This window comes from Pteronotus mesoamericanus, unplaced genomic scaffold (assembly GCF_021234165.1).
Source record: "Pteronotus mesoamericanus isolate MK-2021 breed Mesoamerican mustached bat unplaced genomic scaffold, CSHL_Meso_final contig_657, whole genome shotgun sequence".
Taxonomy (NCBI): domain Eukaryota; kingdom Metazoa; phylum Chordata; class Mammalia; order Chiroptera; family Mormoopidae; genus Pteronotus; species Pteronotus mesoamericanus.
Window position 1 is genome coordinate 19,657,269 of NW_026555229.1, and position 124,252 is coordinate 19,781,520.

At 50.0% G+C, this 124,252-nt stretch overlaps 1 protein-coding gene across 4 annotated transcripts; it reads right to left on the minus strand.

The window, feature by feature from the left end:
* Positions 1–21,327: 21,327 nt before the first annotated feature.
* FGFR2 (fibroblast growth factor receptor 2) lies at positions 21,328–119,380 on the minus strand. Of its 4 annotated transcripts, none has more exons than XM_054581619.1 (18): positions 118,923–119,380; positions 114,807–115,098; positions 93,519–93,785; positions 92,582–92,659; positions 82,575–82,744; positions 71,124–71,247; positions 55,997–56,187; positions 53,356–53,500; positions 51,184–51,380; positions 43,388–43,539; positions 40,475–40,596; positions 38,044–38,154; positions 35,094–35,284; positions 29,686–29,808; positions 29,069–29,139; positions 27,293–27,430; positions 25,732–25,837; positions 21,328–23,009 (listed from the first exon to the last, which is right to left on the minus strand). In XM_054581619.1, the coding sequence occupies exons 2-18, from the start codon at positions 114,967–114,969 to the stop codon at positions 22,845–22,847; spliced, it is 2,514 nt and encodes an 837-aa protein (XP_054437594.1). In that variant the 5' UTR covers positions 114,970–115,098; positions 118,923–119,380; the 3' UTR covers positions 21,328–22,844. The 4 variants fall into 4 exon arrangements, with proteins under 4 accessions (XP_054437594.1, XP_054437593.1, XP_054437596.1 ...); XM_054581618.1 differs by lacking the exon at positions 53,356–53,500 and adding an exon at positions 54,720–54,867; XM_054581621.1 differs by lacking the exons at positions 92,582–92,659; positions 93,519–93,785.
* Between the last annotated feature and the right edge of the window lie 4,872 nt (positions 119,381–124,252).

Sequence of the window (124,252 nt, forward strand, 5' to 3'; positions counted from 1 at the left end):
CGGTATAGGCTTGAAATCAACGTCAGGTTTTGTTAGAAAAACTTTTTGTCCTCTTTTAATAGTTAACCTGACCCTGGCTCAGGAATCCAAGATACTGAGTAGTCTATTGTGCACCTGGAGAAAACTTTCCAAACCTTAATTACGCACAATCTCGGCCGCGGCAATCATCCCCGTCATGCTGCGTGGCCTCCCCCTTACAGCCCCAGAGGCTCCCCGCTCCGTACACAGCTTATCTCCAGCAGGAGACTCTGTTTTTTATGATTTTAAAACATAGCTTGAAAAAGCCTCCGTCTTATCTCGAAGGAGAAGTGGTATCACTTGGCAGCCCAAATACTCTAGTAAGAGTTCTCCCTCACACTCGGCTGCCACAGCTGTCTCGGCCCAGCCAGACTCCTGCTGAGATAAAAATACAACTCATTTAGGTCAATGATTAAATTGAAAGTTATAATATTACCAATTAAGCTTGAGCGAAGGGAGAACCGAACACACACACACACACACACACACACACACAAATAAATTCTTTGAGAGGGTCACCGCAGTACCTGTCCCCACACAGCACCCCGGCTGTCCCCAACCCGAAAGCCCAAAGTCTTCTGAAAGCACCTGAGAAAGCCTCCCCCGGGCCTTGTCGCTAGGGTCTCCGCTTTCAGCCTTAGAACAACTACTTATTGTCTCCTAAGCACATTTTTATCTGGGAGCCTGTGTGCTCACTGGGCTGTGGAAGGAACCTTCCAGAGTCGAGCGCATTTCCTGAGACTGCCAAGCCACACGGAGCTGGGGAAGAAGATGCAGGCAGGTGGAGAAATTGAAGAGACCACAATGAGCATCACTTCTAATGTGTGTGACTCGGGTGTGGGGAAGACAGGGGACACCACTGGACATTAAAACAGCTATTGAGCGGCCTCTCCCTCCCGGGAGCATGCCCCTACGGGCAAACGTCTCCTAAGGGTCCCCACAAGGCTTGCAACCAAGGGAGCAATGGGTAGCAGCAGCTCATCCCAAGCTAACCCCCAACCTGTCTCCAAGACCCCCTTTTCTCTGCCTTCTCAGTGAGCTAAGGCAGCCCCGCCTAGGCTCTCTCCTGTTGCTGCTTCTATCATCCTAAGCCCTTCCTTGTTCCACTGGCCCCAGTTTTAATAAACGTGCTCTCAAAAACAATCAGTCAATCAATAAAACAGCTGTGGAGGTAAGGCCTGTGTTACAACGGGTCAGGACTACGGTGCGGTAAGCAAGGCACATAGGGTGCAAAAGGCCGTTACCCCCAGGGGCCGAGCCTGCACTTACCGTACCTGCTTAAAGTTGGCATCCCAGGTGTCTCTCTCGCCTCACCTTAGTCCCAGCCCCGTGGTGCCCAGATCCCAGGAACCAAGGGTGGCAAGAGCAGGTTTTGTTCTCTGGTGTTGGTTTTTTGAAAAGATTGGGGGAGGGGAGCGTGCGGTCATAGCAAGCCAAGGCTTGTCCGCCCGAGCGGGTGGCCGACTCACAGGTCACACCCCTCGGCCAGCCACGTCTTCTGACCCATCCCACAATCACCAGTGCTTTCCTGTGGGGTTCCCAACCCTAGGAAGTCCCAAGGGGCCTGCGCAGAGAGCTGGGATCCCGCCCAGGTCTCACGGCAGGAGTCCCCTGCCAGACCCTCGGAATGCTCGCTTCATTGTGCTGTAGAGGGGCTATTATGCCTGCGGATGGGCTGATGGTTCTCAAGTAATTAAACAACACCAGGAGTCTTCTCAACAATCCTCTAATTGCTAGTCTCACCGCCAGAATTATACCCTCCAAACCCCCTCCAAACGCTGTTCGTGCCACTGGAGACTATCGGGAGCTACAGACAATGGGAGAAAGATCCCAAGAGAAGGTCTCGGGCGGGGCCCCGATGCCTGAGTGGCTGCCACCCCAGCTTCGTGGGGCAATCAGGACAGCAGTTTAGGGGTTTCCATTGGACCACGGCAGCCCCTGCACCACAGAGAGCCCCTGCCTAAGGCCCGGCTGGCAGGGGGTTTTTTTTGTTTGTTTGTTTTGTTTTTTAAAGAGCAGTTTTAGATTTACAGAAAAATGAGGGGAAAGTACAGAGAATTCCATATAACCTCTCAGCTTTCCCTCTACTATTTCCCCCCTGTTATCAACATCTTGCATCAGTGTGATTCATTTGCTACAATCGATGCACTGGAATTGATAAGTTATTGTTAACTGAAGTCATCGTTCACATTGTAATTCACTCTTGGTGATGTACATTCTGTGGGTTTTGGCAAATGTATAATGACATGTATCTACCATGACAGAATCACGTATAATAGTTTCCCTGCCCTAAAAATCCCCTGTGCTCCACCAATTCATCCCTATCTTCCCCCAGCCAAAGGGGATGTATTTTGATTCCCCATGTCTTAGAGAAATGTGTATATTTTTCTTTTTCCCTTGAAAAACAAATGGTGGTCATTTGCTCAGGTCATGGAACCATCAGCAAGCTGAGCTCGCACATTCTCACGAAGCCTGGTCAGAACCATGCGTGCCTCCCTCCCATGTCCCCAGCACAATGTGGAGAACGTGGGTACTCGCTGGGCCCTTGCAGACTCTCGCCGGGAGCCCACCGGCAGAGCTGAGCCCACTGGCTGCCCGTGTACCTTCAAGCTGCCCGACAGCAGGTGGGCATGCCCAAAACCCAGACCTTGCTGGAGCAGACAGACAGGAAGTACCCCAAAACTTCGAGAACACAAAGAAAAAACAAAGCTTATCAACTTAGAGCAGAGGTTTTCAAAGGATCACCCAGGCAACCCTTGGGTTCAAAACGGGTTCAAAAGGATTGTTCTAACAATACCCAAATGTTATGTGCCTTTTTCATTCCTATTGTCTAACAAAGCATACAACGGGGTTCTCCGGAGCCTATGCGATTTGTGGTATCACAACAGATTGAACACATAGGCAGATATAAGAATCCAGCTGCCTTCTATTATGACAAACAATAAAGAGTTTTGCAAACTATAAAATAAGGCCACTTTTCTTTTTTGTTTTGGAAAATGTAGTAAATTTTCATTAAAAAGTCATATGTTTTCTATGTGATGGATTTATTATTATTTGATATGCAATAAATACTTTTATGTTTTTCCCAGTTTTAATTTCTAATAGGATAAATATTAATAGGTGAAGCCCACATTCACAAAAGCATTTTGGAAGCCTCCCTCATTTTTAAGCATTTGAAGGAATCCCGAGAGCAAAGAGTTTGAGAATTGCTGCTTTATAACAAAGGGCTTGGCATCAGACCTGGGTCGAAAACCCAATTCCGCCATTTGCATGAGTAATCTACCCCCACCCAGCCACCTAGCCACCCAGAGCCTCAGCTGCTTTATCTGTAAAATGGTGCCAATAACGTTTACTTTATGAGGGTTGCAAAGATCGACGACCTGACTTATAACAAAGTACCCTGTCCGGTCCCTGGCGTAGACAATGCAATCGATACACAGCAAGAGGTGGAGGAGGAAGAAAATGTAAAGCTTAGTTTCCATTCTCACATACAGCCGGGTTGTTCTCATGTGTGTGAAACAATAAATAACTGAGGGCCCTTCTCCCCACGCCCCGCCCTGGGTGCAACAAGCAACGAGAGGCTGCAGCTGGTGGGCCCTGAAAGCGGGGGAATTTATTGCACGTGAGCAGAAGGGAAGGGCATTTCTCTTCTGCTCTCGCAGGAGGATGGCGTGAGCGAAGGCTGGGAAGGAGCAGTGAGCAGAGTCTGTCGGCAGGACGGGCACACACTCGCGCACACCCACGCACTGTCCGCACTGAACGATCAGAGATTCATGAAAGTGATCACATCCAAAATCAAGCTCTCACGTGATGATAATACCATTAACGGGACTGGTGCATCAAACCTCCTAAACACAGATACCAGCCATGCCCTCCTTTGTTGCTCTTTAACCCCTGTCTCGTCATCCAAATCCCAGGCGCCACCCTGAGATCTGGATACAATAGGTCTGGGCGTCTGAATTTTTATACAAACTCCAGACGAGCAACCAGAGGAGAGCCTTCTAGGCCACTCCGCACAAGCAAGAAAGCGTATCTGCCTTAAGGAGCACACGGTAACATAACTGCTATGAGCAGAGAGGGCTGAGACCGAGAGAAGCAAGACCGGAAAGATAAATCCCAGGCAGTGAGACAAGAAGGAGAGAGGGTCGCAGACTGAGGCATCATGGGGATCGCAGCAGGAACCAGAGGGCAGACTGGAGAGAGGATAATTCCAGAAGGATGTGGGCGGTGTGAGGGGGACCCAGCGATGGCACAGAAACGTGGCAACAGCAGAGCCCGCACCGTCCCCCGAGCACAGTTTATGTGCCCAGAGGAGCCTTGGGTGGTGACGCCCCCGTGCGAGGAGCTGGGAGCTGGGGTCAGTGGCAATGGCAGCCTGAGGTGACCTCATGGGGAGGCAGCTGGGGATAGATGTGGAAGGAGTAAGTTCCCCAAACTCTGTTCCCTTTCTGTAGTCACAGACCCAGTGGAAGCCAGTAGCCTGCTTATGAGTCCATACGTGTCGGCCTCGGGGACAGAGGGGGGTGGGGAGGGTGGGCGGGGGTTGCAGAGGGGCCGATGGGAAGTGTCAGCCCAGCTCAGGTGCACAGAGGCTCCAAGCAATTATTATGCGTCTGGACTCTGATCATTTCCTGATCATGCAACTAATAATTATTTGAGCAGGGCCCCCAGATGGGAGGAACTGGGGACACAGTGGAGACCCAGAGAGGCAAAGTCCCTGAGCTGGCGGAGCTACAGGGAACAGAGCGTGGGTCCTGGTGGAGTTCATCTGTATGAGGCGCTGCGAGGATTTTAACCCCACATCTCAAAGCTGGAAAAAGCAGAAAAACATGCCCCTCTGTCCCACCTTCTTCCCACGCACAGGGGGCCTTCCCTTTGCCGCACCCCTCCTCTGTGCCAGCACCCCCTTTCTCTCTGGGGACAGCTCACTAACCCCACCTTCTTCTAGCGCCAAGCCCTGGTGTCCCCACTCCGGGGCCAGAGAGAACCGGGGTGAGGCCCTTCCTCGCACCAGCCCCCTTTCGCACATTGCAAAGGGTTCCTGTGTTCTCCAGACAAGGGTCAGGGGAGAGAATGATTTTTTAAATGCCTCGCCCTGCTCCTGCAACATGGGGTCTTCAAAGAAAAGCCAAGCTCCCAGGGTTTGCAGGCCTGGCTGCCGCGCCCCTGACATTCTGGGGGGCTGTGTCCCCACCTCTCTGCCCTGAGCAGGCACATCCTGAAGGTAACAGCAGCTGAGCGAGGCCAGCAGCCCAGGTTGTTCTGTGGGTGGGGGGCACTCACTCAGAAAGGCCAATGCCACCTTTGTTTGGGCCTCATGATAATGCGCCCTCCTCCTGGAAAAGTGGCGTGGGCCCAGGGGAATTATCTGCACAGCTCAAGCTTCCCAGACTCTCCTGTTGTTGGGTTCTAACTTCACTGTAAAACAGCCAAGGACCACGGGTTACTAAATTTTTCTTTTCTTTTTCTTACCTTTTTATCATAAAAGTTAGGCTTTTTTTTTTTTTTCAAATGAGCCATATCAAGGGGTCACGTAGTCCTAACAGCTAGGATTTGCTCAGTGCTTTGGAGCTCGCCCAGTGTGTGTTCTTTTGTCTGATTCTCAGGTCTTTTCAGGGAGCTAAGCATCAGAATTCTATCCATTTTACAGATCAGTAAACTAAGGCTTGGGTTCAGTAGCTGTCCCAACGGGAGACCTGGGCTTAAACTTCAAGTTCAAACCTACCACAATGCCCTTGTCGCCATGTGCTTGTTAAATTCTACCTCAACAAAGTGAAATTTCCACTTTTGGGGATTTTGTGACCCCAGAATGGAACTAAGATGTTTGCTCAGCAAGCGTACCGAGCATTTCTGTGCAGGGACTATTTGAGTGTTAGCCCAGAGAAGGAAAGCCAGGGAGAGGGGCAAGCACGGGGGTCCAGCGGAGAGAGAACACCGTTCCTCATTCACCCTCCCTGCATGGAGGGCGTCTGTGCTGAGCCACAGCTCTGAGTCGGCCCTGGGCACAGTCCCCTGGCTTTGCAGAGAGAGGGCTGCCGGCACAGGGGTGGGAAACAGGCCTGTGAACTGGGACTTGGAGGACCAGCACGCGGGTTGGGACAGGTATAGAGAAAGGCACCTGAGCTGCTGGACACAGCGCAGCCAGGGCCCAGCTGGGAATTGGTCATTGCCAGGGAGTTTTAAATTCTTTATTCTTAAAAACTTTGGCCAAGCCAAGAACGGGAGAGCATACCTGACCCCACCTTCCCACGTAGCAGGTGCTCCGCTCACCCCAGCTCCCAGCTCCACAGCCAGGGCGCAGGAGAAAGGTCTTGTGGAGACCTCAGCCACCAGCGCGTGTGCTTGTGCGTGCACACCAACATCCCCCGGCCTCTTTTGCAGCTTCTGTCCTTTTTGACTATTCTAGCTTGGCCATATTCCTCAGGACAAAGACGCAAGCCTTTGGGTCCATCAGAAGCCAGAAAGGTGCTCACGTGAGACCCTGGGGTTCAACCCCTTCCCCTGCAGCCTTCCGTCATTTTTTGTTTCCTTGTTTCTTCTCTGTGAGAGTGGATGTGTAAGTCCTGGTGCGTCCATGAAGCTGTGCACACAGCAGGTGGCTGGTAGACTGAATGGAAGGGTGGTTGGGGGGAGACCGTGAGTCCACTGATGGTACCACCTAGGGCGTCGCCTTCTGCTCTCTGCCTCAGTTGCCCTCTCTAAAGTGAAAAGGGTGACTTGGGGCATCTGAGACCAGCTCGGCTCTGACCCTGAGACGTCTCAGGTTCTTCGCAAGGTCAGGGGCCGTAGTTAGGTTCGCTTCCCATGGGCTAGCTACCAATCTTTTACGCCCCAGAACTTCCAAGTTCAGAGGCCTTGCAGTGAGTTCGCATTAATGACGTGAATGGCACCCCCTCCCATCTGGCAGTCCCTGAGGGCCACAGCCCAGGGGGTGGGGCTGTGCCCTGGGGGATGGGCCTGGCCTGAGCCTGAGGCTGTCATTTCTCGGCCTCCATTGCACTGGCCCCGTCTCTGCGAGCCGCCTTTCAGTAGGACCGGTCAGCCTGGAGCACCCCATGCCTTCGGGTCTGCCATCCTTGAAAACGCAGCTGGCCTCCCAGGTGTCTGTGAGAGGCAGAAAAAGACCCACAACCAGAGGACCGAAGCCTGGCAGCTTCCCCACCGAGGCCCAGTGCTGTGCGTGTTCCTGGAGCCCAATCCCGCATCATACTCTGCCCCTCTCTGCCACTAACAGTGTCCTCACATCGCTAGGAAACGTGGATGCAGTCTGGTGAGGCCACCATTCAAGATGCCCTGCCCTCCCCAAGCTGGGAGAGGCACACCTGAGCCCAGTGGAGCCTGCCGTGCAGGTTTTCAGTGCAATCTGAATCGTGAGCTGAGACAAGGAGGCAGGAGGTGGCCAGTGCCCTTGTTCCGGTGGCAGCACTGGGGACACCACCCATCAGCAGCTCCCAGGGGACTCAGAGCAGCCAGGCTCCAGCCCTTTTGCCGTAACTGTTCCACTTTCTGATTCTGCGCCTCCTGTTCCATGTCCTATGCTGATGCCCACATCCAGAAAGCTCTATCTTGATTCACACTCCAAATCCCAGGGCCAAGGGACAGAGACCGCACACCTCCAGCCAGGACCCCTGCCTCTTGCCGAGAATCAGGGCCGCCAGTGTGGCAAAACCACGGCTCGAAACCTGACTTCTCTGAACCGGTTTCCTCATCCCTACAATGCGAGAGCTTGTCTACCTGGTGGGCCAGGGTGGGAGCTGGTAAAATGCACAGAGAGCACCTAGCACCTGCAGGACATCCGGGAGGGTTGGTGGTTTTTTGTTTGTTTGTTTGTTTGTTTGGGGGTTTTTTTTTTGTTTTTTTTTTTTTTTTTTTGTCATTCTGATGAGAAACTCTCCTTGCCTCTCTCTCACCAGTTAACTCCAGGATGTATTGGAGAAAAAATCGGCTTCTTTCTGATTCACGTGCACTGAAATCCCACCTTTTTGGTCACATAAAACACCGAGTTGCTGAGAAGCCTTCCCAAGCCCCGTTTGAAAAAGGACTTCTCTTTTCTGACTCGGAACCAGGAGTCATTTGCCAAACTGAAATAGCACATAAACCTTAGAACCAACAGATTTGAGTGAAATCTAATCTTAGCCAAACTGGCAGGAGTGAGGGGGTGGGGGAAGGGAAGGATGAGTCAGAGATTCCACCCCTCCGAGGGGGCAGCCTAATATGGCATTGGGGAGCCACGAGAGACGACTTAGGTATGCCTGGACTTTCAGACTGGAGCCGCGACTCTGGCCAGGACCCAGCTCCCCGCCGCCACCTACCCGCACATACGCACGGAGCAGAGCCTTGGGGTGGCGAGCCAGCACGGGGAGCCCAGATCAAGCTGGAAGGAGCAACGGCTCACCCCAAAGATGATGGTGACTGCCCTTCTCCCAGGCTGCCCTGGGGCTTGGACCGAGGTGGTCCTGCCTTTTCAGGCAGAACGAGGTCCTCGCAGACCCGAAGTCTAAGCACAGCTGACGCTGAATCTGTGATAGGACCCATAATTGTGTAAGAGAGAAAGGCTTCACCCCGCATAACCTCAGGGCACACGAAACTCATTTTCATCCCTGGAGGAAAGGACAGGGACGAGGATGACCTTCAAAAGGCGAAGGGTGATGTCTGTTGCTAGAATAGTTTTATAATTTAATGAAAACACTGAGATGCCCCCTTAAATGGGGTGGGCGGAAGCAAAGCCAAGTGCTGGCTCCTCACTGGCTGTGTGAGGTTGGGCAAGTCACCTTGCCTCTTTGTGCCTGTTTGTGGTTGTTTTAAATCATCTGTACATTGAGTGAAGTAGAGAGGAGCATCTTAGGCTGCAGTGTTCATCAGAATTATCTGGAGGGCTTGTTGCCTGGGCTCCGGCTCAGAGAGTCTGTCAGCAGGTCTGGCAGGGTAAGGCCTAAGGCTTTGCTTTTCTAACAGTGCTCAGGGGTACAGGGTTCCTCCACTATGCTCGGAGGGAAAAGAGTCTCGGTGTCCTGACTCCCAGCAGGAGTCCCCTGATGGGACTGACTGAGGTCTCCTGTCCACTCCTGACCATGGGCTGCAGCTGGGGCAGCCAGCGGGTGCTGGTTGGCCTGGCCTTGGGGCCCATGCCCGGCGCCAGGTGGCAAATCCACTTTCCCAGGGCCACACAGATCATGGAAACCATGGGGACTGATGGGAGAAGTCAGGGGAGGGACTCCGGCTGAAGGGACAAGCAACAAATGCTACCATGGTGACTGAGCCAGCGCTGGAACCCAGGTGAGGCCTGCCCCGTCTCTGTTCTTTCCAGCACACCTGGCCGTCCGTCCCCTTTACCCTCTATTTATGGGGCCTTGTTTGCCCAACCCGGGCTCCTTGGCTGGGTGGACTCCATCTGGGAAGAGCCCTAGGTCAGGTTCCCACATCCAGGGAAGACGATACCTCAACATTCAAGACAGGTGAGTCCCATCCTGACCCTTCGGGGAAGGAGGCCATTTCCATGGTTCTTTAACTGGTGTTCCGGGGGAACGTCTGCCACACAGAACAGTCACGCTGGGTCACTTGTGCCCTGGACAGAAGTACAGAAAACAATCATTGACACTTGGGCTTGCAGACTGGCACAAAGTCAACCTCTGACCTCAGAGAGACTCCCAAAGAACAAGGATGAAGACGAAGGGGGTCAGAGTGTCCACAGTCCCCAGAGAGTGTTTGTGTAGGTTAGGGTTTCAGATTTCAGGTGATTTGTTCCCAAAGGTGAGGCAGCAATGTATCAACCTTGCTACCGGGCCGCCTGTGGCCCCCAGGGGAGGGAAAGAGCGCAGAGAGATTAAACCTTCTTCGGTCCACAGTCTGAGATGAAAACCACAGGGTCGGGAATGGGCCTTGCGTTTGAGTCCCTGCTATGATCTTCACCTCAAATCTATTCCAACGTCGATCAGGGTACTTGACTTGGGACTCATTTACTGGAAAACTAAATGATGTCAGGATTCAGCCAGAAGGTAGGCTCTGCGCTCGGGCGGCCTGAATTCAACCGAGGCTGCGTCCCCTGGAGGAGCTCACAGAACTCCTCTATACCTCAGTCTTCTCACCAGCAAATGGGGTCCTAGGAGTGCTTATACCTCAAAGGTGTTTGGGGAAATTAACCTGTGTAAAGCACTTAAAATGGTATCGGGTACATTCCAAGCATTTCATAAGTATTAGCGATGATTATTCAATTCACGAGACATTGATGGAGCACCTCCGGTGGGTCACACCCTGTATTAGGCGACAGAAATTCAGAGATCAATAAAGATCCAGGACCCACCTTATCTTCAAAGCGTTCATAGTCTAGAAGATAAGACCCAAAGAAAGATAAGCCACAATACGACGCTCTCCCTGAGTGCTGAATCAAGAATTAACTCCACCGGGAAGAGATCAAGAAAGCCTTCCAAGGATGTGACATTTGATCTGGGCTTTGAGTGAGTGGGCTAGAGGAACGGGTCTGGGGCGAGCCCTTCTAGACAGAACAGAGCGCTGCTTTTAGGCAAAGGCCTGGTTGCCATGGAATGATGGGTTCAGGTGACAGTCACATAAGGTACCTAAGGGGGAAGCGGTTTATGCCAGGCCTGGAGAATTGGTCAGTGTACCATGCTGTCAAGTTTGGATTTTATCCTGAGACAGCAGGAGCCATCAAACTTTTAAGCAAGAGAGTGGGATGAGATGTGACTTTCTAGGACTAAGCTTATAGCAGAGTGGAGGCTGGCTCCGTCGGAGAGACCCCGATGTAGCCGGGCCAGTCAGGACGCGGAGCCCAGGAGAGAGGAGGAGGGGACAGGTATAGCCATGGCCATGGCGATGGGCAAGAGGGAGCTGGAGTCAGGGTATTTCATCGACACAGGGGGCAGGAAGTGGTTAACCGGTGCTGGAGAGGAGAGGAGAGAGGAACCAAGGGGGCGTGTGCAGACTGTAGCTTGGGAGACTGGGTGGATGGCGTCGGCCACATCAGGGAACACAGGACGAGAAGCCAACGTGAGGAGGGAGGCGTGAATGGAGCCAAGTGGATGCACGCTGGGCGAGTTAAGTTTGCATTTTCGGTAGGCTACCTCTTCATACTTAACATGTCAACGAATTCTTGAAAAAAGAATGTAAATAAGTGATACAGAGTGAAGTTTCAACATTTTCTGAGAACAACTGTATCAAACTGTATGAACATGGATAACTAAAATAATCAAGATAATGAAGCCAAATGATAAATGCCTACGAAGGCCAGGCATGGATCAGAACGAGAGTAGCAAGCAAAGCCCAGCTGGGGATGCAGCCTCCTCTTAATTCACGATTGACTCCCGTCCACTTACCTCTGTCAACGCATGTAAATTAACACACTTAAGAGACAGCCACTCCAGGGTTTCACCAAGGCAACTGGGAGTGGCAGACAAAGTCCCCTTTTATGCAACCCTCTCTTCATAAGAAAAAGAGAAAATACCAATTTTAACCATGGAAATAAATATAGGAGATGGTGGCTTTAAAATGAAAGGTTGGAAAAAATGTCATGCAGCAGAATCCCAAACCCCAAGTGCGGTCTGGAGAGCCACAGACCACACATAGTTGCACTTCAAGAGTGAAAGATCTTTTGAAAGAGTCCTTGAAATAAAGACTCCCAGCTTCCACTGGGGGAGGACCAATTTTGGTTCAAAACACATCTTTATGGCTAGGTTTTAAAGCCCAGGAAAGTGTTCCTAATGGAAATGCTGACCAGCCTGTCCGCACGCACACCAGCAAGATGTAGGCTCTTTAAGAAAATAAGGCTTTCCTTTGCAACTAGGTCAACTGAGAGAGAAGGCGAGAGTTCCTCCTGGAAAGTCTGTGGTTTTCACATGGACATTAGGAAAAGAACTCTGTTATGGAATGGGGCGTCCCACAGCCTTCGTCTCCTCCTGAAGCCGGCTTAGCTGCTTGAGAGAGGGAAGAGGCAGAAAAACAGGAACCGCCTGCTGTCCAGGCGTGTTGTCTGACAAGCCGGGGAGATGAACCACCCTGGATAAGCAGGTTCTACTCAGGTGTCACAGGCTCGGGCACCCACTGAGCTAGGCGGGCGCATCAAGGAGGAGACCGGCCAGGGCAGGGCACGTGCTTGGCCGAAAGGGGACAAATGCTGATCCACTCTAGGGGCTGTGGCTGTGTGGTGCCAAGGTCACCAATGTCCACATTTCTAAGAGAAGCTTGAAAATCGGCAATGTTTACGTGAAATCTTCTGAATTTTAACATTGAGAACCAGTTCCAAAAATTTTTAACACAGCACAGCCCATACACGGCGCAGCTCACCTGCCGCAGCACAGATCTGTGCTCCGCTGGGCCTCCTCCAATCAGGCAGAATGTCCCCGTGTCAAGAGGAGAGGAGAGAGAGGGCTCATTTATCGTGCACGATCTTGACACTGGAAAACAGGGGACTTGAGCTCCTGTCGCAGCTCTTTGATCAGCCGCTCTGTGTGTCACTGTGCCAGCTGCCCTGGGGCCCCCTTCTCTGGGCCTCAATTCCCCTTTTATGAAGAGAGGGGATGAGACAAAATGAACTGCAAGAGCGCTTGCCCTTAGAGCCTAAGAGTCTATGCTCTCAGCTGATAGAAACTATTCAACACGAGAAAGGAACTTCCCCGAAAGCAGAAGCAACCTGGAGCTAAGGGTGACTTCGGGACTTCAGGTAGGGAGGACCGCTGTACCATCCTCACAGAGACCAGGTGGTTTCTCATGATGATGCTCCCTAAGCTCCAGGAGGAAAGAGAGCTGATAAACCGAAGGCACCCTGAGGTGCCAGTGACGGACGTGGTGGCCCGTGCCCCCACCCGCTGGCGCCCTGACTGGGTCAGGACAGGCGCTGCCTCTCAGCCCCGTCATCACCCTCATCCTCACGGCGAGCCTGGGAGGCAGGCACCCTTGGCCATTTCCTTGCCTACATTTTGAATACGTGGAAAGGGAGGCTCAGAAGGGCTAAGCGTCTTGCCCAAGGTCACACAGCACATAGGAGGCTGAGAGGAGGCCATGGGAAACTGTGGCTGGTCTCCATGAGCAAAGGCAGCCCATTTCTGGGCCATAAGACCCCGAATGGGCCGTTATCAGCATCTTCTCACACCGCTCCTTCTACAAGCCCCCAGGGCCTCGTCAGGCTGCGGGCACTGCCTCCGGCCTGCCTTACGTCTCCCCAGGGCTGAACCGCAGTTCTGTTCTCCTGGAAGTCTCGCTTCAGCCGCAGGGCCCACCCCCTTCCACGTAACTTGGCTTAAAAGCACACCAGATTTACCGCTTGGGAGGAAAATGGGGTTTTCTCTTTTCTCTTCAACGGTGCTTTCTTTCGGAACCCCAGATATGAGAAAAGTCCATGTCTCCTTAACATCTGCGGGGTCGGCCTGCTGGGCACCCCACCCCTGGGACATCTGATGTCAAGAGAAGACACAGGAATCATGCTGTCGTCGCCAGGGAAATGAAATGTCCCCGCACCCCAAGAGAGCTGGGCTTCTCTTTCTCCAAAACCATGTGCCTTGAGCAGCCAGACTGAGCTGGAGGGCCTCCCAACACCGCATATGCAGCAGGAAGCCCGGCCCACCACGTGTGTGCTGACCGGGCCCGAGACTCGGCTCCCTGGTGCCCACAGCTCAGCCGTGACCCTGCGCCGGGGGAGAGGCATCTTCATCCGGGCCCAGACCCTGCAGTTATTTATACGCACACTCACAGTTACCTCTCACACCTGCACCTGTTTTTTTCCTTTTTCCAAGGCTTGCCCAAAGTTCCCTGACAATAGCTGTGTCAGGAAGGTGGCGGCCCAGGTGGGGTAGGTGAGAAACCTGAGGTTCAGAGGGACGGGTGACCCACCTGGGTGGTAAGGGCTGAGCTGGGTTTGAAGTCTGGCCCCCAGGCTCCACTTGGCTGGGCTGCAGGCAGCGCAAGAAGGTATGGCTTCTACAGAGAACAGAGAACGTCCCTTCCTACCTGTGAGAGTGGGGAGCAGGCATGGTCAGGAGTGGTTAGAGCTGCCTCTGTCTGGCGAGAAGGGCTTGGCATTGAAACTGCTCAGGTGAAGTACAGCTCTCGGTAGCAGGGGGCCAGGGTGGGGCTGCTTGGGAGTTCTGACACGCCTTGTCCTACCTCCAACCCCTCAAAGGTAGCCATGCAACAGCAAAACCGTTGCTTTACATAAAAGCAGCGTGTTTGCTATGCTAACACAGCTCCAAGTCAATTCCCCAATTCCCAAACCCCCTTGAGGCCAATTGGAGACGCTCAACTCCTCCTCTGAAGAAATTCTGGAACTATCCATGCCCACAGCCCGCCTTCTTTCTTAGTAGGTAGCGTGCTCCTCTGTAGCCGTGCAGCTGGTCTGAACTCTCCTTCCAGGACGCCCTTGGATCATGAGGGATCTTAAATAACCAGGAGGCCCTATGTCATGGGGCCACCAGAATTCTAAATGTTTTGATTGTTCTGAGAAGCTGTGAAAAGCCTAGTCTATGACGGTGTGTGTGCCTACACACACTCGCAACCACAAATACCTGCCCGACCACTACCCATGGCCCCTTCTCAAGTTCTCCGGGGGCCCACAGGTGCCATGTAAATCAGCTCAGGCCAACAATGTGTACCTTTCAAGAGGCACCGCCCATACCCCTGCCTTCTCCCTCACACCCTCCCAGCCTTTGAGAGGGTCTAGGCTTTCACGCTGGGGATCTGCCAGAGGCTCCGCTTCCCCAGAGCAGCTCCGCACCCCCAGTTTCCCTTCCCAGGCGTCTCCTTCATCTCACATCTCCTGCACTTGACTAGACTCACCTGCTTGCAGGTCAGAAAAATAAGGGCTTAGTGCTTGATTGGCTGGAAACCTCATTTGGAAGACAAGGGAAAAGCTGAAACCGGATCCAAGCATTTTTCTTACCAGCCCCCACTACCTGTACACATTTATTGCATTTGGAGATTTTTTTCCCCCTAGATCTGTTTATGTCGGGAAGTTGCGTGCTGATTTATCGAGCAAGTGGCTGTCATTTCAAGCCTTCGGCAATCTGACCTTTAGCGATGATTTTCACTCCAGTTATTGGGAAGCCAATAGAAGTCACACCGAGCTGTGTGTCTAGGTGAACTGAGGTAGCTCCAACGTGATCTGTCCCGGGATTGCCTTTGTGCTCACCGAAGAGTTCAGACAAGGATGTGTGTCTTCTCTCTCTTCCGTGAAAATGCTCATGCATGCAAGGGCACCAGAGCAGCGGAAAATAAACCTGGCAAACGCGACCGAGAAGAGGGCCCTCCTGCCCCTGCACGCCGTGTGCCAAACCCTGCCCCGGCACACACAGCACTGCACCGCGAAGGCGCTCCTACACTGGAGGAGATCAGATTTACTTCCTGCCAAACAAGCATCATTCAGCTCCGAATGTCAACCTCTCACCTTCCCTCCTTCTGGAAGAACCACATTATTTATTTAGCCTTTGGTTTGCGGATCTCCGTGGCAACCTTGTTTGGAAGGGCACTGGGCATGTTGCTACACCGCACTCCAGGGGAGAAGCGGCGTCAGGGAGGCCCGTTGAGACACATCACATTGGCCACTAACTGTCTCCAAAGGATCTTAAAACATCCCGCCTGGCCAAAGGGTATTCTCTCTTATGACTTTCATCCCCACCCTGAGAACTCTCTTTCAGGTGGGCCTCGATCTTGGAAGTGTCACCCAACTTCAGGAGCTTGTTACCTGCTACTGTGCTTGCCCACAAATCACCTGCGTGGCTGGCCCAACTGGTACGTCATTATCTAAGCCAGCAGTTACAAGCTTTTTTTGTAAAAAGCAATAGATTGTAGTATTTTCAGCCTTTGTGGGCCATGCGGTCTCTGCCATACCTACTTAACACAATACCTAACACATACACAAGACATTCGCGAGCAAGGCTGTGTGCCAATAAAACTTCATTTATGGGCACTGAAATTTGAGTTTTATATAATAGTCACACGTCACTAGGTGTACCTTTTTTCTCTTCTTTCAACCATTTAAAAATGTAAAGCCTTTCTCAGCTCACAGCACTAGAGAAGCAGGCACTGGGCTGGGTTGGGCCTGCAGATCCGAGCCCGGCCACTCCCAGTCCACGGACCCCGGAGCAGGACAAGCCCCCTCCAGCCCCAGCCCCAGCCCAGTGACATAACCGCCCTTTTTGTACTTTCACATTCTGACTTGGCCTTTTCCTTTCACCGCTCTGGCTGCTGCTGGGTGATGGCCTGTGACGAACCAGGACCTTCTGCATTTTGGTTAAATCTAAATGCAATACAAAGCAACCAAAGGGCTCGTCTCAGGGGGAGCAAAGACGATGCCAGGGAGGAATCGGGGTTTCTGATTTCCTCTCCTGCTGTGCTCGTGTACACAAGGACACACTTAACCATCTTCCAGCAGGGCAGCAAGTCAAGGCACAGAACAACGACGAAGGGCAGCTTGCAGGGACTCAACCGCCGTCCTCCCCCACATACACCTCCACAGTACGCTCTCAGGAGCGAGACCGCCCTGGGGTCGACCAGAACGCCTGACCACCTCCCCGTGGAATGGGCAACGCGTATGTCCCTCTCTCCACCCTGTCCCGTAACATGGCAATTCCACACTTTCCAGAGATTCCGTGGGACGGCCCCTGAACAATCCACAATCGGAACCCTTGCAAACAACACATCAGGCCCTTTTAATTTTTCCATGTGACATTTCCTTTTGTCATGGTCCCCGTTTTGATTTGCTTGTAACAACATCACATGCAGAGCCGAGAGGAGTTTCCCTGGCAAACACCCTCCTGAGCTTTTGCATCTGCTCTGGTCTGCTTTTCCCACCCGTGGCACTTAGACCATTTGCCAGCTGGGTGGGTGCAGTTCTGAAAGTGTGGATTTGTCCCTTAAAGCCCATACAGGGCCCTGCCTGGTGGTGTTCAGAGAGCAAATCCTTGTTTGAAAAAAAAAAAAAAAAGGGACATAACAGGTTAAATGTCGTAAACACAATTTCATGATTTTCAAATATTTTGATCCTTATTTTTACTAACTTAAAACATATTTTTTAAAAAAAAGAAAATAAATACAGGGGCAGACATGACCCTAGAGAAATTCACAACTAACTAGCAATTTCATAAATTTCTTCAGTAATGACTCTTATAAATATATACAGACACACCCAATTTTCTTTATGTCTCTATATCCACATCTGTGTGTGTGTCTGTTATCGATAAACAGGTAGATAAACTAGCTGCTGATGTTTGAGTGCTTGTAGCAGACACTGTTCAGGCCTTCCCAGGTAAAATCTCATTTAAGCCCAAAATAGTGGATGTTGCTGCTGTTGTTTTGTATCAGCTTTGGGTGTACAGTGCAGGGGTTAGACAAGCCGAAACTTTACAGAGCGTTCCCCTGATGTTTCCAGCTGCCCACCTGGCACCATTCACAGATATTCTTAATTTATAGATCCATCAGGGTTCTCTGCTCCTTTCCAAGTACATCTTGCTGAGGAGTTTGACACAGGCAAGATCCAGTTTAAGTGCCCTTGACTAAGGAATGAGGAGAGGAGCCCTGAGTGGTGTGGTTCAGTGGATTGAGCACCGGCCTGCAAACCAAAGGGCTGCCAGTTTGATTCCCAGTCAGGGCACAGGCCCAGGTTGAAGGCCAGGTCCCCAGGAGGTGCCACGCACGAGGCAACCACATGTTCATGTTTTTTCTCCTCTTTCTCCCCCGCTTCCCCTCTAAAAATAAATTTTAAAAATCTTTTTTAAAAAAAAGGAATTAGGAGAAGAGCGAGATGGGAAAGACACAGCCCAAAAGGAGGCAGTGTTCTGAGCCACACGGGGAACAATCGCTTACCTGCACAGGTACTTTGTCGAACTCTGTCCCTGAACAAGCTGCACACTCCGGGAGCCGAGTGTGCACGTAAGAAGAAACGCACCACCTTGTATTTCAAAGGCCCTCAGAGGACAGCCAGGCCTACAGGAGTCCCTAAACGGTTGGCACTGACCATCCCATGTGCTGTCCTCTAAGCACCTCATGTGACCTCCGAGACAGGACTCGGAGGCCATTTGAAGGAGCCCATCAAACTCCCTGGCAACCCCGAGGAAAAGAGGACACAAGAAGGGCCCCATTCCAGAATCACTGAGACTGGAAGGCTTCTTTGCTGTCCCTGCCAACCAAGTCATTTCAGGGCTTCCTGGGTATGAAATGTGAGAGAAGATAAACTTTGCATTTATCTTTAAAAACATCAAAAAATAAATAACATCAAAACGCAGGCCGGGGGAGAAGGGCTCTGAAGCGCATGCATAAGCAATGTTGCATTCAGCAGTCCCCGTGGGCCACTCTCACTCACTAGACTTTATTTGGAATAAAGGGGGGCCACGGGGGGCACGATGCCCTCATGAATTCCGGCCAGAGAACCACTCACCCTTTGCATCACCGGGCACCGCTTGCTTTTCTCAGCCGAGAGGAAAGAGATGGGACTGACCCACCTCTCCAGCCCTCCACTCTGTGAGGCCCCGCTGAGCCCTCTTTGCGCTCTTGGTCACTTGGTTAGTGAGAAAGCCAGGCCTTGTAACTACAGTGTACCCTGTCCTAGAAAACCCAGTAAGGTATTATGTGTCTTTGATTCAGGATCTGAATGGTGTCTCAGCTATTAGGAAGACATTTCACACCCACTAGGAAGGCTATAATAAAAAATATGGACACATAATAAGCACTAGCAAGGATATGGAAAAATTAGAACCCTCCTACACCACTAGTGAAAATGTAAAATAGTGCAACCATTTTGGAAAACAGTCTGGCAGTTTCTCAAAAGGTTAAACAGTTACCCTATGACTAAATAATTCTAGTTAGGTAGACAGACACCCAAGAAGAAGAAAAACGTATGTCCACACAGAAACTTGTACGCGAATGTTCATAGCAGCACTATCCCTAGTAGCCAAAAAGTGGACGCAACCCCAATGTCCAACAACTGATGAATAAACCACATGTGTCTATAGCCACACAATGGAATATGATTTGGCAACAAAAAAGGAATGAAGTACTGGTAAGTGCTACAACATGGACAAATCTGAAACATTAAGTTAAAGAAAGAAACCAGACACAGAACACCAAATATCGTATGGCTAGGATAGGCAAATCCACAGACAGAAAGCAGATGTTTTCAGGGCTGAGTGAAGGACAAAATGGGGAGTGTGTGCTAATTGGCATAGAACTTCTTTTTGGAGTGATGAAATGCTCCTGAATTAGATGGTGGTGAGGGTTGTACGACCTTGTAAATATACTTTTAAAAAATCACAAATTCTTCAGAAGAACCAACTACTGAGTACGGTCCACCAGAGCCAAGCTAAGCTCCTACGGGCAGCCCTCACGGTAAGACCGCGAGGCTGGTGATAGCCAGTTTTAGTTGATAAAATGAAGATCCAGAGAGAATCCATGACTTGCCCAGTATCGCCCAGACATGAGAACTACACGACTCCAATTCTGTCCCAGCCCACCACCCATTGTCTTTCTCCTAACATTGCGTAAGGCTGCGGTCTCACTTATTTCGACCATTTCCCTCAGGAGCCTCAAGTTTCTAATCTGTCATAGCAGAGACCTCTGTACCCCACCTTTCTAGAGCCTCAGTTATACAGTTCAAGCTAGGAGAACGACTTCTTGTTTCCAGAATTGGTGGTTGGGTCCTCAATCCATGGCTGTTCAAGTCTCTGCCGAATGTTTTGGCGTAACTGCCTATTTTTGTTTCCTGGGTGGGACCCAAGACCTGCCCACCGGAGCTGGTGGAGGGATGCTCCCTGAGGGAAGGAGGGATGGCGGGAGTGAGCAGTGAACAAGGTACCTGGTTCCAAGGGACTCCGCAGAACTCTCCGGAATGCCTCACCCCTCCGCCCTCCTCATCCCGCCTGCGGTCACCACCAGCTGAACTTTCTGAGGTGGTCCCTTGAGTGCACCCTTCCCAGGTGGAGAAGCAGAGCCAGGCACTACCCCTTCTTCACCAAGATGCCCCCAACTCATTGTTCTTTGCACATGAACTGATCTCGTATCTCAACAATTGCATTGCTTGTTATCATCAAACTACTTCCCGTTACTTTCTTAGATCTAGGGATGGGAAGGGGGTGGGTATAAACTCCAGGATTCCTATCATGCCTCGCTTCTATTTACTTGGGGAATTCTCAAAAAAAGTGGTATTCCCATCTTACTCATGGACCGTTCTGCCTTCTTTCCCTTGATGACCAATCTCTCTGAAAAGAATTCTAAAGCTAAGATGGCCAACAGTTAACGTGAGGTCACCTATACTGCCGGCAAGGAAGCCATCACCTTCCCCTCAGTCTCAAAAGCAGAGAACACACACCACTGATCTCCAGAGCGAATGAACAGGGACACGAAGCTCTGCTTTAAACACCCCCACAGGCCCAGGAGGTCCATCCTCCGCCCTGGCAAGGGGACGCCGCAGCGGGAAATGCCCAGGGGCTGCTGGGTCATCGTCCTGAGTACATCTGATGGAAGGCTGCCGCCACTTATTTTTAAAAATCACATACTTTGGGATGGGATTATAATCCTGCTCCACCAAACATACGTGCTAGGCAGCACAGGAGATCAGTAAATGCAGAACCAAGATGGTAGGCCCCCCCTCCAGATGGCTGGCAAGACCCTCATGCCATGAACAGCCTCGAGCACAACCAAGACCCTGACGGTGACCCTTTCTGATCACCAACGCCCCCAGAAGGTTCTGAGAGCGCGGCTGATGGTCAGGAGAAGCCAGGCTGCTTCTGCCTCCCTTTGCTGGAGTCAGGACTAGCAAGCAGATCTAATGAAACCTTAAGAGTCCAAGATTCGCATTTGTTAACTAGCACAACATGGCTTCTCTCTTCAAATTTTCGGTGGCATGGAAATAAGCAATCATTTTAAAATGTATTTAAGTTGTCCTTTTGAAATTTGGAAGCAAACTCTATGTACATCACAAGGAAGCCAGCTGGAAGGTTCCCGGGTCCCCAGCATCAGGATTTTCGGAAACGTTTCTCTTCTGAACACCCCCTTCCTTCCAATACCCCCTGTTTAGAAAGTTTCTCCCACACTGTTTCTCATCTGTGCCCCTGGGAGCACTGGGGTCCCCTAGGGTCCCCTTAAGCAACAGAGCCAGGGCTTGAACTAACCTCCTCTGATCTTCCATGGGACTTACACGTCCTAGGCACAGCGCCCCCCCTCCAACCCCCGTGGCAAGTCACCCGCTTGTAACAAGCCGGCGCTCCCCAGTTCTGCCTTCCCTGCAACCACACCGAGCAGCACTCGAGTCCCCACCTCCGAGCACAGGAAACCATTTGGTGAGACACGAGTGTTAAAAAAATAAGCTGCGTGACATTTATTTTGTGTTGTTAACATTAATATCTGTAGAAACATTTTATTGTCAGTATAAAAATTAACAGGTTTTATTAAATACTTTCTCCAATTTCATTGACACGTAAAATCAGTGTATTCTGCATTCGTGGTGCACGGGTACGGCAAAGTGAGTAGGTATTTCGGAAGCAAAACACAGTCCTTTCAGACAGAACGAACGTGGCAATACTTCGTCTGACACTGGTGTCCGGCCGGATCCGTTGGTGAGGTCCCGCCAGCAGCAGACGGAAACAATCCCTTAAAAAGACGGACATATCCCCCAAACTATCAGCAGAAGAACTCAGTGTTTCAATTTTCTATGATGAGTCGTGAAGATGCTAAAAGGCTCCTCTAATGCCAATAAATCTGGAAGCCATTACCAAAATTCACTGAAGAGAACGCAGGCTAATCTGATTACTGTGCAACCCTGGGGCAGGAGGCCAGCTGCCGGCAGAAGTACATTCCGCCACAGTCTCAGCGAAGGTCCATCCCTGAGGGATGGATTAAGGCATCTTTTTAAGAGAGCGCTGGTCCCATTTGTCTTGGGAAGTCCACTGAAAGGTCACATGGGCCCAAGGACAGAGCTGCACATCAAAACAAAACACCTTAGGAGCCAGTTCTTGTAATATGGGCATGGAGGTGGTTTCAGAACAATCATCTGGCAGCAGGGTTTACACACAATTCAAAACGTCGCTTTCCCCAAATTAGTCATATTCTGTAAATATTTCTCTTTTCAAAGTAGCTGATAACTAGTTAAGTCCGAGCAACAGATTAACTAGTCCGATGCACTGCCTGCATAGAAATGCATTTAAATTACAAAAAAAAAAACAAAACAAAACAAAACTATAAATGATTAATTGTTTTGTATATTACCAATCCATTAATAAATTAATGTTATACCATTTTCCCTGAAAGCAAAAGTACTTCCACCTCTGCCTGGTGAAAATTAAGAAACTCTGTGTAAGAACAGCATTTAGCAAATAAGCTATTTTTTAAAAAAAGAGAGAGACCAATTTTCTAGGTGCATTGGGACATCCATTTAAAATCAATACAAAAAATAATTCCTTGTAAATATATAATATATATTTATACATAATTTGAATATATTTACATACATCCAGCACCTATATACTGCAATTGTGCTCTGTAAGTGTGTGCTGACATATATTTTCTCCAATTATTACAAAATTCACAAGGAAGGCAAAACGCAGGTTTGCCTCGAGTCCGGCTGGTCCACAGCCAGTACCCACAGCGGGTCATGGGCGCGTGGTGGCCCATGGCAGTCCATCGCCCCAGAAACATTCCTCTTCTCCTAGTGAAGATGACAAATTTCCAACCGTATAAATTCTTTACATGTGTGCCGATTACTTTTCCAATTATTTACTCCTCTGATCCATATATACAAGCGGAGACAACGAGCTCCTGGACAAACCGCCTCCCTGCTCAGTGTAGCTAGGTTCCTGGTGCCACCCCGTCTGGGGACGGCGGGGGAACAAGCGCATTCATGTTTTAACAGTGCCATTGATATGTGGAAACTGAGGAAGGCATGGTTCGTAAGGCATGGGGTCCGGAGAGAAAACAGAATCATCTCCTGAAGAACAAGAGCTCCTTGTGTCAGGGTAACTAGGTGAGTACTGTTCGAGAGGCTGACTGAGGTCCAAGTATTCCTGAAAGAAGGGAAGAGAGACGTTTTATTTCATCTCGGGTCAGGATAACAAGGTGAATACGGTTCGAGAGGCTGACTGAGGTCCAAGTATTCCTGAAAGAAGGGAAGAGAAGACTTTTATTTCAAACGCAGGCCCTGGAGACGCTGATATGGGAGGCGGGTCGGGACGGGGGCACCCCTTGAAGGCTCAGAGACCCAGCCTGCCCTGGCTGCTCGAAGCGCTCCTACACACACCCTGTTTTACACTAGGCTGCCCTTTGCTTTCTTCCACAACCTGTCGCAGACACACTATTGACAAGCAGGCACCACTAAAACCTGGCTGAACTGTAGGTGCCCCTCGCTGGAGCACAAGGTTCAAGTTCGAGCCCCGGCACAATAGAAAAGGCTAAGATTGGGCTCCCAGGGCCCCTTTAAATAGTTTAGACCCCAGATATTTATTTTATGGATTACGTTTTACTATGGCAGTTTCTAGGATAATTTAAGGGGAATATGTCTTCATTCAGCGGGTAATTTTGCAGATGTAATTCATTACTCTCAGAAGCCCTCTGAGCTAGAAATGTAAACAGGTTTGCAAAAACCTTGGATACACTCTTGTATATGAAACCCACAACGGACTGTTAATAAAAGTTTAGGAAAATAGAGGATGGCCTGTGAGCTAAGAGGGGTTTTTAATGTTTTCAAATGGCCAGGAAAAAACATCAAAAGGAGATGAACATCTCATGGCATTTAAAATGGTATGAAATGACAAAATTCCTGTAAAATGTAAATACGAGGGTCCATCGCGTTTTCTCTGAACACAGGCACATGCATTTTACACATCGGCCGTGGTGGCTTTCTCGATACAAAGCAGAGTTGAGTTGTTGCGACACAGACCATATGGCCCATGAAGCTGAAAATATTTACTGTCTGGCCCTTCCTTTACAGAAAAGGTTTGCAGACCTCTGCTCTGATGCTATGGGGAGATTTCTAAAACTGGGGAGCTTCTGGGTCTCACTGCCGCATCTGGGCTAGCACACTGGGGTCCTGTGCTCCCACACCCAGAAGCCCACAGCCATCCTCGGACACGTGGCTTTGCCGACAGTGGGGCAAAGAGTCCAGACCACAGAGCAACCAGCCGCGGCGTTATCAGCAAAGGGCCCACAGAATGTTGGCGACTATACATTTGAACAAGACAAAAAACCCCACTATAATTTATCACCAGGCTGGCAAGAGAAAGAGTCCCCTCCAAGAATGGGGGCGGTGTCAGTTCCAACAACATCAGCATTAACCACACAACTGGAAACAAACACGCCCGCCACATCAAAGAATACTTTTTGCTTACAATGATAAAAATGAAATTTTGTCCTAAATGGAACCACTTTTCTTGAGCATATGGTAATGATTTTCAGAAGGAAAGAAACTTCGATTTTTATATCCGTTAGACAATATGGCCTTCTGCTTTTTTATTTTAGGACGCTGGATGTAAATTTCAGTATGAACGGGCCCACTTTAAATGTAAACATATAAATATATAGCATTGAGCATGGACGTAAGATCATTAAAATGGAACTTTAGTGATTTCCCAGTTTCTAAATGAAGCCATAAATGTACAGATCTGATAGGAAAAAATAGGAATATCAGTGAATTCCAAGTCTAGGGTTAAAGGAACTTATACTAGAAACAACAATTTTGGCAAGAGAATAAAGTTGATTTTTTTCCCTTGAACTGTTCCTTTCCTTTCAACTTCGGAAGGTCAGCTGCATTCATTTAAATGCAATCTCTCCCTTTATCAGCCACAGTCAGACTCATAAGATTAGGTTGCCGGCTTACAGCTTCGTATCACAACATTTGGTTATTTTTTTTAAATCCCTCTATGACTATTAAATATATTATTCAAAAAGAAATTAAGTGTATTATTATCTTTCTAAAATACTTAGGCACTGTTAACTTGTGTTGTTGCTGTGAAGGACTACTGTAGTTGGTTTGTCTGTTTCCTGTTTGAAGGAACACTCCTCTGCATCCTCACTAAGCATCTCAAATTCCTTCCTTAACAATTTCTCTGTCTTGGGGTCTCTCCGGCCTGGAAGAGTTCATCATCTCTCCTGTTCGGTTCATGCCTTCCGCAATCACAGTTACTCTACGTGCACAGCTGAATTCAGACAGTGAGTGACAGCTGGTAGAGATTATACATATTTTCTAGAAAATAAATATTTTAGCCAAAGGTGCAAGTTTTCCCGTAAAAAACCATAGACGTCACTCATTGTAAGAAACCGTGTACATGTACATGCACATAGATGGAGGCTGCCCGGGCCACGTGTCGCATGGATGCTGGAAGGGCCGGACCTCAGCACACCCAAGTTCATGGGTGCCTGGACATCAGCAGCTCTCCCGCCGAGGACCAGCACCCACCCCAGCTCCTTCCACGCAAACCCCAAGCCCGCAGTTGGACACCTCTTCCGCCCCCCTGCTCGCCTACACATGTGCGCATGCGGGAGCCGGCGGACCCGAAAGCCGCAGTGAGCGGCAGCCTCCCGTAAGACCCTGTCTTTGGTTTCGTGAGTCAGAACTCTCAAAACCCAGTTCCGAGAAAAACCGGGATTTGGGAAGAACACATAGTTTAACTCTGCCTGACCCTTGTGGAAAAATGATAAACTGCACTGCAGACTCCAACAGGGGAGTTTGCATTTACCAAGGCAAGCTGGTTCCCAAGCAAGAGCCCCAGGCTTCTGGCAGGAGCATCTTACCTCATTGGTTGTGAGAGTGAGGATCCGATCCAAGTCTTCGACCAACTGCTTGAACGTCGGTCTCTGGGAGGGCACTGCATGCCAGCAGTCCCTCATCATCATGTACCTGGAAAAAACGGATGTCCTTGGTGCATTAATTTTGTAAGTACTCGGCACATGGCTATCAGCCAGCTTTAGCAGGTTATGTGGAGATGTGCCCCAAATTAAGAATATGTATCAGAACTTTCAGGTAACTACATTAGAGGGGGGTTATCCGCTTTCCCAAAATAGTCACTGCTTGGTTTCTCTAAAAGGCAATTTGATCTGCAAGAACATCTCTACCTGAAATGACTGAGGAAGGTGCCTATACCAGCAAGAAAGGCATGTCTGTGTGTTTTCAAAATCACAGGGATTTGTAGTATCTATGCCCGACACTCTGGGTTTTATTTTAACGATTCTAGCGGACAAAGCTTCCTCAGTTGTTCTTTTTTTTAAATGAAGTCTGAAAACCACAACTTTAAGGTAAGGTTCTTCTGAATTAATCTGCCATCTCTGGGCTTGCCCATTAACTTCCTGATTAACTCCTGGATAGATCCAGGTTCCCAGGCCTTATCTTGATCCTGGGTTTGGACAGACGTTCTATATTAGAAGGAGAGCAACAGGAATGACAAGGAGCACAATAAATGCCTTTATATAACATGCTATAAAACGTGGCCATTCATCAGACGTCCACTGCACACTGAAAAGCCCTCATGGATTACAGATATAAAATCCCCATGAAACGATAGACAACAGACCGCAGGCTCCGGGATAATCACTCTTCTTAGTTAATCTTGGTGGGGAGGGAGCAGCGAGTCCTTTTCAAAGCACTGATTTTGCCGCACAAGACACATGTCACAAACACAACATAATTCCACTGACAGCGCAGGGTAGGTTTTTCTAGAAACCAGCCCACGGTTTAATAGTCAGATCTGGTTCTCTAAGGACGGCACCTGGGCAAATTTTTAAGTCTCTGCACTAAAACGTGGGTCAAACTATAAGTAACCAGACACCAGTTCACTGGCTCTGAAGAAATGCGGTCAACGCCAAACCGTAATAGCCGTTTCCGGTGGTCACAGAGAGGCTGCAGAAGCGCCCGCTCTCCACGCACTGTGGCAGGGTCGCACAACCGGGCCTTTGATCCTACTCTGCCGGGCAGCCCCGTGGCTCTCTGGCCTGTGCGTGAGGGAGGGCCCGAGGTGTCGTCCTGCCACCCTGAGGCGAGCCGACAGCAAGGCACGGGCACCGTGGCCCGGGCAGATCCCCTGGATCACTCCGTGAAGTCGGGAGCCCTCGCTGGGCAGCCCAACACCCTCTGGGCTGCACCGCACACACCTCAGAACGATGCTCTCCCTCTTAGAGCGAACGGCACGGTTGTCAGTGTAGCTATCTATCTCAGTTCTGGGACTGAGCCCAGAAAGCTTCAGCAATTCTCTTTACAGCATGTTTAGAAAATCAGGGGCCTTAGGAAACCGACAGAAGTCAGCAGTGCTGTGGGCGTGGTGGGCCCACTGCGTGTATCGGGACAGACAGCGGCCCTTACAGTTCGTTGGTGCAGTTTGCCGGCTTATCCATCCTGTGTCCTTCCTTAAGCAGCTTAAAAAGTTCCTCCACGGGAATCCCTGGGTAGGGCGAGCCCCCGAGAGTGAAGATCTCCCACATTAACACCCCGAAGGACCAGCTGCAAAGAAGGGAGAGAACAGGGCGTTACTAACCAGCCTGAATCCCCAAAAGCCAGACGTGCCCCGTTAATCAAAAAACACACGTCACTCCTTGTGTTCAAAGGCATGTGACCCGCGCCCTCCTGCAGGTCACACCAGTGGCCCCTTCCTGCCCCCACAGAGCGTCTCCCAAACACAGCCACGCTGGGGGTGTTCCAGTGGAATTTTCCATCAACAGACAATAGACAAGTGATGGTAAACTGTCACTTTCTTTTTCTTTTCGGTGGAGGTTTTTGACAGTTGGGGTTCTTTTCCTTCCGTCCCTCTCAAAGTTATTCGTTACAAATGTGATGTTAGCAACATAAAGACCTCAATTCCGAAGCTCCTGTCCCACTCTCCCATCGTCCTACGTGCCCGACCCCAGGGCTGTGAGCTGCCAGGACAGGCAACATCGAGGCAAGCAAGCTAACTTCATGAGGGGACAGATGCCCAGCAGGCCAGTGGGGCGCCTGAGGCGCAAAGGCTCCTGACCTCCTGGGGTCCTGCACGGAGTTAGCCACAGGCTGGTGTTCCATGACAGGAACTAAAACGTCTCCTGGGGCGCAAAGCCTTGCACGCAGCCACAGGTGGACTTGCTGAGCCTCTACATTCAAGAGGCTCAAATCCCGGGATGATCAAGCCACGAATCCTGCATTTACCTATGTCATTGCGGCTCTGGAAACACACCCTCACTGACTCTATTAGGGTGGGTTTCTGAAACGGAACTGTCCCCGGCTGATGCAGAGCCAAGGCAGGGACACAGCACACACAGGGAGTGTGCTCACTATAGCAACGCACACCATGACGCCCCCACCTGGGGTTGCCGGGGAGGCCCCGCCCCAAGAGCGCGGCATCCGGCCTAAGCCCAGATCCTCCCACTCACTTAGAAAATGGCTCCACTCATTTTCACTTTTTATTTTGGAACAGGTGTAGACTCATGGAGACTTGCAGAAAACAGTACAGAGAGCGCCTCCGTACCTTTTACCCAGCTTCCCACCACGGTGACATCTTTCAACCAAATTTCCAGATCAGCCGTTCTCAAATACCAGTTGGAGCCTGACCCCGATAGCACACTTAAGGGAATCATAAGAGAAAGAGTATACCATTTTCACTCTAGTTCTCTAACTGTCCAGGATGCTAAGGACAAGATCAGAATGTTTTCCAAGGATATGCAGAGCGGGCAGGCGCCGCAGAGATCCCCTGAGCAGCAGCACCATGTTGACACTTAGCCACCCCCTCTAAGGACAAACCTGGGATGGGGGAAATTTTACAAACCACCCTCAAGGGGCAAAGTTTCAGGAACCCTTCATGAGGGGAGGAACATGCCAAACGCTTGGCAAATTAGATAGCAGCTTTGTAGCCGCACACCATGAATAAGTTCAAGGGGGAGGACTTCCGCTCCCACACGAGGAGGTGAGCGGTTGCGCGGCCCACGCACTTTGCGGCCAGGCAGATTAGGAATGGGGGTGCTGGTTACCAGGCCACCATAAAATCCGTCCTTTCTATGGCAACTCCTGTACCCTCTGTGAACGTGTGAAACGCACCAGGAAAGGCAAGGAGCGTGCACTCTTTTTGCGACTCAATCCAGGGGAGAAGCCCAGGGAAAAGGAGTAACTTACACATCGCTCTGGTGGGTGTACACTCTGTCAAAGAGGGCTTCTGGAGCCATCCACTTGACCGGGAGTCGCCCCTGCAGATGTGGAAGCAATGAAATAAAACAAAACAATATACTGAAATCGGTGTACCTGAGCAGCTTCACCGGCCTGTGCCCTGATTTAAAAGCTGACGCTAATGATTTTCACTGGTCAGTCATTAGAGCAGAAAGAAGTTCCAGCACATACGGGTGAGGTGCACAGATTTGGGCACACTTTTAAAATGGCATCTCCTTGGGTCCTCAGTTGTCATAGATCTCCCTAGCACACAGACACACCCTGAACAACTAGACAAGGACAGACCCAGGAATTCCCAGAAGCTCTCCTCTCGCTGGGGAAGTTTCTAACCACCTAACGAAGGTCCCAGAGGCTGCTGATCATATTGTACATAAGAGTTTCACAGACACGGGACATTCCTTAAACACAGCCTGAATTTGCGGATTGGAAAGAGTAAGGCGAAGACTAGACATGAAGGGCAGAAGAAGGGGCCCTCGTCAGTGCTTCTAGCTCTGACCATCACCTTTCTTCTGGAACATTCCGTGCCACCAACCCCCCCCCCCCCAATATCATTGCCACAGACTTACATTTGTGGTCTTTTTGTAATAGTCTATATTGTTGATGTCTCTGGCCAGTCCAAAGTCGGCTATCTTCATCACATTGTTTTCTGTTACCAAAACATTTCTGGCCGCTAAATCTCGATGAATACACTGAAACGGAGAAAAATTAACCCTCATTTTAAATGGCGTCAAAAATAAAAAAAGAAATGCATTCATTTCTCGTAACATCCTAGGTCAAAAACTCCTATTTCTTGTATAAAGGACAATAAACTTAAAAAAAAAACACACAAGGCCCCACTCCTTTCAAAGAGCACAGGCCAACTAGGTCACCACATTCTCCCTCATGGGCAGCTGACCGTGACTGCCAACCAAGCCCCTCGCACACGATCCGCATTAGATTACCATCCTGAAATCTTTTATCCCCTACTTGCTCTCCTGCCGAACTTTGAGAGGAACCGGCAGAACCCCAGCATCAGGTGGTCTTCAGCAGCACCGCTCCCCAAATGCTCCACCTGGTCCCATCCCTGCCCCGCCTCCAGCTGCTGAAGAGCTTCAGGTCAGACCCAAACGAACTCTCCCACAGCCTCGATTTTGCCCTCTCTGCAGTTTCAGACACTGCTGACTTCTTGCTCATTTTTGAAAACTGTCCCCCCGCTGCGTTCCATCCCATCCCTCTCCTCTTCCCACCTTCTCGGATTCCTTGGCCACCTCCTCGCATCCTCTGTCCCCCAAGACAGAAGGATTGTCCCACCGATTTTGTATATTTCCATATATCCTCAAGGCTTCAATTCTTAGATACTACAAAAGATATGCAAATTCTCATTCGTCACCGCTCTCCCGGGGCCCATGCGGTGGGGACACTGCCACATCGCTGTCCCTTTGGCACCTCAAATTCAAGGCCTCCACGACCCTAACCCTTATCCTCTCGGTCAGAGCGGTATACACCAGGGTCCTCCCGCGTTCTGTTGCTGTCCACCCCCAAATGCCTCTCCAGGGTGTCCACATCACTGCGTTCCCACTGCCCATTCCAGGCCATCGTCACTGCCAGCCCCTCGCACCCACAGATGGCCACCCCGGTGACCGAACGGGGCCCCCTGCTCCCAAACTCGGCTCTACCGTACCCTCTAAGCTGCATGCAAGCGGCGCTTCTGAAAGAACGGATCGTGTCCTTTCCTGGCTTGTGCCATGGCCAAGGTCCGTCTGTGCACGTCCTCACAACTGCTGGCCCCACAAAGGGCCCAGGCTAAGTCTGCCGTGCACACGGGGGCAAATGGCTGGGCGGCCCGCTACGGGGCAGATTTATAGTCCCAACACCAACTCTTTGGTCTTAGAAAGGTCTAGTTTTATACCTTTATTTTTCCTTTCTGCAAATGATATGCTTTGTAAGCTGTTCTATGTTTTAATGTTCTGTAATTAATATTCCAAGATTTCATCAGATACGAGGTAATGAGGGTCTTCAATTATTGCCCCCTATCTTCGGAAAAGGGCTAAAGAAGGAACAGAAATCCCTAGCAAGCGCTTTTCACACAGTCCCCCGGCAACGGCTAATGATCGTACGAAGAAGAGTCCTTGGATTGCGTTAGGTGGGGCCAGCTATTTCGATGGGCGCCCCACGCAGTGGCCAACGGAAAGAAGAGCAAGCCCAACTCTCTCTGCAGCATCAGCCAGGAATTTTTTCCCCGTTCGCCCCACCCCACATTTCCTTGGTTTTAGATGTGTCTGTAGCCCCCTGCATGGTGGGTTGAGATCAGAAAAGGGAACACCGAGAGCTCCCCAGGCGCGCTGCGCCCAGCCAGAACCGAAGCAGGCAACGGGACAGCCCTCGCAGCCGCCGGAGGCCTCTTCCCACGGACCCTCCAAGCCTGGCAGCAAACTGTCCGGGCAGGGAGCTCCCCGCCGACGCCCGCTCTGTGCGTTTGGCAAGCTCGCGGTCAGCAGAACCTGGCCTCCCACACGCTGGGCTCTGACCACACATTCGGGCTCCACTCAGAGACACGACAGCGACCTCCACCCTCTTTTCAGTGAAGACCAATCTAGCGCCCGCCTCCCGCATCCCAGGGCGCTAGGAAACGCCGAAGCCCGCCCTCTGGGCTGAGCGAGGGCAGACTGGGAACCAGACTCAAGACAAGGAAAATAAAGTCAAGCCAGATTCCCATCCTGTGCGGAAACCTGAGTCGTCCTCCAGTGCGAAGCTGACCGATTTACTGAGCTGAATTCACGGCCACGCTCCCTCAGGAAAGAGCCAGAGAGCTCACCCACTGAGTTTATTCTGTGGTTATTTTTTGCCCTTTCCTTCCAGATGCAGGTCTCTATCAAGCTTTACCACCTACTGGGAGGGAATGGGCGTGGGGAGGCCAGGGCTCCCTCTTGCCTTTTCACACGCCACCTCCAGGAACCAGCCCTCCAATTTTAGAAGCAGGCTCCCTTCCAAGGGACCGTTAAGGTCTTCACCTACCACTTCAAACCTGTCCTGGGTCTTTAAGCTGCAGGCGGCCATCGGCCAGAGGTTTTTGGAACCCTGCAAAGCCCTACAGAAACAAGGCTGGCCCTTCTTCCCATCCCCTCCTTCCACCCCCTCCCTTTAGTGAGGAAAGCCCAACCCAGGGCATCGCCGTGGTCCTCCCCGCAGACCAGAGGCAGGTAAGGGTTACCTGAGAGAAGGGGGGGCTGGGGCGCGGGACGGTAGTGGGGAGAAGGGCTGTGGATGGCGGGCCAAGGGCCAGGTATGCGACCTGCCATTTTATTCTGTAGACTTAGAGTCCCCATCTCCCGGTCCCCATCCAACAACCTCGTCTGTTCCCCTGGCTCAAAACTGCACCATCCTCCACTGGCTCGTGACACATGGCCTCGTACTCACTGCCGGGCTTCAGCCTGTAGCTTCCTGGTCGACACCTGCCCTGGAACGATTCTCGGACGAGTTCTAAATACACACCTGCGTTTCCAGTGACACCTCTTCCAGCCATCCTCCCCGAACACCCCCTCGCCCCATTTCTTCCTCATCCTGACAAGCTGCACCACCACCCCATTTCTCAAGCTGGAAACCCAGGAGTCATCCTTAAACCCTGTTTCTCTCCCTGCCGTATCTAATCGATCCATTCACAATCCTCGGAACAAAATGGGTCCCAAATCAATGTACTTCTCCAGGGCCCTTGGAGCCATAGCCCTGGCCCACACCACACTCCCCTTTCACGGGCCTCGGTGCTTCCACCCTGCCGTGTGTGGAGCGCAGCAGCAAGCTCTGTAGCACAACCTGATCACACGGCGCCTTGGTGGCTTCCCGTGGCGCGAAGAGGGCCGTCCCGAGTCCCGGCCTGGGCCTGTAAGACCCTCAAGGAGCTGGGCCTGTCTCCCGCCGGCCCTCACACCCTCCCCCGCTCCCCGGTCTCAGCACACGGGTCCCTCTGCGGGACTGCCCACCAGCCACCTCCCCTCCCGAACCACCTGTGTTCCCACTGCTCCTGACCCCGCGCCACGGGCTCCTTCCACGGTGCCCTTTTCGGCTTCTTACATATTTTTATCCCCACATTGAGAGTTGATCTCTCCTGCTGCCACCCAGGGCTCCGGCTCTAAAAGGTCAATGTCTCCGCCCATCCAGCCACCTCAGGGTAGCTGACCTAGGGCCCGAGGTGCCCAAATCAGGAAGCTCAGGAATATTCATCGCAGGTTAATAAAACGTTCAGGCCAGAGTTCTGCCTGTTTGCTTAGTAGCAGCACATTCCTCCTCCCTCACAGAGGGAGGACCCAGGGTGAGAGACCAGAGGGTCAGAACAGGCAGCCTGGGGACAGGCCACCCTCCCTGAGGTTCCATTTAGGAATATCTCAGAGCTACAGACAAGGTGAAACAGAACAAGGAATATCCTCGTCTGCCACTCGCTCGGTAAGTTTACTTGCTCTTCCTTTCTCTCCATATCCAAACCCCCTACACACACACACACACACACACACACACACACTTTTTGTGGCAAACCATTAAAAGGGAGTTTGCAGACCTCACTGATACTTCAGACGTACATACCTGAGCATGTACCTCCTACCTTAACATGATACCACTACCAATCACCACGCCCCAAACTTAACACCGACAGTGACGTTACCAAACACACGGTCCACGTTCAGATTTTCATTGTCCAAACATCGTTTATAAAAGCTCTTCTTCCTCCACCTCCACCCCAAACAGGACCAAAGTCCAAGGTCACACATGGACACGTAGTTGTCTTTATCTGGAACTGTCTCCCTAGCATGTTTTGTCTTTCGTGATGCTGACATTTGAAGCCATGTCTTGTCAAATGTCCCACACGCTGGATCTGATTGTTCCCGCGTGCCCACGGCCTTTCCGGCGGTGAACACCCCCCTGCCCCCTGTGCGCCCGCACGCCCGCACGCCCGCACGCACTGCTGCGGCACACAAAGCTGTGCTTGAGCTCCCTACTACCTACTCCCTGGGAAAAGGTCTGAACAAGTCTTCAACTCTAGATTCCCCTGAAAATTAAAAAACCAAAACAACACAAGACACAGAACATGCGGTCGCCCTGGCCACGTCCCTAGGTGGCCACCGGCAGCAGGGGCTGAGGCGCAGTCCCCCTCCCCCACTCCATCCCCACACCATGTGATCCGGCCAGGGCTGCCTGGCTCACTCATGTGACTGGCATGGCCATGAGCCAGCCTGGCCCCCAGGTGACAGCGGGTCCACGCCCGCTAGAGGCTCTCTCTTCTGTGGGGACCTGAAGAATTTCTGAGGTTGCAGTGCAATTAGGGTTGGACCCCAGCTGTACCCCCACCCACCCAAGAGAGGGCTGACAACAGCGTCCTGAGTCATCCGAAAAGCCCCAGAGGACACCTGGGCACCTGTCTAGCTGCTGCTGGAATAACTCAGACGTTTCGCGTTCCATGGCAAGCGGCATCCCTGGAATGCAGGGGTTCACCTCAGGGGACCTGGCCCACTTCTACCCGCAGAGGGTCACCCTGCTAAATCAGACAAAATAAACCCAGCTAATACCCAGGACTCAATGTTACTAAAATATCCCTTCTCTTGATCTTTATTTTTAGCCTATTTCATACTCAAAACCATAAACACAGCACCAGACTTCTGTGTTCAAACACTCAAAAACTACGAAACAAATAAGCCCCTGAACCATCAGAATTAAAGGCAGCGTGCCCTAAACCAGCTGTTCTCTACCTGCAGGGCTGACTCCTTGGACGGTCGCGCCCAGCCCTGTCTCAGACAAGAGGCGTCTACTGAGCTCTGCAGTGTCACTAAAAGTTTACGAGGCTGCTTTGGCTTTTAACCCTGATGTGAATAATGCAAGCAATATTTTCCAGGTTGCACAAGACAGGCAAGGGCTTGATTTTGCAAATGAACACGTCCAAATGGCCTGTTTTCTTCAAAGACATTTTAAACTGGAATCCACCCAACCGAGGAGAATGTGAAGAACTCACTTTCTGGGAAGCCAGGTACTCCATGCCTCTGGCCAGCTGGTAGGTGCATGACACCAGGTCCTTGAAGGTCATCTGCTCCTCGGGCACACGGTTGATGTCATAGGAGTACTCCATCCCAGGAGGCCTCCGGGCTCGGAGGTACTCGCGGAGGTTGCCCTTCGAGGCGTATTCAACTATGACGTAGAGCGGCCCTGGGGGTGGACGAGACAAATCCCCTAAGGCAGCGAACCCCGAATCTGCCCCCGAGCATCTCAGCAAAGGAGTGACATAGTTATTACAGCCCAGGACTTTCATTTATTTGTTTTCATTTGAACACACAGAAAAGCACACAAAAATAGAACACCTGCTTTCTAATCTCCCCAAAATGATCGTCAACAACTGGTCTAGAGAACCTCAAATGTCTTTAAAAAATTAACCAAAGGCGCTGAGTGTCCTTCCCTGGTCGCTCCTCTCTGAGACCCATGCCCGCGGGAAAGCAATGGCTGCCGTAAGTTTGCTCCTTTTGGCTCATTTTAATGATCTTACATGCATATATGTATCCATAAACAGTGTATTATTTTTAATCGCATAACTGAATAACAAAGGTATATAGCTCTACAACACTTTTCCCCAATATGTTATCCTGGTGAAACCCGGTTAGGCTGATAAAAATAAATCCAAACCATTCCCTCGAAGCCACATACAGGCACACCTCAGTTTTTACTGGGTTTCCCGATTGCCCTTTGCAGATACAGCGCTTTTTCTACAAGCGGAAGGTCTGTGCGGCCCTGTGTGGAGCTGGTCTACCGGTGGTGCCCACAAATTTGTTTTCTCTGTGTCACATTTTGGTAAGTCTCACCACTTTCAAATGTTTCATTATTATGGTATTTGTTACGGTGATCTGTGATCAGTAATCTTTGACGTTGCAAATGTGACGGTTTGGGGCAACCACACGGACATGAGAAGGCAAAGTTCGTAAGCGCTATCTATGTTCTAACGGCTCCACTAACCGGCCATTCCCCCAACCCTCTCCCTCTTCCGGGGCCTCCATATTCCCTGCAACACAGCAATATTGAAGTCAGGCCAATTCACAGCCCTACAATGGCTTCTCCACATTCAAGGGAAAGCAAGAGTCCAGCCACAGGGCCAAGATTGATATTATCTAATGATAAAAAAAAAGTCACAGCCACCTCAGCCTTCAGCCACCAGCACCTGGGCCGGTCCCATCCGCATCAAGCAAGACCCTCCCACCAGCAAAAAAATTACAACTCGCTGAAGGCTCAAATGATGGTTAGCCTTTTTTTAGCAATGAAATATTTTTAATTAAAACACATACATCGTGTGCTACTGAACACTTCATAGGCTTCAGTGTAATGCAGACATAGTGTTTATATGCACTGAGAACCTCCCACGTCACATGACTTGCTTTACTGCGGTATTTGCCTTATTGCGGGGGTCAGGTACCGAACTCGCAGCGTTGACTGGCGAAAGCCGCTCCATCCCATCACATAAATCCACCCCCGTGGTTATCCATTGCCCCACAGGCTGCTCCCAGGTCTGGCCGCCCCAGACAGTGTACACTGAACCTCCCTGCGCACGGCTACTCGTACGCACGAGTGTGTCCATCCTCCATCTAGACCGCAGACCGGGGGCTGGCACTCCACTGCCCACAGGCCAAATCCTGCCCACTGCCTGTTTTTGTAATTAAGTCGTCTTGGCTCCCAGCCAGGCCCACTCATTTGTGTGGCTGCTCGCACGCTACAGCAGCGGCCACAAAGCCGAAAATATTTACAATCCCCCTCCACCGAAAGGCTCTCCCGACCTCTGGCACAGACCTGAGGCTCTGCTGCGGCAAAGGTGGGCATTTTCGAGGTCATTCATTATCGTCAAACTGATTCCCGAAGTGCCCACGAGTCCTTCGATGAGAGGGGCGGGGGCTCTCTGCCCCGGGGGTGGGGGGAGCAGTGTGTCCCTGCAACCTCCCTCCTCGTCTCAGCTGTTCCCGGGAGCCCAGGCGTGCGCTGCCCCAGCAAGGCCAGGCTTCCCCGGCCCCCATTTTAAGAGAGCTTGTCGGCCAAAACATAGGACCTTGTTCTGAGAAGTTTCTCCTAGACTCACCAAACAAAAACCTCAGGAGGCTGCCTTTTCCCGGCACCCTCTGGGTCATGCCGGACAAAGGGCAGAACCCTCCAGGCCTTCTCATCCAAAGTCACCCAACACCCACCTTTCCCCAGCCCCCCGGGTTCAGCCACAAAGTCCCCTTTGTCTTCAGGGCCAGGAACATCTTCCTAGGAAGGGAACTTTATATTGGGTTCGCCAAAAAGTTTGTTTTGTTGTTTCTGTAAGATGGCTCTGGCAGTACTTGGTTGTCTTCAACTGCATTCGAGACAACTTCGTTGAATTGTATTGTGACACCTGGTCTTACCAGCATGCATTTAAAAAAAAAAATCAAAATTGGTGAGTTTTTGTGTCGCTATTTTAATACTGAAAGTAGAAGAAGATACATAACATTTTCAGCATATTATGCTTTATTATTTCAAGACAGGTAAAAACACAACTGAGACGCAAAAAGAAAAGATTTGTGCAGTGCATGGAGAAGGTGTGTGACTGACTGAACGTGTCAAAAGTGGTTTGCGAAGTTCCTTGGCATTACTGACGTTTCTGCCAAACAATTCTTTGCCATGGGGCTGCCTTATGCACTGGAAGGTGTTTAGCAGCACCCCTGGCCTCTGCCCACTAGAAGCCAATAGTGGGAGACAGCCGACATCCTCAAAACATCCAAATCAATATTTACCGGTGAAAGTGAAAAATGCGTCTTTTATTTTACGGAAAAAATGAAACGGACTCTTTGGCCACCCCAATACACGCATCTGAGATGCTCTAGCACAGATCCCAAGGTCCAACTGTCCCCCAAATGACGTCAACCCTGACCTGTGGCAATCGGGGCAAGGGCGTTCTTTGTCCTACTCACCATCCTGCGTGCAGGCTCCAAGCAGGTTGATGATATTTTTGTGTTTTCCAATCATCTTCATCATCTCCATCTCTGACACCAGATCAGAAAGGTCCTTCTCGGTGGCATCGTCTACGAACATCATGTATGTGAAACATCAGTGCGTGCCCCCTTCCCACCAGCCACTGCGGCTAGCTGCCCACCCTCGGCTGGCATGGCATGAAACCGAATTTCAGAACTAGAAGACCTTCCAAACCATTTCCCTCATTTCACTGGCCAGGCGCAGAGACCCAGACAGGGAAGTACCCTGCCCCGCGTCAAACAGCTAATTTGGGGTCAACAGGGTCAAAAGTCAGAACTGGAATGAACACAGGCCTCTGATGTTAAGGCCAATTCTTTTCCAGCAAACCTTGCCAATGTGGGGTATTTTAACCATATCGTGAAATAATTCCATCCTCTGGCAGACCTGAGATGCCTCAGGAAACCACAACAAACTTCATGGGGCCCGAAAGCAGCCGTGAGAACATCTGGAGAGGAAGGCAAGGCGTCTCCCATCACTACAGACCTTCTCCCGGCTAAGTGCCACTAACTCCAGCCCTCATGGCGTTCACAGACGGGATCGGGGTGCAGGGGGGATCCCCGCAACTGTATACAAAAGCGTGTGTGCACTGAGTGGGTGAAGGTCCGTGCCTTCCATCCCCAAAATACTGAAGTTTTATAAACCTCAGCTCTATCATCTCAAGCAAGAGTGGCTTAGGTCCTGTGTCCCTGGGCTCACAGTTAGCTTCTAAAAAGGGAACGAGACTCTTCCCCACGTGCCTCCCTTCACACTAATTCAATATGGAAAAATCTGGGCTACAATAGTGAGGTAAGGGCATGGCTAGGAGCCACGTGGCAGGGGGCTTATGAGGGTCACCAAGGGCAGAGCAACATGACTGACTGGAAGCCACGTGGAGACCCGAGCGCCGGCTATGAAAGAGGGCGTGTCGCAGGGCTCTGGGGCAAGTGTCCTCCTCCATCCTGACAGGGAAGGCTGGCCCGGGGGGGAGAACGAGAGAAAGAGAACTCCCAGGCCTCCCTTTCTGCTACGTCCCCAGGCAGCGCTGAGCTCCACATCCCAAACCAGAAGTTCTGCTGAAAGAGACAGGAAGCCTGGGCCTCCCCCCCGCTCACCCCTGGTTTGTGGCTGGGGGCTACCGAGGCCGGCCGGAGGGGGGCCTTCAGCCCATGACACCTGCCACACAGGAGGAGGGCAGGCAGGCCACGCAGGGCGCCAGCAGGCGGTTGTCCCTGTTGGGGGAGCCAACGCGTGGGGCGAGAGCACACGGTCCTTCCCAGCCTCACACCCCAAGGTGGGGAGCAGCTCCCAACACCCTCATTTTCCTTAGGAGCCATGCAGATTAACAGCTTAGAAAATCAGCCTCTTTTTGACTATTTCCAGGCCTGCTACTGTCCATCACGGGGAGACATGATGACTGTGCCCACAAAAGGAAGGAAACGTCTAACTCCTGAGGGCCGACAACGTGTCAGGCACCCCGCGCCCCAGAACAGACCCGTCTGCCAGGCCCCGCGGGGACAACCTCGGCTTGAGCTGTCCTCGCCGAGATGCCTACACTCAGGTTTATCACGTGACCGTCCCTTCTCCCCGCTCCCAGAAAGGACCACCGTGGGAGGAAGCCGTTCATGGTGACAAGTCCTTGAAGCTCCCTAGACATGGGCACGACGCAGGGCTGGAAGGGCAATTCAGAAACGTGCAGATTCATGCAAGTGCCATCCGACGTTTCGGTCCCGGGGCAACTGTTCACATGTCCCAGAAGGTTCTGCACCAACTCCGATCCTACTAGTCCTCCTCCCAGCTTGACTCTCCCGAAAGAGAAAGTAAGGCGTGACCTCTTCTCCCTACGCCTTCTTGCTCCTCCAAAACTGCCATGTGTCCTCAACTCATAAGTGAAGGTTTGGGTCCAGAAACCAACGTACCAACACTCATCTCAATTAACCAATTACATGTGAGTTGGTATTGTCTAAGCAAATCCAGGGTGGGGGGACGTGGGGCCACAGTTGTGCGTACGCGCAACACAGAGCTTATTCTTTATTACTGTTTATTAATTACCATGTTATTTTCCACACATACAAACCACCGGAAGCCTACTTTCGCCCTGCCCTGCACAGAGGGAATAAACAATCACAGGGAGCTGAAGGACAACCGTCTTAGGCGGCTACCACTTTGACAAAACTGGATTTTCTTTTTTAAAAAAGTGCACACAGCTCAAGATAAATAGTCTGTCCAAGATGCTGATTTATACTGAAAACTCCTCAACCCCTAGGTCAGCTATGTGCTCTCTGACCCCTTGCCATGACAGAGTTCACATGCCACAAAAGGAACATTCTTGATAAGGCTCTCCACCCTTGCCCTGCCCCCCTCTGCCCCCGCCCCCGCCCCCACCCCACTCACCTTTCAACATCTTCACGGCCACAGTGACGGCCTCCTTGGGCTTCTCTTTGTCGATTCCCACCGCTTCGGCCATGACCACTTGCCCAAAGCAACCTTCCCCCAGGGGTTTGCCCAGCGTCAGCCTAAATGTGTAAATAGGGGATTAGCACACGGCATCTGGTGAAGGGCGCAGTGAGGGAAATTCCAGAACTAAATATAAAAATCTTTCAGCGGCTTGCAGAGCACAGGGCATTTATCATATGGAACTAATGAGACGTGGGGTACACACACGCCCGAGTATTTTCTTAGTGACGTTTTAGAGAATGTCAATTACTGGGGGAACAGCTATTAAATTTCACATTTGTATTCTGGATTTATTTTCTTTACGGAAGGTATCCTGGCTGATGAGGTAGTCAGCTTTCCTAAGTGCTAACAAGGAGGGGCTTGTTACTGAATATTCGTAATTCAGAAAGTCTCCAGGAAAACCTTAAAGCTGTTCATACCTTTTGTCTTTCTTTAAAATTGCTATGATTCAAATACCAGTGGCTTTTACAGTCACATTCTGTGGTGAAGATACATGATACGGATCTTTAACGCATTTCAAGGAATCTCCAATTTTTCATTAACAGAAAAAAAAATCCTAAAAATGGGGGGGGGGATTTCTTTTTGATATAATAATCCAGAAATCCTTATGACTACCCAAAATTAGTAATAATAAAATCCAAAGTGAACACAGCAAACTAAATTTCTAAGCTCAGAAGTTACACACATCCTGTTAACAGCCATACCTCGTCCTTGGGCATTACAGAAGCCAAAAGAACGGGGCCATCTTTGCAATATGTATGAGTATGGTTTTTCACTTAAGCGAAGTCCTGAGCTGACCTTAGTATAAATAGTATTTATGGTAAGTACACTGGGATTTGCAAAAGCTGAGCAAAAACCGAGGGCAACGTATGCTACGCTGAGGTCATTCCATTTCTACGCTGAACTAAAATTAAATTTAATGTCTTGGCAGAAAACAAACATTTGCATTGGAAAAATGGCTAATTTATGTCCTGTTGCCCTGCTACTACATGCATAACAATCCTTTCTTTGTATAACTTCTGCCTCCGATCTAATAAACTGCTTCTAAATAGCCTTCATTCATTGGAAACCTGCCCCACCTACGTTTGCACTTAATACTGTTTTGAAATGCTCAGCACTCAGATTTTCCGCACTCGGGGCACCCGCGAGTGGGAGCTAACAGTCCAGCGCATACAAGATTCCCACTGTTGACAGTGGCGTCACAGGTGGCAGACACTACGGACTGAACCTGAGAGCTGCAGTTTCTCACAATATGATCGCAGCTCCCCAACTCGGCCCTACACACACAGGAATGTGGACACAAACCGGCCCATCTGTATAATCAAACCAGGGAGCCAGGAGGGCTCGCGAGAAACACCCCCCCTCTCTCCCCCTCCACATCCTACAGGCAGAGAGCCCCTTCCTTGTGTTTTCTGCTGGTGCCTCACCTGTAAATGTTCAGTAAACAGGTCCTGAATGAATGAGTGAATGAATGGTGTTTTTACTACAGTACACAAATAAACTGGAAATTACCTCCATTAACACTCTAACAGCATGATACCTGTGTGATTATTGGATTCTAGCTTACGGTGCACATTAATATCTGTACTTTGGCTGCTGGGGAACAAAGCTGGTGTGGAGTTGAACGAATCAAAATGACAAGGGACATATAAACTCCCTCTCCTTCCAGAGCTCATCAGCCAGACTCTAGAAAAGCTTATCTCTGTAGGATTTCCAGATTTGTGTATGAGTTCATCTACAGTAATTAAACACTGACAGAATCTCAGGGCGCTACTAGAGTAGGTGGACGTAAGCAAGTCAAGAGCTTATTCCAGTTGATTTGACGCAGATGGGGAGTGAGCAGCTTCCACCTTTCATTACTCGCAAGCTGTTCAGACTCTAATTACCACAAAAGGGACCCAGAAGAGAGCTGAGGACTGGCCCTTCAATAACCAGGGGACTCCTTTTCAGAAGGTGGGTCTGGGAGTTGGTCCCTGCCTTGAAAACAGAGGCTGGGAGCCCAAGACCTTCCCCACTGACCCTGTGCCCACGGCCGCCATCCTGCTAAGGCCTGCGGGCCAGAGCCCCCGGGTCACCAATAATGAAGGGAAACAAAAGGAGACCTACCCTCCCAGGAGCCTAGAACTGCGCTCAGTCCTGGACTTCATCCCTTTTACAGGAATGAGGCCCACAGCCTCAGGTAACCCGGGCCCAAAGCACATGGACTCAAAGCCAGACCAAGAGACACACAGTTCCCAACAACGCCTTCCTCAACACAGCCCAGGTGGCCACGCTTTGAACGTAACTGGGACACCTCTACATCATCTAATAAAGAAAATATTATGAATCACAGGAAACTCAATGTCAGGCACCATATCTGAAGCTTTTCAGCCCGACAGCATGTTAATAAACATTAAAAACAGTAACACTGGATAGAGATTCGTAAGACGGCTTACTTTCTTCATATAATTTCTCCAAAGAAACGAACAACAGAACAGTAACCTGAAGGCGGAATGCCAGAAGTTTTTTATAAATGGGATAATCCTACTTTTATTCAATGTGACTAGGTTTGAATTGTCTAGAAAATTTAAAACAAAAACAAAAACAAAAAACATTAATTAAGTTGCCACCCTGTTGGGGGACCAGCCATGGCTTAGAAGCTCCTTTTATAAAAGAACTATTTAAAAAAACAGAGGCTCAATTCTTTTCTGAGAGTTGGTTACATAAAAATATAACCTCACTTTTTTTTGACATCCTTACAGCAAGACCGTTGCAGTTCAGGGTCATAAATAAAAAGATAACGTCAATCCAATATCCCCTTTACACCTGAGCCTCCTTCCATTCGGGGATGTGCCCAATAGAGGTACTCACTTATCTCTTGGAAACTCCCATTTTGGGTCTTCCGGTAGTTCGTACTCAGAGACCCCAGCCAGCATGGGGGTGTCTGCTGTGGAGGAGAGGCGTGTTGTTATCCTCACCAGGGGGGTGTTGGAGTTCATGGAGGAGCTGGACTCAGCAGAAACCTGGATACAAAACGCAAAGACGCAGATGTAATCCTGGCTCCACCTGGGAAGGCTGGAGGCCGGCCAGCGCCCAGCCAGACGGTCAGTTCTTAGGAAGGAAGACAAGTGGGGGCCGCCCAGAGGCACAAATTCAAGACCAAAAGCACCGGATTCCAACTCCTCTGTCCTCCCATCTATGCAGGACTAACATTCATCCACGTTACGTGGTCCTAAGACCAGGGTTTCAAACATCTGTACACAGTGCTGGACTGAAACATACCTGCTTTCTGTCCTGATTCTGCAAGACAGTCACCTGAGGACAAGACACACACCCACCCCCCACCACCATAATCTTCATTATTACCTCCAGTATTACCTGTACTGGAGCCCCAGATAATCAATCTCCCTGTAGACCACTGATCATGAATCAATGTTGTGCTCAGGAAATTCCATAAAAACTTTTGGGCAATCTATCCATGGAAATGCAAAGCAGACTATCTCCCGGAACCAACTCTAGGCAGCATTTGGACGTGAAAGGCATTCCAGTAGCTCCCAGTGCCTCTTTGTTTAAGGCCCTGAGACCCAGGCAGACGGGGCGGGCCCTGCTTCTCTGCAGTCCTTCTGGGAGCTGGTTGATATCCAGGCCATTCAGTGAAAATCGACTGACTCTTGTCAACTGCGGTTTCAGAAACTAGTAGACTGGCCTCGTGGGATGAAGAGTCAAGGAAAAGAAAAATACTTCTTTGTTTATTATCACCCGGGAAAGCCCCTCTCCCGCCGGGCAGCGTGCGGGGGCTTCACTGAGGTTTCTTATGTACCTTCACCCATTTCAAGTCTGTGTCTGAGAACATGGTCATTTCTTAAATATAGCGTCTTCCCTGTGCTGGCTCCTATGAAGGATAACACATGCAGAGCCCACGTGAGGGCCACCTCTGAGAATCACTACACAGTTTGGTCCAATCATTGGTTACGTGAACACCACCTGACCGTAAACTGTGAACAGGACCTTGGTCCAAGACAGTTGGAACATAGGGGTTGAACCTCATGTCAAAGCAGCTCACCTGCCCACCTTGGGGCTGTGCCCTGCATGATGGCCAAAGTCAACTGGCCTGCCCAGCTGGGCTTACAAACCCCATTTAAAGCAAGGAGCAAAGACTGAGTGCAGAGATGCAAACGGACGATGAACTTTCACAAGGTGGAGCCTGGACCCTTCTCAGAAGCCCTGTGCTTCCCGGCAACGTTGTCCTATGCAGAAAACGTCGATTCTCTCTTTCGTGAGCCCAGACTGCCCATAACTGGAAACCCGAGGAGATGACCGAGAATACATGGTGTGGGGGGGGGGATCGTTTTACAAATAGGAGGACATTGGTTTCAGTGCTAAAATCAAGAAGTAGTAAAATCAAGAGTTGAGGGAGAGGTTAGAATGTGTCTACTTCAGAACTTTGTAGGCCATTTAAATTTTATTACCATGCATACAACTCTTTTATGTTTTTTAACAAAAATGTTTTTAGAATAATATGGGTCTGAACTGAGGCATGTCACAGCGGGGAAAGAAAACAGGCATAGGCTTAAAATATACTGGGTTCTCAAATGGGTCAAAAATAGCGAGATCATTGTTTCCATCTCTCCTGTGCGCTCCAGGCAGAGCTCCGTGGTGCCTGTGGGCCTCGCACGTGGGCACCGCAGTGACTGCTCCCACCCGAGCGGCCAACCCCACTGCGCCCTCCCTCTGGTAACTGTTTACGAGGTGGGACCCCGCATCGGGTGGCAGTATCCTGACCAACTGCAGCCATGGGTCCGACTGTGGGGGCCCCCCTCCCGGTTCTGACACTTGGGTAACTTGAGCCCAGACATTCGGGAAGTCGCCTAACTTTCCTACAACTCGAGGCCGCTCACCTGTTCACAGGAGAGCGAGCAGTTTTCCCCACACAGTTACCATGGGGATGAAACGCGGTCACAGCACCTGGTGTTTAGTGCTCAGCCTGGCTCTGGTGAACAGCTCTGTTATAGCATTTGCTACCAACACCACAGTCACTTTTCTTAGCACCTTTTTAAGAATCATTTGCCGCCCAGAGTCAAGGGTGCATATGATGGCACCTCCCTCTGGGGATCCCGGAGCCTCTAGAGCCAAGGGCTGTTCTGCATGTGAGATACTGTCACACCGTGTGCCGCAGGGGAGAGTGAAGACCCGCTGCAGAACAGGCCACGCCTTGCGGGGCTAGGAGCTGAGACCCTCTACTCACAGCCAGGGAGGGCAGGGACTCCTGTGAATGAAGGTGAGAACCCAAGAAATAAAGCGTCCGGAAGTCAGGGGACAGAGGGCCCGGGAATGGTCCCGGGACAGAAGGAAAGCTGGAGTCTCAGGATGTCCTGGTAACAGATACGGCGTGGGGGCAACTTAAGCACAGAGAGGCTGAACATTCAGCCACAAGTCACCGGCTCTGCAGCCAGCCCAGGACCCCAAAGGAGTCTTTGCCCACAAGCCCCGCAGGACCTCCCACACATATACCTCTTTCCCCCAACGGAGGGTCTCAACAAGGTTTTTCTGTGGAAGCTTTTAATGGAAAACCTTTATAAACTTGGTGGCCATGATTATTATTAACATTTAAAAATCGTGTTTACAAAAAAGATTACTTATGGAAATTCTGTTCGGATGAAATACGGAGGTTTAGATGCAATGGACAAATCTGTATTAAAAAAAAAAAAACAACAAAAACCCCACACATAAAGGGGAGAAAAAAGGTATGAAAATGCCCAAAGTTTAAGAAACGACAGAATTCCGTCACCTTGCCTGTGGAGGTAGATCTTAATTTCAGCTCCAAGCTTATTCACTATGCTTTTACAACCCCTCTGGGGCTGTGGAGTACAACAGCTTTCTCTTCACTCCATGTTAATCCGAGCACGGGGCGTGGTCCCGGCTCGGCAGGACCTCTCACAGGAGACTCTTCCACGGCTGGGGCGCCGCTTCTCACCGGGACGTCTTCCCTCCACACCGGGGCCCCTCGAGGAATTCCCGAATCCTGTGACTACTTCAGTGCTATCCGTTTATCACTTTTTTTTCCCTTTGCACAAAGTCATCATCTTCCCTGTCAGATACTCTTTTTCAATTGCAGGGTTTCCTGTTTATCTAATTTAAAAATATTCCATTGATGGCGATAATGAAGTTATTTATAAACAACAAACGCTCACACTCTAGAATAAACTGTCTTCCCACTCCCAGATCCTGGCTGGCACTTGCCCAGCATGCATTTCAGCCTCAACTCAGCTTCCTCACTTTCCGGAATCTCTTTACCATGTGCCATAAATCAAGCTTTTAACTAAATGTGCTTTTTGTGTATTTCCACAGTACATATGGGAGATTAAGCAAGGAAGTGGGGTTTTTTTTCTTTTCTTTTCTTTTCCAAAGGCCACCAAGAAACTGTGCTATCTCTGTATACTAGATTAGAACAGAGAGCCAGGGGGACTTCACCGAGAACACAGCCAGCAGAAGCAGAGATGCCAGCGCGAGGGGTGATGAGTATTTTGTGTTATTTATTCCTGAGCACCGACACCCACCCCCAGACTGCAGCCAGCCGCAGAAACCCTCTGACTGACTGAGGCTGGGGATCTATGTTCCCGAACCGGAACAGAAGGCTCTGGAACATGTTTCCTCTAAGCCCTGCCCATCACTCCCCTCCAGCCAAACTGAAGGCTCTCACCACCTCAGCCAGGTGACCATATAAAGGTCCAAGGAGCTGCAGGGCTTGGCTCTGTCTCCACCACAACATTTAGGGAATTAAATAGTTTATCAGACACTTGTTTTTCTCCCTAAGCAAGGCTGTGCCTTACGTACAGCCCGTTGTAAACCTATCAGAGCAACAGCTCCCATGTGCTGGGACAGACTGGCTCTTCTCAGAGGATCACATCAGCCAAACTCCAGGTCAGGTCTTTAGTCAAGGTCTTTCCAAGGCCGAGAGAACAGCGAAACGGGGGTCAGGAAGGGCGAGGGCGCCCACATGAAAGGGCAGATTTCCAGTGGAGCCATCCATGACCATGCTAATTACGCAAATGTTTTCTGGAACCAGGACACTTCCATTAGACCATTTGACCAAAATACAGAACAAGCTCAGTGATCACGATATTTGGCTGCTGGGTAGTAAATGAGTGTCTAGAAGTAAAACCGCCCTTCACAGTACGTGGTGTATTTAATAACCACTAATACCCTGCCCAAGAACTGGCTCCTGAACCACACACACTCACCCCGCTTCACCTCGGTCCTGTTCATGACACCCTCGGGAACATACTACTCGCCTCAAACGTTTCGTTAAAAAGCATGACCTTGACTGCCCTTTATTCTTCTCTGGTTCTCAACCTACTGTAACAGCAACCAAAAGGTGACACTAAAGTCCGAGGGGGAAAAAAACACCACCCTGCAGCCCCTTCTGAAATGCCAATGTCCTGCACGCATGTGTGAGTCTCCCCGCCCAGCCCATGGGTTCATCTGTCCATGGAGACAGTTAAGTCTCTATCCTGCCCTACGGAAGCCTCTGGCCCCAGAGAAAGACCCTGATGTATTCACTGGAAAACCGATGCAACGAGTCCAGCCACACCGGATGCTGTCTGTGTCAATATGTCCCAGTCCCTTCGCTCCACCCCCCACTCCCGCCCCCACCTAACTGATTTGTGCAAAACACGGCAAGCGAAGCCCTGTCTTTAAGTCACGGGTGTGCACGGGCTCCTTCGCAAGGGCCACGCTGGCGACTCGTGCCCTGCTCTGGGCTGGCTCTCGCTGGGCCCCTTGACATGCTGGTGGCAAAGGACAGGGAGCAGAGGAGCGCGTGGCTGGCACGGTGTCTGAGCCCCGGCACTGCACGTGGGTTCACAGAAAGACGCCACGTGCCACCCCCCGCCCCACCAAAAAGTTGTTTCTTTCTCCAAGTACCAAAAGCCATCAAGTGTCCCCAGAAGCCCATAGTTACGGGGAAATGATCCCAAGGAACTTCTCTGGTGCTGGAGAACAAGACTTTTGACAAAAAATAAATAAATAAACTTAAATGTCTGTACCGGCAAGTTCAGTCCAGATTAGTAAAAGTCAAGAAGGAAAAACTCAGAATGGAATCAAGGAAAAACAAAAAAACAAAACAAAAAAACTTCTCTCGTTCTAAAAACAATTACTTGATTGAATGGCGTGAAATGCTGTCTGATGCGTGTTGGGGAGGGGCGAGGGTCAGGGCCAAGAAGATAAAATTTGGACTCCACCGTGAACACACGGAGGACAACCTGTGTGACAGAGAGGCCGGGCACCTGCAGCATGAAAAGCGGCCCCGTAAATGCCTAGGGACAAGCCATCCTCAAGGCATCTGATTACAGGCTCACCTGTCGCCAGGTTAAGGCATGCTTGGCATCCCTGTGGTATTTTCTCTTTCATCAACGTATCTGCCGGCCTTTCTGGGGATTTCATTCCCGCTACAGTCCAATAACCCTCTTTTATCCAGATACCCGATAGGCATCTCTTTCTCCACCAAAGGGACCGTGCTTGCTGACCAAGTGCTCTTTGTGAAAATTCACGCATCCCATGTGGACATACATGAAGGGCTGAGATGTGTCGAGGGTCCCCCAAACAAAGGGACCTCCCGGAGATTTATTTCTCTGGGGGATCGGAATTTGCCCACTTTCCTCTTTTTTGCGCGCGCGCACACACGACCTGATCAAGCTGAAACTAGGGCAGTTACATTTCAAAGGAACCCCTCAACGCTCCCTAACCTCGGAACTGCTGGCAAAGGTCCCAAGCCACATCTCACATGGAACCTGGCGGGGACCAAGCACTCAGAAAATTATGATGCAAAAAGGAAGGAGGGAGGGAGAAATCAGAAGGAGGAGGAGGAGGAGGAATCCTCAGGTTCCCTGGCTGGTAGGAAAGCAACCAACCGAGGTGGAAAGAGACATGAAGAAAGGCCCAAGGCTGGGTCAAGGGGATTTTAAGGGCACCTGCCTCTTTCACACCAAGTAAAAAGAAGAGCATTTTAACAGCTGCAGAAAAAGAAAGGATAAAATAATTACGGGACAATGGTCTGACTACACCAATTCCCAGTTTCCTCCTGAAGGTAACCTTTTTCCTTCTTCAAAAAAAAGAACAATAGAGATGGACACACCCCCTTTTCAACTGCCTAAGGCCAGGTTCCCATGACGACTGCTGGAAGAATGGCCCAGAGGCCACCGGAAAGGAGCGGGTGGGTGGGGTGGCCAGACCACCTGAGGGTCACTGGCCATACTGGAGTCACTCCATCATTGCATCCCAGCCTCAAGACAGACCGCGGTGTCATTTTAATGACAATAGCATTCCTGGTTGTGGGGTGTCCCAGGAGACCCCTTTTCCCCCTCATTCGTAATACAACTTGAGCATTTGCCTGCACTTGACACACACCCCAAATGCTCTCCTCCGTTTCCATGAAGAAAGACCTGCTTGACACCTGGCTTCAGAGAAGTCAACAAGGACCCATTCAGCCCCGAGTTTGGAGCTGGGGATGAGAAGAGCCAGCTCCGTGCCAAGGCTGCTGCTGACCATCTGCTTCCTAATCCTTCCTAGTGCCTCGCCCAGAAGATGGCATGGCCACCTCAAGTCCCGGAGGGGGGGGGCAGCACTGGGATTAACCCCATTTCTCCAAGTCCATTGCAGACTCACCTGCAGTCTTGCTTAAAATGCAGGTTCCCGGCCCCGTTCAAGACCTTCTGGGGCCAAGATGAAGGACCCTACAATTTTAACCAGCACCCTGTGGATTCTACTGAAATAAACCACTGAATCAGAGCCCTTTTACTTGCTGTTTAAAAAAAAGGCCTTTATTGGAACCAAGTTCCAAATCGTTCTGTAAACACTTTGCATTCACATCTCTCTCTCCCTTCCACCCTCATGGACAAAGAGGGCAGAGACAAAATTTCCTGCCTCATCAGTTTCACAGAGCTTTGTTTAAGGCACAGGTCTAGGCTCTATCCTCCTCCATCTCCCCAAACCAAAACTAAACCAGTCTGGAGGCACATCCAAACAAAAAGGAACCACCGAAACCCAAGCACGAAGTTAACGACAATTTGGTGCCTATTCAATATAGAAGTCACCCTAGCCCTCAATCCACAGCCACCCCTGCAGACAGCCAACAACGGCATAATTGATATGCACATACAGCTCTATTTTAAGAATCAGAGAAGTGGAGCCAAAATTCAGTTTGGGACATAGGTTTCTGAGCTTGATTTAAAAAAAGTAAGTAAAAAAAAACCTACGGTCCCTCCCTTCACAACTAGTGGCATAAGCCTGTTCAAAAAAAAGGCATTAGATCACAGGGGACAAAAGTGGCCCATGCCTCAAAGAGGCTGCTTCTCTTGAGTCTCATCAAACACACAAGGGCCCTGCTTCCCTGTGTTACTTCCAGTCCTGCTGATTAGCTCTCTGAGTCTTACAACCTTGTGCTTTCTTGCCCTGGGAGCTTAACTCCGTTGACCCCACTGAAGCATCAGGGCTCAACTGTCCAAGCTCCAAACACTAACTGGATGGTCCCAAGAAAGCCCGTTGGAACCGCTCGCTCCACGAAGCTCACAGAAGTAGGGAAGCACCAAAGCAGAGGGAGAGACCCAAGAGCTGGCTGGGGCGTAGGGGAGGAGTAAGTTTCTTCAAACTCTTTATCTACTTTCTGTTACCTGTCTCCGCAGGGGGATGCGCTTGGTGAGCTTGTGCACAGCCGGCTGGCTGCTGAAGTCTGGCTTCTTGGTGGTGGTCTTCATGCGGCACACGATGACTATCACCACCATGCAGGCGATTAAGAAGACCCCTATGCAGTAAATGGCTATCTCCAGGTAGTCCGGGGAGGCCGGGATCTCCTTTTCTCTGACGGGCGCTGGATTGCACATCACAGGGGCGGAACAGATAAGCAGGCCACAGAGTTAGGACACTGGACTGATGCCCCCTGGCATAACTAACGGAACCAAACGGCAACGACCATTCCCAAGGACGGGCGGCGCCAAGCGGCACGGGCCCGGGCCTGCCGCGCACCTCTCTAAAACGGAGGTGGGTGACCGAGGGCTCCTCGCTTTACCACCAGGGCCCAGGCGGTCACTCTCTATAGCCTCAGTGGGCCTCTGCCTTCCAGTGTTAGTGACGGGTCGGCTGCCACCAGGCACAAAGGGCGGGCCGGGAGGCCGTTGACATTTGGGCAGCATCAGACAGCCAACCACACCCCCAATAAAAGGACCATGTGTTCCAAGATGGCCTCTGACACAGACCAAATTCTCAAATGCGAACAACGTCCACTTTGTTTCCGAGGGACAAGGCCTCCGCCTTATTTGGAGTAAGCATTTCCAAAGGAGGATGCGACAGGGTGGTTTACCAGAGATGAACAGTTTATGTGAAATAAAATATTCATCGAGTAGGCTGGCCCCCAGAAAGTGTCCAATTCTTTAATAAACACATTCATTTACTATGAAGATGGAATTGCTTATAATATAGAATCATTATGTTTGCACCACAAATAGTAATGTTTCTTAATCACAAACTATTAAAGTTTGTGTGCGTCTCGTTATACTGATACAGCACTACAACTATCCTCTTAAAGAATAGAAATGGTATTACGTGTGAGTTATACATAAAACTCCTCAAGTTAGAACATTCTTGTACCAACTTCCAATAAAGTCTGTTCTCTCCTTAGTCCTCAATGGTCAATCTATAAGCAGTGTATTTCCAAACAGTTATTTTTCTCGAACTGCATCCTTAGTTAATGGGCTAGTACTGTCAGGCACACTGGTTAAGGAGTGCCAACCAGGCACTTGCTAAATGCAGTATAGCCAGTAAAAGCGAGCTCAATGTAAGAGGCATCTCACTGTTTCGAAGCAAATATTCACAGGGCAGATTCATGACAAAAGGAAAAACAGATGCAATGGTATTATTTAAAGCTTACACATTTTAATCAGAAAAATGCTTGCAAGACAGTCAAAACTCTCAGCAGCACAGCACAAAATGAACTGATCGATTTACTTTTACTACATATAAAATAAGCATGCAGGTAGGCACCGTACTCTAATAATAAGGCATTAAAAACTGGAATGGAACATAAGGACTAGCGTACCACAGTCTATGCAGTTTCACAATGGCAATGACAAAGAGGCAGAGGCGTCCAAGCAGACAGTGATTTTCAAGAACGTTTGACCAGAATAGAGATATCAGTTAAAGATTCAGACAGCAGCAATATTTAAGCAACAGGGCTTCACTGATGTTGATTTCTCTGCAGAGCAGAAATAACATCAAGCCCAAGAAGGCAAGAGCATGCTTTGCAGTAAAAGCAAGCCAACAGCCCATTCTATCGCCACATGCAGCAAGCCACCGATTCCCAAGGTAGGTACCGCACTGCTTCTGTGCACCCTACATGCAGGTGCCTCTCCCCGGGCACCTCGACATCCGTTCATCAATTTACATCTCATTAAAAATGGAAAAGTGGAGTAGAAATACATAGGGCAGTTTAGCAAAATGGAATTTGAAATGAGTGAAAATTACTTTGAATTTCACAAAGTAATTTCCACTTCTTAAAGAGAAATGGGGATGGGTGAATTTAAACATTGACCCAGCGACTCCCGGAAAACATGAAATCCCTTTGGGTTTCCAGGGCGACATTTCACTTGATCATAAATGTGAGTGTGGGATCACACTTTAAGTGAATTTCCAAGGCAACTTTCTTATCCCTGGGGGATGGTTTTAAACATTTCTAAAAAATCTTTATGCAAGGATAAAAGGGGCCATTTCTGAGAACAGAAGCTGTGTTAATTTTATGGCAATCAACCAAGAAAAGGAAAAAAACCACAGAGAGAAAGAGCAGTATATACCTGGCAGAACTGTCAACCATGCAGAGTGAAAGGATATCCCAATAGAATTACCCGCCAAGCACGTATATTCCCCAGCATCCTCAAAAGTTACATTCCGAATATAGAGAACCTCAATTTCTTTGTCCGTGGTATTAACACCGGCGGCCTAGAAAACAAGGGAAGCAAGAGACAAGGCTAGAGGACACAGGAATGATTGTGGAAGGGCCATGGAACCACGAGGCGGCGCACCGGGGGCTCCGGCGGGTGCTGGCCGCGGGCAGATTCCGACTGCAGCCCGTCCACAAAGCCCACAACCGAGAGACATGGAGCGACACGGAGCAGCTCACCTCCACAGGCCCATCACCACAGCAGCTTCACCACCTAGATAGGCATGCAATCAACACATGGAAAAATCAGCCCACAGAAATCTGTTCGCTGGGCCATTGCTTTGCTCTGCTTTGGGTTCAGGGTGGTTTTCCAAGGTACAGCACCCCAACGTCCAAGTTGGGTCCTGGTCTGTGGGCTGCAGGTTTCCGCCTTGAGAGAAGGATGGTCCTGTCGCAGCTACTGTGTGGTCAAGACCCTGCAGGCGAGTCCAGGTGGACCCCCTGCACCGCCTCGAGCCCTGTGGGGACGGACCGGGGTGGAGGGCCAGCTTGGTTACCTGGCTCCGGTTACTTTTACTCCTGCGTGACCACCGCGATGGCCGTTGCATTGAAACAAAATGCAAGAAAGCTTGCCTTGGTTGCAAACGAACTGGGCTTTCTTTTTGTCTCCTTTTTTAAGATCAGCATTTGAATGTGAGTCATGACAAACTAAGAAAGCCAACCTGCTGCCTTCCATACCTTTGGGCTAAATATCCATTAAGTGGACTACTGCCAACTCCGGGACAGCAAGGTTGAAGGCAGCATCTGATAAGGATCAGCTATACAGCCAAAGAGATGATGCACTGCCGGACAAACTAGACCGTACCAGTATTTCGCCAAAAGTTGAGGGCAGAAGGAGGCATGAGTTCTGCTAACCTGAACAGGCACGCAGCTGTGTGTTTCAAATGGTGTTCAGGGGCGGTAATGATGGGAACTGGGTAGCCCAAACGAGATGTACCAGAAGGAATGACTTAAAAACCGGGTGGGGTGGAGGGTAACCTCTAGAAGAAATTAGAGCAAGCACTTTGAACATCGTGGGCATTTTTCCATGGCTGCTGGCCTCACACCAGCCGCATCACCAAAGGAAGATTATGATGAATATACCGAGTCCACAGAGTTATCCTACAAGCTGCCTGCAGTCTCCCAAAGCACCAAGTCTTTCCAGCTTCTATATTCAGCCTTCTTATTGAAAAAAACAAAAAACAAAAAAACAAAACAAAAAAACAAAAACGTTGTTACCTTGCTGTTTGGGCAGGACAGTGAGCCAGGCAGACTGGTTGGCCTGCCCTATATAATTGGAGACCTTACATATATACTCCCCAGCGTCGGCCTCAGTCACATTGAACAGAGCCAGCACTTCTGCATTGGAACTATTTATCCCCGAGTGCTGGAATAGACACAGAGAACAATATAACGGGCAGCCAGGAAGGACTTTGCCCTGCCTAGGGTCCCACCACCAACACACCACAAGAAAACAACCTCCATTATGTGTAAAGAGCAATATGGAAGGGCCATGAGTTCAGGAAGAACAATGTAAGTTAACGGTGGACAGAAGCAACCCGGTGGAGAGGGGCGAGAGGTTGTGACTGACACCTAGAATGAGTGATCGATACCTAGACTCGGTTAGCAGTGCCCCAGGTTCGTCACCTCTCCCCGCTCTTTTGACCCTTAGTGTTCTCAGCTGCTGAGAACACCTTCTGAGCGGAGAGTTCTTAGCTGAACCACCTATGGTTTCATGGGAAGGCTGTTCTTGTTAGGGCCTTCTCTATGAGCAACTCAATGGGGGAGACAACGGTGGGAGTGGGCTAAGACGTGGCACAGGCTTAGCTTGCTAACACCATCCCGAACAGCAAGACAGATCTAAAAAATAAAGAGGCTGATGCTGTTAAAACAGGGACTTGCAAGGAACCAAGTAAGAAATGCAAGGAGATGTTTTCTTTGTTTGACATTTCAAGAGCAATACAACCACCTTCTAAAGTTTATTGTCTATTGGCTAAATCGCATGTGAATGAATTTCAGTGGGTCAAGGGATCTCTTTGAAAAGGAAAATCTACATTGTTTCTAAAGTGTGGCTAGGAAAATCTGATCCTGATGTCACATTAAGAGAAAACAACATCAGCATTAACAATAAACATCGGGTCACGGCCTAGAATTTACAAAGTTCTTTCTGGCTACTCCCTCCCATTTACCCAGCACCACCTGCCCTGTAGGGGAGATGATATCACGATCTCCACTTTTATAGATGGGCAGCTGGGCCTACACAGTTCCCCGAAGATCTCAGGGCTGATAAATAACTGAACTATTCTGACACCAATGCCACAGTCCCCTCCACCGCCTCGAGGCTCCCTTCTGAATTTTAACTAGCAAGCCTCACGATCTCCTACTTCCCCAACACCCTCTATGCTGGCCAAATAAGAGGATCGTCTTCTCTTATTCAAATTCAGCAGGAAATCAAGGAACCCGTGGACCAATCCATGCAGGAGACCCCAGTTGCTCTGCATTCAGAGAGCGCTCACCTTCAGGACCTTCAGATAGGGCAGCCCATCAGGCCCATATTTACTGCCATTCTTTTCCACATGTTTGATCCACTGAATGTGGGGCTGGGCATCGCTGTAAACTTTGCAGACAAACTCCACATCGCCTCCGACCACGGTGGAGGCATTGGCGGGCAGTCCGGCTTGGAGGATGGGCCGGTGTGGCGATCGTTCTGGGGAAGAGAGGGAAGAGAGGGGAGGGGGGTGGGGGGGGAGATGAATAAATAAGTTGTGTTGTCCAGAAGGCTGTTTGTGAACTCAAGCCAAAAAGGTCTGGAGTCTGCTGGCTGACTCCTTTGAAATAACACGGCCGCCCAATGCATAACAAAAAATGACTTCAAAGGAGGCTGAGAGAGAGCGACCCTCGTAAAAAGAATACTTATTTAGAGAACCGAGGAAAGAACGTATTATGTCTCCAGTTGTTGGCTGTCCAAGACCACCTAATGAACAAGGGAAGAAATTTTATTTTGACAACCTGAAAGAAAAATGGCGGGGGATATGGGTACGTCCGCACGCACGCTGTTTGGGATAGTATCAGAAACTCACCTTGACCATAAGCTTAAATCACCTGCCAGTGACAAGACTTAACTTTAATACCACCCCAAACACCAAAAACGGACAAACTAAAAGCTAAAGGCCAAGGTTATGAACAGACTAAATGAACAAATGGTTTTCTCTCTTTACTGTGGAACTCACTCCATTCATTCATTTTTTTTTTCCTCCAGTCATTTCCTTGATAAATATTAAGTGTTTACTGTGTGCCAAATGCTAGGTGCACAAGTAAGCAGTCCTTGGTTTATTCAGATGTGGCACTGAATAAAAAACATAAAGAGACACCAGTTCCCAAACGCTGGCAGTGGTTTCAGGCAGCGTGGAGGAGGCCCCCATGCAGGGCAGGCTGGCAACTGCTTCCCACCTTCCGCTGCCTGACCTCCCACTCGGGGGGAAAGGTTCTCAACAAAGTACAGCCCTGCTCGTCCTCTGTCTGGAAAGGTCCCTCTCCGGTTTACAGGTGGTCTTGGGAGAAAGCTTGTAGAGGCAACCACGTCACGGAGCGAGAGCAGCTAAACACAGGGTGCTCAAGAATCAAGTCCCAGGGCAGCCTGCTGTGTGATCCGGTCCCCAAGGCCACGTAACTACAAATTAACTGGAACCGTCTTTCCACATGGCAGCTGGGTCAAGAGCCACCAGACAGGCCCAGCCATCCACTGTTCACACACGTCACCCCATCCCCACAAGCCTGCAGGTACCAGCCATCCTCTCTCTCTCCCCCTCCCCACAAAGCGGGTACCACTGCCTTTAACTTCCACTTAAAAAACTGCCAGGGGAAACGCAGGCATTGGCCAACACATCACGGATGTCTCCACGCCGCACCTGGTCTCCCCACACACTGGCCTGGGAACAGCAACTTAGAATGACAGATACCTAAGCCTTTCTATGTTGGAGCCTTTCAGATTAAAATGTCACTTAGTGGAGTTTGTTGGACAAGAGCCAGACCATGTGCAAATTGATTTTACTGCACAAGCCTGTTGCTGGTCTTTAAAAACTTAAAAAAAAAAGAAAAAACGAAAGAAAGAAAAAAGAGAAAGAAAAAGTGCTAGAGGTTACTCTTACATTCCAGAATCTCCCATCACTTCAGATACCTACCTACATTTTTACATTAAAAAGATTAAGGACTGCAGAGCCCCAAAGAAATCATTCATTTACCCCAGTATCATCACCCGGATAGGCAGAGCGAAGAACCCAGAAGATGAGACTCCTAAATTTTGTGGGCAGCAAGTTGCAAAGCTAGGATGCCTTCAAACGCCACCAGAAACCCTTCATGCCTCGGCAGACACAGCATCCCAGTAATGTGAGGAGCTGGGGTGAGCCTCCCGGTCAGGCCTGCAGAGATCTACTCAGGGCTAGCCACGTGAGGAGGACAGAGGTTAAGTCCATACACACCCTCCTCCCAAGAAACTTAGCGGCACGAGGAGAGCTGTCCTCTGGGCTGGATACTGCCAGCCACGCGACAAACTATGCCTCTGTACCTGTCAAATACTGGGATGGTGTGCGCCTTCCCACCCAGAAGTGAATTTGAGGTACCCATCCATCCTCTGGCCCAGTTTCCCACTCTTGCGCCATGTGTTTGTGTGTTCAAAGATAAATATTTACGGTGGACCTAAATATTTATTCTTAGAAACAAAGGTACTATAAAATCTTAAATGTCATAAGCCAGATCAACGGAATTTCAAACCACATCGTCTCTCTTAAACACACTTGTTTCAAATAAATCTTTTCACAAGCAAACATTGTGCATGTAATACCAAATCACGATGCCCCGTGAACAATGGGCGCTTTCATACGGCCCGACATCTCTGGCCCGCGCCAGCCTTCAGCAGAGTTGAGTCACTGGGGCAACCCTGGCAGGGCCCACTACAGAGCCGCAGTCTTGTTTTACTTGTGGTCAACATGTCGCTGAGCTCCAGTTATTAAGGTATTGCTATCCGGATGACTTGAAAAAAAAACAAAAAAAAACCTTTGCGATGGTTTAATGCTATTGCATTTGCAAATTACAGCACCCCACTTGCAGTCTTGAATTCATCCTTTCAAATTTTCTCACCTGCTACAAAATAACCTCTGAACCGCCGCCCTCCCCCTCAGCCCTTTCTCACTTCGGGTACAGAAACCGTAAGGGGGATCCCTCTGTAACCGAAACCTTACACCGCCTTCCAAAACTTATTACAGCTGCCTTCAGTATAAAATGAAACCTTAGAGAATGTTATTTAAAATGTTTTTAAAAAGTCAGTAGGCCTCATGTTTCGTTTCTCCACATCAGGCTTTGATTTCCGTTGCAACCTTATTCTCTGCCCCGAACATCTTGGAAGAGGTCCCAGGTGCCAGCTTCTGCAGAGCATGGCGCTTCTCTTCCCCAGCCCTTCCGCGCTCGCTCTTCCTCGTGTCCGTCAGACCCCGCAGAACAGCCATCGGTAGTAGGGGATGACAGCGCCTGGACTCCCGTTTGAACTTCCAGAAAACTGGGGTGAACGCAGGGTGCAGCCGGCAGCTGGAGGAGCTGGTTGGGTGGCAGGTCCCGCCGAGACGGGCAGAGCAGGCACCCCCCCCCTCCACGGCCAGCCCAGTGGGCACAGGGCACCGACCGGGGCACGAAGGCCCCCCGAACAGCTAACGTCACTCACGAGGCCCTGGGGAAACCAAGCTCCCTAGGTGTGCCACGCTTGGGGGCAGCAGGCTGACCTAAAAAGGCTGGTCAGTGAATTCTCTATGGACAAGAGAATAAAATCCGGAGCTCGCTCATCTCCAGTTCTTCCGTGTGATAACAAAAATCCCATCTTCTCCACCAGGATTTACAGTTTTAGGCAAGGTTCTCCCAGCATGTCTTACACTCAGCTGTTATAAAAAACAGATTGTTCTTTTTACAGGGGAGTGAAATAAATAGACGGCAACCAGAAAAGCTGACGAGCACCTCACCCACGTCTTGACTGTAGTTTTTAAAAACATACATTCTGAGATCTGCAGGTTGCAGCTGCACGGTCCACGGACCAAGGAGGATGGGAACCTTTAAAAGAGCGATTCTAAGGTCCCTGTGTGAATTCCAAATTAAGAGAGAACAGAAAGCAGCCCAAAGGGTGCGGCTGCTGCCGATGGGACAGTTGGCTGCACGGCTGGAATGAGGTTCCACCAAATAAATGCATAGTAAACACAGACCGAAGTGCTGGGGAAAAAATTCTCTCCCCCGCCTTCTCTCACTCCCTTTTGCTGAGTGCTCCAAACGAATCCACTTTTCTAAAGCAGAAGCCCAGCTGCTGAGAAGCTAAATATCAAGACTGACTCTCTCAGGTCCTGCTGTGAGAGACAGAGACAGAGAAAGAGAGACAGAGACGGAGAAAATGCCTGAGTGACAAAGAATAAATCATTGTTAATTGACCATTGAAACTTTATAACATGCCAGTCCTCCTCTGGACATAATAATATGTTTGCTCATAAGAGATCTACAACTTTTGCTCTGACAGAGCAAAGGCCATAAAAAATGTCCAGCGAGCAGAGGCCTCATGTCTACAGGCTGGGTAAGTACACATCCCAGGATCAGAAGGAGAACCAGGTTCTTAAATTACACCTATAAATTAATCAAGCCCAGAGTTGCTGGTTTCCCAGCACACACTGGTTCTCTAACCACTTCTCCCCAAAAAGTTAAGCGGCGCTTGCCACAAAGAACCATTTCAAAGCTGCTCTCTCTGGCAGGAAAACACCAGGAGGCTCCAGTCACATCGAGTGCCCAGTCTCGATCAGGTAACGGCCAGTCTACTGCGCCTGGACAACCATTCATTTAAGGAGCCTAGGGAACTTTGCCTGCCCTGTCTTTAAATTAAAATCAAAATTTAATTACCCTTCCTCTAAAATGGCAGTTTCTTAGCCTCTCCAAGGGGCTGAACAGAGCAAGAAAGAACAGTGCAATTTGGAGGACAAGTGAGAACAACCAAGAATTCTTTTTCTAAAGCCCAGACCAGCTTTTTTTTTTTTTTCCTCCAGAGTAGGCGGTGGTTGCTTTTGTTGCATAAAAACACACTAAACCAGTTAACACCGGGCAAGGTTATTAGGGGGAGGCCCATCAGAGCCCTCTGAAGTTTGAGGATCCCAGTAACCTGCTAAAGACCTCCCACTAATTGCAATTAGCAGAATGAGTTCATTGCCTTATCAAGGCTCTGCCCAACACACTCACAGCAGACAGGCTACGTCTAGCTGGGTTTTGCTTTCCCAAGGCTTTTTCCAGGCTCTAGAGACTAGCACAGAAGGAGGTCAGAACTAAAAATGATCAGGAGGAAAAGGTAAAGTTAGGATACAGGATGAAGAGGGGCCCCAAGCTTTCAGAAAAGAGTCAAAGTGCCTACTATCTTCCAGAACAGACAAGTGGGCCAGGATGCTGAGCACATGGATTTTTTTTTTTTAAAGGAAAAGGGCATAAAATGACTGGTTTGCCGTTCTTTCTCCATCCTAGGCTGAGCCTCATCTTCCTGGACCTCTGATTCTGGGAAGGCTTGTGGAATCGGCCTGGGGATCCAGCTTCCTCGAGAACACAGGTGTCTCGGCAGAGGGAGCACAGTCTGTAGAGCGAGCTTGTCTGGAGCAGGTCGCAGTGTCTTCCTTCCGTCAAAGCTGAGGTCCCTGGGTGACTTTTGGAGGCTGCACCATGTGAAATGCTAGAAGCAAAACACCACTAATTCCTTTGTGCTTGCTCGATGAGGCAGGGCAGCCGGGAAGACCGAAGCCCAGAGGCAAAGTGCCTTCCCTCATTAATGTCATAGGCTGTATTAGTTGGCTGGGGGTTGAGTGGCTTCTACTAGTTGGGCGTCAATTTAGGTCTTCTTGGGCAAATTACAGGAGTGGCACTGTGGGTTATTTACACCCCAAATGTCTGCGATACCCCAAGCGCTGTGTCTTCAAAAAGGGAAACTGTATGTGAGGACTCTTTGGTGGCCACGAAGTTGTGCCAAATGGAGGTACAAAAATGCCCTTCCTTTTGGGATGACAGGAAGTTCTGGGGATGGAGAATAGGGACGGCCACATGGCCATGTGCATGTCCTCAACGCCGCTAAACCGTATACTCAAAAACGGTTAAAACGGTACGCCTTATATTAGGTATAGTCTGCCATAAAAAATAGAGACAGAGAGAGAGACACAGAGAGAGAGACAGCCCTGACTGCCGTGGTTCAGTTGATTGGGCATCATCCTGCAAAGCAAAAGGCCGCTGGTTCAATTCCCGGTCAGGGATCGTGCCTGGGTTGAGGGCCTGGTCCCCATCAGGGTACATGTTCTCTCCCAATGTTTCTCTCTCTCTCTCTCTCTCTCTCTCTCAATTTAAAAAAAAAAAAAAGTCTTTTAAAAAGAGCAAAGGTGACAACATGCATCACAGAGTGAGCAAGACATATTCCTAGGGTCACGGCAAACCTGCCCTCCCAATTAGTTAAGTACATTTTCGTTATCCAGTTTACTAAGTGAGAGCTTTTCTCTCTCCTGACACAAGGTCCCTCCCCATATTGTGCTTGGTTTTCACTGATGTAAAGCTCAGCCGTCGGCGGCCCCAGGCTCCCTCCCCAGGAGATGGGGTAAACACAGCTGAGGGCGGTCACGGGGGAAGCTGTGTGCCTCAGCAACACCCCCCTCCCCGCCCCTTCATGCTGCAAGGGGCGCAACATCTTTCAGGAATGCAAGATTATCAGCTGGTGTCTGCATAACTGGGTTTCTTCATGGGGAAGAGTATTAAAAAAAAAAAAAAAAAAGTCCAGGCAGGAATTAAACCTACCCTCCAGTTACCAAGGCTGAACCTTGAATTAAGAGTATCTTCCCTCAAACGATTTGCAAAGAAGCTAATAACCAAACCACTGGGGAGTCCTCCAAGAGGGCAGCACACAGAACGAAGCTCTTTAGTTGCAGATGTTTTGCTGATATCTATGAAAAAGGATCCAGTTAGTCTAAGTCTTGAAATCCGTCCTAGGAAAAATATTCACCCAGATGCCCAGCAAAGGGAATGTGCAAAGCTTGCCATTATAACCTCTTTTGTAGGTGAAAAACAAAAGAAGGAGCCACCCAAATGCCCACCAACAAGGGAATGAGTACATGAATGATACCGTACCCACGACAGAGCAGCACAGGGGGCCACAAGTAAGAATGAGGTCCAGGCAGCGATGGACAGGCATGGAAAGACGTCTACGGTAATAACGTCAACAGGTTTCACCAACTTTCCCCATTTAAAAATAAAAAGTCTTATTTCCAGAGGAAGTTTAGAAAAATCCATCAGGCTAATCTCGCTTTTTTTTTTTCTTCTTCCCTTTTGCGCCCCTGGGGTGGTTCAAGCAGAAGCAAAAGCTTTCAGCCCATCTGAGCAAACAAAAAAATGCCTCCCTTTGGTTGGAACCACAGGAGAACTTGTAACAATAAAACCTCATGTGTTTTCTTAGCGGCAAACTCAGTCACTGAAAATAAAAGTGACTGTAGCTAGTCCCAGCCCTAAGCATCACCCAGAGAGAGGCTTCAAGAGTCGCCCAGCTTGTTCACAAAGGGCCCCCACCTGAACTCCACCCTCCCCGTCCGAGGCGACAGGAGGCCCAAGCCAGCCCGTACCCGGGCCTACACACCAGCCCACTCCCTGCTGACCAGCCAGTGACGCTTTGACACACTGGGTCATTTTCTTTGTTTCTTTTGGCCAAAACATAAAATGGAAAGGACTAAATCCTTCGCTTTTCTTCTATCTCAGCCCAGAGTATATATATACTGCACCAAACAAAATGAGGACTTCCTTTTTCAAATAACGTACAGCTTCCGAAAGATCCTTCCAGAATAACAGCCGATGCCTGTCTCTGCAACACAATCTGACCTGTTGATTTGGACACAGATTTGGGATGGACAGAATTCCTACCGGCTTTATTTGAGAGGATCCTATAGAGGAAACCCTATAAGGGAAAAAGAAAGAGCAAGTGTAATTTCTATCACGATCCAGGATCTCTATCCCTACCTCTCACCTTCACACATGGCAGTTTGGGGTCCCCCATGCTGTGACATGAGAGCTCGAAGAGGGGAAAAGCCCGTATTTCATTCAACCATCGCATCACCCTCTAGGCCAAGGACAGGGTGCTCCAAAGACAGAGAAGTAGTCGTTACAACACGAACACAGACGGTTCCTGCTCTGGTGCTCTGATCTACCCGCTCCTTCCGGACCACGGCCATGACGTTCTTAGCTCCTCACCTGTCTTTTCCCAGGACAGAAAAACTCCCTCATGGCGAGGCCAACAGCCTCCCCTCCGCCACCAATTCCCCACGTCCCGCCTACATTTGACCTCATTATGGCGGAAGATTACAGTGACTCTAGAAGCCACCTTTCCAACTCACCTGCCAAGTTGGGGCCACATCTCTACCACAACATTGGGTCATTTCTGCCCTACCTTCTCCCTGACTGAAATTAAACCAAACACAAGGACGTCTGCATACAGCAACGGGGTGTTCGAAGGAAGGAGAACCCATAAACGTGCGCTGGTGAATGAATCCTTTGAAAAGGCAAGACCATGATGGCATTTCAACATTCACATCTTAACGAGAGTGGGTGGGTATAGGTCCCAAATGGGCTCTTCCACTTCATAAAGGTGACTGTTCATTGAAGATGGATGAATAAATGAGTTTAGAAAGAAACTCTGAAGATTCCTTGCTTCAAAATTTGCACTATGTGAAGAACCACAAAATTCCAAACATAAGTAACTCATTAAACTGTTTTTCTATTATTTCCATTCAGGGCACACTGAGAGAAATCTTGCTAAGTCGTAGCTCATTACCGGGCACTGTAACGGTCATCAATGAATCGACATCTTCACACCAAGCTTACCTGTCCACGCTCTGAAAACAATGGCACACTCTGTCCCCTGTACCCACATGCATTATTGCCAGGTATGGTGATGAAACCCTCTTCTTACAAAACTCTGTAAGACATTAACTTGTCTGGAACACTTCTGCATCCTCTTTGCCCACACCACAGGCTCAATGTCAAAGATTAGGCAGATATTAGCCCTCCGCCCAGCCACCTCAGCCAGGCACCCTTCCAGAATATAAAGCAATCAATAAAGCTTCCTTCCTCAACTGTGGGGCAGAGGGCAACTGATGCTCGCAAAGAACAGAGGTAAAATGCTGGTACCGCAAAGTTCTAACAAGCCCCCTCCACACTGGCTGGCACGTGCCCGCTCCAACCCTAAGGGCTGGTATCCACAGACCCCACCTGTTCTCAATGCCTGCGGGGAGCAACTTCTGGCTGGTGCCAGATGTCTTATTTGCTGGTTAGTACATTTGGGGTAACACAGCCACCCAATGACCAGCTTTGGCCCCCCCGGAATCTCTGTTGGGAAACAGGTATGAAAACCTGCTCTGCAGCAACCAGAAGCTCATTAAAACAGTAGCTACCAATGGAAGTGTTGAAATCTCTGGAAGAAAGGAGAGGAATGCTCCCCCCTTTAACCAGGGCTGAGCTATGTGCTTGGGTCTCAGCCTAAAAATCTGCGAGGTCCAGGACCACCCAATGACAGCAACTAACATGACCACATGGTGTTACTTAAAAACACTGTCCTCCCAAAAGGGCTACAAGGAAAGTGTGTCATCACTCCCATTTCACACATGACAGAACCGAAGCCCAGAGGTCCCATGACTTCCAAGACCACAGAGTTAGCAAAGGATGGAAAGAGAATTGCAACTGTCCCATGTCACCTCCACGAGAACCCCCAGGGGCGCTAGCCAGCAAGGATGGAGGCCCTCGAGGGTGGACGATGGAGCATTCGTCAGAAAGGAAAGGAGAAAACGGATGCTGGAGCCACAGAAGCAGCACCAGGACTTCGCTCGCTTCCTTCGAATCCCAGCTCCCGTTCCGCGGAGACGGGCTCGCTCAACAGCCCGCTTTATAGAGGCATTCGCCGCAATGGCTACCTGGCCTGGTACCTCAACCCACTGAAACGGAGGGGCTTCCCCTGCGGCTGCACTTCACAGCTCTAGGGGTGGCTTGCAGAACCAGCGTCAGCATAAACACCAGCTCTTACACTCAGGGGGAGATCATGAATACAGAAAAACCAGACGAGGCTTGGCCAGGAGCCGGTGGGTCAACATGCTTCAAGTTCAGAAGCCCTGGGGCTCTGTGCAGCTGAGGCGGGTGATTTCAAGGGGAATGCACGTGCACTGCAACCTCGAAGGGGAGGCCCAGGCGGTCGAGGAGTGAGAATCTCCTGCATGTAGTATAGTGTGGGTCACTGCCACCGACCAGCCACCCCTCATCACACAGAGAAAGCAAAGCTTTGTCCAGAAGCCATTGTGTGACGGAATCTAGGATGGAGAGGGGTCGTCCATAAGGAGCAAGTGGGCAGAGGCGATCCTAATTTGGACAACTTCAGTAGTAAACCAACTGATTAATTTACAGGGCCACCATCTCTTCATTTACTGACATGCTACTTTGTCCCAAAGCCAAAAGAGTGCAAAATTCAAACTGGAGGAGTGTGGTCGGAGGGCTCCAAGTTGCCTCAGTCGCTTTCCTTCTGCTCAGGGATCACAGTGGAGCCTTTGTCTTCCCAGGGCAGAGGCTGCCCCAAGCGGTAAACAATTTACGCAATTTCTCCTTCTCCAACTGGGGACGGGCTGCCAAAAGCTCGGTGCCAGGTGTCAAGCCCACAGTTGGGCTTATCAGTCAGTGCCTGGAAGAAAGACGCTCCCCTCCTCCCGAACACACACCTGAGGGGGCGTCAACACGGGACAGATTCCTTCGAGCTTTCGGGCTGCGTCCCATCATGTCTGGAGCCGAGTTACGGCGGATTTACGTCAAGGGCTAGACGACAGCGCCATTCTGATCTGCTGCGAGCAAGTCAGGGCTGGTGAGGAGGCCGAAGTGATCTGTGCGCGGCCCGAAGGGATGCTTGGCCCCTGACCAGCTGCCACCCAGCCCCCAAGACACTGTCTGCGGCTTACAGCTCTTGGCCCAGGGGGACACATTTCTGGAAAGTTAGACAGATGAGAAGGCACAGCCACCCTTGGCAAATCCAGAGGCACCATTTCCACCTCCACTGTGCTCTGTCCCCCAAAATATCCAATGTCGGGTGAAAAGCTCCAAAGGTACCTTGGCCTCTGGGAAGGCAGAACTGTGCGCCCCCAAAAGAAAAACAGCTCCTAATTCAAAGCCAAAGCTTCCATGAGTAAGAAGGAGCAGCCTGTCTTTTGAACGCTTCCATCTCCTCCACCTCTCTCACTTTTTTTTTTTTTTTTAAACAAAGAGCTGAACAGGGACTGGAGGTAAGAACAGACCTTTCTGGAGCCTGGCCGCGGCAGCCGATTGATGCTGGTCCTCAGCAGAGTCAACTTAAGACACAGACGTCCGCCCGTGGCGCACGGAGCGTTCATCTAGGATTTGAGAAAACCCAGGTGGAAGCCCTGGCTCTGGAGCTCCTTCAAGTCCGTAGCACGTCGATTATCCCCACCCCCCCGAGCCCAAATTTCCCCAACTGTCCGGGGGGGCAGGGGAGATGGAGGCCAGGTCAGAGAACTTGGAACTCCCAGAACCTACGACCCTCCCCGTCAGTGCAGCAGCCCTATCGGTCCCAGGACAGCCTGGACGACAGCACCGACCCAAAAGGCGGAAACCTCCGCAGGACACGTGGACGTTGGCCACTGGCCACTGCCCGTGGGTCCCAACATGGCACTCAGTTTAATAAACTTTGCATTGAGTCTAATAAAAATTATCGAAGATGTGCAGTGTCAGACAGAAACCAGATATCCTGGGGGTGATCACTCTGTAAGCTATGTAAATGTCTAATCACTATGTCGTACACTTGAAACTAATATCATAGTCTGTTAACTGTAATGGAAAAGTAAAAAATTATTTTAAAAAAGTTCCCACAGCATCCAGGTATGGCAGAGGGGGGGAACCAGTGGCTGGCCACCTAGGTGTCAATTTGGTGTTTTCATCTGTTACCCAAACTGATCCCCACAACCATGGATGTGGGTCGAGTGATGGCCTCCCAAACATGAGCCCTAAACCTGGAACCTGCGAATGTGGCCGTTTAGAAAAAAGGTCCCTGAAACTAAGGATCTCCAGCTGCTTCATCCTGGAGGTATGGTGGGCCCTACACCCAAGGGCAGGTGTCCTTCAAGAGGAGACGGGAGCAGGTTTGAGACAAACACAGAGAGGAGGCCACAGGACCACAGGGGCAGAGGCTGAAGTGATGCGTCCCCAAGCCAAGGCCTGACGACGGCCAGCGGAGGCTGGGACGACAGCGTGTAATGCCTTCGTCCCCGGAGTCTCCAGAAAGAACCAACTCCAGGAGCCCCTTGACTTCAGGTTTCTGGCTTCCGAAACTGAGACAGAACACACTTCTGTGGTTTTGAGGTGCCCCGCTTGTGGTCCCTTGTTAGGGAAGCCCCAGGACACTGACACAACCATCCCAGGAAAGAGGTAAGTATCGTCATTCCAATTTTACAGAAGAGGAGAGAGAGGCTCAGAAAAGCTAAGGAACTGTCCACTTTGCTTGCTGCCCACAGTGTAGGCTGGCATATCTCCTCCTCTCTCTGCACAATCCCAGGCTGTCCTTTCCTAACAGGGAGTCCTTCACTTTTGATGCGTAAGGATCATGAAACGAAAAGTTAAATGACTTATCCAAGGTTGCGGCCTCTTGGTGGCAGGGCCCTGGCCAGAATCCAGCACTTCAGCCTCTCTCACTGACAAGCGAGGGCGAAGACGTAGCACCTCGCGGAGCTGGCTCTCTGACGGGAGCCGTTTTAGGATCGCCGCCATTACCGACATGAGGGGCTTCACGCTCATTTTCCCCTACAAGTAAATGGCTAAAAAGTAATGGTGTCAATTTTAATGAGGATCACGCGGGGCTCCTAAAAGGGCTCCCACAAACGAAAGCACCTCCCTCACACGCAACAATGGCGTCCTATTTAATTCCAGAACACAAGAATGTCACCTAAATTACACGGCTTTTACATTAAAGTGCTTATGGGAATGCCTCGCCGAGGAAGAATTTCAATAAAAAGATCTCACCCGTGTCGATGCTTCATCATATCTGAACCACAAACCTATGTATCATAGCAACAAAAATAAAACCTCGGAGAAAGCGAGCTTTCGCTGGTCCAGTCTGACTGTCGATGAAACAGAGACGTAGCTGCGAAGCTGTGATCACACAGCCATATATTAAACGTGGACCCGTGGGCCACCAGCAAGTTCTTGCTCAAGCCTGAATCCCCTTTTGTTCCCATGCTGAGATGTTCAGAAGGACTGACTGCCAACCCTGTAAGTCTGTATGAGGCCCTTTAGCTGACTCAATTCTTATTTTATTAGTGCTTTTCAAAGTAATTACTAGGGTTTTGAGCAAAGATGAGAGTATTTCACACCTCCATCTTTCCTGAAATGTCTTATATACTCTACTGACTTTTGGCTTCTATTTATAAAGAGGGTTCAAGGCTTGGAAAATTATTAGGGTTGAGCTTTAATGGATATTCCCAACCAGCATTGTGTCATTATTGGCCCACGTTTCGCTGGGCGAGCTCCCAAACCTGTGACATCATCGGGCCTTTCTCTGCATTACTCCATACACTCCACGCTCCCCGTGCATCACACCACTGAATCATGCACTCCTTTCAACGAGCCCGATTGCCCGGGGATTAACATTAGACAGCACAATTCCATTATTCAGCAGCCCGATTCAAATCCAAGCCTAAACTCTACGAGAGAATTCAGGGCTTCAGAGGGAGATGAGCTGCCAGAAAGCTCAAAAGGGCGGTGGGGTGAGGGGCTTTTGAATGTTTTACATAACAACTCAACCTAAAACCTGCTATGAGCCAGAGCCCCTGGCTGAAGTGGCCGGGCTCTGACTCCTGACTCTTGGCATGGCCCCAGCCAACCCCAGGGAATGACTGGTAGGCCTAAGCAACGCTGTAATCCCCCAAAAGTGCTACACTACAATTGTTTTATTCCCACAATAAATTACTTCTTTTCAGGATTATGCATTTAGAATGTTTAGCCCCAAACTCTCCTTAAATAGAAACACTGTCATGTCAAATTCAGGATACATGAGGCCCAAAGTGAAATCCAAGTCATGTGCTCTTCGAGCTATCGATTTATAGGACATCAGCACCAAAACGCATGTGAACCACTTCCTTCTCACACCTGAGGCTTCTTTCCCTGTTTGTTCTGTTGATTCTCACTAAGAAACATGCCATAAACATCTCTGTCTTTAATGAACATCCACAGGACCTCCAGCATCTAAAAACCTTCTAGATAACCAAAATAAAATGTTACAAATACTCTTTTCACTGAATACTTAAACACAAATGGAAATAAAGACCATATTATGCTTTCTATGGCAGAGCTTCTTATGGATTTAATTTACTTTGACTTGATAGGAAATCAAAATGGTTTTCTATTTATTCAGTTTACCTAAATCTTCAATTAACCACATCTACGTAACCTGGTGAATCAAGCTTTTGGAAAGTTTCTTGATGCCTCTTCGGGCAAGTCAAATATCTTGGGGCGTCTCTCTTCAGAGATGATGCTCTACTGATGGAGAAAAGCCTCATTCGTGGACACTCAGTGGGTGGACACAGGTCTGCAGAACCACAAAGGGAAAATCCCTTCGGCAAAAGGAGTCAACGTGAACTCTTGACCCAACTTGACTCAACTCTTAGTTGAGACCTCAGCAGGAGTCAGCAACCTGCACGTGGAAAAGGCCAATATGGTTAGGTGACCTAGAGCAAAGACTCAAGGCAAGATGACAATATTGAGAGTCAGGGCAGATGACAAGACAGAGAAAAAAATGGCTTCTACCAAAAAAAAAAAAAGAAAAGAAAAAAAAGACCTCAGCCCAGCACCCCTGCAACAATGAGACAAGTCCTCCGCCTAGTTCCATATGTTATCAATCTTCATACAAGACAGAGAAACACCCTTTCTTAATCGTTAACGAAAAAACCCATTGTAACAGGCGAGCCAGGAAGAAATGTGAGTTCCCAGGACTATGGGCTATATGGTCTTAAGATATTCAATTTAAAAAGCACTTTGATAAAAAGGTATTAATAAGCCCATATACACCATTCCCTTTTCACAGAAGAAACAGCTGCTATGGACAGACATTGAACTTGTGGTGTCTAAGACTTTCTTCGGATGGAACCAAACAGCCCCCCAGCCAGCTCTAAGCTCAGTCATCATAGCAAGCAGGTTTCCCTTTACTCACAACCAGCACCATACAGTTGCCTTTCTTTACCTAATGGGGCCTCTCTTTTAGAAACAGGCCCTCCTACAGCGTAGCTGTGCCCTTTGCCTGCACGCGCTAACATTTTTCAAAGCAATCTCAGCTTCCAGAACGTCAGCAAGTTTCAAACCATGTCCATTTTATACAAGATGACGCTTGGGAGCCAAGAGGATCTTGCAAAACACACACAGCCTGGCTTATCAGGAAACAGAACATTGTGAAATGACAGAGGCATCCTTCTCAAATGACAGCTTGTATTTAGAAAGAAGGAAAACGAACTGACTCTCCCCAAACCAAATGAGTCGCGTGCAGCGGGCTGATGAATAGCTGCCACTCCGGGGAAGGAAACTCACCAACAACGTCGAGGTGGTAGGTGTGATTGATGGACCCATATTCATTCTCCACCACACAGGTGTAATTTCCTTTGTCGGAAGGGACCACACTTTCCATAATAAGGCTCCAATGCTGGTTTCGTACCTAAAAAGATCAAAGGAGAGGTGGTTATTTAACAAGCTCAGCACAGAACACCAGGTGCTTTGCTTTCTTGATTTTAAAAGTTGCGGGAAGACAAGGAAGGTAAAGAGAAGTCTGTCCCCTGAATTCGGAATTTTCCCCATAGTAAGGACTCAGAATGGTGATGAGTAAAACAGCAATTATGATCGTGGCGAATGTCAAGCAAACGGATATGGACATGTTCAGACACCAAAGAGCGTGTGGAGCAAGTCTATTAGGGTCATAAGTTTGACAGTATCTTCCAGAGGAGCTGAGGGGCTGGGAACTCAGTACCACACAGGATCAGTGCCCAGGGAAGATGACCTACCACGCTGCTCACCCACCCGGCCCCATGGCACCAAAGAACCGTCCGGGGCTGATGGTAGGGAGCACCTTCCATACTCCAGGCCCTGCCCTGAGTGCCTGCTCCCGCCTCAGCTGATTCAGTTCTCCCGAGGAGCCCACAAGGGAGGCGCTGTTGTACCTGCAGCCTTCTGATTGGAAAGCCTCTCATTTTTCCCCCCACGGCCTCCAGACGCTACCTGGAAGCCTCAAGAAGTTTCAGCTCTCATCTCTGGTGGGAACTGAAAAGATGCTACATATTCCTGAGAAATATACTCAGAATTCCAAATATGGGAGCAATGAATCCTTAGGAAACTTAAGTTGGATATCCATCTGTTTATAAACTCCTTGAGACGTTTCAAAGATAAGCAGCATATGTGAAAATAAGGTACTGTGATTCCTACCCACAGTTCTGTCAACATGCAAACAGACTGGACTCTCATGTTCCCATCAAATTTTTAAGCAAGCATGATTTTTCCTTATGAGGACCAAATGCAGATTTCATCTTTGGGTTTAAGGCTTTAATATTTCTCTCCGATTCCGAATCATTCTTTAAAGGTATTTTGGATAAGGCACTCTGGAGAGATGGAAGGGGGGGGCGGGGAGCGAGGGCCTGCTAATTTTAACTATCGGTTCAGGAATTTCAACTGACCTTCTGAATGATCCCCCAAGCATTGCAAGTGCTTTCTGCCCTCGTCACATAAAAACCAGTAATACCAGCAGAGACTTCACAAGCACACGAGTGATTCAAGGAACTGAACTAGAGAACAAAGCCGTCTTGTGAGTGCTCTGCTATATACGCAGCTGTCCGCTTGGAAAGCAGTCAGCAAAGGTTCGAGGTTCTAGGAGCAGCCACGGTACAACCCTCCTCTTCATGCCAGGCGTCAGTTCCACCCAAGCCATTACTGCAGAGTGGGGTTCAAAACCAAGATCACCCTGTCCCGGGAAGCTCAGCTGGTTAGAGCATCATCCCGATACACCAAGACTGCAGGTTCCACCACTGGTCAGGGCACATGCAAGAAGAATCCACCAATGAAGGCACAACTCAGTGGAACAACAAACTGATCTCTCTCTCCCTGCCCCCCTCCTTTCTTCTCTCTCTCAAATCAAAAAATAAAAATTAAAATTAAAATAAAATGCAATACCAGGATGATAAAATAAGACATTAAACATAAAACACAGTAACAATAAGATCACTGTTCTGGCCAGGTGACTCCATTAGCTGGAATGTCATCCTGCCCACCAAAAAGCTGCGGGTTCGATCCCCATTCAGGGCACATACAGGAGGTAACCAATGGATGTTTCTCTCTCCCTCTTTCTAAAATCGATAAACATATTCCCAGGTGAGGATTAAAATAATAATAATAATATCATGGCTCATCATCGACAGTCTCAGGAAGGGTCATGGTGGGGAAACCTGGACTCTTCTTAACAAGAACACAAGCAGTGGATTCAGAAGGAGCTCTGAGCAGACAGTCCCTGTGCTTCAGCTGCTGCCTGTCACCAACCCCCCTGGATAACCATGGAGGTCGTTCCAGAGTCCAGCCTCAGGGAGTTGGTGGCAGACACGCAGTCTCACTGTCACAGGTGAAACATCTGGCAGTGAAATGAATGTCAAGGCATATCAGGCCTACACTGCACTGGAGAAGAGCCACTTTCTGCTCCCGGCTGGGCCACGGGCTTGTGGCAGAACCAAAACAAGAGGCACCTCCTCTTAGGAAGGATCAGCACCTTCTGCGCAGAAAATATCGAAGGGGTGCCCTCAAGGAGGAGATGTGGGTGCTAAATTTTCCAGGGCAATCAAAACCCTGAGTCTGGGCCTCCGGGCTGCCCTGGAGCTGTGAGATCACAGCATGAGAGGCAGTGCTAGCTCCTTAACTCAAGGCAAATGAGCCCACAATGAGACCTTCCCTCTCCCCAAGCCCCCGGGGTACCAGGAATGGGACTCCCCTGGCCTCTGAGGGACCGGTCACATGGAGGGCAACTTAGGGGTGAAGCCAGAGGCCCCAACGTCACCAAGCCCCATAATCCATCATTTAGCCCTGCTGTAAATATTCAGTTCTTTGAGCCCTTACTCAAATGTCATGCCCATAAGCCCTTAATCATGGCTAGTGCCTGTCTCTGGACCCCATCCAAACAGTCCATGTCTTTCTTGCGCCTGGATCCAGATTTGGCACATGGAGCATTCCACATGGAGCTGAAGCTGAACTGACAGGGACGGCATCGTCCGCCTCTGCCCATGACAGTAAATCGTGGCACACGCGGCCTGGCACACCACTGCCATTTGTAACCCCAGGCCTGCGGGCCGTCCAGTCTCTCCCTGGGGCCATGGCTTCCCTCGTAAGAGTGCTCTTCAAGGGCAGGTGCTCCTGAATATTTACTTCCTACAGATGCACCACAAACACTAGTAAGTTAACATTTATAAAGTCCTTTCACAAGGAGAAAGGTATTTACCAAACCAGGTGTTCCTGCCCTTCCAGAGACCTTAGTACTCAATCAATATTGCCCCACACAGAACTGTTAATATTTATTTTCTTCCACCACTGCTCCAGCAGGGTGCCTTGACATAACCGCCAATCCCCAACTTTATGAGCTGTGGCACTTTCCAAATGGGTGGCCTCAAAAGCCATGAACGGTGGGGCTGCTTGGTAACTGTGAAGGGGATATCCTACCATTAGCAGTAGTGGCTTAAGGAGCAGCGAAGATTACAAACAGTAACTCCATTTAAGGCGGGGAGCAGAGGCACAAAGATTTTGGTGGTGTTTTTTTTTTTTTTTGTAACTATTCAGCGTACACCTACAGAAAAGACCCTTCCAATGGAAATGTGAGATCTTCTTCCACGTGTTTCTCTGAATTCCTCAGCTTTCCAGCGCTCAGTTGTTTCTGCCCGTTGGGTCAAATGCACAGACACCAGCTTTGCTTCCACAGAAGAGGAATGTAATACCCAAGAAACACGTGAAAAGACATGGAACCTCATTAGCATCAAGGAAATGCAAATTAAACCAATAATGAAACCCTGTTATTCACCAGCTGATTAACAAAAATTAGAAAGATCAACGCCATTGAGTTCTTCAGGAGGGTAACAGAGAAACACAGGCTCGCACAGAGGATGGAAACTTAAAAGGAGAAAAGCCTTCCTGTAAAATAATTTGGTAGTGCCTATTAAAATGAGCAACACACACGTTTTTTTTCTGACGCGGTTAATTCTACTGCTAGAAATCGAGCCTATTGAGAAAACAGCAAGATGACTTCAAGGCACAGGGACCAGGCTGCTGCTTCCAGCACTGCCTGTAACAGCAAAACACAGGCATCCGTCAAGAGGTCATTCATAATGTCTAGTTCATCCCGTATCTACGAATGGGTAGCTGATTCCAACAGAATAGCGCAGTCATTAAAAAAGGAGGTAGTCTTTCGTTCCAACCTGGCAAGATATCAACAGTTACGGATAAATGAAAAAATAAGTGGGCTGCATACAAAGATGTGTATATTCACGATCCCATTTTGAAAACACACACAGAGCGCTGTGGTGTATATGGGCCTGAATCTGTAAGTGTGTCTGTACAAGCACAGCTCAAACCAGACAGAAAATATATTAAATTGTTAGCAACATACTTTATATAATTAAGTGGGAGGATTACAAGTATTTACTTTTTTCTCATTTTCACTTTCAAATTTAAACAGAATCCTCATGCACACACCCCCCACACCCCCAAAGATAGTGAACCGGAGCCCCCCTGGCCTCGCCTCAGTACTGGCTGCCCGTCTGCAGAACTGGGCGCTCTGGCAGAAACACGAGAGCCAGAGAGGACACAGGTCCCACACCAACCTGCACACGCACAAGCCTCTTCATCCCTGCCCATGGCCAAATCTTTGTGGAACTCCTTCTTTTTCATTGGCCAAGGAACAGAATGAGAGCATGGGGCTTTGAAACTACACTCACTGAAGCCCTTTTAAAATAACATTTCCATGCCAAAACAAAGCAGGTTGAAGCAAATGGCCTGAACTCCTGGACTTGTAATGCAAAAACTGGATCCCTCCAACATTCCACACCCCCTCACCGCCAACAAGACAAAAGGAGGCCCAGACAGGTCTCTTTCAGAATTCTTTTGTGACCTCAGTCTTCCAAAGTGCCTGTTTAACCCCCAGCTCCCTTCAGGTGACAACTGGGAATGTGGGGTTTCATTTGGATGATGACACCAAAACACCTAGGTGAAAGGTGAAAGGTCAAAGTTTGGTTTCCACATGACAAAAAAAAAAGTCCAGACATTTCCAAATACCCAGGTGCTCGACAACCAGCAGGATAAACAACCAGGAGCTGGAAGGAAAGTTTTACTACATGCCAAGCAGATGAACACTGCATCCATACGCTAATACGCCCTGCAAAGGCTTCCTTCCACAGGTATCAGGAAGAGAGCCATCCCCTTCACCGTGGCCTTCACCGAGGCGCCCCACGAACTACAATGCAACAGAGACCAACTGTCATTAGGACGCATACAATCTTCCTCTCCCACGCCAGACCCCAGCGGTCAGCAGGCTGCCGGGGAGCTCCCAGCCGTCCCTTCTTGGATGCCTGTGTGCGAACGGGGCTTACACGTGTCAAGGGCTGTGGCCCTGACTGCTGCTTATCACCACGCAGATGGGGAGGGAGCCAACACCTGTTTAATGCTTAACCGCCAAGGAGTTTGCTTTTCAGGAGGTGTCCACAGGACAGGGCGGGGTGCGCTGTCTAGGCGGTAAGAGAGGCTCTTCCCTCCGCTCAGCTCCCGATCCAAGGATCTCTCCAAAGGACCGGGTCGTGCACTGCAAAATGCCGGTGCCCTGCAGATGCTCAGAAAGGGGCCCTGGGGCAGAGCGCACACAGGGGACCCACTGCAATGCCACTGTAGGTGTAGACCCAAATGAGTTGAAAGCCAGAACTCCAACACATACTTGTGCACTGAGGTTCACAGCTGCATCATTCACAATAGGCAAAAGGTAGCAACAACCTATGTGTCCATCGACAGATGAACCGATAAACAAAATGTAGTCTATCCATAGGACGGAACATTACTGAGCCATAAAATGGAATGGAGCTTTGATTCACACAACAGCCTGGATGACCCTTGAACATATTAAGTGAAATAAGCAAGATACGAAAGGACAAATACCCTATGATCCCACCTGAGTTACCTAGACCAGAGACAGAAAGTAAGTTAGGGATTTCTAGGGCCTGAAACAGAGGTGAGGAGGGGGAGGAATGGGAAATTACTGCTTATTGGATACAGAGGTCTGTTTGGGGTGGTGACAAAGTTTTAAAAACAAATGACAAGTTTTATGTTATGTATATTTTACTATAATTAAAAAGAGCCTGAAGTCTGCTTTCAACAGTCCACCTTGGCCCATCTGAGACTAACATGCTCTTGGGAAATGGTTCTCATTTATCATAACCGTTATTATGACACATGGGCCCTCATTGGAAGAGAGCTATTCAGTGTGAGCAGGAATGGGATGCAGTACCGCCTCAGTCCAGATAGCAGCTCCCACACCCAGGAGCCAAGTGACAAGCCTCATCTATAACAAAGGGCGAAAAAACCGCGTCCACTGTCCGCCTCCTCGGGCTGTGCAGGGAGCTGAGTGCACGGAGCACAGGGGCACGGGACAGAGGCACGGGACAGAGGCACGCCGCCGGTGAGCAGTCCACACACGCTGGCTCCCTCACCGCAGGCCGCCTGATCTGCGATTGAAGCGGAAATGGCTTGGCTCGGAAAAAGCGCAACAAAATATAAAAATATCGACAAGTACATTAATAGTGATATTTCCAAATAAGCATACTTTGGGGTTAAGCATAGCATTGAATCAAAAGTCTTCAAAATGACATTTAGGTAACGTAGACAATGTCAATCTAATTAACTTACTCACCAACACAACCAGTTTAGTTGTGATTATAAGAGAGCAGTCTGTTTGTTTTTTTAGGTTCTCTTTCCTCAGATTTGCAAGATACCGGGAAAGTAACCACGTGGACCGGAGACGCTCCACCGTGCCGAGGGGCTGCGAGGAACCCCGGGGTGGCCCGAGCCGTGGGCTCCTGCGCATTTCCACGGACGGCTTTGTCCCAGGATGGCTCTTGGTTCTTCCACAGTGAACAACAGCATGAAAGATGGTTTCTGAGAGTGCTCTTCCCTTATGCCTAAGTCATTACCAAAGAATAGGCTGGGAATTGAGGCTGCCTATTAATTATCTCAGTCATCTCCTTGCTTTTCTGCATTAAATTTTAATAACTGTTCAGAGGCCTATGAAACATCTAAGCTATAAAGGCAACCTCTTTATTTTAAAAAAACCTGCTGTTGTTTAAGATGAAAAATGGTTGGTGCATTATGGTTATGCTATTGGGTTCGCCAAAAAGTTTAGTTCTTTTTTCTGTATGATGGCTCTAGAAGTGCTTAGTTGTGTTTAACTTCATTCAAAACAATTTTGTTAGATTGTATTGTGACAGCTGTCTTAACAGCATGCATTAAAAAGAAAGACTTATCAAAACTGGTGAATTTTTGAGCAGCCATTTTAATATTGAAGATGGAAGAAGATATGCAATATTTTTGGCCTACTATGCTTTATTATTTCAAGAAAGGTAAAAATGCAACTGAAATGCAAAAAAAGATCTGGGCAGTGTAGGGAGAAGGTGCTGTGACTGACCAAACGCGTCAGAAGTGGTTTGCGAAGTTTCTTGGCACTACTGACATTTTGGCCAAACAATTCTTTGCTGTGGGGCTGTCTTACACATTTGGAAGATGTTTAGCGGCACCCCTAGCTTCTACCCGCTAGAAGCCAATAGCGGGAGACAGTCGACATCCTCAAAATATCCAAATCAATAAAGTTATTGGTGAAAATGAAAATGTATCTTTTATTTTATAGAAAAAACTAAACAGACTTTTAGGCCAACTCAATACTAAAACAGTTTGAGAGCTGGAAGGAATCAGAGGTTTCAGATGATCGAGCCAATCTTCTCATTGTAAGGATAGGTGACCTGAAGCACGGTCGCTTAAGCAACTCGCCGGGGGCACTGTGGGGCTCAAGCACCTGTATCATTGGGGAGATACAGTTCTGCTTCAAGTCAAGATTCATCCTTCTAAATAAATTCGTTAACATCCAACCAGCCTTTGCCCACATGCTAAGAAAAAAACAATAATTTGACTCTTAATCATCTAAGGACGGCTCAGCATGAGTTCTCTGATGAACAGGACCAAGCTGCAGAGTCCCAAATAGCCTCATTGGTCATTTTAATGAAATGAAAGGAGCTCTCTGTCCCATCTCATTACTCTCTTTGATTTTGTTTTGTGAGTTTTTTCTGTTCCCTTCCGCCTTCATTGGCCACACGTGCACACCATTTCAAAACAAGCTGAAAGGCAATGGGTGAGGGCCAAGCCGCCCGATGCCCAAACAGGTAAAAAGACCAAGACAGGCACCTGGGCCACCAGAGCAACACCATGGTTTGGGGGATGAAATTTACGAAGAAATAAAGTCACAGAAATAACACACGCTTGCGAAAACTCTCAGGTCAGGTCACACTTTCTGGAAAAATACATCCTGGAAAACTTGACACCTTGTTTCTTCGTTAAATAAAGCAGTGAAGGGCGGCAGTCACCGGTGAGGGGCACTGAGACATCAGGCCCTTGCATTTCAACCGGGTCTCTTGGCTTTGAGGGGCGTGCTGAGCGACAGAAACCACAAACTGTCCACAACGGTCCCCTCAGGTCAAGCATGCAGAAGCGTGGTTCTTTAAAAATTTAGGCAGGGAAAAACGTTTATGCCCATGATAAAGAAACATCAGAGGGGAAACCTAGCATCGGCAACCATGCTCCCGACTCTGCTCGGCACAGGTCCTGAGGAAGGGGCCCTGAGGGCCAGGCGCAGGCCTGGGCCTGTGGGTGGGTACCTGGGTACCGGTCTCTCTGACCTCCTGTGACCCCGTGACCTCCGGGTCTGGGCTGAGTCCGACACATTGTTAGTGCGGCTTGTACTTTAGGTAACCACACATTCCCAGGAGAGGAGACATCTCTGTGTTGCCCTTTCACGTCCCAGGATCCCCTGGGCTCAGTGACGTTTGTCCCCATGCACTCAAATCCCACTTCTCTGTCGCTCCCACAACGGCTCGAACACGAGGCAACAAGAATGCTCTCATCCTCTGTGCCTCCACAAAGACAGGCTAAAGGTATTCTGCTGACGGGTCCTCATTTTACTTTTAGAACATGGGTGCCCTTCATTTAGCAGAACGTTGTCATCAGTAATTAAAACTGAACTGCCTGCACCTGGTAAAAATCAAGCCATGTTTTCTCATTAGGCACCCGTGTCTTCCCAATCACTAATTCAGATTTGCAAAAAGCTCCTTACCCGTAATCATGAGATTGGTCCTATTTGACACCAGGAGTTTCTGGAAGCTCATCAGCCCCTTGTACTTATTTCCAAGGGAGGGAAATTCATTGACCACCAGGATTTTGACCATCATTCTTACACTTAAGACGTATTTATTAATAAATCATCCGGAGTGCCTCCATTATGTTGTCAGAGAGCATCCAGTGGCCAGGACAATCCCAGAAGCCCAATGTTTAACAGTGTAACTCTTCCTTTACAGCCAGCATCACCTAATGAAATCTTTGTCTATCCATTCTTAAAAAAAATAAAAAAAATAAAAAGCCAACTTTCCAATCTCATTACACGTGGTCTAAGGACAGAACTCAGGACAAAGAGACAGATCGCCCTTCTGCTTCTACCTACGCACAGCAAGTCATTGCAGGCACCTGATGATTATGTCCCCTTCCTCAGGGTCACAGCACCCCCCTTCCAGCAGATGTCACAAAGAAACTACCTGACACAGGTCGTTTCTTAGACATTTGCTCTTAGGCTTTCCCTACCACCCTCTGGGTGTTGGCTTGTAGAGGGTGATTTTTCAAAGTTAAAACAAAAGTCAAAATTTTTTGCAGAAGAAAACAATTCTTTAAAGATGAGCAACTGTGTGTGGCATTTCAGGAGAGGGCTGAAGGGCACTTTGGGTGGAAAGAGGCCCATTTAACCACAGCAGTGACGGGCAGGGGCTTCGGTGTCATCAAAGGTGACACTGGCTAAGTTAAATGCAGGTGAGACATCAGGCCCTTGCAAGGTTGCTCACTGCCACCCAGGTTCACTGCCTTCTGGGTTGTTCACTGCCACCCAGAACTCTCTCCTGCCTGGTTCTGAAGGACCTGTGGCCTGGGCTGAAGCGCCCTCTCTTGTACCCACTATGCAGGTTTCTCAGATGACCCTGGGATCCCCGTGGCTCCTGACAGTCATGCCCTGGGGACATCTCCTGGCCTAGTGACTTACTTCATAATAGCACACAGCGAAGTGATGGGAAGCGCTCCTAGGACTAGGTTCCAGGAGGCTGGCGCCACTGTCTTCCTCACGCTCTCTCCGTGGCTCTTCCTGTCTGCTCACCCTCGGGGAGCCAGCTGCCACGGGGAGGCCCCGTGGCCAGGGACTGAGGGCGGCTTCCAGCCCACAGCCAGTGAGGAGCTGAGGGTCCTGAGTCCCACAGCCTGCAAGGGAGTGGTCCTGACAGCAGCCACATGGGTGGGTCTGGAAGCAGATCCGCCCCCGCCCCATGGGATCCTACAGAGGAGAACCCAGCCTTAACTGGAAACTTAATTCCAGTCCGTGAGAGGCCTTGACATGAAGGCCCCGCTAAGACACACCTGGACCCCTGACCACGGAAGCATGAGATCATAAACATGGCCGTTTAAAGCCACTACATCTTGGGGTGATTTATCACCCAGCAAGAGGTAACTAATATGTGCATTCATGTTCCAAATGCACCAAAGAATTTCATAATAAGGTTCCTGAAGTCTTCCTCGTGTAATGAATGCTTTTTTTTTTTCTTTTTTGAGAGAGGGGAAGGGAGGGAGAGAAACAGCGATGCGAGACAGAAACATTGATCCGCTGCCTCTCTTACACAGCCCAACCAGCGACAGAACCCTCAACCCAGACATGTGCCCTGATCCTGAATCAAACTCGCAACTTTTTGCATTGCGCGACGATGCCCAACCTGCCGAGCCACACCAGCCAGGGCAAAATTCTTCAAGCTCGCCCTCTCCTCACTAAATCATTTGGTGGTTCCACATCTCACTCTGAGACATCCTTCCCCCAGTCTCAGCCCAGATTCCTCCCCTTTCTCTGCGCCTCCCGAAGGACCAGTGTCACCTCTCCCTGCACGTCCGCAGGGCGGCACGCCTCCAACTTCACCCCCATCAGTGCCCTCCCTGTCAGCTTTTTGGTCTGCCTTCCCTGCTGGACAGGGAGTCCCTGCGAGCTGGACCTGTGCTGGGCTTTTCAGAGTCCAGCACGGTGCCTGCCCCCAGCGGACGCTCCATCAACCTTTGCCGAATGGGTGAACCAAGACCTGAACGGCATCCACAGGCGTCCTCAAGGAGATGACCACTTCCACCTCCCCCACCCCGCAGCGAGTGGGCGGTAAGACTACATTTCACCACAGTCCGGAATGGGCTGTTGAGCATCCTTGAAGACGGAAGACAGGGAGATTGTTTCCGTCAGCTCTGCAGCATTCTCTCTCCATACGTAATATTTCATCCTCTGGTTGCTAATCCAGGTCCATCCGTTGCTCATACAATCCTGCCTGAACACAGCAACTGTACTTACGCTCCTCAAATTCTGCTGCAGTTTTAGTTTTATAGACTATAAAGCATATAGAAAACAGACTCTCAACTTTCGACCCTTCTGTTATTAAACGTGCCTCATATAAAGAACAATGCAAATGGGGATTGTACTTGAGAATTACACGCAAGTCCAGGCTAACTTTTTTAAAAATAGCAAACATGGAAATGATCAATTATGATCATGACTGGGTTGTTTTTTAATTCTGTCTAGTTCCTGCTAACTTTTGAAGACTCACAAAATGAATAAAGAAATCTTGTAAGACAGAGACAATTTTGAAAGCATAACTGTACCTTATAACCTCCAATGCGATGCTCCTGTTTAAATTCCTTTCCGTTTTTCAGCCACCTCATAGTTGGTGTTGGATTTCCCCCAGCTGGACAGCGAAACTTGACCGTGTTGGCCGCAGGCACGGCGTGAAGTCGCTTTTCCATCTTATCCGTGTTGGTCCAATACGGTGCTCCTGTTTTGGAAAACAACATTACAGTGTTGTTGGACAGAGAACTTCAGTCTCCATTATTAAACTCCTAGGTACGATCATTTTATTTTGTACAAGAATGATCCGACGTTTTGAAAACCTTGGGGTAAGATTTGCATTAGGAAAAAACTTTCTGACATCGGATCCAGCTGGAGGTCCCTGGAAATGGACTGCTTGTTAGTTTATGTCTATTAATAGGGGGGGAAAGTGTCTGAGGCACCTTCTCTCCCTTGTTCTTAGTGCCAGAATTTAAATGTTGGTTGAATCATGTTCTAAAAGGCTACTTTATACACACTGTGACAGCACATACAACAGCTGAGTCCTCCCAAAGTGTAGCATTTTAGATGGCCACACCTAGGAAATGATCATATATACACACGAGGAAAAGCAAGCTGTGCTCAAAAGCCACGTCAACGTATCCTTGGAGCCCCACTTTAGAGGTTCGTCATAGTACAGCATCGCCTCGGTCAGATAAAATTCTCGAAGCCACCTTCGCTTGTGTGGCATTTTATATGACAGCCACTAGCCATATCACTGAATATACTTTAACGCTTTTAATGGAAAAAAATGTATTTTTCCGCTCCGCTGGTGGTTGTGAATGCCATCATTCTGCCACCCTGTCGGCGCAGGTAACTTCACAGGTAACTACGGATAAAATGTAAAATTGTACCCTCTACATGGCCCTTCAAGTCATAGGTATGAGTGATTTTTTTAAACTCAAGGAAGGAGGTAAGTTTTTAAATTTGCCAAACAAAGGACAGTTTATCCACACAAGAGCCACCGCATCCGCCTGGGATGCCGCCGTAAAGCATTCACGCCCACCAACATCGGCTGATGACCACTACTGACAGGGTGTTGTGTGCTTGACCACCAGCCCTAAAAGCTCTTACCTGTTTAATACATCGGTCCTGACAACAATCTGACAAGAAAGGCATTACTGAGATCCCTGTTTGCTGATAGGGAAACAGAGGCATAGAAATGTTAAGTAATCTGTCCGACACAACGAAGGTAGGAAGAGAGTCAGCCAGGACATGAGCCCAGGCAGTTGGATTCCAGAGCCCGCTGTCTCAGCCCCTGCCCTGGTCCACTGCTGGTTAAGAACCAGCTTCTCCATGGGCTTGGGACCCACACCTGCAACCGCTCAGACATGCGAGACTTGAGCCAGGACAGCCAGCCTGGGCCAGAAGCATGCAGCCTCCGATATTCCTGCCCAGAACTTCTACTGAAGTCTCCCATAGCATTTAACTTTTCACATGTATGTTTCTGTCTGAGGAAGCAGGTAACCAAAATCCCAGTATCCCCCTAAAAGCATTCTTTAATGAGGCCTTGAACATTCTAGAACATTCCAGAGCACTGACATTCTAAAAGGCGGATTCAGAACTGCTTATTCTGATGATGATTAGACTGAGCAACAGCACACACACTCCACAAAGCAGAGGCAAAAAAAGGGGCCTGGGCAGGGTCTTTGTCTCTGATGTGGATTTAGAGGGTCCCTGCTCCGTTCTGTGGGTGGCCCAGCTCGCACCTAGGGGTTTACAGTCTCCTTCACTTAACAGCCAGGCTTTCGTGGTAGAATTAGGAACTGGCATAACTGCATCCACAATTCCTACCCGCATCTGCCTCACCCCCACTCTTGAACCTGCTATAAAAGGTGGAGCTGGGGTCTCTTAACAAGGGCACGCAGTCTGCTCTTTCCCCACACTACAGGCGGCATCCACACAATCCAAGGCAGGGCACGTGAGGCGGAACTGGTCACTCACAAATACCAGGGAGAGAAAGTCCGGGGGGAGGGAGGGGGCGAGGGGAGCCACGGGAGAAGGCATGGGCCACATTCTGTCCTCTGGACCCAGGCACATCTGTGACTTGGTGGTCCTTTGGCTTTGGAAGTCAAACGCCCAGAAACACACCTATTCTTCTGCAGGGTCCACCGGGGAGTCCTCGATTCCTCTCCATCACGAGACACTCAGCACCTGGCACGGACTGAAGCAATTTCAATCACCTTTTAGGTTAAAAGGTTCTACTGCGGAAAATCCAGCCACAGCCACAGCCATGAAAAAGAAACCAGAAAGCACACAAAATAAATAATAAGCTTTGCCGCTACCCAAAATCTGACCTAGACGAAAAGGCATACCTCAGGTGTCTGCTCACAAGTCGTTTGTTTACGTAAACACAAAAGCCTACTCATATGAATCAGCTAAATATTAATGCAGCAGAGCTTACATATCGCACCGGCTAGAGCGGCTCTTGTGGAATGTCCCTTCTTTCTTACATAAAGAAAAAACAAACAGATAGGTGCGTGCAGAGCAGTAGGCATGATTCTGATGTTCCCTAAAATGTCAAACAGCAGGATCTAGCTGAAGGCTCTGGGGACGCTACTCTGTTGCCCTCTCGCTAGGCTGAGCCGACAGTGAGGCTGCCGCCCACATGGGATCACCCAGATGCCATGGGCCTGTACAGATCTGGCAACCAGTGCCTTTGTTTTGGCACCTAAGGAAGGACTTCGGGACGAGGGTGAAAGAATTTTGCTGGAACCTCTGGCAGGTGGCCACCTCCCTGGGGTGAAATTTCAATCATCACCACTGCACCTATAAGATCTGCGGGTGCAAAGCAGACAACGAGGCCGTGCAGCAGGGTCTGGGCACCAGGCTGCCGGGCTGCGGTCTCAGAGAGGCTGGGCGGGCGGGGCCCTCGTCTCATCAGAAAGCAGAAGCAGATCACCTACAGGGCTATCACTCAAAACTGAATTCGCCACGTTCTCTTTCCCCGAATAACACCAAGTCGTGACTAAACCAAAGGGGCTGGCAAGCCACGCTGTCGAGGTTCCCTGTGTGACAGTGAGGCTAACATCACACAGGCATGACGTGCTTTGGTGACGAGGCCTTCCTCTAACACCTCAAGCTCAAGGATTTCTTTTTAATGGGCACAATGCAGAAGAGGAGGAACTATTTTATTATTTTACGACAGCTCTTCTTGAGAAAAACTAGTTTTATGGGAAACCTGAAGAACCTGGAAGGTCTAGAAAAATAATTACACTATAGGAATTGTGCTTTTGTGTTTCCTTTCTCAGTGGCCTTATGTCCTCTGCAAACTCTTCCTGTCTTCAGTATTTCCTGCCATTTTAGCAGCCCAGACACATGGAAATGCCAGGCTCCTGACCAACTCCTCTACCTGGCCTCTTTCATCCTGAGGCTGGTGAACAGCACCAAAAACTGTTATCTGGAGAAGAAACTCACTTAAATCAATGACCTACCAAGGCAGAGACAACCTCAGCACATAGTAGGTGCTCAGTACAGATATCTACTCAACAACTTTATTTCAAAGGAATCTGCGAGCCAAGGCCACCTCATATTGCTTGAAAGAAAGGTATGGCACCCACTTTGTACACCCTCCCAGGCATAACCTCAGGGGTATATGAGCGGTGGGTTAAAGCCAGTTCACAGAGGACAATTGTGAGGTCACCTTCCAATGGCAGACAAAACAAATTGTACCCAGATAATAGGTATGACCCCCTCTGCTCTTATTTTCTTGGCTCTTCTGATGGAGTATGTATATGTAGCAAAAGAACATTGCTCTTAGTCACCAAATCCAAATAATGAAGTTAAAGGAACAGAACCTCCCAAAATAAATCCATTGATCCCATCATCGAGGTACAGTATACCCAGCCACTATCATCTTCTGTACTGAAACAGCTATGGTATATTAGTAATAATGAAGGACCTTACTTTAACACAGTGGACATCTTTGAAGATGTGGCTGGTTAAACAGGAGATTCATACCCCAACAGGAACTTCGCTCAATGTTCCCTCAAAACAATTTCTTCACCAGCTCCACCCCAGAGGGTCGAGTGGTCGTCCCTTTGCGGGCTGCCTCTGTAACTTAGGTAAGTTCCCATCCCCAGGCTGTGTCCATACTGGAAAGTATTCCTTCCGACATCTGCTGACCAACAAGAGTAGAGTGCCTGGAGGGTACAACCAGAGCTGACTTTAGCCTATGGCGTATCAGGTGGATGGGTGGATGGATGGGTGTATGGATGGACGGACGGACGGACCAGACAGCCAACTGTTAAAAGGGTGGGCTATAAAATGAAGGAGTTGAACTGAATGTTTTGATAAGGTTCCTCCCAGTTCTAACACTCTTTCCAGGGATCTATGTTCTGGGCAGATATTGATTCTGTCAACAAATGGCAGGATTAGAGGATTTCTTTTGACCCTGCAATTTAAACTTAATGAGAAAACACAGGCTGCTGATGAGCCTGCCCCTGCAAAAGCCCCTACGTATCCCTGACATCCAACGTTTATGGTCTCCTGTCTGTCTCTGAAATCAAAAGAGAGAACGCAGCCCAGCAGTTTAAAGGGAAACATGGAATCATATTACCACTGTACCAAAAGCAACCTCCGTGACCATCTGGCCCAACGGCTGATGTGATCGACGTCACCCAAAAGGTTAAGTGATTTGATCAAGGTCATCCTGCCAGAGGCCGGGCTGAGGCTAGACCAAGTCTCCAGCTCCCTGAGCGGTGCTCTTTCAACTACTCCAGGCTGCCCTTTGAACTCTCCCATGGTAATTAAGTCAAAAGTTCAAGATTTACGTGAGCTGTGGGCGCTGATGACTGCCAACTATATTTTTATTGATGCAAAAATAAAAAAAAGTAAAAAAACACAGCCTGTTTCAACTCCTAGATTAAGTCTCACAAACTCCCTAAAGCCCCACTAAGACCTCTCTCTTAAGTCTATAATTAGGACCTTTAAAAATATCACTAATCAGGACATTTGAATGCTTTGACCCCTGGGTGAAGGGCTGTCTCTGAGAGTCCCCACCCGGACCTCCCGCCCCCCATCCTTGCAGTAGACTGCAGTTCACTTGTTTTCGGTTTTTCATGAACTAAGAGAAAAACAAATCTAACAATATATGGAGATGTGAGTGAGGGTGTAACTATAAGGCGGAGTTGCTTTGTTTGAGAAACCTCAGGAAAAAACTTAACTTGCTGACCAGTGAAGTCTTCGATAGGAAAGACATTAAAACAAGACAGGCGAGTTGACCCACATGTGAAATGCCAGAGTCTACTGGGAGACCAGTTGTCCTGTGGGAGTTCCCAGGACCTGCCTTCCAAAGAAAACCCTCTGGTTGTTGGGGATGCTGACTGACGGAAGAGAGCCCCCAAAAGAAGAGCTACTCCCTCAAGCCTGCTGGATGAAAGCCCCCAGCTGGCCTCCCTGCTCCAACACCCAAACCAATTTGTGATGAGCTTCCCAATACACAAAGGAATTTCAAAAAAAATTTAAGAAGCCTGTGCCCTTTGGTTTTGTTCATTTGTTTTTAACTCTTAGAAACGTAAACATAACTAAGAAACCAACATGTACCAACTTAGAAATAACTTCTACCAAGTGAAAATCCCAATTAGAGCAAAGGTGATTATAAACTATTATCAGCAGATTAATCAATAAAAGGAGTTGGAAATCCCAGGCCAAGAACCTTCATCTTCCCTAGTTACTTCTTCCAAACAAATTTGCCTTTCTCCCTGACACAGGTATGGGCATCTGCTACAGGTCTCAACAGGCAGGAAACCAAGATAGGAACGCTCCAGCTGCAGGAATCTCATTGTAGCTGTGGCGCTACCAACTCCCTCTAGTTAAGAAGCCAACCTGAACTTTCTATCAATCACAATCTTCCCAAGGGCTAAGTCTCAAGCTCTTCAGAAACATGAGTCACTTACACACAAGTTAGCGGTAATAAAAATCACTCCCCCCAAAATGGACATCGATGTCTACTTATTTGTGGCCAGATAACCCGTTAAGACACCTCCCACAAGGACTTGTTCAATTATGCTTTCCTTTGCTAACATACAAAATCGGAACCTTGTAAACCCGCAAAACCAGGATGCATTTTGAAAACAAGCATCTGACACAGCAACTCTCTGTCCGGAGAAAGGCTGGGTCACTCTAAGCGGTAGGTGTAGCGGTGTCGTTTCCCGGCAGCCAGGTCTCTAATGACATCACAGGATTGTTCTGCTCGGGGGAATGTCTAGCACCGGTAAGATATGAGGTCATCAGCTAGTCAGCTGCTAAAATATGACCCGAGAACACCCTTCACACCTGGGATGGAAGAACTTAACAGAGTGGGGAAAGTTAAATCAATCAAGTGGGGGTTTCTCAAAGTCTGTGCAGCAGGATGTGATAGATGCTCTATGTTAAAACGGGTCTTGGGGGCCATCAGTTTTGGAAAACCTTGAGAAAGGACAAACGTAAACATGCTTTTATCACAGGACACTTCAGAGTTCAGATCATGCTGATGGGCACTGGGCATCTCCAAGAAGGAGTCCTGATAAGAGGTGGTTTCCAAAATCGTTTCAAACTACAAGTCATTTTTGGCAGAGAATTGTTGTGGACCAGCTCATGGTCTTAATGCCGACACCTGTTTTTAATGAGATCCCTCATTAATGAGATGTATGTGAAGACTGCAATTCTGCAAAGTATGTATTCACCATCCGGGCTGGTCCTCACCCACTAGAAGCAGCCCACTGCGAAGGCGGGTCTGAAACACCATGTGACAACACACGTGAAGAGGCAGAACATGATACTCAATACCGAGCAACTGGATCTGCTTGTGGAAACGAAGAAACTCGCCACAGAGGAGTCCCCTTTGGACTTGGGTTTTATGCAATCGACCTGAATATTGCCAAACATTCCTACTGGAATCAGTTCAGGCCTTGGTATTAACAGATACCAGTATCATGGCCAAAATTCAACGATCCTGCCTTAATTTTGGCCATTGTGCCACGCTTTCTGTACTCTGTAGAGAATCTATGAAGAATTCTACCTGGCAGCTAAGCTTGCCTTTTGACAGTTAACCACCAAAATCAAACAATAATCGAGCATACCAGCAGAAGGAATAACCTGCAAGATATTTTCAAGCCACAAGATATAGACCTGACATCTACCCACCCAGAAAGAGAAAAACAACTTGAGAAAAGTCCAGCCATGGCACCGTCACCGGAGCATCATCTGTTAACATCACTGAGGAGGAACGTTCCGACACACCCCAGTGGCATTTCCAGACAATCAGAAGGCGCCAAAGGAATCAAACTGGACAACGGGTGTTTTCCAGGTGGATGAAAATGCAAGGAATTTGGTGCTTCTACAATTTTCCCTATTAATCAGGTCAGGCATTTGACATGTGAGGTGGCAAAAATTGTTTTAATGGCAACATCCCCTTCCCCGCCTTGCCAATTACCCTGGCCATGGCATTCCTCTGTCCCCACAGGCCACAGCTGCTTAATCTCCGCCGCCCCAGGCTGCACCTGTGAATCAGACCGGCCTAATCACACGAACAGATGGCAGAGGCCGAGTAGCCAGCTAAGAACTGCTATCGCTTTAAATCACGTCTAATGTTTCACAGGCACCATACAGAGGCAGCTCCCGACAGCAGTATCTCCCCGGTACAGCTAACACCGGCCCTTAATCACCGCTGAGCACCCATTTCGGGGCAGGGCCGGTGTCATTCGAGAGCTAATTACAAAGAACCCTGGTGGCAAGGTGAAGGCATGGCGAGTCATTCAACGAGGGCTGGCATTCATTAAGGGGCGCGCTCCACGACCGAGCCCGTCAGCCTGGTCACCGAGCGGTCGGGGCCAGCGTTCAGGATGCAAAGCCAGAGGTCTACGGCAGGTAATCCTTCGGAGTCCTGAGACAGAGCCTCAGTTCCCTCAGCCTACTTGTTATGTAACCATTACCTTGCTGTTACATGTTATTCTTTCCCCAGTGTCGTTCTGGGTTGCTGATCAGTACCAGCAGCATGGTACGGACCACCAGGACAGCGCAGTTCCCAGGCATGCCAACACCACCGAGCTGACGGCATCGGATGTCCCCCAGTCAAGAGCAACGACGCCCACATGTGGGCGCTGCTTCAGAGCCGGGAACAGCCATGCCAGCCTCCGCACTCCACCCCCATCGTCACCCTGGGCACTGAACGAGGGGCGCTGTGATGGATGGAACACGCGACAGGCCCCCCCGGGAACCGCAGCTTTGCCTTTTGCTCACTGGTTCATGCATTTCCACTCAATAGGATGGGAATAACTCTTCCCTCCACCCTACAGGGGTGCTGGGGGCGCTGACTGAGCCGGCAGCCCATACAGAGCCTGCCCAAAGCAGGACCTCGCCGTCCTCACTGCCACGGCCATGCACAGCCTCCCCTGCTGGAGCCCAACACCTAATAAGACGCGAGTGATGTCTTCTGATGCACCAGGGCTTCGTTCTTAAAATATAACCACCTCATTAGGAGGCTGGTACAAACCACAGCGGACACTTTCACTCACCTTATTACCCACTGTTTTACGAGCAGCATCTCTCACAGTGCACTCCTGTTTGAGGCCGAGCCGTACGTGGGAACGCCGAAGCCAGGGGTCCTCCCACTTCAGGGCGCATCAGACTCACGCCCCCAGTTTCTAATTCAGTGGGCCTGGGGTGGGGCCTGAGAAGTTTCATTCCTCCTAAGTTCTCAGGGAATACGTGCCAGTGAGGCCGGCCCCAAGCTTTCTCTTGCCAGGAGGGAAAGACCATATAAACCAAAATACTTCCCTGTTTGCCCAAGCTGCTGGGTTCTAGGAGACTCAAGGACAAATCCAATCCCCACTTAAGAAACGCGTTACCGCAGGTGCCTGACAAGATCAATTTTCTCTTCTTCCTCTAAAATACCCTGGGCCTATGTTAATAACTAGTTGTCTTTCTTATCTAGGCCTTGTTTAAATTTATTTAACTGACTAAAATCCTTTTGAGAACGTGTAGACTATAAATCTAAACAACAAGCACCAGTGACTAACATAACATCACTTTGGGAGCATTCCAGCCATGTTACTGAAAAATACAACTAACACTATATATTATCTTCTTTATTGAACTGACACTCACAAATGCTTCCCTGATCATTGTACAGATATGAACGCATCTAATCCTTGTAACAGCCCATCAGATGTTGTTGTTATTCCCATTTTACAGTTGAACAAACTGAGGCACAGACGTTAAATGGCTTGCCAACTTGGAAGTGGCAGCGCAGGATTTGAACCCAGGCTGCCAGCTCCGAGCAGCCCCGTTTTTACTCACCCAGTAAAGGCCTCCTATGTGTCAATGCTTGGTATTAACTGCCTTTTAATAAGCAAACAGCACTCACTGACCCCCTTTTCTATCTGCCAGGTAAGGAAGGCACTTTCCTTATTTCTGCTCGGCATGCAACGGTATTTTAAAAGCCATGGCTTCTCAACCTCAACACCACCCAGTGCATCCTTGGTCACAGGGCCATCCTCTACATTGCCGGATGTTTTGGCAACACCTCTGGCCTCTACCTACAAGATGCCACTAGCATCCTGTTATGACAATCAAACATGGCCCAATGTCCCCCAGGAAGAATGGCCCAATGTCCCCCAGAGGACAGAGGAGAAGAAGAAGCATCCCCCCCCAAACTGAGAACCACTGGGGTAAGTCCAGCACCACCGATGGTTACAAAGGAAACCAGTATGTGATGGGGTTCCGCTCTGTCCCCAAATAGTGAAAAACCAAAGGGAAAGAGAAAACCAAGGAAAGAAAAGTCACAACTGTGTCCAAAAGAGAGTGGCTTACTGACACGGTAAGAAAGGACAAACAAACAGTAGAGGAGGGTGTACAATCACGCTGGTTTATTCTCAGAATTGAAAGTCAGGGAAGGAGACACAGTGGAGAAAGGGGAGGGTCAAGGGCAGGGCCTGGCGAAGAGGCGACAAGAAGACAGGGTAGAGTCAGGGCTTCCCACCAAGCTCTCCTCTCTCGGGGACCTTCGGGGACGGCTGTTACTTACTCTTGTTGTTACTGTTCTCACTGACAAAATCCTCGAAGCCATCTGTGTCGTCCTCGTCGTCTCCGGAGGAGATGGCATCTGTATGCAAAAGAACATACCCGTGGTTGCGTTTTTGCCAAGCACCAGGCGGCCACCACCTACCACTCAGTCCTCTGGGGTGGCAACGGCCCCGAGACCCACACACGAAGTCCGAGACCGCATTTGGTTAAGATGGTCTCCACGGCTTCACTGCTCTCTCCATGGTGACAGTGGGTCTATATTATGATTCTCAATGCTCTTTGCTTTCACACTATGTAAAACACTCTATAAAACTGGATATACGGAAACTGGGCTTTAAGCTGCAAGTGGTATTCAAGTCCCCGGCAACTCTGCAGAGTGCGCACTATCCAAAGAGTCTTCCCAGCAAAGCCCTTCAGCGCTCAGGGTCCCCTCCAAGGAAGGAATTAGTCCCTAGAAAAACTCAGCCTTGTGTGGTCTTCTGACCGTTTACTAAGATTGTGAAAACAAAACTTTAAACTCAGCCACCACAAAGGGGGGCTGTGCAGTCCCCCTGCTGCGTGAAAGATAAACCCAGGAGAGAAACTCAAGTTTTAATAAAAGGAATCCGAAATCTTCGGCATCTGAATTTCAATCCTATATTCTACATGCCATGGATGCCGGTGGTAGGCAGGGAGGGGGGGATGTGTTTTTCTTACAGAAATGTGTCCTGTCTTAAAAGAAAAACGTTACTTGGCACATGAGAATCCTGTCATTCTTAATGACCAGCCTCTCTGATAACAGCAGGTTCCAAGGAAGAACCTCAAAGAGTAACAAACTATGAAGCTCTGTGCCTGGCACCCAATGAGCAGATCCCACTAGGATTTCACCTGCCCGATAAAATTTTACCCAGAAAACACCTACAGAGAAGAGAGAGCAGAGTGCTCGCAGGCCAACTCACCTGTGACATTCACCATGAAGTAGACAGTCTCACTGTCTACAGTCCTAGCAGCAGTACAAGCATAGAGGCCGGAGTCTCTAGGCGAGGCACCTTTTATCTGCAAGTACTCCCCAATAAGCACTGTCCTATTGTTGGGCCCCAAGTGTACCCCATCCTTAGTCCAACTGATCATGGCAGCGTCTCTCAACTGGCAGCGCAACTCTAGCGACTCCCCGGGCGCAGCCACGAAAACTTCTGGTTGGGAGATTTGGTATTTGGTTGGTGGCTCTGCAGAAAGGTGGGAGAGAGAAGATGGAGACAGGTGGGAAGGAGGAGAAGGAGAGAACGTCCAACACAGGTCAGTAGAGGCCCCAGTATTCCCAGGAGAGCAGTTCTCGTTTTGCAAATGGCCCCAGCAGGCTGGCCTCTCCCCGCAACCACCGCAACCCCAGGAAGCCAGGAGTGGCCCTCGGGCGCAGAGCTGAGTGTCTGAGACAGGAACCAGAGGAAGCCCCCAACACAAGCTGCCCCACTTGGTTACCACGCACCCACCGTAGGGCTTCACCACAACCCCAAAGCCCAGCGTGGGAGGACACTGTTCAAGAAAACGTGTAAGTCAACTGCCAATCCAAAGCCTGCCTGCAATGACCTGCAACATGATCCTGGAGAAATTCCCTTAGTGTGGCTTTTTTTACATGTAAGAACGTGCGTTTTACAAACTTTTCATTCTACATGACTGTATGACTGTGTCCACGCACGCATGCACGCACGCACCTACTTATTGTGCTAAACTGCTGGTTGTCACAAAGCCAAGCTTCTTAAAATGCTGCGAACTCAAAACTAGTGGGTCCTTCTACAACACTGCCACCTGAGTTTTCGCGAGCTCTCAGGCTCAGGCCAGAACTTTGCTGGACTGAAGACTGAATTCTGTGCTCAGTGAGCAGGGACAAGCTATTTTTCTTAACATGCTAAATGCCTAGAGCCTTTAACACCAAAAACAAAAAGTAAAATGCCCTGGACAGCCAAGAGTTGGTCTCCATGGTACTTAAATGGACCCTGAAACAAATCCACTGAACGGCGCATGCCCAACACTCCCCGACAGGGGCTGGATCCCTCCCCGCGCACCTCCGGCACACACCCTGGGTTCCAGCCTCCTTAGGCCTCTGCCTCTGTCCCTTTGGGGCTACTCCTTCCTTCCTTGCCTCATGCTAAACCCAATTCATCCTTCAAAGCCCAAATCCCACAGTCCGTCCTGGGTGAGGCTTGCCGTCGGTCACCCTGACCCGGAGGAAAGTGGGTCACCACCTCTCCATCTCTGAGGAGACACCAAGAACCAGGAGGGAGGACTCATGTCTAGTGGTGGTCTGTGCACCCCACACCCCCTCCCCCGGGGCCATCCCTGGTGTTTACACGGAAGGTGGCCCATGTTGAACACAACCAGTCCCCAGATATGCAGGGCACGGCGGCACCGTGTGCCCTGTGTGTGCAGAACAGAGAAGCCTTTAAGGGCAACAGCCAGAGCCTCTGGCTGGGACCCACGAGAGTCCATGAACAACTGGCTCCCATTCCTCCAGGTGAGACCTGTGAATGGTACCTGAAGTCCGAGGCCCAGAAAACACAAAAGCTTCCCAGCTCTGGGACGGCTCCAAATCTGGGCAACATCACAATTGCCCAGTCCTTTGAGTGTGGTCTTCACCAATCTCCCAAATGAGATCAAAACAAAGCCGCTTCATGTTTCAGCCCCACTGTTAAAGGGACAGCAAGGGCCGCATGCACTGGTGCTGGAAATGCTCCTGACCACACCACCCACGGCCAACGCGGGACGGCTGGGGCTCCCCAGGGGGCACCGCCAAAGTCGTGTGACCCAAGAGGGCCAGGTGTGGAACAGAACATGAACATAAGGCAATAACCCCAACGAAAGGAAGAAAAGAGCAGTCAAATTGAACATGGACACACATGCCCCAAAACGAGGGCAGAAAGCCCAGCTGACAGGCAGGTTAAGTTGCAAGTTTGTTTTTTCTCACAAACAAGTATTTACTGAACACCTACTAAGAGCCACACTTTATTCTGGATGCTGAGGGAGCAACAAGGGACAAAAATAGTCCCTTGCACTTAACAGTCCCTGTAATTCAAGTTGAGGGACTTTAATTCCAGGAGCGAGGGGGTGGAGGGGAGACAGTTAAGTATAAAATCCACAAAAAAAAATTAAAAAAAGAAGGTATGTGAGATGGTCGTGTAGTACCAGGAAGAGCACAGCCAGGCAGCAGCCCCCAGAGACGGCGCGGGAGGGCCCTTTCTAGAGCAGGAGCTGGCAAACGGCACCCACCCCGTGGGCACGGAGCCAGGCTCATTTGTTTGCTTAATGAAAATTGTTTGTTGTCATTGTGTGCGGCTGTTGTTGCATTACAATGGCCGAGTTGAGTAGTTGCTTACAAAGGCCTAAAGTATTTCGGGTCTTGCCCTTTACAGAAAGTTTGCCAACTTCCCCATTGGATGGTCAGGGAAGGCTTCTCTAAGGAGAAGCGAGGGGCAACGTGCCCTTCGGAAGATGTTGGGAACTCAGCTGGAAGGTTCTCGGGCCACAGCCCCCGACGCTGTTTATGCCCTGATACAATGGAACTGAGTGACTAACAGGCATATTTTGAACTCTGAATACTGAGCAGAAAAGGGAAAGGAAAAGAAAAGTGGGACAAAGGGCAAGAGATAGAAGAGGGGAAGAAAAAAAGAATTCAGTTTGACCCCAAATCTCAGACCATCTCCCAGCATCCTTGAGACACAGTGTCACACAGTATCGGAAGTGACGGGGCGCCAAAGGCCACCTGGTCCTGCCCTTTCAACAGCCGGTTCGAGCAAAGATCAGATGTCACTTGGGTCCCCGGTTTCCAACAACTCATCATGAAAATGGCACCCACAATGTTAGAATGAATTTTCAATAATTAGCCTGGGTCATAAAATGATATTTATTAAAACCACACAGTGTGATTATTAAGTCAGTGAGAATGTTATGGAATTTGCTTCCCTCTGAGTCAGAATTGGTCATCGAGCAATTGCTGAGCAGGGAAGCAGGTGGACGTCCACGGCAACACTCCCCTCCCTTAACAGGCGAGACTGGGAGCCGTGCCACCAACCCGCCTCTGTCCCCACCTTCAGAGAAAGGGAAGCCATCCATGTCCTTATGTCGTGGACACAGTGGAATGCTCTAAGACTGTTAAAAAATAAAAGAGAAGCAAGACACTTGCAATCACAGTGCAGAGAAATCTCTCCCAACAAAGGTGGAGTTGTGATTCCTCTGATTTTAAAGAAAAGCATTTCACTGAGAATCCTTTCCTTCACCTGAAACAAGGAGACCACCCGGTCTTGCTGAAACCAGTGTGTCTGAGATGCAGGACCAGCGTCGCCAAGAGGACTCCAGCCCCTCCAGGTTGGAGGAGGGGGGCAGGGCTCGTGGCTTTTTTTTTTTAATTTAAAGATTTTATTTATTTATGTTTAGAGAGAGAGGAAGGGAGGAAGAAAGAGTGGGAGAGAGAGATCAATCAGCTGCCTCTCACACACACGCAACTGGACACCTGGTCCGCAACCCAGGCATGTGCCCTGACCAGGAATCGAACCAGCGACCTTTTGGTTTGCAGGCCAGCACTCAATCCACTGAGCCACATCCTGTAAGGACTGGCACCACATCTTATAAGGATCTAACTAGCCAACCAACACGAACCTGATCTTCCAAGCTAGAACTTATTGGGTCCATGAGGGTCACTATCGCTGTCATTATTCCAGGCTGAAGACACACACCATGACCTCGAGTGCCACCACTTTCAGAGGATAATCAGAGAATACTTGAATTTGTCCAACCATAGATACAAAACAATTTTCCTGGCGGACTCCCATCTTCAATGGCCCGGTAAGCTGACTTGCTGTATTAAAGTGGTTTTTATTTCCAGTAAAACCAGGTCAAAACCATTACCCAGTTTTCCAATTAGAAAGATAAGCTTCACAGATAGTAAGTAATTCCCCAAAAGACATCAGTAAGGTAACAATGTTCCTTCGCAAAACTGAGCCAGTAACTGCTGCGCGGTAAATTCAGGAAGCGTATGGCCTCCCCTCGCCTATGGGACCATTTCACACAAGGCTTACCTTGGGGTCTGCCCTGTTCTTGGTGAACCCACAGAAAGAACCCAGCAACATCACCGTGCCCCTCGGGGGGACTTCAAGGGCATCTTGCAGGGAAGGGTGAATGGGCCGTTGAAAGCAATAGAAAAGAGGGGAAGGGAGAAGAGGTTAAGAAGAAACAATACCGAGAAGAGAAGGAAGAGACAGGAAGGGCGAGTGGGGTGCAGGGGGGAGGGGCAGAATGCCACCACGGTCCCCTCCCACACCACCCAACCTGCAGGTTCCTGCATCAAAGACAACTGAGGCCAAGGTCCCAAGAGCACGGGCATAGCCTGGTACCCAAGCAGCTCAGTGGAGGCAACTCTGTCCCTGCCCACTCCCAGGAGGCCACTCGGAGCTCTGCTTTCTCTCCTGCGCCTGAACCCTTCAGGCGACAGGTGACGGCGCCGCCCACTCCCAGCCGGGCAGCAGGGTTTCCCTGCCAGACGCCAAGAGAACTCTCCAACCCCCCCCGCCCGGCCCACCAACAGCGATGCCGCCGTCTGCCCAACGGGGCAGCCTCCCTGACTCTGGTCGCCTCACCTTAATGCCACCACCGTGCGCCACCTGTTCTGTAAAAGATGACAGTTGACACAGTACAAAGTGCTCCCTGGGAGATTTAAACAGTACCTTTTACAGCGTTACTAACATTTCCTGGATATACTTTTTTTCTGGTGGTATGGCACGCTTTTAACCTTTCTTATGCAGGGGAGCAAGAAGAGGCCCCCATGGAGCACACCTTCTGACAATTCCCTCAGCCCTTCTTGCACAACGAGGGAAGGTTCCAGAAGCCACTTTGGTACACACCAAGTGCTCTGAGGCTTCCACAGAGAGACAGAAAAAGTGCTGTTTCATATCTTCCACGGTATGAATTAAAATTTGAGAAGAAGCAAGAAAGCAAAAACACACACACACACACAGTAATGCCAAGCACTCTCTGTCACTATCACTGAAAATGGCTAGACAAACAAGTCCCTCCGTGGGTCAGGGGAGAAGAGGTCATGACCTCATGTCTCGGTGTGACGTCACTAGCTACAAACTGATGTCATGAATTTTCCTCTCGGTGAATAAACACAGGGAAACAAATTCCCATGCGTGAGGAGGGCCCTAACGGGCTCTCGTGACGTCCAGAAGGCAGTGGCTTACGCGACTGCACCGCACACACCCAGCTGAGTGTGGATTCCTCACCAATGTCATCCTCAGACGACTGCAGCGCTCGAAAGAGCTGGAACAGTAAGCTACTTCAGGTAACACTTTCTGTTGCCAAACCAGCGATAGCAGTACTTCAGACTGTCACTTTTTATAATGTTTGCCTATAAACTTTTCCCGTGTGGTTTTTGAAATGGCGCCCAAATGCAAACAGAGAACAGATGGGAAACCCGCGTCCTGCCTGTCCAATCGTTTCGTGGGGAGCGGACGACAGATTTAAACTGTTAGGAAGAAAAAGGCAGTTTGTGCCAATGGGACAACTCACTGTATCACATTTCACAAATTAAGCCTTTTCTGGGGTTTCCTCGGGACGGTGTCTTTTCAAATGTCAAGCTTAATCACAGCCAAGAAATGGGGGCCCCGGCTTCAAGGATGGAGTGGGGTCACCCCTGGAACACATCCCTGGAGGTACCTCCCTCTCAGAAAGTCAGGGGTTCATGCCCTCAACACATTCCTGAGGAAAGGGGAAGAAAGGGAGAAAGAGATAGAAATCCAGAAACATTCCTTGGCAGGGATGGGGGAGGGGGAGGGGAGAGGGAGAGACGCCAGGCAGGTGTAAGTGCAGCGGAGGCCCGTCCTGGTAGGGGTGTGGGCTGCGGGGAAGCCCGTGGCTCTTGGCACAGCTCGGGGCTCCCACGGGACCTCTAACTGAGCATCGCAGGCAGGGGCGGTAGGCGCTCGGGCTCTCTGATATTCCGCCACCCCGTGCAAGGGAAACAAACGGCACTGCTATGCAGCTGCCCACATGCTAACAGGAGAAACACAGAATGAAGCTGCCAATGCTACTGCAATGCCACAGCACACAAAACCCATGGCACGGAGGTGGCAGCTGATCCTGTCTGTTCCGGCGAGCCTGGACTCACCCTGCTGCTCTTAAGGTGGCCTGCAGGGGCCACGCCACCATTCTGCTAAGAACTTTTCAACTGGCCGGTACCCAACTTTCTGACCATGGGAGCGGAATACAGAACCCCTATGTACATGGCACCCCTGGAATCGAGGGAGCCTGGACAGACAGAGAGACAGACAGACAACCAGCACTGCCGCAGCCTGTCGATGTTTTACAGCGTTGGGGCTTTGGGCAGAGAGGAACCCCCGCTTTCCACTGGCACAGTTTCAGCCTACTTGGCATCAGAGCGTACCAACAGAGAGAGAGAACGGTACGGAGGCCCCACAATCAAGTCAGCAAGGACAGCCCTTGAGTCCCCACCTCAGGGACTCTGCAGACACACAGACAAGAAAGACAGCCACAGAGCTGGCTGCTTCAGCGCAGACATCCTCAAAGCTTCCCCTTTACAAGAAAGGACTTGCAGGAGGAAAAAACCTAACATCAAACGGCGGCCTTATAAGGCATAGGTACTACTTGTTCCGAAAGGGGGCGGGGGAGAGACAAATACTCTGCGTATTATACAAGATGAAAGGTCTCTACCTCGAGAAATATTGTCAACATAAAGATGGGGGACCAAAAAAAGGTCGGGGCACGGAACATGGATCAGTAAGCGGGCTGAAAAGCCGCAGCTCCCTCGTCCCAACCAAGTGTCAGGATGTCTTGTGGACACATGTCAGGACTTAAAACTCCCCTTGTCAGGGTCACGGGGCCGTAACCGCCGCTAATAGGTACCTCTGCCACAGCAGCCTGACTGTTCCCGAAACTCTAGACTGGCTCACATGCCCGATGATCGGATGGAATAATGGCTCATGTTTCCAATATGGTAACCATTACAAATTATGTATTTAGGCACACCCATCATATAATTTAGGTCTGTCTTTGAGAAACACGGCAAACAGCTCTTCAGGCTTGAACCGTGAAAATGAAAATGTAGAAATAGTACAGGGCTGAAGAATGCACTCATTTGGGAGGGAGTCACCAAATAGTCAAGCCCTGTTTTGTCAGCGACCTTCTCCTCGATTCTGATGTTTTCGGCTGTTAGTCTTTGTATTCTCCAAAAGGGGGAGGAACGGGGCCGGGGGCATGGCGGGGGGTGGGGAGGCCAGGAGGGAGAATTAAGGACAGGTTTTCTCCTTGGTCACAATACTTGCATCAAACTCTCATATTGACGAGAGCAAAATTCCCACAGGTCACCAGAATGCCGGCAGCGAAGAGTGTCGACTGCATAAATTCCTTGATGTTGGTCGCTTTGCTTGAGCAAGAACCTCAAAATCGAGCCTTTTGTTCATGAGGCATTTCCCAAAGGGACCGGCCATGAGATGATCCGGTGCCCAGGACGCAGAACCTGGCACTGGAAGTTGTGTCACGGGGCCACCCCCCCAGGTCCGGTGCGCAGTGAGGAGCCTAGCTGCGTGGCCACCTGTTCATCCGGGCCCCGCGCCTCCAGCCTTCTAGCAACACATTCGCCAGACAGGGCGGAGGACGCTGGCACTTCTCAGGGCGTCCTAGGGCACAATGTCCTAGGGGACACCCCATCACCAAAAAGCTGGCCCCGCCGACCTACGGCGGGGCCACTGGGAATCTCGTCCCGTGTCCCCGCAGGAAGTGAGCTGGGGGGCGGGGTTGGGGCCTCACAAGGAGTCCAAGGAAGGAAGAGGACTTGCCTGACCTTTAACCACACAATGTTTAAGGTCAAGGGTGGCCTTGCAGAGGGGTCACCTGTAAAATGAACACAGGTGATCTCCGGTTCTGCAAACCTGACCCTCTACCTCCAGAACATTCTCCCGTGAGCTCGCATGACGGTGCTCTGCTCTACGTAGACTGTGGTGAGACACTGGTCTCATTAGATGCTGCTTCGACTCCCACAGCTGTTCCCTGAGCCCCTCATGGCCACTGGAGTATTAGGGCTCCAGGCTCATTTTGGTCCCCTCCCTGCTGACCCTTCAGAAAAGGCCAGGATAGGCTGGGATGTCAGAAGCATAGACTTAGACCTGAGTCCCAGCAGTGCCTAGTACAAACTGTGTGACCTAGGACGAACCCCTTGACCTTCTAATCACCTCACGGCTCTTCACCTGCAAACCAGGAGCCACAGTAAACGAGATCACACGCAGAAAGCACCCGGCACACGGATCAGGAAGCCGCCTCACTGAGCTCATTAGTCCTCAGCTGCAGCAGGCTCAGCGCGGGAGAAAGAAAAGCCACCCAACCAGGCCTTCTCAACATGGAAAGATGGGGGAGTCAGGCAAGAGGAACCTTCTATTCCAGTTCTAGAGCCTCAACATAGAGTTTCATGCTTAATTACCCGGTGCCGTTCTGCTGCCTGTGTGGGGGTGTGCGTGCACACATTATGAGCAGGAACGGCTCATGGTGGTCTGCTTGCCCTTCCGGGAGCCTCCTTGCCCGGCCCGTGTCTATGGACATGCACAGGACTCCACTCCGGCTCTTCTGGTCCTTGCCCTACATGCTGCTCTCCTCCTCCATCCCTACAGCCTCCCCACCCCCCTCTACATCAATGCCACGCAAGTCCCTGCTTGCAGGTTCGTATGTCTACCTGCCCAAGGAAACATGTCACCTGGATGTCTACAGAGTCTTACCCAAAACAAGCAAGTGACCTTCAACCTCCTCCTCCTCCTCCTCTGGCCTCTTGCTGGAGTCAGCACGAAACATCCACACAAGCTCCCAGTCGGCTCTAAAGCCCCCACTTCTCCCTCTTGCCTCCCATCCCATCGGTCCCCACATCCCGGCCCCAATTAATTCTGCCTCTGAAGCAGCTCTCAAAAGCAAGCAAGCGCAGGTTCTATTCCATACCTCCACCCACTCTCCAAATGACCTCCACAAGCCCCTAGCCCATCACCTGTGGTCCACCGCATGGGTCCACCTTGGACCACCAGACTGATCTTCTGAAAAGTGAATCTAACCTCCACTTTAAAAAAAAAAAAAGAAAAAAGAAAGTAAAGGAAAAAAAAGGGCACAGACCCCTCCACACACTGGCAGAGTAAATCCTAGGAGCATCGCCCGCACTAAGGCCTTGCTTGCTACTGGCCCCAGTTCCGTCCCCACCTTCTCCCTCCCACTTGGGTTTGCCTGTCCACACAGGCACTGCTCTCTCTACCCACACCTCCTCCTCCGATATGCTGCCTGGCAGGCTCCTATGCAGCCTTCAAAGCCCAGCTCGCATATGACCTCCTCTGTGAAACTTCCTGATTCCCACCCCTAAGATGCCTCGGCCCCTGTCTCCCTTTAGTACATACACAACCCAATCCAGTCTTCTTCCCTCACCCACCTACCTATTCCAACTCAGAGCTTCCTTAAGGGGGCGGGGCGGGGGGGTGGGATCAGGACTGCGCTCTCAGAATTTATTTTGCATAAAGACCACCCAGACAGTTTGTTAAAACACAGCTCCCTGGTGCCACTTCCAGAGTTTCTGGGTCAGTAGGAGTGGGGTGGGGTGCGGGAAGTTGGAGTTCCCACAAGTTCCCAGACAACGCTGACGGTGTTGGTTCAAGGGCCACACTGCTCGAGGGTCAGCGCCAGTATCCAAGAACAGGAGCGTGTGATGAGCCGCGTCCGTCTGGGCAGCCCCCTCACACCGCTGAACCTCAGTCCCAGGTTATAGAACAGGAAAACACCTGCGGGCCGGCCCACCGCCTGTCGAGGTCACCACAAGGACCAAGCCACAGGCTGCCTGGGAAGGCCTTTGTCAACCTTCAGGTGACACCCCTTGCCTCGGCCACGGTCCGCGGCTAGCCGCGCGGCGCGGGCCCGGCGCAGGGCAGGCCTGGGTCCCCGTCCGTGGGCTGTAGATTAATACTAACTGATCAGCAGGCAGTTTTTTGCCAACCACATGTGAACCTCAATTTGCATTCCTCTGACTTTAAAACAGGGTTTTCTTTCAAATGAATGAATCCGTCACATCAAATATATGTAAGTTACCTCAGTGGAGATTTCTGGAGTGTTCCCAAATAGAACTACACATCCAAGGATCTTGGGAGACTTGTCATTATCAACACCCATGTACAACACCTGCTTGATTACTTCAGCAAGGAAAGAGGCCTGTGGCTTGTTAAACACCATCTACTATTCATCCATCCCCCAAAGCTGAGAGACCTGATAGTATTGGCATGTGGGGCATGGTAACCCCCCCACAGAATTCCCGGGAGAACAGGGTCCCGGCAGGGCTCAGGGGTGACTTATCACAGCCCCACAGCACGCAGGGCATCACCCTGAGCACCAAGCCCCGCAGGGCAGGTGGCCAAGGGGCCTCACACAGCCCGCACGCTTCAGGACCTGGGTTCCAGCGGTCCAGGGAGCATGCCCCGACCCAGCGGTCCGACCACATTCCAGAAGCACATTTTCAGGGACCTTTCCACGCTCAGTGTCAGCTGCGGCTCTTAGGAGCTGCTGCTGGGACCCACTCGTGTCCCTGATACGGACACACAGAGTCCACAGCCCCAGCCGGTTGCTCCGTGGGTTGGAGAGTCAGCCCGATACACCCAGGTTGGGGGTTCATCCCCAGTCAGGGCGCACTCAGGAATCAACCATGAGTGCATCAGTAACGAGAACAACTAATCAATATCCGTCTATCCCTCTCCCCCCTTTCCTCCCTCTCTCTCTGAAGTCAATAAATGTAGTGCGTGAATGATGCGTACTCAGTGGGTACATGGGCCCTTTAAGGCCCTTAAAGGTCAGACTGACATCCAAATCCTATTTAACATTCTCCCCAACCCATGGAAGAGCCCCTCTTCAGTAGGAGCTTTCTGAATAAATGAATACTTTTAAAGGAGTCCCAGAGACAAAAGAAAAGGAAAGGGGGAGTTAAAGAGTTATGCCAGGAGGGCAAGGCTGCCTCCTGCCTTTTCAGCTGGGGAACTTTGGGGCGCATTGTTCAGCCAGTTTACTTAAAGGGCTCTGCCTTTCTTCTCGCAGCAGGACCCCAATCCCGACGCTCACTCAGAGCCCGCAGATGTGTCCGCACGCAGGTCCCCCCCCCCCCCCCCCCCCCCCGCCGCTTCGCAGCCATTTGCAAATGAAGGGACAGCAGCTGGGTGCTGAGAAACAGATGGCCCTCCTCATTTGAATGGGTTTGATCCGGCAGCTCAGGCCTCAGCGAGTTTGGGCCTGGCCGCGGCGCCGAACTCGCGTTCAGGCTGAAGGCGCAGACGCGTGGCCTGAGGGGTCTTTAGCGAGCAGCTGGAATGACCTCTCGGAGCGGCTTCCCCACTTCGAAGGCGGGCAGAGGGGGCACCTTCCCAGCTGGCTCTGTCCCAAAGGGCCCAGAAAGGCGGGTCGAAGCCACAGGGATCACTTTTCTCCTGGTGATTTACAGGGAAAAGAAAAATTCCCCCTGGGGGAATCCTGAGCCAGAGGACTGAAACCACATTAATTCAGGAAATTCCAAATTAAGATAGGCGCCACCGGGGTTAACCTTTCTCCCCTGCCCTAAGCTGCATATTTGCATAGAGGTAAAAGCTCCAAGAAACAAACAAACTTGGAAGAGCCCCTCCTTTCAAAACCCGCCTGAGGGAGCCATCTCATCTGGGAGTGTCGTCCAGGCTCCCAAGCACCTCGGTTGGCTTTCCGCGGACTGGGTGGCCCGGCCATTCCGAAACCAGGCCTGGGTCCCCAGGAGAGGCCTCCAAGAGGCGAGCTGAATCACTGCCCAGCCCAGGTCCACCTGGCTCCCCTGGCCACCCTGCCCTCGGGCCACCTTCCTGCCATCTCCCTGGCCTGGCAAGAAACTGCTGCCCCAAGAAAGAGACGGCCAGGGAGCAGGCTGACGTGCCGTATGCAAGTGCAGGCTGCCATGACCACCTGCTCCCTTGCCCTACCTGTAAGGGGGGACGCCGCTCACTACCAAGAGACAGCAGGCCGCAGCGTGGCCAGCCCTGGCCACTTCCCAGCTGGGCATGAACAACCTGAGCGGCACGTGCTGGGGCTGACTAGGGCCGATGCAACGGAGCGAGTTGCTGACCCTCTCAAGGTCGGGCACCCACCTCCTTGAAGAACAGCCCTGGGGGAGCTCCCATAAAAATTTTTAACATGGCACAGACCTGCCCCCGCCCCCCACCCCCAAGCCTGGCTGGGCCTACTTCTCCAGGCTTCCCTGACCCCCCCCCACTCCAGCACACCGGCTTCCCTGGGGTCCCCCGGGCCCCTCTGAGACACACCCCGTTCTCCCCTCACGGCACCTCCGCCTGGGACTGCCCCGGGCCCGCACTTCTCCAGTCACGCCACAAAGGCCTGAGTCCCCACTCAAGGGGACTGGCACTGTTCTCTGCTTGCTCTTCTGTCCCCACAGGACCCGGCCCCTCGTAGGGTCTCCAAAACTTACCTGAGGGAACAAACTCAAAGAAGCTGCAGGAGTGACCCCGCGCTCGGAACACTGTGCTATTCGCCAAAGGCCTCCGCGTCCCTGCCGGACTCCGGACGCTGTCACCGTACCAGGGCTGCGAGGTCAAGAGGGAAAGCTGCCCTGCCTCCCTGCAGCCCAACATTCTACACCTCCCTCCACACTGACCCCCCGCTGCACACCGGGGACCCCTGGGTGTCTTCAGCACCAGGCCAGCGACCCAGGGCACGGTGCACAGACTCGACCGGTGTCCCTTCCCCGCTCTCTGCTGGCTAGACCCACTCCGTGTTCACTTTTTTTTTAAACTGCCAAACTGAACGTTGTGGGCATGAAGAATGGGCCCTTCTCCCCAGCCCCCTCCCCTTTGGGGACGCCCTTCCTAGGGGAGGCGGGAGGAAGTGTGGGTGTTGCCCCTTCTGCCCTCTCATTCGTAGAATTTCTTTTTCCCCTTTCTTTTGCGTGCCTCGCCTCTGGCACTAAGAAGGCCAGGCACCATTTGTCATCACCATGGCTCCAGGCTGCGGGGGCCCCAGGCAGCAAGTCTGTGCAGGTGGCCCTCGACCCAATCGCCAATCAGAAATGCTGAGGGAAAAAGCCTGACACAGCATCAAAGGGACAATCAAAAAGGCTAACCTTTGGTAGGACCCAGGGCAAGCCGCCAGGAGCGTCTGCCCAGGACACGGAAAAAGCGGGGGTGACCTGCTCCTGTTCCACAGAGGTGGCTTATGAGCCGATGGCGGAGACCCGACCAGCCCTTCCTGTCCTGAACCCCTGCCCTGTGACTTAGCCTGGACACTCCTGGGGACTCAGAGCAGTCTCCCTCTCCAGTCTCCTGGGCAGCAGAGAGAACTAGCTCCTACCAATCAGCTTCAAACCACTGGAGGCCATTCTAGAAAAATCCCAAAGTGGTGATTCCTGGAACGTTAGGTTAATTTTACTGCTGCTGTGATTTTTTTTCCTCAAATAGCTTTAGGGGAACAGTGTGGATATGGCGGAGGCGTGGGGAACGACAGATTTAGGAAAGAAGACAGATTTAGGAAGGAAGAGGGCCCCAAAAGACCCTCCCGCTCAGGAAAGAGAAGGGGGCAAACGGGAAATTTTAGTTGTACGAGTGAATCCACCCGAAGGCCTGGGTCCACACTCATTCACTGGGGGGTCCTGAAGGAATCATTTCATCCCCAGGAGTCTCAGCGACCTTGTCCCTAAAATGGGACTAGAAATACCTGGGGCCAGCTGGATTCTTAAAATTAGAGATGATAAATGCCAGAGGACCCAGCAGCACAGTGTCTTGACACATGGCCACACGCTTACCGTATTTTGCAGTGTACAATGCACACCCACTACGTTTGACACATTATACACGGGATTATTATACCCATGGTACGAAATCATCGGACCCATGTAGAATGCTCATCCTTATTTTTTCCCTCAAAAATGTGAGCAAAAAAATGCACGTTATACACAGCAAAATATAGTAATAAACGGTAACCGCTGCCATCGGCCTCATCCTCCCTCGGAATGGGCTGAAAGAGCATGGCCCCACCCAGGCTGACAACCCCGCCTGCATCCCCCACCCTCCTGGTCTGTCCATCAAGCAACCCCCACAGCGGTACAGCATCCAAACCATTGCGTAGCCCCTCCCCCGAGCCCTGTGGGGCCCGGAGCAGCTTCCTTGACCTTCCTTCCATACGGACTGGAGGCTCTGCTCTCAGTGCACCTGGGAAGAGCCAGCAGACTGACCAGGGGAGCTCAGTCCAGGCAGAAACAGCAGGGGCGATGACCAGGACCAAAGCAGAGAACACTACACCCACCTCACCCCCAACCAATCCCATAGCCTTCTCTGCAGAAGTGTCTGTTAAGTGTCCCCAGGGCCGATGACAGTCCCTTGGAAGCCTCGAACAGAAAACCCTTCCTTTGCCAAAATACATTGCTCCTCAAGAAGTATGTGTCCCACTGTTACTGCACAGCTGCAACTGACTTTTTTCATCAGGGGGAAAAGAAATGTCAACTCTGAACCATTTGGACTGCAAGCAGCAAGGTGACCACATTTCTAAAGTCCAGACTTGCACAAACCCAAGATAATAAAAAGGGTTGGACAAACCCAGGGTCTAGAGCTTCTTTTTATTTCAATTAATGTAAATGTAGATTTATCATGGTATTCTGGAGGGTCAGCACCTTTGAATGGTTGGTTTTAATTCCTGTATCAAGTTTTACCCTTGATAAGGGAAAGCGGTAGGGGAGAGCGGAAATTAGCATTTACTGAGCACCTACCCTAGGCCAGGGCTTTACAACCCATCTTCCGTCTTCAAGGTAGATATATTATCAGCCCCAGGTTTGATAAAGAAAGGGAGGCTCCGAGAGGTTATCTAACTAGTCCAAGGTCACAGCACCAGTAGGTAGAGGAGAGATCCAAACCTAGCTCCAATCTCTCTGCCTCCAAAGACCAAGTTCCTCCTGTGAGTTCACGTCCCCAGAAGGCATATCACATGCCATTCAAAATGACTGTATTCATTTATATTTTTTTTTTTAAATTCAGATGCAGAACTTAGGTTAATTTTATAAGGAATTCTTGGTCTTTTAAAGAGTTGAGTAATTTTCAATTTGAAACATTTATAACATTAGGATATAGATTCAGTTCGCTCTCAAGGCAAGGTGTTCTATAACTTACGCCAATGAATACATACATCTATTGTCCTCATTCATGAATCTCTCAGCATTTTCCTTGTCAGCTACCTTCAGACCTCCTCATACAACATGTTCACCATAACCTGAAATTCTATATGTTCCTGCAGTCCGTTCAGACGTGGCTTGGGATTTACCATTCTTGCAGTTGGACAAGGGGTTAAAGGGAAGAATATAAAGGAGCCGCAGCTTGGCTCCTTGACTCAGTGAAGTCAAAACCAATCTGAAATTGTTAATATTCAATTCACAGGAAGTGGCAGAAGTCCAGAATGGGGCATGGTCACACCCAACATGTGAAAACTCCATCATGGTGCGAGCTTCCCTGAAGCAAAATTACTGAAAACCTACAGCGCGCCTATTTTACTTGACAGGCGCTCTTTGAGGATGACAGGGGTCTGTCCCAATGACTGAATGTCCTTTTGCACAACTATAAAAGGGTAAAAGCCTGAAGTTAACATCAGTGGAGGCCAGTGGAAGCCTGCAAATACCACATACCACTGGTGTGCCTACCATTTTGGATTTTCTATCATGCCCTAAAAAAGAGACCTCTGTTAATTTCAGAAGGAGGTATCTCCAGGACACACCGGACCGTCATCGAGAAGTGCCCAGCAGCTCGTCCAGCCAGACTTCTTTAAAGAACTCGACCTCTGGCTTCCTTCTCTGTCTTCCTCATATTCCACAACCCACCAAGGCCAGAGCTACCCCTGGCTGGGCCGGGCCACGCCACGCTTGCCTCGGGAAGCAGGAGGAAGCGGCCAGCCTCTGGAGACGCGAAGGCTGCCGGCAAGCCTGAAGGCTTCCCATGAGAATAAAACGTTTTCCCGGAAATGGAACACGAGTTATACATAGCTTTAAACACTCAAGTTTAAGAGCCCCTATTCAGGTCAAAGCTGAGTTCTTTGGGGTTTGTTCATCTTGGATAGCACGATCAGAAACCCATGTTTTCGGCTCAGGCCAAACTCCCAGCCCTTTATGTATCAGGCTTGATGTTCAGCCCTATATAGCCTTCAACACCGTCACGAACAGTTAAAATAAACTACACTAAGAAGGCAAGACAGGGAGGAGGAGGTGGGGTTAGGGTGTGACCCGGTTAGCAACATCAAGCATTTCAGTGCCAGGAAAGCTGGAAAAGTAGAGCCATCTGTAAATCTCACCTGGATGTAGCGAAAGGATAAAAAGTATGCGAAACCTAAGGCTGGAGTCATCCTCCAAGGAGAACACAATAATAATAGACCATAAAGACCGTGGACATGTAGGCACAGCCACACAGAGCCCACCGGAGCAGAGCCATCATTCATGGGACACTTTAAAAAATTTCAAAAAAACTATTTCTGAATTGCCTACCACAGTCAGTCACCATGCTAACAGTCTGACCAGGACTGTGGGAAGCGGCACACCAGCGGCATTTCCTACTTAGCCTACCACACCGGCACCCCAAAATCAATTTCCCACACTTTCCTTTAAAGGCTACACTCAGAGGAAGAGGGTGGCAGACCTTTAACAATTACCCTGGGTAAGTAAACACTCTAACAGACTACAAACTGGAGGGCCACTAGATACATTTTATTGAGAATGTGAACATTAAACAAAACTTGTCTTGTTTAAACACCACCTCAGTTATTTCATAACCATGTAATTATTCATTAAGTCTACTACTGAAAACATCTCGGATTGGATGGCTCTGGTTATCTGAATTCTCATCCTTAACTGGGTGGGAAAAACTTGGACGTCTTCGGTTATGGCCTAGTTGGGGGCTGGTCGTGTACGTAGTAGGTACTCGATGTCTGAAAGGGTTAAAAACAAACAGGCAAAGCACACACACACCTAATTCAGGTCTGAGGAAGCCAGTATAGAAAGTATACAAATACCAGTTCTCTGTGCTTGCCAAATTTTTGCTCTAGGAGTAATATTAAACACAGTTCTTTGTCTATGAATTGTGAAATACTTTATATACTAATAAAGAATGTGTACCTCATTGTGTATTTAACTGCATAAGCCTGCATTTGGTTTAATTGACCAAGAATAAGTCCTTGTTCCTAAGCTAACTATCAAGTTACAGTCAACTCTTAAACATTAACACTCATACTGAGGAACAAAGATGCAGATAATACAAAACAGAAGATTATTTTAAATCATTCACTCTTGGTATGCGGATATATTCTTTTTTCTTTTCTTTTAACTTGCAATTAAATGCGTATGGCTGACATTATGGCATTTACAATACTCTTACAAAGGACATAAACCATACCGGAATAATCTAACTTAAGGGGGACTCCGCGTGGACCCCTCTCCCTACCTCTCTGCGATTGAACTTTGGATCAGCTCAGGCTGGTCCAGGACGGCATCACCTCACAGAAAGTGGCCAAAAACTGGTTAAAAAAAAAAAAATGCAAACTACTTTCTTCCCAGGTTGTTGCTTTTCAGAATCACACTTTGTGGAGGGTGGGAAAGTAATTAAGGGTTTGGGGTTGGAAAAACCCTTTTATTTTAGCTCCTACTGGGCTGGTGTAAACAAAGATGTCATTAATGTCAACAGTGACTTAATTAACCCGGAGTAGGTGACAAAGTCAGGAGGAATGGGGAAAGTAAGAGTTGCCTCCTCCGCAGGGTAATCGAGCCTGACTACCCTTTAACTAATCAGAGCACAATGAATAGGACAGTACTTGGCACTGGGGACTATCCCCCGAGACCTCAGTCACTGAGTTTTTACCCTCCAGCCGGTCCCCTCCAATGAATGACCAATTGAAAATACCCATTTTGTACTTTGGAATGTTAACAATTAAAATCTTCTAGAGGCTGTTTTCTTCAGTCAGCTGAGTACACCATGCCTACTGTTACCGCTTCAGAAAGTATCCAGAAGACAGACGATGGGACACAGTGACAGGCGATATGACATGATATTGTAGAAAGCCGAGATGACTCGAAAAGGGTCCTCTAGGGTGAGGGTTCAGGCCCCTTCCTGGAACTCAGTCACGTTGTTCTCTGCACACATTTTCTTCTGGTCCAGCCCAACAAACATTATCTAAATTGAGCTTCCAAATTAGCAAACCACAACATCTTCCAAGATGAGGCCTTGCACTTTATAGAAGGTCAAGGTTGAACTTACTATTGTCCAAAGCTACAGGGACAATACCAAGGAAGCCATAAATGGATGGGGTCGGTATGCCCGCCCCCTCACCCAGCTTGACCATGGCCTAACCCAGAAGTGCTTTGGGCAGCCTGCTTCCAGTGGTTAAAAACTCTTTTCTCATTTTTAACTGGATTTCCTCCCCAATAACCTCTCAGCAAAACTCCTGTGATGGAAGAACTCGTCTTAGGGTTCCTATCGGCTGTTGCCAATATTGGGCTAACAAGCCAAGCGCAGGCCCGATAGGAAGCACCCACCGCTGCCTGGGAACAGGGAAGGCCTCCTCCATCAGGCAGGAACCTGCAGTAAAGTACGGCCACTGACAGGGCCAGCCCACCGGACAGGGAGAGACGCGGGTGCCCAGCCCACTGGGGAAAATGATGGTAGCGTGTCCCCAGGGCTTAGTAGATGCCCGGCCCTGTGCTAACTGCTCTCCCTACTCTAGCGACCTTTTGAGGAAGGTAGTCAGAAGGCTTCAGAGAATATTAATATTCATTTAACATTAATAAATGGACCCTGTAGATCATCTTCTCAAACCCTCCAGGTAACAGAAAGAGAAACTGAGGTCCAGGGGTTTTTGTAGGCTTTTCCAAAGCCACTTCTTTGCAGGGTTTTAAACCTTCACTAACCCTTTTTCTTTTTTTTTAACCTCTCACAACTCCGGATGCAAAGTCATAGAAACTAGGAACCCAACCCCGGCTGATGTGGCTCAAGTGGACTGAGTGCTGGCCTGCGAACCAAAGTGTCGCTGGTTCAATTCCCAGTCAGGGCACATGCCTGGGTTGTGGGCCAGGTCTCCAGTAGGGGGCATGTGAGAAGCAACCACACACTGATGTTTCTCTCCCCCCACCTTCCCCTCTAAAAATAAATAAATGAATATAACCTTAAAAAAAAGAAAAACTATGAACCCAGAAAAATGCACAGAAGGACATTAGCAAAATATGACCTACAGTTTTGGGGAATTCATGGACCTGCCCCCAACCCCCAATGAGTCAGATCCCAGGCTAGGAAGACGCGCTGTCAACATTATGTTGCTGGACACAAATTTATACACAAAGAACCACTGGGGGGACTCCATCCCTGCCCACTGCTTCTCCCCTCTCTGCCTCACCTCTTTCTTCCTGCATGCACACACATTTTAAAACTTCTTCAATAATTAAATACGATAAAAGTCCTCCAGGACCATTTTACACTTTACGTTGAAATAAACTCCCAATAATGCTGCCCTGAAAGTCTAAATGAGAGATGACAGTTTTTTCCTAACCCGGGCCGCTGCTGGGCTCACACTGTTGGAAACCCCAGCTTCGCGGCCTCCACGTGCACCGAGACACGCGCTCAAGGGAAAACCAGCAATTAGGGAAACATCCATTTTAATTATTAGCAAAATTAAAGAAGTACAGGCACGACGTTCTGCAACCAGGAACCTCTTAAGCCCTCTGAAAATGCATCTCCATTGCAAATCACATTTGTGCCGGTGCCACAGCTAATGTCCCCAGAAGGGAGTCCCGTGGGTGTCGCAGCTAGAACCTCGGACACCAGCTCTTACCAGATGCACCTCCTGGAGACGCAGAAGCCACTGCGATGTCACCACACCTGTTGGTAATAGAGCCCTCATACCTTAGAGGGCGCCGGTCTCACTAGCAATCTCTTGACCACTTTGGGTAGTTAACTGCCTCCATTGTCAGGGAAAGATCTGTCCTATCCTTTCACTAGATTCAGGGCGGGTGCTGGGGAGAGAGGGAGGGGGGGCGGGGGCGGGGCTCAGGCAGCACTCTCACTTCCAACAGGAAAACAGGAACGTGACCCTCCTTCCCATCCTGTCCTGGACCTTCCCACCCTGTCCTGGACGGGCTTTCTTGTCCTCTGCCAGCCTACCTCCCAGGGTGCGTTTCCAGAATGGCTGAGCTGACCCCGGACCACTCAGGACCGCGGCGGGCGCCCAGAGCGAAGCAGGCACCAGGTGGGCTCTCGGCAAACAGGTTCATTAAGTGGCGATGAGTGCAGAGATCTGCCGTTTTATTCTCGGATTACCACTCGAAAAATAACTCAGCTACCAATATTCTCTACTGATGACAGATTTCCACACTGCGCCGGGTAGAGGCTCGGCTGCCGCCGGCACGGAAGGACCTGGGAAAGAGGGTCCAATCTGCCCAGCTGAATAATTTGGCCTCAATTTGTGCTCACAACTGGCCTTGGGCCTTTTAAATTAAATTCCCAACGCTGATCCACCTAACACGTGCCCTGTTAGATCTGAAAGTTCTCACAGGTGAGGGAGACACCCAGGCAGGCTTGCTTTCAAATTTACCTAAAATAGAATTTGCCGCTCTATGACGTATTGCTAAAGGGTTATGAATTACAAGCCCCTCCCACCCCGCTCCACACACACAAAGAAATCTAACGGGTCAAGTATCTCTGTGCTGAACTTCGTAAGCTTGTTTTTGTCCTTAGACAATGAAATAGAAACATCAGCATTTCAGATGTTGGCAATTTCCCTTAGTGGCTCCTTTTGTCGGGAAACAGCAGTTCTTCACATTGTGAGCCAGACTCTCGCCCCAGTAAGATCACTACTACGCAGGGCACGCTCGTTGGCACTGATCACACATGTCCCCTCCACCGCTCTCCTGGGCGCTGGAGAAAGGTGAGCTGCCGGCCTCCCTCACCAGCATAGAGAAATGCACACGCCAAGAAGACAGTGAACCCCACCACTCCGCCTGCAGCCTGACAGCCACGAACCTTCCCTCGTAACCTCTGCCCTGGGGAGAAAGGAGCGATCCCTCTCCCTTGCGCCGAGAAGACTCATTTCCAATGCAAGGCCAGCTGGTTCCAAATCAGGCCTTGACCTAAGTGCCACTTCCCCAGACAAATCCCCAAACCAACGTGGTCCCCTGCGAGTGACATTAAATAACTTACCTTCCGGCTCTAATGTGGTATCCTTAACTAAACTGGAAGGCCGGGCCAGGGACAACGTTGCCATGGTGACCACAACCAGGCAGACGAAGCGGCCCCAGCTGACCATGGTTACGGTGCCAGTGCCCCGTCCTCTTCCGTATCTCCATGTGGATGGTAATCCCATCTGCACACTTCCCCTACGAGCATGGACTGCCAGCAACGCCTTCAGCCTGCGGTGGGCTCAGGGACCACGGTGCTGCCGCTGCCGCTGCCGCTGCCGCTGATGGTCTTGCTGCGGCTTCTGCTGCAGCCTCTGGAGGAAAGAGACGCTGCGAGTCAGTGCAGTCCTCCCCGAAGCCCAGTCACTAAACCCAGGTGGGCTCACACGGGTGTCGGCCTCTCCAATCTGCCAACGCCTGCCCTCCGCGCCTCAGAGTCCTAGGTGCTTCCACCAGACAGGCCCGCGAACCGTGTGAGGCTGATCTTGGTAAAAGCATACTTTTTAGAAACGGACGTAAAAGGCGTTGCTACAGGACACAGGACACAGATCCGCGTGGCCACTTCAGTTAGGCACAGTGTACTCCTCTGTCCTATCCAATATCGCCTCCACTACCCTCCAAAAGCAGAGGCCACGTGACCTTAGTTTCAAGGGCAACAAGAAGAGCAAGTTAACAACGCTCAGGTTGGCATAACCAGCCTCGTTAAATTTTCCTAGGCCAAGTGGGCATGAGGAGGCTGAACCTGGAGGAGGCTGCTTACAGACTTTTCTGTGGGGCTGGAGCGCTAAGAAAGGAGGGCAGCACAATATGAAGAATCCCAGGAAAGCTACCAAAAATTCCCACCAGTTTACACTTGTCAAGATTCATTTTCAAATGCAGAAACAGTTTTGCAGCCTTTCACCAAGCGGCCACTTATGGGGTATGCACTGAACTGCAATGCATTCAAAGACGCTGATCTAAAAAGAGATTTGAAGCCTGAAATCCCCTGCCGCTGTGACCGATGGGCCTAGTAAACGTTGTCAGCCTACACAGAGTGAGTTAAAAACAGAGCCTAGGCGAACTCTGATAAACAACGCAGGAGTGTATTAATGATGATGCTGTGGAAATGGTTGTCACGGTATGCGATTGGGCCAGTGACTTCCAATATGCTAATCTATTGGCTAAAATTTCAGAGTAGAAATTTTACAAGGGGGCGCTCCACGTACTAGCCTCCCGCTCACCCAGGCAATCCAAAGGCAAAGAGAATTTTCCAGGCTTGAAATAGTCAAAGAACTTTTACATTTGTTCAGTATCAATTACGTAGAGCCGAAATGCACAAACCTGAGCGAGTTTGATTAAAGCAATCAGGTCTGGGAACGCTATGAATGAACCACATTTCATAAGAAGGGGAGGGGAGGAGACCTTTACTATAAAAACCTCTTAAACCCCGTGCTTTTTTGCAGGGCGACTTGATGTTTCAAATTATGAGAGGATTTCAACACTGCCTGAGCCTCCCTAAAGCTACGTCAGAGAAACTGCTCCTTTAGCTGCGACGAATGGTTAAAATGGGTGAGGGGAAAAAAGAGTGCCGCACTATTTCCAGGGGGAAAAAAATCTCTGCCTCAAAGACAGCACACGTGAAATGGTGTGATTCACAGCAAAAATGTGCGTCTGTACACACCCTGTGTTTCCAGATAGCTTGAAGGATTTTCTTCCTCCCAACTTTTCTTTCCTCTTAAAGTTAAAAGCCTCAAAAGATAATTCCGTATCTATTTCTACATACGTGTGGGAGGTTAAGGTACACAAACATTCTCATTGATTTACTAAGCATTTCCAGAACACATGGGAATTTTCTGCCTCTGACAACTTCACCCACAACCTTAACTCCTAGCAGGTTTCAACCCAGGCTGCTTCCGAGCCCCGACCCACCAGTCCCAGCCTCCGTGGAGCCTTCTCTGCTCTGGCCGGAGGAAGGGGGACAGTGGCCTCAGCTCAACCTCCAGCCATTCGTTCATCCCATCAGATTGTACCAGAAACTTGAATTACAGTCCACGTCCGGGCCCCGCGGCAGCCCCCTCCCCAAATCTCCAGCAGGCGCAGGCCGAAGGTGGCAGGTCTGCACGGCGCCTCACCGGAGTGGACCGAAGTGGACCGAAGTACGGAAGGACCTCCTAGATGGGCTAATTAGGTCCCGAGGCTCGGTGTTGGGAACACAGGCCCAGCATGCCGCTGGCGGCCACAATCCCGGCTTCCTGCCTCCAATACCATAATCCTTCCTGGAGTCTGAGCCTCAGCGAAAGCCCCGGCGTGTTTATTTTTCCCCTTGAAAGGGAACTCTCTTCTCAGTCTGGCCGTGGGAGGAGTTGTCATCCTCCCAGTGACGGATGGCTCTTCATGACCACCCTGGGCCATGTTCACCTCAGCACCCGCCTGCCCCTAAGATGGGCAAAGGGACAATCGAGAGAGCCTGGGTGGGGAGGCGTCCCCACACTGGGTTTACAGTGGGCTCCTCAATTTACCAGAACATTCCCAAACCCCCCCCCCCCACAACAGCTCCAAAAAGGCAAGCCAACACAGTGCCCGCCTTAATGAGCTTCCACCTCTAAGCCGGTATCTGTCTGTCCTGGGCGGGGGGCGGGGGGTTTGCCCATGCTGACCACTTGTGCACTTTGTTCTTGGTAGATTTCACATCAGGAAAGTCAACCGTGCTATTGGGGGGGGGGGTGCCCAGGTCCCCCCAGGGCACAGATCTATCTCCAGGCTGAAAGCCTCCTGGGCACTGCCCTTCTGCCCACGGCTGAGCGGGAGAGGGAGCTATCAAGGGGTCAAATGGGGAGAGGACATTCCTCAACAGACTGAATCTCAAAAAATACAAATATAAAACATAGGCTGACCCAGGACCACAGTGGCCTCTCTGCTAACGCTGGCGGGCAGATGCGAACTGGCAACAGCTCCTCCGCCACGGACTCGGTTTCATTGTAGCATTTCTTTCATTTGTTTGCCTGGAATATCCTGTTTTTCCCCCCTTCTCTGGGCGCTAAAGAGCTCAAAGAAATCTGCATTTTAATTGACATTCCAGGGAAAGGGAGAGGGGCGCCTGATTGCTTTTCTATTCAAACTAAACAGGCTTTTCAGATGAAAATGAGTCGAGGCCAGAGGAAGATTTACAGGGATTTGGGACCAAGGGGACAATAGGGTTTTAAATGTTGATAGCGTTGCACACCAAACACATAATGGGTGCTCCGAGTGTGAAAGCAGGTTTGCCTTTAAGGGCAGGTTTTATTGAATCGGGCAAGAAGAAGGGAGGCCCGGAGAAGAGAGTGCAAGGCGGAGGGCTGCGAGGGGACAGTGGAGCCTCGTGGTCCCCGGGCCGAACCCTTCATCCAGCCCTCGGGACGAGAGAGTCACTGCCAGCGTCTCGCCGGGCCCTCGGCGGATTCCCCAGCGCAGCCCGGTCGCTGAAAGAATGAGCGCGCAAGTTAGAACTCGCCTGCGCTTTCGACATTCTGAGCGGCAGCAGGCAGCGAACTCGAAAAAGTCGGTCCAGCTCGCCCCCTAGCCCCAGGCGCGCTGCGGACGAGGGGCGCCCTGCACTGAAGTCGCAGAACCGAAGCAGCCCCCTCCCTAAAGGTGCCATCCCCGAGAGCATCGCCAACCCTACGGCGAAGTCGCCCGCCCAACTCGTGATTCCCTCCCGGGGAAGGGTTCCCGGCCAGGGCCTACATGGGATAAGGCGGGCGTTCCCCTGGCCCCAGAATACAGGACCCCGAAGATGCCCTTCTGAGTCCCAGACCTGCGGGGCTGAGCCACCAGCTAGGCGGCCCTGCTGCTCGTCCGCGGGCTCTGGGGACGGAGGATCGCACCCGGCCGGCCGGACTAAGCCCGCGGGAGTTTGACAGGGAGGGGGTGTCAACGGCTGGGGCAGATGTCAGCATCTGGATGGGGGTGGTAGAGGTAAAACTTCCCAAACCCCAGCCGTCAGCACGCACCCCGCACCCCCATCACCCATGCGGCCAAAGAGGGAGGGACAGGGAGCAGCCTCTAGTGCCAGTCCCCCGCTCCTTCAGCTTGGGAGACGGTGCAGCCGGCGTCCCGAGCTCCCACGGCGCCCACTCTCCCCTCTGGCGAGACTCCCCGCGGCACCCGACACGGCGATTACCTTGAATGGCAACGCTCCTCGGCGATCGGTTCTGCCCCTGCGCCCGGTGTGGATCGAGATGGAGCCAGCGACGAGCTCCGGGAAAACTCCAAAAAGGAAAAAGTGGTTCTGGGGTCCTCGCCGGCGCCAAGTCTCCGAGGCTTCACGAGCGCCCCAGGCTGCGGAGGAGCGCGGGCATGACGCCCGCGGGCTGCCCACGGATTTGGGGAGAGAGAGGAAGAAAGGACTCAGGCTTGGCTTTTCCTCCACCAAACTTTGCTCGCAACTTGCAAACGCTTTGAGCGCGCAGAAAAGCTGCGGCCTCGGGACGCCCGGGCCCCGCCAGCCTGGAGAGAAGTCTCCGCGCCGGGCAAGCTACGCCGCGCGCAGACCTCGCGGCGCCCCAGCTTTGTGGCTGCCGCGCTCGCTCGCTCGCCCGCTCCGCACCCACCGTCCGCCCGCTCGCTCGGCTCTCCGCCGCGCTCTCCGCCGCCGCCTCGCCCGCGCCGCTGCAGCCGCCGCCGCCCCCTCCCGGCGGGTCACGCCCCCGCTGAAACTCGAGCCGTTTCCTGGACCGCGGCGCCCGCTCTGCCAATCAGCGCCGCGCGCCCCGCCGCCCCGACTCCGCGCGGCTCCAGATGCCTGAGAGCCGCCCGAAACACCAGCGCGGAAGACTAGGGGCCGGGCCACGATCGGGACAGAGATGCAGCAGCATCCTCTGTGAGTCAGGCCTGGTCCCTTCCATTCCCTGGCAGTTAGACGCACCAACGGTTTGCCGGTGATTGCGTTACGTTGTTTAATTTCAAGTCAGAAAACAAATGACAGAACGCGTGCCCTAACCCTAAAGAGACTTTAAAACGCATCGACACGGTATTGGAGGGAGAAATTTAATGCAACTGGAACTTTGGGAGGAGAGGAAGCAACCTGGACATGTTTGCAGGACATTGCACTTTTCTGTCCTTCAAAACAATAGCACTGAGGGAAGAAACGAATGTTTGTGGAGGCCCCGCAATGGGCAGGGCACCCTGGATAGGATATTCTTGTTAATCAGCACAGCACCCTGCAGAGTAATAGTCTCAGTTTCTGATGTAGAAACTGGGGATGAGAGATAGTAAGTAACTGGTCTGGCGCCACACAGCTGGTCGCTGGCAGAACCTGATTTCGAATATGACTCTCTTAGAAAAAGTCAACACCTGCAGCCCAAAGAGTGTTGTTTAGTAATAGATATCTGGATTAATAAAAAGATATTCGAAAGATTCTAAAGACTCATTTCTACTATAAGCTGAGTGATGAGCAAATCGCTTTCCCTCTCTGAATCTTATTAATAAATAGATTCTTCAACTGAACTCCAAGCAGTAACTGGTTAAATTTCCTATTTCCATTTACCTCTTCCATTTGGCTGTGCCTGCGGGATAATTTATTTTTTAATATAATTTTTCTTCCTCCTTATTCATCGAGCTCCTACACAGTCATGCTTAAGTTCAAGACAGTATAGATTTTTTTTTTTCAAACCTTTAATTGTTTTTCCTCAGAAAAGGTCATTAAACCCCGAAGTGCTTTAGATTGCTTCTGAGGCCTAAAGGTAGGTGGAGCCCTGAGAAGCCAACGGGCCTGAAAAATCGACTTTCCCTGCATCTAGAAATGCACTTGTTCAAGGGTCGCTGACAGCACATACTTCGTAACATTCATGAAAATGTTTTTTCAAGGTGCCACATCATTAGAAAATCATTCCTCTTCACAGTCCAACACAGAAAACGTCTTATCTAAATTACTTAAAAGCCAGGAATATCAAACCCATTGAAAGACTTTAAGCAAATGGGTGTGAAATTATATTTTGGAGATTTGACAGCACAAATAATAGTCTGATTTTCAAGCAAAATTATCCGTCTATATGCTGGGTGGGGGAGTGTTTTGGTCAAGTCTTCTGACCTGAGGCCGTCCCAGGCCTTTTAATTAACTGACCCCTCAGCCCGAGACCCTCTGCTATCCACTCCCACCTAAGTGGTTCTGAATGTGCAAACACTAGACAACTTCTTAGACCCTGGGCCACAGAAAACAAGATGTGAATGTCCGCCTGCCCAAAATGGGGGCTGGCCCTTACATCTTTATATTCACCACCAACGGGAAACTCCAGTGTCTCAGGATGGATCCCTTCCCGTCCCGGGACAGCGGGACAGCGTAGCCATCAGCCATTGAGGATGCAGTTCGCACATTCTCACATAAATTACGGGGGCAGGAAGCCCTCACCCCTGTGCCCGGCCACCAAGAGCTTTGTGCACCCTGAATAAAAAGGAAGCCTTCTCCTGAAAACGACAAATAAGAACGTCGACTTTAATGTCCAGGAGCAGTTTGCGGAATTTATTCTTTACAGGGATGAAAAGACACCCATCCATCACAAGCCCCTTTCCCCCTTCAAAGTGACCGTCTCTAAGTGAGCGAAGCTCACAGCAGCAAACTCCTCAGTTTTGAGAAAAGCAAAAGCATGTTTGGAATTTTTTTAAAAACCTAACTCATTCTGTCATCATATTTAGGCTTCAAGTAACCTCAGAGGGTCTAGGAAGGCTTTCACACCAGCGAGGCTTCTGAATGAGAAAATAATCTCTTTAGTTTTTCTCTCTCCCCTTCAAGTGGCTCAGGCCCCTTGTGCCTCTGGCCTCCCGTGAATGGTGTTGCTAATAAGCCTATTAATGAGCTTCCACGGCCGAGTGTGAATAGGTAAATAAGCCCCAATCTGTTGAGGTTCGGGGCCGAGGGCAGAAAAGCCAGAGAGAACTAAAGGTGACAGTTTGAACTGAACTCGGAACGCCAGCACCAGGTTTCAGCTGAAAGAACCGCCAGACAAGGCCACATTCACAAGCCCTCCGCCCCCTCCTGGGGACCCTTTTCTTCACAATTTTCTTCCCTTAACAAAATGTCCTGAGTAGTCACCCTTTTTTTTCTTCTCAAAAGCCCTCAAGATGCCCCCCCCTTTTTTTTTACTCTACTGATGATACATCAATGCATGGGAGAGCATGACACCCGGCCGCCAGTGGCCCGCGGTCCCCAGAGGGCACCTGGGCCGCTGGCCCATCGGTGACAGGAGGCACGCAGGGAAGGGGGTGGGACCCGAGCCTCTCCCCTTCAAAGGTTTGGAATTCCTCTTTCAATAATTTGTTTTTTAATGGGTGGCTGTTCCTTTGCCTTAGATGAATAAAGGCTAATTAAGTGCCAATGAGCCCTTCTAATGTGGTTTCGGAGCCCTCTGCAAAACTATGATTTCCAGCGCTAAGCTACATACATCTCAGTCAAGTTCATAGCGCAAAAGAAGCATTTAGAAGGGGAAATATGGAACAGTCCAAGGATCACGGGAAGAGTCAGCCCTCCTGGGAGCGTGTGGCTTTTCACTGAAGCGGGATCATGGGTCCCAGCCCTGCATGTCACCAGTGATTCTAAACTCGGAACTGAATCTCAAAGCCTGGAGAGAGTCCCCATAGAAGTCCTGCTTCACTCTGAGGTGAAGGGACTTTGCTTCCAACAGACAAGGCGCACCTCTCTTCACTCAATGGCTGTGTGACCTTAGGCAAGTTACTTAAGTTCTCTGAGTCTTCCATTTTCTCAGGTGTAAAATGAGGAAAATAATAGTACCTATTCTGAGTCAATAGGATCACAAAGAGGATTAAGTGAATTAAGATTTGACAAGACTTTTTTTTTTTTTTATTCGGATGCCCCTCTTGGTTCTAGAGAAACTCTTTGGCATGTGGGAAATGCCATGTGTTTGTTATATGGTGATTATTATTAGTTTTTTATTATTATTAGCTCATTATCATTAGTTCTTATTTTTCCTCCTTCCAGGACTTAGTGGAAGGACTGACGTGAAGACCGCAGAACCCACTAATGGCACCTGTACATTATTGTGGACCTGGTTTTAACAGAGTCTGGGACCATCAGCTTCCAAGTTCCCCACCCCCGCCCCGGCCCAGCTGAAAGGCCTGGTGGCGCCAACAGGAGACGCACCTTAAGTGAAATGTGACCCGGACAGGTAGCCTGAGTCATGCAAATGACCACCGAATGGAAGGCAACGCAGCCCTCGCTGGTGCCCACTGTGTGCCGGGCGGCGTCCTGGGGGCAAGGGGGCGGGGGCAAAGGAGACAGGGGGAGATGCCAGTTAGAAGGCAGTTTTGCTGGTCAACAATATATGCCCCCCAAAAGAGCTTTTTTAAAAACAAGAGGAACATCCAGATAAAAACGGCCTTTATGGCCTGCTCTTACGGCTGACAGGATTTCCAAGGGGCTTGAGTAACATGGATGTAAGTCCTCCTAAGGAGACAGGGCCTGAATGTGAGGAAGTGTGTGTGTTAAACCGTCGCTCCGACCCCACGTTTACAAGGGAGGAAAGTGGGGCCCAGAGGGGGGACCCGAGGGACTTAAGGCCACCCCACTGGCCAGTGGCTGGGAAACCAGAAGTCTGGTCTCCTGATCAAGCCAGGGTTCCGTCCAGCGGCCACCAGAGCAAGACAACCGCTCTCTCTACTCCCTGCCAGGTGAGGGCTCTTTCTGGGTGGTTCCTTCAGTGTCAGACTGGAACACTGGGCGCAGAATTCATTACCTCCCAAAATGTTGTTCCCTCAAGAGAACAGTGATCCACTCACCATGGGTTCAGTCCAGTTCCTTCTCCAAGTGCTCCAAGAAGAATTCGGGTTTCCAGGAGGAGTCCAGTTCAGGTGCGTTAGACGGGGAGACGTCTCTTTCACACACCTGCAGTCTTAAAGGAAAACTGAAGGCCAACTATTGTGGTTCATAAAATGATTCTGAGTGATATTATAACAACAAACGTAACTGGAAAATTCTGAAAACTGACTAAAGGCTGAGAAATTAAAGCTTAAAAACCTGCCACACATTTGCTGTTTACAACCGGGTAACCAGGTCTGTTACTTAAAACACGATGAAGGGGCAACTCGGGAGCCTTGGCTGCATTCTGGTTCCAGGAAAGCAAAAATTGTTATAAAAAGAGAGTGGGAGGGGGACTAATTGGGGACATTCTACTCTGGCTTCAGTACTGCCCCCTTGTATCCACGCCCCCCCCCCCAAACCATATTGCAAGTTCCCACCCAGCATCTGCCAATCTGAATGCGTGAGGGAAAATTGCTCAGTTCCCTGGTTGCCAAACCAGCCAGACATGATGTCCACAACGCCCAGAGCCACAGGGTATTTGACAAGCAACACTGTGTGGCAGAAACAGCACCAGGACAGGGCGCCGAAGACCTGGGTTTTCGGCCCAACATCCTCAAGAACGAACGATGTGATTCTGGGAAAGTCACTGAACTTGCTCCCCCACCCTTGGCCTCACCCTCTCTTGCATAATCGAGGTCTCC

What these genes read in the sequence shown, in the direction of transcription:
- FGFR2 (XM_054581618.1), bottom strand. Translation starts at nt 114,969, where the DNA reads ATGGGATTACCATCCACATGGAGATACGGAAGAGGACGGGGCACTGGC. An exon ending in CTACCACCTCGACGTTGTTG is followed by an intron (nt 56,188 to 71,123) that starts GTGAGTTTCCTT and finishes TCTCTTCCCCAG; the next exon opens with AACGATCGCCACACCGGCCC. An exon ending in TACACCCACCAGAGCGATGT is followed by an intron (nt 27,431 to 29,068) that starts GTAAGTTACTCC and finishes CCTTCTTTGCAG; the next exon opens with CTGGTCCTTCGGGGTGTTAA.